Raw genomic sequence first — 144,179 nt, 5'->3', positions numbered from 1 at the left:
GGTGGTGGACCTGGTGGTGGTGGACATGATAAAGGTGGACATGGTGAAGGTGGACATTGTGGTGGAGGTTGATGTTGTGGAGGTGGATGTGGTGGTGGATGTGGTGGATGTGGTGGTGATGGATGTGGTGGTGATGGACATGGTGGTGGTGGTGGTGGACGTCGTGGTGGTGGACGTGGTGGTGGTAGATGTGGTAGTGGTGTATTTGGTGGTGGATGTGGTGGTGGTGGACATGGTGGTGGTGGACATGGTGTTGGTGGACATGGTGGTGGGGTGGACTGGCTGGTGGTGGACATGGTGGTGGATGTGGTGGCAATGGATGTGGTGGTGGTGGACATGGTGGTGGTGGACGTGGTGGTGGATATAGTTGACCTGGTGGTGCTGGACATGGTGTTGTTGGACCTGGTGGTGGTGGACCTGGTGACGGTGGACCTGGTGGTGGTGGATGTGGTGGTGGTGGACGTGATGGTGGTGGACATGGTGGATGTGGATGTGGTGGACGTGAATGTGGTGGTTGACGGATGGTGGTGGTGGACGTGGTGGTTTTGGATGTGGTGGTGGACGTGGTGGATGTGATGGTGGTGGACATGGTGGTGGGGTGGACTGGGTGGTGGTGGACGTGGTTGTGGTGGTGGACATGATGGTGGTGGTGGACGTGGTCATGGTGGACATGGTGGTGGTGGATGTGGTGGTGGTCGACATGGTGGTGGTGAATGTGGTGGACGTTTTGGTGGTGGTGGATGATGAGGTGGTTGACGTGGTGGTGGTGGACATGGTGGTGGTGGTGGAATGGGTGGTGTTGGTGGACTTGGTGGTTGTGAACTTGGTGGTGGTGGATGTGGATGTGGTGGTGGACATGGTGGTTGTGGACATGATGGTGGTGGATGTGGTGGTGGTGGTGGATGTGGTGGTGGTCATTGACCTGGTGGTGGTGGACGAGGTGAAGGTGGACATGGTGGTGGAGGTGGATGTGGTAGAGGTTGATATGGTGGAGGTGGACGTGGTGGACGTGGTGGACGTGGTGGAAGTGGTGGTGGTGGACGTGGTGGTGGACATGGTGGTAGACGTGGTGGTGGTGGATGTGGTGGTGGTGGAAATGGTGGTGGTGGACGTGGTGGACATGGTGGTGGGATGGAATGGCTGGTGGTGGACATTGTGGTGGTAATGGATGTGGTGATGGTGGTGGTGGACATTGTGGTGGTAATGGATGTGGTGGCAGTGTTGGACATTGTGGTGGTGGATGTGGTGGTGGTGGATGTGGTGGTGGTGGATGTGGTGGTGGTGGACGTGGTGGTGGATGCCATTGACCTGGTGGTGCTGGACCTGGTGGTGGTGGACCTGGTGGTGGTGGACATGGTGGTGGTGGACATGGTGGTGGACATGGTGGTGGACATGGTGGTTGTGGACCTGGTGGTGAAGGTGGACATGGTGGTGGTGGAGGACGTGGTGGTGGTGGAGGACATGGTGGTGGACGTGGTGGTGGATGTGGTTGTGGTGGTAGATGTGGTCATGGTGGTGGTGGACATGGTGGTGGTGGACATGTTGGTGGTGGACGTGGTGGTGGTGGTAGACATGGTGGTGATGGTGGTCATGGTGGTGGTGGTGGTCATGGTGGTGGTGGATGTGGTGATGGTGGATGTGGAGGTGGTGGATGTGGTGGTGGTGGATGTGGTGGTGGAGGACGTGGTAGTGGAGGACATGGTGGTTGTGGATGTGGTGGTGGTAGACATGGTGGATGTGGTGGTGGTGAATGTGGTGGTGGTGGTGAATGTGGTGGTGATGGACGTGGTGGTGGTGGACATGGTGGACATGGTGGTGATGGACGTGGTGGATGTGGTGGTGGTGGTGGACATGGTGCTGAGGGTGGACATGGTGAAGATGGTGGTGGTGGACATGGTGGTGGTAGACATGATGGTAGTAGACATGGTGGTGGTGGTGGACATGGACATGGTGGAGGACCCAGTGGTGGATGTGGTGGTAATAGATATGGTGGTGGATGTGGATGTGGATGTGGTGGTGGACATGGTGGAGGTGGACGTAGTGGTGGTGGTGGACTGGGTGGTGCTGGTGGACCTGGTGGTGGTGGACTTGGTGGAGGTGGATGTGGATGTGGTGGTGGACGTGGTGGTAGTGGACATGGTGATGGTGGAAGTGGTGGTGGTGGATGTGGTGGTGGTCATTGACCTGGTGGTGGTGGACGTGGTGAAGGTGGACATGGTGGTGGAGGTGGATGTGGTGGAGGTTGATAGGGTGAAGGTGGATGTGGTGGACGTGGTGGATGTGGTGGACGTGGTGGTGGTGGATGTGGTGGTGGACATGGTGGTAGATGTGGTGGTGATGGACGTGGTGGTGGTGGACATGGTGGTGGTGGACGTGGTGGACATGGTGGTGGGGATGGACTGGCTGGTGGTGGACATTGTGATGGTAATGGATGTGTTGATGGTGGTGGTGGACATTGTGGTGGTGACGGATGTGGTGGCAGTGTTGGATATGGTGGTGGTATTGGACATGGTGGTGGCAGATGTGGTGGTGGACATGGTGGTGGTGGACGTGGTGGTGGTGGACGTGGTGGTGGTGGATGTGGTGGTGGTGGATGTGGTGGTGGTGGACATGGTGGTGGATGTCATTGACCTGGTGGTGGTGGACGTGGTGGTGGTGAACCTGGTGGTGGTGGATGTGGTGGTGGTGGACATGGTGGTGGAAATGGTGGTGGACATGGCGGTTGTGGACCTGGAGGTGGAGGTGGACGTGGTGGTGGTGGAGGACATGGTGGTGGTGGAAGACATGGCGGTGAACGTAGTGGTGGAAGTGGTCGTGGTGGTGGATGTGGTCATGGTGGTGGTGGACATGTTGGTGGTGGACATGGTGGTGGTGGTAGACATGGTGGTGGTGGTCATGGTGGTGGAGGTGGTCATGGTGGTGGATGTGGCCATGGTGGTGGTGGATGTGGTGGTGGTGGATGTGGTGGTGGTGGACATGGAGGTGGTGAACGTGGTGGTGGAGGACCTGGTAGAGGAGGACATGGTGGTTATGGATGTGGTGGTGGTGGACGTGGTGGTGGTGGTAAACGTGTTGGTGGATGTGGTGGTGGTGGATGTGGTGGTGAATGTGGTGAACATTGTGGTGGTGGACGTGGTGGTGGTGGATGTGGTGGCAGTAGACATGTTGGTGGTGGACATGGTGGTGGTTGATGTGGTTTTGGTTGAAGTGGTGGCGGACGTGGTGGTGGTTGACATGGATGTGGTGGTGGATGTGGTGGACATTGTGGATGTTGACATGGTGGTGGTTGTGGTGGTAGTGGACATGGTGGAAGTGGTGGTGGTGGATGGGGTGGTGATGGATGTGGTGGACATGGTGGTGGTGGATGTGGTGGTGGAGGTGGACTTGGTGGTGGTTGTGGACTTTTTGGTGGTGGACTTGGTGGTGGTGGACATTTTGGTGGTGGATGTGGTGGTAGTCGTTGACCTGGTGGTCATTGACCTGGTGGTGGTGGAAATGGTGGTGGTGAACCTGGTGGTGGTGGACTTGGTGGTGGGGGTGGAAATGGTGGTGGGGTGGACATGGTGGTGGGGGTGGACTTGGGGGTGGGGGTGGACTTGTTAGTGGTGGACATGGTGGTGGTGGATGTGGTGGTGGTAGACCTGGTGTTGGTAGACCTGGTGGTGGAGGTGGACGTGGTGGTGGAGGTGGATGTGGTAGAGGTGGATGTGGTGGAGGTGGATGAGGTGGACACAATGGAGGTGGATGTGGTGGTGGAGGATGTGGTGGATGATGTGGTGGTGGTGGATGTTGTAGTGGTGGTGGATGTTGTGGTGGATGTGGTGGTGGATGTGGTGGTGGTGGATGTGGTGGTGGTAGACCTGGTGGTGGTGGACCTGATGGTGGTGGACGTGGTGGTGGAGGTGGATGTGGTGGTGGTGGAGGATGAGGTGGTGGAGGACGTGGTGGTGGAGGTGGACGTGGTGGTTGTGTTGGAGGTGGACGTGGTGGTGGAGGTGGATGTGGTGATGGAGGTGGATATGGTAATGGAGGTGGATGTGGTGGATGTGGATGTGGTGGAGGTGGACGTGGTGATGGTGGTGGACGTGGTAATGGTGGTAGACGTGGTGGTGGTTGATGTGGTGGTGGTGGATGTGGTGGCGGTGGACATAGTGGTGGATGTGGTGGTGGATATGGATGTGGTGGTTGATGTGGATGTGGTGGTGGATGTGGTGGTGGTGGACGTGATGGTGGGATGGACTGGATGGTGGTGGTGGTGGTGGATGTGGTGGTGGACATTGACCTTGTGGTGCTGGACATGGTGGTGGTGGACCTGGTGGTGGTGGTGGATGTGGTGGTGGTAGACATGGTGGTGGAGGTGGATGTGGTGGAGGTGGATGTGGTAGACATGGTGGTGGTAGAGTATGTGGTGGTGGACATGTGGGTAGACATGTTGATGGTGGATGTGGTGGTGGTGGACATAGTGGTGGTGGTGGACATGGTGGTGGTGGTGGACGTGGTGGTGGTGGACATGGTGGTGGTGGTGGACGTAGTGGTGGTGGATGTGGTGGTGGATGTGGTGGTGGGTGTTTTGGTGGATGTGATGGTGGATGTGGTGGTGGTGGACATGGTGGTGGTGATGGTGGACGTGGTGGTGGTGGATGTAGTGGTGGGGTGGACTGGGTGGTTGTGGTAGATGTGGTGGTGGTGGTGGATATGGTGGTGGTGGTAGTCATTGACCTGGTGGTGCTGGACCTGGTGGTGGTGAACATGGTGGTGGTGAACATGGTGGTGAAGGTGGATGTGGTGGAGGTGGATGTGGTGGACATGGTGGTGGAGGATGTGGTGGAGGATGTGGTGGTGGATGTGGTAGTGGACATGGTGGTAGACGTGTATGTGGTGGATGTGGTGGTGGTGGATGTGGTGGTTGTGGATGTGGTGGTGGTGGACATAGTGGTGGTGGTGGACATGGTGGTGGTGGTGGACATGGTGGTGGTGGACCTGGTGGTGGTGGACGTGGTGGTGGTGGACATGGTGGTGGACATGGTGGTGGACATGGTGGTTGTGGACCTGGTGGTGAAGGTGGACATGGTGGTGGTGGAGGACGTGGTGGTGGTGGAGGACATGGTGGTGGACGTGGTGGTGGATGTGGTTGTGGTGGTGGATGTGGTCATGGTGGTGGTGGTCATGGTGGTGGTGGACATGTTGGTGGTGGACGTGGTGGTGGTGGTAGACATGGTGGTGGTGGTGGTCATGGTGGTGGTGGTGGTCATGGTGGTGGTGGATGTGGTGATGGTGGATGTGGAGGTGGTGGACGTGGTGGTGGTGGATGTGGTGGTGGAGGACATGGTGGTGGAGGACGTGGTGGTTGTGGATGTGGTGGTGGTAGACGTGGTGGATGTGGTGGTGGTGAATGTGGTGGTGGTGGTGAATGTGGTGGTGATGGACGTGGTGGTGGTGGACATGGTAGACATGGTGGTGATGGACGTGGTGGATGTGGTGGTGGTGGTGGACATGGTGCTGAGGTTGGACATGGTGAACATGGTGGTGGTGGTGGACATGGTGGTGGTAGACATGATGGTGGTGGACGTGGTGGTGGTGGTGGACATGGACATGGTGGAGGACCCAGTGGTGGATGTGGTGGTAATAGATATGGTGGTGGATGTGGATGTGGTGGTGGACATGGTGGAGGTGGACGTAGTGGTGGTGGTGGACTGGGTGGTGCTGGTGGACATGGTGGTGGTGGACTTGGTGGAGGTGGATGTGGATGTGGTGGTGGACGTGGTGGTAGTGGACATGGTGATGGTGGAAGTGGTGGTGGTGGATGTGGTGGTGGTCATTGACCTGGTGGTGGTGGACGTGGTGAAGGTGGACATGGTGGTGGAGGTGGATGTGGTGGAGGTTGATAGGGTGAAGGTGGATGTGGTGGACGTGGTGGATGTGGTGGACGTGGTGGTGGTGGATGTGGTGGTGGTAGTGGATATGGTGGTGGTAGACATGGTGGTAGTGGATGTGGTGATGGACATGGTGGTGAAATTGGTGGTGGTCGACATGGTGGTGGTGAATGTGGTGGATGTGGTGGACATGGTGGAAGTGGACGTGGTGGTGGTGGATGTGGTGGCGGTGGACGTGGTGGATGTGGACATGGTGATGGTTGTGGTGGTGGTGAACGTGGTGGTGGTGGATGTGGTGGTGGTGGATGGGGTGGTGATGGATGTGGTGGACATGGTGGTGGTGGATGTGGTGGTGGGGCTGGACTTGGTGGTGGTTGTGGACTTGTTGGTGGTGGACTTGTTGGTGGTGGACATGGTGGTGGTGGATGTGATGGTAGTCATTGACCTGGTGGTCATTGACCTGGTGGCGGTGGAAATGGTGGTGGAGAACCTGGTGGTGGTGGGGGTGGACATGGTGGTGAAGGTGGACATGGTGGTGGGGGTGGACTTGGGGTGGGGGCTGACTTGTTGGTGGTGGATGTGGTGGTGGTAGATGTGGTGGTGGTAGATATGGTTTTGGTGGACCTGGTGGTGGAGCTGGACGTGGTGGTAGAGGTGGATGTGGTAGAGGTGGACGTGGTGGAGGTGGATGAGGTGGACGTGATGGAGGTGGATGTGGTGGTGGAGGATGTGGTGGTGGTGGATAATGTAGTGGTGGTGGATGTTGTGGTGGTGGTGGATGTTGTGGTGGATGTGGTGGTGGATGTGGTGGTGGATGTGGTGGTGGAGGATGTGGTGGTGGTGGATGATGTGGAGATGGTGGATGATGTGGTGGTGGTGGATGTTGTGGTGGTGGTGGATGGTGTGGTGGATGTGGTGGTGGACGTGATGGTGGATGTGGTGGTGGTGGTGGATGTGGTAGTGGTGGATGTGGTGGTGGTTGTTGACCTTGTGGTGCTGGACCTGGTGGTGATGGACCTGGTGGTGGTAGACCTGGTGGTGGTGGACCTGGTGGCGGTGGACCTGGTGGTGGTGGACATTTTGGTGGTGGATGTGGCGGTGGAGGTGGACGTGGTGGTGGGATGGACTGGATGGTGGTGGTGGTGGATTTGGTGGTGGACGTTGACCTGGTGGTGCTGGACCTGGTGGTGGTGGACCTGGTGGTGGTGGTGGATGTGCTGGTGGTGGACATGGTGGTGGAGGTGGATGTGGTGGATGTGGTGGACATGGTGGTGGTGTAGGACGTGGTGGTGGACGTGTTGGTAGACATTTTGAAGGTGGATGTGGTGGTGGTGGACATGGTCTTGGTGGTGGACATGGTCGTGGTGGTGGACGTGGTGGTGGCTGACATGGTGGTGGTGGGGTGGTGGATGTAGTGGTGGTGGACATAGTGGTGGTGGATGTGGTGGTGGGGTAGACTGGGTGGTGGTGGTGGATGTGGTGGTGGTGGATGTGGTGGTGGTGGATGTGGTGGTGGTCATTGACCTGGTGGTGCTGGACCTGGTGTTGGTGAACATGGTAGTGGTAAACATGGTGGTGGAGGTGGATGTGGTGGAGGTGGATGTGGTGGACATGGTGGTGGAGGATGTGGTGGAGGATGTGGTGGTGGATGTGGTTGTGGACATGGTGGTAGACGTGTTGATGGTGGATGTGGTGGTGGTGTATGTGGTGGTGGTAGACATGGTGGTGATGGTGGACATGGTGGTGGTGGATGTGGTGGTGGTGGACGTGGTGGTGGTGGATATGGTGGTGGTGGGCATGGTGGTTGACATGGTGGATGTGGTGATGGTGGGCATGGTGGTGGATGTGGATGTGGTGGAGGTGGATGTGGTGGTGGGGTGGACTGGGTTGTGGTGGTGGACGTGGTGGTGGTGGTGGGCGTGGTAGTGGTGGATGGGGAGGTGGTCATTGACCTGGTGGTGCTGGACCTGGTGGTGGTGGACCTGGTCATGGTGGACCTTGTCGTGGTGGTGGATGTGGGGGTGGTGGTCATGGTGGTGGATGTGGATGTGGTGGATTTGGTGGACATGGTGGAGGAGGATGTGGTGGTGGATGTGGTGGTGGATGTGTTGGTGGTAGATGTGGTGGTGATGGTGGATGTGGTCGTGGTGGTGGACATGGTGGTGGTAGTGGACATGGTGGTGGTAGACATGGTGGATGTGGTGGTGGACATGGTGGTGAACTTGGTGGTGGTCGACATGGTGGTGGTGAATGTGGTGGATGTGGTGGACATGGTGGAAGTGGACGTGGTGGTGGTGGACGTGGTGGTGGTGGACGTGGTGGATGTGGACATGGTGGTGGTTGTGGTGGTGGTGGACGTGGTGGTGGTGGATGTGGTGGTGGTGGATGGGGTGGTGATGGATGTGGTGGACATGGTGGTGGTGGATGTGGTGGTGGGGGTGGACTTGGTGGTGGTGGTGGACAGGGTGGTGGTGGATGTGGTAGTCGTTGACCTGGTGGTCATTGACCTGGTGGTGGTGGAAATGGTGGTGGAGAACCTGGAGGTGGTGGGGGTGGACATGGTGGTGAAGGTGGACATGGTGGTGGAGGTGGACTTGGGGTGGGGGTGGACTTGGTGGTGGTGGACGTGGTGGTGGTGGATGTGGTGGTGGTAGACCTGGTTTTGGTGGACCTGGTGGTGGAGGTGGACGTGGTGGTGGAGGTGGATGTGGTAGAGGTGGACGTGGTGGAGATGGACGAGGTAGATGTGATGGAGGTGGATGTGGTTGTGGAGGATGTGGTGGTGGTGGATGATGTGGTGATGGTGGATGATGTGGTGGTGGTGGATGTTGTGGTGGTGGTGGATTGTTAGAAATGGGGGTCTCTAGTTGGCACAGGTATGCACTTGCGACTAGCAGGGACTCTCAATTCTAAGTCAGAGTAAGGGGATCACCCTTTCAAATAACCCCTGCTCACCCTTTAGGTAGTGTGGCGCAAGCAGTCAAGATTATTCTCAGGGCGTCATAGGTTAAGCATTTGTGAACACATACAGTAATACAATGACACACCACAAATGGAAACCAGTCAAGGTTATATCAAAAATAGGTTTTTTTATATAAGGCTTAGCACAAGACCAGAATAACGAATAAAATGACCACAGTATTATTTTAAAGTGCAATGTTCTTGTAAAAAGGCTTAAAATGCAAAAATAGGCTTCTTTTACTCAATTCTGCTTGTTTTCAGGCTTTGTACGGTTCGTACCTGGGTGTGCGACTCGTCCGCATTAAAAACAAAGAAAGTACGAGTCAAACAATCGGTGCGGACTCCGGGGTCCGTGACGCGCACGCTGCGGTGCGAACAGAACAAAGTACCTTAAGTTTGTGGGTCCGCGACGGACAGTGCGGGACAAGTTGATGGGTCTGGGTCGTAGTTCGGCAGCGTATTCGGTCTGGTCCGGTCGCGGCGTCGGGACGCGGCGTTGGTAGGGGGCCTTCAGGGATACGTGCGGATGGCCCGGATCAGCTTGCAGAGTCCATGGCATTCGGCGTTCGAGCCGTACCTTCGGTGCGGATGGGCGGCGACACTTCTCAGCGCCATACAGCGTACGGGGAGGATCAGCGTACTGTGGCTTCTCGGCTCTGAGTACGGCACGGTGCAGTACGCTAGCAGCGTACGGACCGTACCTGCGGGTCGATGGAGCTTGGGTCCAGCGTACAGGGATCGGCAGCCAGTGGTGTACGTCTCGAATCGGCGGGGAAGGTTAGGTGCAATGCAGCCGGGAGGGATACGGTGCATACTAACGCTTTTGGATCAGCGTAGACGTACGGTGCCGGGCGGCAAAGACACGGCTTAGTGGCAGATGGGGTACGAGGCGTACTGGGGCCAAATCCAGCGGGAAACAAGCACAAATCGTCCAGGCAACTCAATTTTGGAAGGCAGATGAGTACAATGGTCCTGGGACTCAGTTCAGGGGGCAAGCTCTTCTTCCAAGCCCTTGGAGATAGTTGAAAAACAAAGTGCAAAGTCTCTTTCAGTCTTTTCCTCTCCTTTCTCAGCAAGGCACCAACTGCAGGCCAATCCCCCAGGTCAGGGAAAGTTACTCCTCCTTCAGCTTCTTCCAGGTCCTTCTAGTCAGGCAGAGTTCCTTCGTGGTTCAATCAGGATCTGATTTTTTAGGAGCAGGCCTCCTACATTTATACCAAGTTTCTTTTGTCTTTTCAGGCCAGGGGGGCCTTTGCATAATCCCAGTCCAGTTCTTTTCAGTGAGGAGCACTTTGTTGTTGGGACTCTGGCTTCTTCTTTCAGCAGGCAGGGCAGAGACATCAGACGCTCCCCAGGGGGTGGAGCCAGCATTGTGGTGGCAGAGCACTGCCCTATGCAGAGTCAAGGTGCACTCCTCCCACCCATCCTGGTGTAATCTTTCTATTCACCACCTGGTAGCCCCAGCCTGTCTCCTGGAACTTCCCAGCCCTGTCACTCAAGCTACACACAAAGAAGATAGCCCTCCCCTCCAGAGGCGGACTGAAATGGTTAGGCACGCAAAGGCTAACTTTCTAAAAGTAGCATTTGCAAACCCAGGATATTAAAATAACCTTTGCTAAAAGATGTATTTTATTATTCTGAGTTCAGGCATACTAAACATTAATTTCTACCCTGCTTCCTGAGCCTGCTAGGATTATAGAGTGTTTTATTCTAGCAGCCCATTCTGGGCTATGGAGAGCAGGTAGCCTTACAATAGTGAAAAACGAAAATGGCTGTAATTCACTATTAGGACATGCCACACACCTCAGGGCATGTCCTACCTTATCCTTACAATGCACCCTGCTCTAGGGCCTACCATAGGGGTGTCTAATATGAAGGTAAGGGAAGGTTTTAGGGACTGGCAAGTGGGGACATTTGCCCAGTCAGCATGACAGTACCAGACTGCATGCAGGTTCTGCAATGGCAGACCTTAGACACATTTTACCCCGCTGCTTCTGTGGGTGGCACAACCAGTGCTGCAAGCCCACTAGCAGCATTTGGATTTACAAGCCCTTGGCACCCCTGGTGCACTCTACTAGGGACTGATAGTAAACCAAATAGCCAAACATGGAAGTCAATTCACATAATACATTTTACCATAGGGAGAGCATATGCACCTTAGCACTGGTCAGCAGTGGTAAGGTGCCCAGAGTTATAAAACAGCCAACACCAGGTCAGAAAAAATACAGTAGGAAGGCAAAAAGTTTAGGGATGACCCTGCAAGAAGGGCCAAGTCCAATACAACCCCCTTCCAGCCAAAACGCAGGGTAGACCAATCACCACCGTGATGGTCTTCCCTGCTTGGGGCGATAGAACAAGGACCTGGCCCGCAACTGCAGGGGAGGACTCCCGTTCTACGCAAATCTGAACCTATTGGACTCCCTCTGTCCATACTCTCAGGGCCCACCAAGCCAATCCCTGGGGAACCCTTCTCCTCAGCTGTGGACACCACCTGTGCAGCACCTAACCTTAACTGGCCCACAGGTGTGTCTCAACAGACAGACAGCAAAATGCTACAGTGGCCACTGACAATAGTCAGGGATGAGACCCAGGCCGTATGCCTCTCAGGGCTCTCAAACCTCTGTGGCGCCAGGGAGCGGGGGGCAGAAGCCCCAGGTGCTTGGCACCCTTTGTCCATTCTCCCCCTTGTCAGGTCAGGTATGACATCCTGGCACTGACCCACCAGCCCCAGGACTGTACCCGGCGGCTGGACTAAAGACTGGGGTGGTCTCTCCCACACCCGGTCCTCCCTCTTGGGGCTCTGTACAATCCCATCTGGAGTGGTACCCCCTTCCAGAATTGCCAGGGCACCTGGGGCAGGTGTCCTGCGCAATTCGCCCACCAGTTCAGGGGTTCTATCCTGCAACTGGGCGTCCAGGTCAGGGGGGACACCCTGAACCTGGCCCTCCAACCTAGGGTCTAAACCCTTCAGTTGAGCCGGGGTCAGAGGCGAGGACTCCCTCCCTCTGCACCCCCTTCCAGAGTACTTCCCACTCCCAACTGGCGTGGTACCCCTAGAAGCAACATGGGTCAGGACACTGCTTACAGTGGTCCCACCCTCCAGGTCAGACAACACCTGAACCTGGTTTTCCAACCCTGGGTCCAACCCATGCGGTTGAACGCTCGCCTGGCGCACCAGGACTTCCCGGGGAACACGCATGCCCCCCCTGAGGGTGACACATAACCCATGTGTCGTGTGACAGTCTGCCTGGCGCTGATCTCCCGACCCCTGTCCATCTGACAGTGCCCGAAGATCCCCAGGACAGAAGTGGTGTCACCATGGTCATTCACTGGTGACGCAGCCCTTCTGGCTGGCCCCTGACCCACTGGTTCTTCCACTGGAGACTCTTTCCCCCTCTCACTCCTCACTCTGGACTTCTGCACCCTCCCAACTGGAGCGGTACTGCCAGACACCAGAACCGAGGGAGGCCTGCTTACAGACCCTCCCCTTCCACTAGACACTAGGGGATCCCCCTCAATGGGCGGACCATCAGGACAGCCTAGGCTCCCCGCCTGGTGTTCCCTTAAAGAACCATCCAGGCTCTGAGACTGGGTTTCGGGCACCTGGGGGCACGCAGTCCCACACTCACTCCTTCTCCACTGAGACAGGACGTGAGCCCCTACACCCCTCCCACTACCAGGGTACCTAGCTGGGCTACTCTGCACCACTTCCACCACTCTGGGTTGGAAGATACCTGAGCCACTCCCCACGGGGTCACTCCCCAAGGCCTCTCCAGACCCTTTGGAATCCACCAAAGGGTCTGCCTCCAATGTGGGCTCTCTGCGGTCAGAGAACTCACCCTCACACAGGTGTTGGCATAGCTCTGGAAAACAGGGACTTACAATATCCTCTCCCACAATTGGATCACACAGCCCCCTAGCAGGGTTAACCAAACCATCCTTCACCTTACCATCCCGTGCCTCGCACACGTACTCCACACCACTCTCCTGAGACTGGCTAGGCAGTATCTGACTGTCTCTGTCACACAACCCACACTCTTCTGGGCGGTCTTCACACTCACCCACCAGGACTTCAATTTTGGGGGAACCCCTCTCCCTGTACCTCTCAGCTAGAGTCAGTAGAGTGTCCCTCCCTCCACTAGGACTATGAACCCCTGCACCAGTTACCCTATTCCCTTCAGGGATACTGCGCACTACTGGAGCTACCTCATGCCCTTGAACCTCCTGGTGTATGTTAACCCCCTCCTTCAAGACAGGCGCCACATCTCTGGGTGTGCGTACTACTCTCTCAGCACTATAAATTTCAATATTGCTGCCACCAGAGGGAGAGCGGTCTAAACTCTTGACCTTGAGATCCAACTCCCTCATTTTTACCTCATGTTCCATGGCCAGCCTTTGTCTTTCAATTTCCATTCTCAGTTTTGCCATCTCCACTTCATGTGCTCTTGCCGCACTCCTGTCGGCCATCTCCTCTGGCGACAGGCCTCTGCCAGGCTTAGAAGCACCTTCTGGGGGTATCACCTCCAGCACATTCTCTGGGAACTTGGATTCGTACCCGGTGTGAGAAAGTGGCTCTGTATATACTGTTCCCTAATAGGTACAGGGTGTACAGAGTCCACAGTCCCCCAGAGGCTGATAGAGGTCAAAGTTAGGTATGACCTTACTCTCAAAAGTGGTAGCTTGGTCGAGCAGTAAGGCAGTACCAGAGGACAGTGTAAAGCATTTATTGTACACACTCAGTCAGCAAATGGTTTCACACACTCAATAACTGAACTCTAGGCCAATGGTTTATATATATAAAATATATGCTTGTTTTATTTTTAGAACCACAAAGGGGGTAAAAATATACTTTCTCAGAATGAGAGGTTGAATATAAATACTTTTGTCTTAAGCAATAAATTTGTGTAAACAGTCACAGTTGGTTGCAATAAACAATCCTATTTCCTAAACATAACAATGCATTGAGCTCAATGGTAAATTCAGGTTATTTGTAATAAATTACTTTTCAGATTACTTTTGGAATTCCAGGTCTGGCTCCTAGAACCAGCCTGGGGTCAGTATTCAGAATCAAGTGATGAAAGTCGACTTAATAACTGTAATGATTTTTAAATAATATTTAGCTATTTCAACAGTTAGCACTTAGAAAATATTTCAAAGAAAACATTCAATGGATCTCTATGGCAAGAAATTCAAATTGCAGGTAGAGTACTTTATCGTTACTTTAGTAATCCAGGACTGGGTACCTAGACCCAGGACTGGGGTCCTTATCAAAAGCAGGTAAGTAATTTCGTTTGCAGAAATGGTACGATTTTAAAAGAATATTTCAAATTTGCAAAAATAGACACTTAGAAGAAATTTCACAGAAAAGCAGACAATGGTTTCCTATGGGAGAAAAATTAGTTAGAGGTAAGTATAGTTGTGAACACTTTTCAGGGTCAGGGCTGGGCACCAAGATCCAGCACTGGGAGCTCACCTAGGAGCAGGTGAGTAAATTCGTTTTTGTCACTTGGCTGATTTTTGGTGAATTTTTGCAGTTTTGAAAAGTTCACACTTAGAAGATTTTTGAAGAAAAAGCCAGTCAATGTTACCCTATGAGGAAAATGAAGTTAGCGGTTTAAGGGTAAGTACTCGACTGGCAGAGTTGAAATTCCGGACATGGACTCAGGGGTCCCCCAGTGTTAGGTAGGTACAGTTGGTTCACACTCAGCAGTTTCAGGACGGCCGGGTGCAGAGAGAGTTAGGCCCAATGTTATCCTATGAGGGATAGGGGGGCCTTGGTTGGTGGCTGCTGTCTGGCAAGCCACGCGGCTGTGGGAGCTGGGCTCCTGGTCACTTACTCAGGTCAAGTGGGGAAGTAGTTTAGTGTAGAGAGGGCACTGCCAGGGCCACTCGGGCGGCTGGGTGCAGGGTGCTTTTGAGCCTTCGGGCGCTCAATGGAAATCAATGGGAATGTTCCGGTTTGGAAAAAGGCTGCAGGCTCGGGGACGAGGATGTTTCAGGTGCCACCACCACTTCGAGAGGTAAGTTGGGTAGTTGTAGGTTAGGTGGGTACCCCGGGATTGGGCACAGGGGGCCGCAGGGCGCCGGGTGCAGGGGTGCCTTTTGACGTCGGGAATCTTACCCTCTGGTTGATCGCGGTTGGGGTGGCACTTGGTTCTGAGGCTGCAGGCTTCCTCCGGGATGTCGAGGGGGGTCCTTGGGTGCCGGACTTGGGGTCACAGTCGCCGTGGGGTCGTCCTCAGGGTCTTTGTCCACTCCGGCACTGGCCAGGCTTGGCTGGTGCAGAGTGTGTTGGGTCCGCGGTTCCGGGCTGCTGCCAGGGGTTAAAAATAGGTTTCTTGAGTAGAGCCTCTACTCATGGGAGTCCCAGGGGCTTAGAGCCAAAAGGTAGCCAGGTCCTCCGGGGTTGGTGAGGTTGCTGGCCACGAGAGATGCCGCGCTGGTGCAGGTTCGAGAGTCGACAGGCCGGTAGGGCTGGGGCCTAAGCAGTTGGTGTCTTCTTCTCTTTTTAGCAGCTGCAGGGCAGGTCTTTGTTCTTCTTGCTCTTCTTGTAATTTTCTATCTGGAATCTGAGGAAGGAAGGTTCAGGGGGCCCCTAAATACTAGATTTAGGGGCGTTACAGGTAGGTGAAGGCCAGGGACCAATGGGTCCTTGCCCTGGGGTGGGTACACCCCCTATCCTGCCTCTCTCCTGTGGGAGGGGGGCAGTAGCCTAATCCTGATAGGGTAGGGCCTCCCATCTTCAAGATGGCAAGAGCCCGGAGATGTGCTTCACCTCGCCTCCCCCACCTGAGGGGTGGGGTGGGCAGGCTGGCACATCCCCTGTCCTTGTATGGGGTTTCCGGCCAAGCTTCCCGCCAGAGTGGGGGGTTGCAGTGGCCTGGGGAAACTCCAAATGGCGGCCTGCCTTTGAAGCTTCCCTTTGCTCATCCTGGGGGAGGAGATTTCTCACCTCACCCAGGATGTGCATTGTTGCAGGCCCGGGAGAGCAGGGGCTCTCCCACCCAGGGGTCCAGCAACGTGTCTGCTGTGTGGCAGCCTGGGCAGCCTCAGAGCAGACGTGGATTGTAAGTTAGCTGTAAGGGGGCATCTCTAAGATGCCCTCTGGGGTGCTTAGTACATTAAATCCTACACTGGCATCAGTGTGGGTTCAATGTGCTGAGAAGTTTGATACCAAACTTCCCAGGCTTCAGTGTTGCCAATATGGTGCTGTGGAGCTCGTGTTTGACAAGCTCTCAGCACCATGTACTCTTAAATGACAGCACTGCACTTACAGTGCCCAGGAATGGACCCGGGTACTGTAGGGGCACAGGGCTCCTGCTCCTGTGCCCACACCATAGGCGTAATGCACCCAGCTAGAGGGGTGGCTGACATATGCCTTGGCAGTGTAGGTGATGGGCATGGTACACAGTGATGTGTGCCATGTTGACTCTTTGTTTTGTCCTGCACCCAGACACTCAGCCTGCAAGGGCAGTGTGTGTGTAAGGGTACAGGGCCTCTGAGGGTGGCACAATGAGTGCTGCAGCCCTTAGAGGCCTTCCCTGGCCACAAGGCCCTGGGTACCTAGGGTACCATTTACTAGGGGCTGACATGTGGCTAGGGTTTGCCAATTTGGAGTTTGTGTGGTTTAAGGAAGGAACATAGGCCCTGGGCACCTGATTGGCAGGAACCCAGGGTACACTCAATCGAAGTACATTCAGCAATTTAGCAAAAAGTGGGGGCATACCATGCAAGAAAGATGGCACTTTCTCACACAACCCCCCCCCCCAAACGAAAGGTGATGAGACTAACCTTGTCCTATGGAGTCTTCATTGTCTAAGTGGAAGAACCTGGAAAGTCCATCTGCATTGGCATGGGCAGTCCCTGGTCTGTGTTCCACTTCAAAGTCCATTCCCTGTAGGGAGATGGACCACCTCAGTAGTTTTGGATTTTCCCCTTTCATCTGCATTAGCCATCTGAGAGGTCTGTGGTCAGTTTGAACTAGGAAGTGAGTGCCAAACAAGTATGGCCTCAACTTCTTCAGGGACCAAACCACAGCAAAGGCCTCCCTCTCAATGGCACTCCAACGCTGCTCTCTAGGGAGTTGTCTTCTGCTTATAAAAGCAACAGGTTGGTCTTGGCCTTCATCATTGGTCTGGGATAGGACCGCTCCTATCCCTAGCTCAGAGGGATCAGTCTGCACTATGAACTGCTTGGCATAATCTGGAGCTTTTAGAATTGGTGCTGAGCACATTGCTTCTTTTAGGGTGTCAAAAGCCTTTTGACAACTAACTGTCCAGTTAACTTTCTTGGGCATTTTCTTGGAGGTGAGTTCTGTGAGGGGGGTCACAATGGACCCATACCCCTTCACAAACCTCCTGTAGTACCCAGTCAAGCCAAGGAATGCCCTGACTTGGGTCTGGGTTGTTGGAGCTATCCAGTCCATGATGGCCTGGATTTTGGGTTGTAAGGGCTGTACCTGGCCTCCACCTACAAGGTGGCCCAAGTACACCACAGTGCCCTGCCCTATCTGGCATTTGGACGCCTTGATAGTGAGACCTGCACTCTGCAGAGCCTCTAAAACCTTCCCAAGGTGGATCAGGTGATCCTGCCAGGTGGAGCTAAAGACAGCAATATCATCAAGATAAGCTGCACTAAAGGACTCCAACCCAGCCAGGACATGGTTCACCAACCTCTGGAAGGTGGCAGGGGAATTCTTTAACCCAAAGGGCATCACAGTAAACTGGTAATGCCCATCAGGGGTGGAGAATGCTTTCTTTTCTTTTGCTCCTGGGGCCATGCCAATCTGCCAGTACCCTGCAGTTAAGTCAAAGGTACTGAGAAATTTGTTAGCCCCCAATTTGTCTATCAGTTCATCTGCTCTTGGGATAGGGTGAGCATCTGTCTTGGTGACAGAGTTGAGCCCTCTATAGTCCACACAGAACCTCATCTCTCTCTTTTCACCCTGTTGATGAGGTTTGGGGACCAGAACCACTGGGCTAGCCCAGGGGCTCTCTGAAGGCTCAATGACCCCTAACTCCAGCATCTTGCTGACCTCAGCTTTGATGCTTTCCTTGACTTGATCTGACTGTCGATAGATTTTGTTCTTGACAGGTGCACTGTCACCAGTGTCCACATCATGGGTACACCAGCTTGTCAGACCAGGGGTCAGGGAAAAGAGGCTAGCATATTGTTGCAAGACTTGCTTGCAGTCAGTCTGCTGTTGGGCAGAGAGGGTGTCTGAAAAAATCACACCATCTACTGACCCATCTTTTGGGCTGTAGGATAGGAGGTCAGGGAGTGGCTCACTCTCTGCTTCCTGTTCTTCATCAGTCACCATCAGCATGGTGATGTCAGCCCTATCATTGTAGAGTTTAAGGCGGTTCACATGGATGACCCTTTTGGGTGTCCTGCTAGTGCCCAGGTCAACTAGATAGGTGACCTCACTCTTTCTCTCTAGGATAGGGTAAGGGCCACTCCATTTGTCTTGGAGAGCCCTTGGTGCCACTGGCTCCAAAACCCACACCTGTTGCCCTGGTTGAAATTCAACCAGTGCAGCTTTTTGGTCATACCAGTGCTTCTGGAGCTCCTGGCTGGCCTCAAGGTTCTTGGATGCCTTTTCCATATACTCAGCCATTCTGGACCTTAGGCCAAGCACATAGTCCACTATGTCCTGTTTGGGTTCTTGAAGAGGCCTCTCCCAGCCCTCTTTTACAAGACACAGTGGTCCCCTTACAGGATGACCAAACAGAAGTTCAAAGGGTGAGAAACCACTCCCTTCTGTGGCACTTCCCTGTAAGCGAAAAGCAAGCATGGTAACAGGACATCCCACCTCCTTTTGAGTTTCTCAGGGAGTCCCATGATCATACCTTTCAATGTCTTGTTGAACCTCTCAACAAGGCCATTGGTTTGTGGGTGGTAGGGTGTAGTAAACTTGTACTGCACTCCACACTCTTTCCACATGTGTGTTAGGTAAGCAGACATGAAGTTGGAACCTCTGTCTGAAACCACCTCCTTAGGAAAACCCACCCTGGTGAAGACACCCAGGAGGGCCTTGGCTACTGCAGGAGCTGTAGTAGTCCTAAGTGGAATTGCTTCAGGGTACCTAGTAGCATGATCCACTACTACTAGAATGAATTTGTTCCCTGAGGCTGTGGGAGGTTCAAGTGGACCCACAATGTCCACACCTACCCTTTCAAAGGGGACCCCCACCACTGGTAGTGGAATGAGGGGGGCCTTTGGGTGGCCACCTGTCTTGCCACTGGCCTGACAGGTAACACAGGAGCTGACAAACTCCTTCACCTTTTGGTGCATCTGGGGCCAGTAAAAATGACTCACTAACCTTTCCCAAGTTTTGGATTGCCCCAGATGCCCAGCTAGGGGGATGTCATGAGCCAAAGTTAGGAGGAACTCCCTGTACTTCTGTGGCACTACCACCCTCCTGGTGGCTCCAGGAGTGGGGTCTCTTGCCTCAGCATACAGTAATCCCTCTTCCCAATAAGCTCTGTGGGTACCACTGACATCTCCCCTGGCTTCTGAAGCAGCTTGTTGTCTCAGGCTTTCAAGAGTGGGACAGTCTTGCTGACCCTGGCACAGCTCTTCCCTAGAGGGTCCCCCTGGGCCCAAGAGTTCAACCTGGTAAGGGTCAAGCTCCATGGACTCAGTTCCCTCAGGGGTATCTACATCCTCTCCAGGGGGAGAGGGGTTCTGAGTGTTTGGCTGTACAGAAGCTGGTCCCCCAGTCTTCTTGCCCTTCCTCTTGGTTGGTTGGGCCATTATTCCAGGCTCCAAACCTACTTTTTCACCCTTCCTCTTGCTCTGTGCTCTGGTTTGCACACACACCAATTCAGGGATGCCCAGCATGGCTGCATGGGCCTTTAACTCAACCAGATCATTTCCAAGCAGGCATGCAGCTGGCAACTTTGGAGAGACCACTACCTGTTTCAGGCCAGTAACCCCCCCCAGCCTAATGTTACCATGGCCATGGGATGACTAGTGGTGACACTGTCAGCGTTGGTGACTGGGTAAGACTTCCCAATCAAGTATTGCTCAGGGGAAACCAGTGTGTCTTTCACCATAGTGACACTGGCACCTGTATCCCTCAGAGCTTCTACCCTAGTTCCATTTACCCAGGGGTACTGTAAGTATTTCTTTAAGTTGGGGGGCCACACAGCCACAGTGGCAAACTCCACTTCTCCCAAGGAGACTAAACTTGCTTCAGTGTGTTCCCAGATTTGCTCAGGGTACACCTCTGATCCCATTTGTATACTTGCTGCCCCAGGAGTGGCTGTACTGGGTGCCTTAGGGGCTTTGTTTTGGGGGCAAGATACAGTTAGGTGTCCCTGCTTCTTACAGGTATTACACCAGGCCTTTAAGGGATCAAAGTTCTTCCCCCTATATGGTTGGGGCACATAGGGAGTAGTTTGGGTCCCACCCACCTGAACAGGTTTTTGGGGCCCTTTGGAAGACTCAGACTTTTTATCTTGGGGATTCTCACCACCTTTCCCCTGGGGAGGTTTTGTGACCACCTTCTTTTGGTCACCCCCAGTGGTTGTCTTGGTCACCCTAGTCTTGACCCAGTGGTCCGCCTTCTTTCCCAATTCTTGGGGAGAAATTAGACCTAGGTCTACCAAATGCTGATGCAACTTTTCATTTGTGCAGTTACTCAAAATATGTTCCTTCATGAATAAATTGTACAATCCAGTAAAATCCTGCACACCATGTCCAGCTAACCAAAAATCCAGTGTCTTCACTGAGAAATCTACAAAATCATCCAGGACTGGGTCTGGGTTTTGTGAGCCCCCCTGAATCTAATTCTATACTCCTCAGTGGTGAATCCAAATCCCTCAATCAGAGCTTTCTTCATGAGGTCATAGGATCCTGCTTCTGGCCCAGAGAGAGTCAGAAGCCTGTCCCTGCAGTTACCAGAGAACAGTTCCCACAGGAGTGCCCCCCAGAGAGGTTTCTTTACTTTCCTGATATCACAAGCCCTCTCAAAGGCTGTGAACCATTTGGTGATATCATCACCTTCCTCAAATTTAGGGACAATCCCTTTGGGGATTTTAGGGTCAGAAGTTTCCTCCCTATCCTTGTTTTTATTATTGCTGCCACCATTGATGGGTGCTAAACCCATCTCTCTCCTTTCCTTTTCTAGGGCCAGGAGTCTGGACTCTAGATCTATTCTTTTGGCCAGCCTCACAAGGCTGTCCTCTTCACTGGGGGGTCCCCCAGTGTTGTCTCTGGGACCAGAGCCACCTGTGTGGTCTCTAGGTGCCCAGATGCTATGTCTTGAGTTGGAGGGTATGGGTGCCATCTCCTCCCTAGGGAATAGTATGGGGAGGTTGCTGTCCACCTCCCCTGTTTCCCTTTCCTCATCTGACTGGCCATCACCATGTTCAGATGGGTGGTCTTTAGCATACTCAGCCAGGAGCTCCTGGAGCCCTTGCTTGGTTGGATGCTGACCCATTTGTAAATTTTTGAGTTTACATAAGGACCTCAATTCCTTGAAAGACAAGTGTAAGTAAGGTGTGAGGTCGAGCTCCTCCACCAGGTCCATGTTATTATTATCACTAATAGCTGGGTTTATTTGAGACATTCTAACCTGACAGTTCTAACCCTCTACCCTGACTATAGTGACTTTTATTTTTCTAAAATTCTAATGGGACTTAAGCAAGGCCCTAGCAAGACTTTTAGTAATTTTGGAAAAACCAATCAGAATTCTAAAGGCAATTTTTAAGAGTTCTGTCGTGTGATCAGATGGTAACCAAGTAGTCCAACAAATGCAAGTTTGTATCCCACCGCTGATCCACCAATGTGAGAAAGTGGCTCTGTATATACTGTTCCCTAATAGGTACAGGGTGTACAGAGTCCAGAGTCCCCCAGAGGCTGATAGAGGTCAAAGTTAGGTGTGACCTTACTCTCAAAAGTGGTAGCTTGGTCGAGCAGTAAGGCAGTACCAGAGGACAGTGTAAAGCATTTATTGTACACACTCAGTCAGCAAATGGTTTCACACACTCAATAACTGAACTCTAGGCCAATGGTTTATATATATAAAATATATGCTTGTTTTATTTTTAGAACCACAAAGGGGGTAAAAATATACTTTCTCAGAATGAGAGGTTGAATATAAATACTTTTGTCTTAAGCAATAAATTTGTGTAAACAGTCACAGTTGGTTGCAATAAACAATCCTATTTCCTAAACATAACAATGCATTGAGCTCAATGGTAAATTCAGGTTATTTGTAATAAATTACTTTTCAGATTACTTTTGGAATTCCAGGTCTGGCTCCTAGAACCAGCCTGGGGTCAGTATTCAGAATCAAGTGATGAAAGTCGACTTAATAACTGTAATGATTTTTAAATAATATTTAGCTATTTCAACAGTTAGCACTTAGAAAATATTTCAAAGAAAACATTCAATGGATCTCTATGGCAAGAAATTCAAATTGCAGGTAGAGTACTTTATCGTTACTTTAGTAATCCAGGACTGGGTACCTAGACCCAGGACTGGGGTCCTTATCAAAAGCAGGTAAGTAATTTCGTTTGCAGAAATGGTACGATTTTAAAAGAATATTTCAAATTTGCAAAAATAGACACTTAGAAGAAATTTCACAGAAAAGCAGACAATGGTTTCCTATGGGAGAAAAATTAGTTAGAGGTAAGTATAGTTGTGAACACTTTTCAGGGTCAGGGCTGGGCACCAAGATCCAGCACTGGGAGCTCACCTAGGAGCAGGTGAGTAAATTCGTTTTTGTCACTTGGCTGATTTTTGGTGAATTTTTGCAGTTTTGAAAAGTTCACACTTAGAAGATTTTTGAAGAAAAAGCCAGTCAATGTTACCCTATGAGGAAAATGAAGTTAGCGGTTTAAGGGTAAGTACTCGACTGGCAGAGTTGAAATTCCGGACATGGACTCAGGGGTCCCCCAGTGTTAGGTAGGTACAGTTGGTTCACCCTCAGCGGTTTCAGGACGGCCGGGTGCAGAGAGAGTTAGGCCCAATGTTATCCTATGAGGGATAGGGGGGCCTTGGTTGGTGGCTGCTGTCTGGCAAGCCACGCGGCTGTGGGAGCTGGGCTCCTGGTCACTTACTCAGGGCAAGTGGGGAAGTAGGTTAGTGTAGAGAGGGCACTGCCAGGGCCACTCGGGCGGCTGGGTGCAGGGTGCTTTTGAGCCTTCGGGCGCTCAATGGAAATCAATGGGAATGTTCCGGTTTGGAAAAAGGCTGCAGGCTCGGGGACGAGGATGTTTCAGGTGCCACCACCACTTCGAGAGGTAAGTTGGGTAGTTGTAGGTTAGGTGGGTACCCCGGGATTGGGCACAGGGGGCCGCAGGGCGCCGGGTGCAGGGGTGCCTTTTGACGTCGGGAATCTTACCCTCTGGTTGATCGCGGTTGGGGTGGCACTTGGTTCTGAGGCTGCAGGCTTCCTCCGGGATGTCGAGGGGGGTCCTTTGGTGCCGGACTCGGGGTCACAGTAGCCGTGGGGTCGTCCTCAGGGTCTTTGTCCACTCCGGCACTGGCCAGGCTTGGCTGGTGCAGAGTGTGTTGGGTCCGCGGTTCCGGGCTGCTGCCAGGGGTTAAAAATAGGTTTCTTGAGTAGAGCCTCTACTCATGGGAGTCCCAGGGGCTTAGAGCCAAAAGGTAGCCAGGTCCTCCGGGGTTGGTGAGGTTGCTGGCCACGAGAGATGCCGCGCTGGTGCAGGTTCGAGAGTCGACAGGCCGGTAGGGCTGGGGCCTAAGCAGTTGGTGTCTTCTTCTCTTTTTAGCAGCTGCAGGGCAGGTCCTTGTTCTTCTTGCTCTTCTTGTAATTTTCTATCTGGAATCTGAGGAAGGAAGGTTCAGGGGGCCCCTAAATACTAGATTTAGGGGCGTTACAGGTAGGTGAAGGCCAGGGACCAATGGGTCCTTGTCCTGGGGTGGGTACACCCCCTATCCTGCCTCTCTCCTGTGGGAGGGGGGCAGTAGCCTAATCCTGATAGGGTAGGGCCTCCCATCTTCAAGATGGCGAGAGCCCGGAGATGTGCTTCACCTCGCCTCCCCCACCTGAGGGGTGGGGTGGGCAGGCTGGCACATCCCCTGTCCTTGTATGGGGTTTCCGGCCAAGCTTCCCGCCAGAGTGGGGGGTTGCAGTGGCCTGGGGAAACTCCAAATGGCGGCCTGCCTTTGAAGCTTCCCTTTGCTCATACTGGGGGAGGAGATTTCTCACCTCACCCAGGATGTGCATTGTTGCAGGCCCGGGAGAGCAGGGGCTCTCCCACCCAGGGGTCCAGCAACGTGTCTGCTGTGTGGCAGCCTGGGCAGCCTCAGAGCAGACGTGGATTGTAAGTTAGCTGTAAGGGGGCACCTCTAAGATGCCCTCTGGGGTGCTTAGTACATTAAATCCTACACTGGCATCAGTGTGGGTTCAATGTGCTGAGAAGTTTGATACCAAACTTCCCAGGCTTCAGTGTTGCCAATATGGTGCTGTGGAGCTCGTGTTTGACAAGCTCTCAGCACCATGTACTCTTAAATGACAGCACTGCACTTACAGTGCCCAGGAATGGACCCGGGTACTGTAGGGGCACAGGGCTCCTGCTCCTGTGCCCACACCATAGGCGTAATGCACCCAGCTAGAGGGGTGGCTGACATATGCCTTGGCAGTGTAGGTGATGGGCATGGTACACAGTGATGTGTGCCATGTCGACTCTTTGTTTTGTCCTGCACCCAGACACTCAGCCTGCAAGGGCAGTGTGTGTGTAAGGGTACAGGGCCTCTGAGGGTGGCACAATGAGTGTTGCAGCCCTTAGAGGCCTTCCCTGGCCACAAGGCCCTGGGTACCTAGGGTACCATTTACTAGGGGCTGACATGTGGCTAGGGTTTGCCAATTTGGAGTTTGTGTGGTTTAAGGAAGGAACATAGGCCCTGGGCACCTGATTGGCAGGAACCCAGGGTACACTCAATCGAAGTACATTCAGCAATTTAGCAAAAAGTGGGGGCATACCATGCAAGAAAGATGGCACTTTCTCACACCCGGCCCTCAGCGCCTTTGTGTACTGCTCCTTGTTTTTCAATCTAGTTTTGTTAATTCTGTACTTGGAGAGGTATCCTTTCAAGACTTCACTTGTGCACTTCATCAGTGCCCCCTCCTCCCAATCTATGTCATCAACTCCAGAGAATATAGAGAACGCTCTGCCTCCATTGACTGAGCTAGGCATGGTTTCTTAAAGTGGAGATTCTTCAGCAAAACAAAAATCAATACTGTGTGGCTGCGTTATTGGTCTGAACTCACTAAGTGGCGTTCACTCAGTCACTGTACATGAATCACAAATGCAAATTCAAATACTCACCGCTGACCACCAATGTTAGAATTGGGAATCTCTAGTTGGCACAGGTATGCACTTGCGACAAGCAGGGACTCTCAATTCTAAGTCAGGATAAGGGGATCACCCTTTCAAATAACCCCTGCACACCCTTTAGATAGTGTGGCGCAAGCAGTCAAGACTATTCTCAGGGCGTCATAGGTTAAGCATTTGTGAACACATACAGTAATACAATGACACACCACAAATGGACACCAGTCAAGGTTATATCAAAAATAGGTATTTTTATATAAGGCTTAGCACAAGACCAGAATAACGAATAAAATGACCACAGTATTATTTTAAAGTTCAATGTTCTTGTAAAAAGGCTTAAAATGCAAAAATAGGCTTCTTTTACTCAATTCTGCTTCTTTTCAGGCTTTGTACGCGGCGTTGGTACAGGGCCTTCAGGGATATGTGCGGATGGCCCGGTTCAGCTTGCAGAGTCCGTGGCATTTGGCGTTCGAGCCGTACCTTCGGTGCGGATAGGCGGCGACACTTCTCGGCGCCGTACAGCGTACGGGAAGGATCAGCGTACTGCGGCTTCTCGGCTCTGAGTACGGCACGATGCAGTACCTGCGGGTCGATGGAGCTTGGGTCCGGCGTACAGGGTTCGGCAGCCAGTGGTGTACGTCTCGAATTGGTGGGGACGGTTAGGTGCAATGCAGCCGGGAGGGATACGGTGCGTACTAACGCTTTTGGATCAGCGTAGACGTACGGTGCCGGGCGGCATAGACACGGCTTCGCGGCGGATGGGGTACGAGGCGTACTGGGGCCAAATCCAGCGGGAAACAAGCACAAATCGTCCAGGCAACTCAATTTTGGAAGGCAGATGAGTCCAATGGTCCTGGGACTCAGTTCAGGGGGCAAGCTTTTCTTCCAAGCCCTTAGAGATAGTTGAAAAACAAAGTGCAAAGTCTCTTTCAGTCTTTTCCTCTTCTTTCTCAGCAAGGCACCAACTGCATGCCAATCCCCCAGGTTAGGGAAAGTTACTCCTCCTTCAGCTTCTTCCAGGTCCTTCTAGTCAGGCAGAGTTCCTTTGTGGTTCAATCAGGATCTGATTTCTTAGGAGCAGGGCTCCTACATTTATACCAAGTTTATTTTGTCTTTAGAGGCCAGGGGGGCCTTTGCATAATCCCAGTCCAGTTCTTTTCAGTGAGGAGCACTTTGTTGTTGGGACTCTGGCTTCTTCTTTCCGCAGGCAGGGCAGAGACATCAGTCGCTCCCCAGGGGATGGAGCCAGCATTGTGGGGGCAGAGCACTGCCCTATTCAGAGTCAAAGTGCACTCCTCCCACCCATCCTGGTGTAATCTTTCTATTCACCACCTGGTAGCCCCAGCCTGTCTCCTGGAACTTCCCAGCCCTGTCACTCAAGCTACACACAAAGAAGATAGCCCTCCCCTCCAGAGGCGGACTGAAATGGTTAGGCACGCAAAGGCTAACTTTCTAAAAGTAGCATTTGCAAACCCAGGATATTAAAATAACCTTTGCTAAAAGATGTATTTTATTATTCTGAGTTCAGGCATACTAAACATGATTTCTACCCTGCTTCCTGAGCCTGCTAGGATTATAGAGTGTTATAATCTAGCAGCCCATTCTGGCCTATGGAGAGCAGGTAGCCTTACAATAGTGAAAAACGAAAATGGCTGTAATTCACTATAAGGACATGCCACACACCTCGGGGCATGTCCTACCTTATCCTTACAATGCACCCTGCCCTAGGGCCTACCATAGGGGTGTCTAATATGAAGGTAAGGGAAGGTTTTAAGGACTGGCAAGTGGGGACACTTGCCCAGTCAGCATGACAGTACCAGACTGCATGCAGGGTCTGCAATGGCAGACCTTAGACACATTTTACCCCGCTGCTTCTGTGGGTGGCACAACCAGTGCTGCAAGCCCACTAGCAGCATTTGGATATACAAGCCCTTGGCACCCCTGGTGCACTCTACTAGGGACTGATAGTAAACCAAATAGCCAAACATGGAAGTCAATTCACATAATACATTTTAACATAGGGAGAGCATATGCACCTTAGCACTGGTCAGCAGTGGTAAGGTGCCCAGAGTTATAAAACAGCCAACACCAGGTCAGAAAAAATAGAGGAGGAAGGCAAAAAGTTTAGGGGTGAACCTGCAAGAAGGGCCAAGTCCAACATGGATGTTGTGGTGGATGTGGTGGTGGACGTGGTGGTGGTGGATGTGGTGGTGGTGGATGTGGTAGTGGTGGATGTGGTGGTGGTTGTTGACCTGGCAGAGCTGGACCTGGTGGTGCTGGACCTGGTGGTGGTAGACCTTGTGGTGGTGGACCTGGTGGTGGTGGACCTGATGGTGGTGTATATGGTGGTGGTGGACGTGGTGGTGGAGGTGGACGTGGTGTTGGTGGAGGATGTGGTGGTGGAGGACGTGGTGGTGGAGGTAGACATGGTGGTTGTGGTAGAGGTGGACTTGGTGGTGGAGGTGGATATGGAGGTGGAGGTGGATGTGGTGATGGAGGTTGACATGGTGGTGGAGGTGGATGTGGTGGATGTGGTGGAGGTGGACGTGGTGATGGTGGTGGACGTGGTGGTGGTGGATGTGGTGGTGGGTGTGGTGGTGGATGTGGTGATGGACGTGTTGGTGGTGGTGGACATGGTGGTGGTGGTGGTGGTGGAAGTGGTGTTGGTGGATGTGGTGGTGGGGTGGACTGGGTGGTGGTGGTGGATGTGGTGGTTGTGGTGGATGTGGTGTGGTGGATGTGGTGGTGGTCGTTGACTTGGTGGTGCTGGACCTGGTGGTGGTGAACGTGGTGGTGGTGAACATGGTGGTGGAGGTGGATGTGGTAGAGGTGGATGTGGTGGACATGGTGGTGGAGGATGTGGTGGAGGATGTGGTGGTGGATGTGGTAGTGTACATGGTGGTAGACGTGTTGATGGTGGATGTGGTGGTGGTGGATGTGGTGGTGGTAGACATGGTGGTGATGGTGGACATGGTGGTGGTGGATGTGGTGGTAGTGGACGTGGTGGTGTTGGACATGGTAGGTGTGGGCATGGTGGTGGTGGACGTCATGGTGGTGGATGTGGTGGTGGTGGGCATGGTGGTGGATGTGGATGTGGTGGTGGGGTGGACTGTGTTGTGGTAGTGGACATGGTGGTGGTGGTGGGTGTGGTAGTGGTGGATGTGGTGGTGGTCATTGACCTGTTGGTGCTGGACCTGGTGGTGGTGGACCTGGTGGTGATGGACCTGGTCGTGGTGGTGGATGTGGGGGTGGTGATAATAGTGGTGGATGTTGATGTGGTGGAGGTGGATACGGTGGACATGGTGGTGGAGGATGTGGTGGTGGATGTGGTGGTGGATGTGTTGGTGGTAGATGTGGTGGTGGTGGTGGATGTGGTCGTGGTGGTGGACATGGTGGTGGTAGTGGACATGGTGGTGGTAGACATGGTGGTGGTGGACGTGGTGGTGGACATGTTGGTGAACTTGGTGGTGGTCGACATGGTGGTGGTGAATGTGGTGGATGTGGTGGACATGGTGGAAGTGGACGTAGTGGTGGTGGACGTGGTGGTGGTGGATGTGGTGGTGGTGGTGGACGTGGTGGTGGAGGACGTGGTGGACATGGTGGTGAACATGGGGGTGGTGGACATTGTGGTGGTGGTGGACGTGGTGGTGGTGGTTGTGGTGGTGGTGGATGTGGTGGTGGTAGACATGGTGGTGATGGTGGACATGGTGTTGGTGGATGTGGTGGTGTTGGATGTGTTGGTGGTGGACTTGGTGGGTGTGGGCATGGTGGTGGTGGACCTGGTGGTGGTGGTGGACATGGTGGTGGTGGATGTGGTGGTGGTGGGCATGGTGGTGCATGTGGATGTGGTGGAGGTGGATGTGGTGGTGGGGTGGACTGGGTTGTGATAGTGGACGTGGTGGTGGTGGTGGGCATGGTGGTGGTGGATGTGGTGGTGGTCATTGACCTGGTGGTGCTGGACCTGGTGGTGGTGGACCTGGTCGTAGTGGTGGATGTGGGGGTGGTGGTCATGGTGGTGGATGTGGATGTGGTGGAGATGGATATGGTGGACATGGTGGTGGAGTATGTGGTGGTGGATGTGGTGGTGGATGTGTTGGTGGTAGATGTGGTGGTGGTGGTGGATGTGGTCGTGGTGGTGGACATGGTGGTGGTAGTGGACATGGTGGTGATAGACATGGTGATGGTGGACGTGGTGGTGGACATGTTGGTGAACTTGGTGGTGGTCGACATGGTGGTGGTGAATGTGGTGGATGTGGTGGACATGCTGGAAGTGGACGTAGTGGTGGTGGACGTGGTGGTGGTGGATGTGGTGGTGGTGGTGGACGTGGTGGTGGAGGACATGGTGGACATGGTGGTGAACATGGGGGTGGTGGACATTGTGGTGGTGGTGGACGTGGTGGTGGTGGTTGTGGTGGGCATGTTGGTGGATGTGGATGTGGTGGAGGTAGATGTGGTGGTGGGGTGGACTGGGTTGTGGTGGTGGATGTGGTGGTGGTGGTGGGCGTGGTAGTGGTGGATGTGGTGGTGGTCATTGACCTGGTGGTGCTGGACCTGGTGGTGGTGGACCTGGTCATGGTGGACCTGGTTGTGGTGATGGATGTGGAGGTGGTAGTCATGGTGGTGGATGTGGATGTGGTGGAGGTGGATGTGGTGGACATGGTGGTGGAGGATGTGGTGGTGGATGTGGTGGTGGATGTGTTGGTGGTAGATGTGGTGGTGGATATGGTCGTGGTGGTAGACATTGTGGTGATAGTGGACATGGTGGTGGTAGACATGGTGGTGGTGGACGTAGTGGTGGATATGGTGGTGGTAGTGTACATGGTGGTGGTAGACATGGTGGTGGTGGATGTGGCAGTGGACATGGTGGTGAACATGGTGGTGGTTGACATGGTGGTGGTGAATGTGGTGGATGTGGTGGACATGATGGAAGTGGACGTGGTGGTGGTGGACGTGGTGGTGGATGTGGTGGTGGACGTGGTGGTGCTGGACCTGGTGGTGCTGGACCTGGTGTTGGTAGACCTGGTGGTAGTGGACCTGGTGGTGGTGGACCTGGTGGTGGTGGACCTGGTGGTGGTGGACATGGTGGTGGTGGACGTGGTGGTGGAGGTGAACATGGTGGTGGTGGAGGACTGTAGTAATCAAGTCCATTCAGTAGTGATGATTTAAATAGGTTTATTGGAAGATGGTACAGGATCACAAGTAGATTAGATAAAGATAGTATAAAGACCAAGTCTAGATCAGATAAAGACCCCACCAGGAGCAGCCAGCAGGCAGCTCAGCCCCAGTCAACTGACATTACTCACTGGAGATTCCCAACATTCTGACTACATCATCACATGAACATTCCACTGGTGGTAGACTGGCATTGCATAAACATTAGCAGGATATAACATATCTCCCTTTCTTTACCGAAAAATAGAAAACTAGAAACATAAGAGAAAACCTGAAAATGTGTCAGCAAAGTGATTATAGAAAACAAGGAGAACAACGATCATAGAAAACAGTGTGAGAACAACCATGGAGAAAATAACCTGAAAGAAAATAAGAAACAGAGAAAACTCCAACATAGAAACCAACATAGAAAACAACGATAGAAACATCATCCCATCTTGAAACGAGAAAAGAAACGAATATAGAAACTCCAAAAGACTGCCCCAATACATACCCACTGGCCAGAACAGGAATGTAAGAAGGCAGAAGAGGAATGAACCAACAAAACTTAGAGCTACAGGATGTGGAAAACACAAAGAAAGAAAACACGGTAAAAACCTAGAAAATGCAGAATCCACAAAAAACACAAGAACTCAGAAGGAAACAGAAAAGAACATAGAAACAAGAAAGAGAAATACATGAGTAATTTCCCTTCTAAACACCACCATCTTAAAGCAATGACAAAAATTGTAATGCAAAGATAACAGTGCAAAATAGCAAATAAGATATGATATATCAACAAAACATACTTAGCATTGAAAATATGAAATGCATTCAAATAAAGTATAGACCTAAGCTAAGTATGTGAACTAAACTGGATGGGTAAGAACCCTTGACAAATCTCTTCAAAATAGCGATGTGTTGTGCACAAAACTGGAAACACTACCTACACTAAAATAAATGTAAAAACAAACATTGTGTGGGAAACCCCACCGTGCACCGAAGACGTAACTGTGTTCAGGTCGAAACCCACACTTATGCAACAGGACTGAAACCCTTACATAAAATTGACAGTGTGTGAGTCGGAACCCCCACATGTGCAACCGGACTGAAACCCTTGCAATAGAATTGACAGTGTTTGGGTCGGAACCCACACTTATGCAACCGGACTAAAACCCTTGCATAAAATTGACAATGTTTTGAGTCGGAACCCATAAAATTGATTCATGCGAAAGGACTGTAACCTTTGCATAGATACACCTTGTAGACAGGTAGATTCGAAAGCGTACTGGTAAAACCCGTAAATTGATTTATGCGGAAACACAGTAACCTACGCATAATTGCCCGTGTCATGGACTAGTTGAAAATGGAACAAAACCCCTTTACAACATGTATGACAATAAAAGCTAGTAGTACATTTGTTAACGTTCCATATGACAGTCTGTCAAGATGTGTGCAACCTCTAAAAGAACTAGTGACAATGCAAAACCCGCATACCTTTGTGACAAAAGGATGGCTGTCTTTGACTAAGCTTGATGTAAGAAAGAGAACGTGGATTAAAATACATTCAATATAAATATATATAGAAAAGCTTAAAAAAAAGAAGGTTTCACAATGTTTAACATTACACGCTGCACTCGAGTACATGAATGCCACCACCAAAAAAAAAAAAAAAAAAAGTCACTATTGATAATCGAATGAGACTTGGTTCCGATAACCCTTGCGATAGCAGGTTTTAGCCCATTACCTTCTTGTTGAAGAAACATAAAACGCTGAAAGAACCTAAAACTTCTGTCAGCTGATAGAGTTCAAACCTCCAACCTCACGGAGATCCACGAGCCAACATAATGTTAAACAGAACATGTAATTACTGCTCCCACGATCGCTCTGCTAACCACATAGAGCTTGAATAAACTTTATTAAAACCTAAACTGACAAACGTGGTTGGCAGAAAAACGGTGTAATATGACAGAATTGAAGAAGTACAGAGTTCCGGTTGAAGCACAAAATGGCGGCACGTAAATTGACGTAAAGCCGGGTGGCTCAACGCACGTCCTTGCTGCAGAGCGTCCCTCATCAGCTAACAAAACAACGTAGGAAGAGTTCCGAAGCTGACGAGAAAGAGGTGAGATCGCGTGCTCAAACGAAAATTGCTCTTCTGCACGTCAGGCTGAAACGCATAACCCTTTCATGAAGTTTTCTCGAGTGTAGTTAAGCAGGCAAAATGTTCCCAAACACGTTAACTTGCCCAAACCGAAAGTTATCTCCCGATCTCAATGGACAAAAAAAAACTGAACTGAAGTTGCCAGGAAGGTAGCAAGCAGATGCCACAACCACTCAGAGGGGATTGAAAACCGTCCCGTGGTGCAACACTGAAAACAGGAAAACATCCAAAACATCCACTTGCCTTGGTAAACGAAACCGAGCTTTTAAAATTAGAAACATCCTTATCTCTCACTGGTGTTCCTGCTAGGTCGCTATCCATGGAAGGGTAGACGGATTTGGAGCAAGGCACATGTCCATGTAAATCTTGATGTGTGCTGCGCCCATGTAGATAGTAGACATGTAAAAGTAATATCCAAACAATAGACTTTCTTCGCAGGTGCAATATTTTTGATTGCTTGTGACATCGTTGCATTTGAAATACAGTTAGAGTTGAACAGGTTTGAACACACACCATAGGCATAGAAGAAACAGAGTTTTCTTGTTGTAGTGTGGACAGCAGGCAGAGGCAGGAGCTGCTAAAAGAGTTGAAATGGTACTTTGGTACCTTGAATTGAAGACACTCTGCGCTGTGACGGTTGGAACTGGCAATTTGAATTGTAAACACACGTGCTGTGCTGACAGGAACTGGAGTTTTGAATTGAAAGTACAGCAAAAGACATGTAGCAATAGCTCTGGAAAGTAGATACCCAAGACTGAGTGTAGACTTCTCAGGCGGTTTTCCTCACAGGAACAACTGGCAGACAGTTATTCCCATACGTTAGGCTTACCCTCACTTGAAGGCGCAGCATCGATAGAAGACGTTGAAAATGTTGGCAGGCTTACTCTCACTGAGGGCACAGCACTTGCGCAGACACAAAGGAACAACTGGCAGAGTGGTAGTGGGCGACCGATGGGAGGTCACTGGTGGGGTCAAGATGCCAGTTGAGATGACTTGAGTTGAGTTGATATTTTGAAGTTGCTTGAAGATCTTGTAGAGGTGACAGGAGTAGGTCCTTGAAGTAAAATCGTCGTGGGTTCGTATCCCATCCTCGTCGCCAAAATTCTGTAGTAATCAAGTCCATTCAGTAGTGATGATTTAAATAGGTTTATTGGAAGATGGTACAGGATCACAAGTAGATTAGATAAAGATAGAATAAAGACCAAGTCTAGATCAGATAAAGACCCCACCAGGAGCAGCCAGCAGGCAGCTCAGCCCCAGTCAACTGACATTACTCACTGGAGATTCCCAACATTCTGACTACATCATCACATGAACATTCCACTGGTGGTAGACTGGCATTGCATAAACATTAGCAGGATATAACAAGGACGTGGTGGTGGAGGACGTGGTGGGGGAGGTAGACTTGGTGGTTGTGGAGGAGGTGGACATGGTGGTGGAGGTGGATATGGAGGTGGAGGTGGATGTGGTGATGGAGGTGGACATGGTGGTGGAGGTGGATGTGGTGGACGTGGACGTTTTGGAGGTGGACATGGTGATGGTGGTGGACGTAGTGATGGTGATGGACATGGTTGTGGTTGATGTGGTGGTGGTGGAAGTGGTGGTGGTGGACATAGTGGTGGACGTGGCGGTGGATGTGGTGGTGATGGTGGGTGTGGTGGTGGTGGTGGATGTGGTGGTGGTGGACGTGGTGGTGGGATGGACTGGATGGTGATGGTGGTGGATGTGGTGGTGGAAATTGACCTGGTAATGCTGGACCGGGTGGTGGTGGACCTGGTGGTGGTGGTGGATGTGGTGGTGGTGGACATGTTGGTGGATGTGGTGGAGGTGGATGTGGTGGACATGGTGGTGGTGGAGGACGTGGTGGTGGACATGGTGGTAGACATGTTGATGGTGGATGTGGTGGTGGTGGACATGGTCGTGGTGGTAGACATGTTGGTGGTGGTGGACATGGTGGTGGTGGACATGGTGGTGGTGGGGTGGTGGATGTGGTGGTGGTGGACGTAGTGGTGGTGGATGTGGTGATGGATATGGTGGTGGTTGTGGTGGTGGATGTGGTGGTGGATGTGGTGGTGGACATGGTGGTGGTGATGGTGGACGTGGTGGTGGTGGATGTGGTGGTGGGATGGACTGGGTGGTGGTGGTGGATGTGGTGGTTGTGGTGGATGTGGTGGTGGTGGATGTGGTGGTGGTCATTGACCTGGTGGTGCTGGACCTGGTGGTGGTGAATGTGGTGGTGGTGAACATGGTGGTGGCGGTGGATGTGGTAGAGGTGGATGTGGTGGACATGGTGGTGGAGGATGTGGTGGAGGATGTGGTGGTGGATGTGGTAGTGGACATGGTGGTAGACATGTTGATGGTGGATGTGGTGGTGGTGGATGTGGTGGTGGTAGACATGGTGGTGATGGTGGACATGGTGGTGGTGGATGTGGTGGTGTTGGATGTGGTGGTGGTGGACATGGTGGGTGTGGGCATGGTGGTGGTGGACCTGGTGGTGGTGGTGGACATGGTGGTGGTGGATGTGGTGGTGGTGGGCATGGTGGTGGATGTGGATGTGGTGGAGGTGGATGTGGTGGTGGGGTGGACTGGGTTGTGGTAGTGGACGTGGTGGTGGGCATGGTAGTGGTGGATGTGGTGGTGGTCATTGACCTGGTGGTGCTGGACCTGGTGGTGGTGGACCTGGTGGTGGTGGACCTGGTCGTAGTGGTGGATGTGGGGATGGTGGTTATGGTGGTGGATGTGGATGTGGTGGAGATGGATATGGTGGACATGCTGGTGGAGTATGTGGTGGTGGATGTGGTGGTGGATGTGTTGGTGGTAGATGTGGTGGTGGTGGTGGATCTGGTCGTGGTGGTGGACATGGTGGTGGTAGTGTACATGGTGGTGGTAGACATGGTGGTGGACGTGGTGGTGGACATGGTAGTGAACTTGGTGGTGGTCGACATGGTGGTGGTGAATATGGTAATTGTGGTGGACATGGTGGAAGTGGACGTGGTGGTGGTGGAGGTGGTGGTGGTGGATGTGATGGTGGTGGTGGAGGACGTGGTGGACGTGGTGTTGGATATTGTGGTGGTGGTGGACGTGGTGGTGGTGGATGTGGTGGACATGGTGGATGTGGACACGGTGGTGGTTGTGGTGGTGGTGGACGTGGTGCTGGTGGATGTGGTAGTGGTGGATGGTGATGGATGTGGTGGACATGGTGGTGGTGGATGTGGTGGTGGGGGTGGACTTGGTGGTGGTTGTGGACTTGTTGGTGGTGGACTTGGTGGTGGTGGACATGGTGGTTGTGGATGTGGTGGTAGTCATTGACTTGGTGGTCATTGACCTGGTGATGGTGGAAATGGTGGGGGTGAACCTGGTGGTGGTGGACATGGTGGTGGGGGTGGACATGGTGGTTGGGGTGGACTTGGGGGTGGGGGTACACTTGGTGGTGATGGACGTGGTGGTGGTAGATGTGGTGGTGGTAAACCTGGTGGTGGTGGACCTGGTGGTGGAGGTGGATGTGGTGATGGAGGATGTGGTGGTGGTGGATGATGTGGTGGTGGTGGATGATGTGGATGTGGTGGTGGTGGATGTTGTGGTGGTGGTGGATGTTGTGGTGGATGTGGTGGTGGACGTGGTTGTGGTGGATGTGGTGGTGGTGGATGTGGTAATGGTGGATGTGGTGGTGGTTGTTGACCTGGTGGTGCTGGACCTGGTGGTGCTGGACCTGGTGGTGGTAGACCTAGTGGTGGTGGACCTGGTGGTGGTGGACCTGGTGGTGGTGGACATGGTGATGGTGGACATGGTGGTGGAGGTAGACGTGGTGGTGGGATGGACTGGATGTTGGTAGTGGTGGATGTGGTGGTGGATGTTGACCTGGTGGTGCTGGACCTGGTGGTGGATGTGCTGGTGGTGGACATGGTGGTGGAGGTGGATGTGGTACAGGTGGATGTGGTGGACATGGTGGCGGTGGAGGATGAGGTGGTGGACATGTTGGTAGATATGTTGATGTGGATGTGGTGGTGGTGGACATGTTCGTGGTGGTGGGTATGGTGGTGGTGGTGGACGTGGTGGTGGTGGACATGGTGGTGGTGGGGTGGTGGATGTGGTGGTGGTGGATGTAGTGGTGGTGGATGTGGTAGTGGATGTGGTAGTGGGTGTGGTGGATGTGGTGGTGGACGTGGTGGTGGTGGTGGACGTGGTGGTGGTGATGGTGGATGTGGTGGTGATGGATGTGGTGGTGGGGTGGACTGGGTGGTGGTGGTGGATGTGGTGGTGGTAGATGTGGTGGTCGATGTGGTGGTGGTCATTGACCTGGTGATGCTGGAACTGGTGTTGGTGAATGTGGTGGTGGTGAACATAGTGGTGGAGGTGGATGTGGTAGAGGTGGATGTGGTGGACATGGTGGTGGAGGATGTGGTGGAGGATGTGGTGGTGGATGTGGTTGTGGACATGGTCGTAGACGTGTTGATGGTAGATGTGGTGGTGGTGGATGTGGGGGTGGTAGACATGGTGGTGATGGTGGACATGGTGGTGGTGGAAGTGGTGGTGGTGGACATGGTGGTGTTGGGCATGGTGGTGGTGGACGTGGTGGAGGACGTGGTGGTGGTGGATGTGGTGGTGGTGGGCATGGTGGTGGATGTGGATGTGGTGGAGGTGGATGTGGTGGTGGGGTGGACTGGGTTGTGGTGGTAGGCTTGGTGGTGGTGGTGGGTGTGGTAGTGGTGGATGTGGTGGTGGTCATTGACCTGGTGATGCTGGACCTGGTGGTGGTGGACCTGCTCATGGTGGACCTGGTCGTGGTGATGGGTGTGGGGGTGGGGGTGGTGGTCATGGTGGTGGAGATGTGGTGGTGGATATGGTGGTGGATGTGTTGGTGGTTGATGTGGTGGTGGTGGTGGATGTGGTGGTGGTGGTGGACATGGTGATGGTAGTGGACATGGTGGTGGTAGACATGGTGGTGGTGGACGTGGTGGTGGACATGGTGGTGGTAGTGGATATGGTGGTGGTAGACATGGTGGTGGTGGACGTGGTGGTGGACATGGTGGTGAACTTGGTGGTGGCCGACATGGTGGTGGTGAATGTGGTAGATGTGGTGGACATGGTGGAAGTGGACGTGGTGGTGGTGGACATGGTGGTGGTGGATGTGGTGGTGGTTATGGACGTGGTGATGGAGGATGTGGTGGACGTTGTGGTGAACATGGTGGTGGTGGACATTGTGGTGGTGGACGTGGTGGTGGGGGACGTGGTGGATGTGGTGGTAGATGTGGTGGATGTGGTGGTGGATGTGGTGGATGTGGTGGGGGATGTGCTGGATGTGGTGGTGGTGGACATGGAGGATGTGGTGGAGGACATGGTGGACGTGGTTGTGTTGGACGTGGTTGTGGTTGACATTGTGGTGGTTGATGTGATGGTGATGGACATGGTGACGTGGTGGTGGATATGGTGGTGAACATGGTAGAGGACATGGTGGTCGTTGACATGTTGGTGGACGTGGATGTGGTGGAGGTGGACATTGTGGATGTGGTGGTGGTGGATGTGGTGGACATGGTGGTGGATATGGTGGTGGTGGATGTGGTGGTGGATGTGGGGGACATGGTGGTGGTGGACATGGTGGTGGTGGACATGGTGGTGGTGGACCTAGTAGTGGTGGTGGACGTTGACATGGTGGGGGACCCGGTGGTGGATGTGGTGGTAATGGATATGGTGGTGGATGTGGTGGTGGTGGTGCACATGGTGATGGTGGACGTAGTGGTGGTGGTGGATGTGGTGGTGGTGGTGGACATGGTGGTGGACATGGTGGTGGATTTGGTGGTTGTGGTGGTAGTGGTGGATGTGGTGGTGGCGAAGGTGGTGGTGATAGACGTGGTGGTGGACGTGGTCATGGTGGTGGTCATGATGGTGGACATGGTGGTGGACATGGTGGTGGATGTGGTGGTAATGGATGTGGTGGTGGTGGTGGACATGATTGTGGATGTGGTGGTGGTGGAAGTGGTGGTGGCAGGTGTGGTGGTGGCAGATGTGGCGGTGGCGGATGTGGTGGTGGCGGATGTGGTGGTGGCAGTTGTGGTGCTGGTGGTTGATGTGGTGGTGGTGGACGTGGTGGTGGTGGATGTGGTGGTGGACATGGTGGTTGTGGACATGATGGTGAATGTGGTGATGGACATGGTGGTGGTAGATGTGGTGGTGGTGATGTGGTGGTGGTGGTGGATGTGGTGGTGGTGGATGTGGTGGATGTGGTGGTGGTGGACATGGTGGTGGTGGATGTGGTGGTGGTAGACATGGTGGGGTGGACGTGGTGGGATGGACGTGGTGGTGGCGGATGTGGTTGTGATAGACGTGGACGTGGTGGACATGGCAGACATGGTGGTAGACATGGTGGGGGTGGACGTGGTGGGATGGATGTGGTGGTGGCGGATGTGGTTGTGGTGGATGTGGTGGACATGGCGGACATGGTGGTGGACATGGTGGTGAACATGGTGGTGGATGTGGTGGTGGTGGATGTGGTGGGGGTGGTGGTGGTGGTGGACATGGTGGACATGGTTGTGCTAGACAAGGTGGTGGTACTGGTGGTGGTGGTAGACGATGTGGTAGTGGATGTGGTGGTGGATGTGGTGGTAAACATGGTGGTGGTGGACATAGTGGTGGTGGTGGACATGGTGGATGTGGTGGCGGTGGATGTGGAGGTGGATTTGGTGGAGGTGGATCTGGTGGACGTGTTGGTGGTGTTGGACATGGTGGTGGACTTGGTGGTGGATGTGGTGGTGGTGGACATGGTGGTTGTGGATTTGGTGGTGATGGTTGACCTGGTGGTGGTTGAAATGGTGGTGGTTGACCTGGTGATGGGTGACATGGTGGTGGTGGACCTGGTGGTGGTGGACCTGGTGGTGGTGAACAAGGTGGTGGCAAATGTGGTAGAGGTAGATGTTGTGGGTGTGGTGGTGAACTTGGTGGTGGATGTGGTGGTGGTGGAGGACGTGTTGGTGGATGTGGTGGTGGAGGATGTGGTGTGAATGTGGTGGACATTGTGGTGGTTGACGTGGTGATGGTGGATGTGGTGGCAGTGGACATGGTAGTGGTGGACATGGTGGTGATGAATGTGGCTTTGATGGATGTGGTGGTGGACGTGGTTGTGGTTGACATTGATGTGGTAGTGGATGTGGTGGACATGATGGATGTGGACACGGTGGTGGTTGTGGTGGTGGTGGATGTGGTGGTGGTGGATGTGGTGGTGGTAGACGTGGTGGTGGAGGATGTGGTAGATGTGGTGGTGGTGGATGTGGTGGTGATGGATGTGGTGGACATAGTGGTGGTGGATGTGGTGGTGGGGGTGGACTTGGTGGTGGTTGTGGACTTGGTGGTATTGGATATGGTGGTGGTGGATGTGGTGGTGGTCGTTGACCTGGTGGTCATTGACCTGGTGGTGGTGGTAACAGTGGTGGTGGACATGGTGGTGATGGAGATGGTGATGATGGACGTGGTGGTGGTAGACGTGGTGGATGTGGTGGTGGATGTGGTGGTGGTGGTGGAAGTGGTGGTGGCAGGTGTGGTGGTGGCAGATGTGGTGGTGGCAGATGTGGTGGTGGCATATGTGGTGGTGGCGGATGTGGTGGTGGCAGTTGTGGTGCTGGTGGTGGACGTGGTGGTGGTGGACGTGGTGGTGGTGGATGTGGTGGTGGACATGGTGGTTGTGGACATGGTGGTGGATGTGGTGATGGACATGGTGGTGGTAGATGTGGTGGTGATGTGGTGGTGGTGGTGGATGTGGTGGTTGTGGATGTGGTGGATGTGGTGGTGGTGGACATCGTAGTGGTGGATGTGATGGTGGTGGTGGTAGACATGGTGGGGGTGGACGTGGTGGGATGGACGTGGTGGTGGCGGATGTGGTTGTGGTGTACGTGGTGGACATGGCGGACATGGTGGTAGACATGGTGGGGTTGGACGTGGTGGGATGGACGTGGTGGTGGCGGATGTGGTTGTGGTGGATGTGGTGGATGTGGTGGACATGGCGGACATCATGGTGGACATGGTGGTGGACATGGTGGTGGACGTGGTGGTGGTGAATGTGATGGTGGTGGTGGTAGACATGGTGGGGGTGGACGTGGTGGGATGGACGTGGTGGTGGCGGATGTGGTTGTGGTGTACGTGGTGGACATGGCGGACATGGTGGTAGACATGGTGGGGTTGGACGTGGTGGGATGGACGTGGTGGTGGCGGATGTGGTTGTGGTGGACGTGGTGGACATGGCAGACATCATGGTGGACATGGTGGTGGACATGGTGGTGGACGTGGTGGTGGTGGATGTGGTGGGGGTGGTGGTGGTGGTGGACATGGTGGACATGGTTGTGCTGGACACGGTGGTGGTACTGGTGGTGGTGGTGGACATGGTGGATGTGGTGGCGGTGGATGTGGAGGTGGATTTGGTGGAGGTGGATCTGGTGGACGTGTTGGTGGTGTTGGACATGGTGGTGGACTTGGTGGTGGATGTGGTGGTGGTGGACATGGTGGTTGTGGATTTGGTGGTGATGGTTGACCTGGTGGTGGTTGAAATGGTGGTGGTTGACCTGGTGATGGGTGACATGGTGGTGGTGGACCTGGTGGTGGTGGACCTGGTGGTGGTGAACAAGGTGGTGGCAAATGTGGTAGAGGTAGATGTTGTGGGTGTGGTGGTGAACTTGGTGGTGGATGTGGTGGTGGTGGAGGACGTGTTGGTGGATGTGGTGGTGGAGGATGTGGTGTGAATGTGGTGGACATTGTGGTGGTTGACGTGGTGATGGTGGATGTGGTAGCAGTGGACATGGTAGTGGTGGACATGGTGGTGATGAATGTGGCTTTGATGGATGTGGTGGTGGACGTGGTTGTGGTTGACATTGATGTGGTAGTGGATGTGGTGGACATGATGGATGTGGACACGGTGGTGGTTGTGGTGGTGGTGGATGTGGTGGTGGTGGATGTGGTGGTGGTAGACGTGGTGGTGGAGGATGTGGTAGATGTGGTGGTGGTGGATGTGGTGGTGATGGATGTGGTGGACATAGTGGTGGTGGATGTGGTGGTGGGGGTGGACTTGGTGGTGGTTGTGGACTTGGTGGTATTGGATATGGTGGTGGTGGATGTGGTGGTGGTCGTTGACCTGGTGGTCATTGACCTGGTGGTGGTGGTAACAGTGGTGGTGGACATGGTGGTGATGGAGATGGTGATGATGGACGTGGTGGTGGTAGACATGGTGGATGTGGTGGTGGATGTGGTGGTGGTGGTGGAAGTGGTGGTGGTAGGTGTGGTGGTGGCAGATGTGGTGGTGGCAGATGTGGTGGTGGCATATGTGGTGGTGGCGGATGTGGTGGTGGCAGTTGTGGTGCTGGTGGTGGACGTGGTGGTGGTGGACGTGGTGGTGGTGGATGTGGTGGTGGACATGGTGGTTGTGGACATGGTGGTGGATGTGGTGATGGACATGGTGGTGGTAGATGTGGTGGTGATGTGGTGGTGGTGGTGGATGTGGTGGTTGTGGATGTGGTGGATGTGGTGGTGGTGGACATCGTAGTGGTGGATGTGATGGTGGTGGTGGTAGACATGGTGGGGGTGGACGTGGTGGGATGGACGTGGTGGTGGCGGATGTGGTTGTGGTGTACGTGGTGGACATGGCGGACATGGTGGTAGACATGGTGGGGTTGGACGTGGTGGGATGGACGTGGTGGTGGCGGATGTGGTTGTGGTGGATGTGGTGGATGTGGTGGACATGGCGGACATCATGGTGGACATGGTGGTGGACATGGTGGTGGACGTGGTGGTGGTGAATGTGATGGTGGTGGTGGTAGACATGGTGGGGGTGGACGTGGTGGGATGGACGTGGTGGTGGCGGATGTGGTTGTGGTGTACGTGGTGGACATGGCGGACATGGTGGTAGACATGGTGGGGTTGGACGTGGTGGGATGGACGTGGTGGTGGCGGATGTGGTTGTGGTGGACGTGGTGGACATGGCGGACATCATGGTGGACATGGTGGTGGACATGGTGGTGGACGTGGTGGTGGTGGATGTGGTGGGGGTGGTGGTGGTGGTGGACATGGTGGACATGGTTGTGCTGGACACGGTGGTGGTACTGGTGGTGGTGGTGGATGATGTGGTGATGGATGTGGTGGTGGATGTGGTGGTAAACATGGTGGTGGTGGACATAGTGGTGGTGGTGGACATGGTGGATGTGGTGGCAGTGGATGTGGAGGTAGATTTGGTGGAGGTGGATGTGGTGGACGTGGTGGTGGTGTTGGACATGGTGGTGGACTTGGTGGCAGACGTGGTGGTGGTGGACATGGTGGTGGTGGATTTGGTGGTGATAGTTGACCTGGTGGTGGTTGACCTGGTGGTGGTTGACCTGGTGATGGGTGACGTGGTGGTGGTGGACCTGGTGGTGGTAGACCTGGTGGTGGTGGACCTGGTGGTGGTAGACATGGTGGTGGTGGATGTGGCGGTGGAGGTGGAAGTGGTGGTGGTGGAGGACATGGTGGTGGCGGAGGATGTGGTGGTTGAGGTGGACGTGGTGCTTGTGGTGGAGGTGGACATGGTGGAGGTGGACGTGGTGGTGGAGGTGGATGTGGTGGAGGTGGATGTGGTGGTGGAGGTGGACGTGGTGGTGGAGGTGGATGTGGTGGAGGTGGACGTGGTGGAGGTGGATGTGGTGATGGTGGTGGACATGGTGATGGTGGTGGACATGGTGGTGGTTGATGTGGTGGTGGTGGATATGGTGATAGCAGACATAGTGGTGGACGTGGTGGTGGATGTGGTGGTGATGGTGGGCATGGTGGTGGTGGATGTGGTGGTGGTAGACATGGTGGTGGGGTAGACTGGATGGTGGTGGTAGTGGACGTTGACCTGGTGGTGCTGGACCTGGTGGTGATAGACCTGGTGGTGGTGGACCTGGTGGTGGATGTGGTGGTGGTGGACATGGTGGTGGAGGTGGATGTGGTGGAGGTGGATGTGGTGGACATGGTGGTGTTGGAGGATGTGGTGGTGGACGTGGTGGTGTACATGGTGGTAGACATGTTGATGGTAGATATGGTGGTGGTGGACATGGTCATGGTGGTAGACATGGTGGTGGTGGTGGACGTGGTGGTGGTGGACATGATGGTGGTGGATGTGGTGGGTGTGGTGGTGGTGGACATGGTGGTGGTGAATGTGGTGGTAGGCATGGTGGTGGTGGTGGACATGGTGGTGGTGATGGTGGATGTGGTGGTGGTGGATGTGGTGGTGGGGTGGACTGGGTGGTGGTGGTGGACATAGTGGTGGTGGTGGATGTGGTGGTGGTGGATGTGGTGGTGGTTGTTGACCTGGTGGTGCTGGACCTGGTGGTGGTGAATGTGGTGGTGGTGGACATGGTGGTGGAGGTGGATGTGGTGGAGGTGGATGTGGTGGTGAATGTGGACGTGGTGGTGGAGGTAGATGTGGTGGAGGTGGACGTGGTGGAGGTGGACGTGGTGATTGTGGTGGACATGGTGATGGTGGTGGACATGGGGGTGGTTGATGTGGTGGTGGTGGATATGGTGGTGGCGGATATAGTGGTGGACGTGGTGGTGGATGTGGTGGTGATGGTGGGCATGGTGGTGGTGGATGTGGTGGTGGTAGACATGGTGGTGGGGTAGACTGGATGGTGGTGGTGGTGGACGTTGACCTGGTGGTGCTGGACCTGGCGGTGGTAGACCTGCTGGTGGTGGTGGTGGATGTGGTGGTGGTGGACATGGTGGTGGAGGTGGATGTGGTGGAGGTGGATGTGGTGGACATGGTGGTGATGGAGGATGTGGTGGTGGACGTGGTGGTGGACATGGTGGTAGACATGTTGATGGTGGATGTGGTGGTGATGGACGTGGTCGTGGTGGTGGAGATGGTGGTGGACGTGCTGGTGGTGGACATGGTGGTGGTGGACGTGGTGGTGGTGGATGTGGTGGTCGTGGACATGGTGGTGGTGAATGTGGTTGTGGGCGTGGTGGTGGTGGATGTGGTGGTGGTGATGGTGGATGTGGTGGTGGTGGATGCGGTGGTGGGGTGGACTGGGTGGTGGTGGTGGACATGGTGGTGGTAGTGGATGTGATGGTGGTAGATGTGGTGGTGGTTGTTGACCTGGTGGTGCTGGACCTGGTGATGGTGAATGTGGTGGTGGTGGTGGACATGGTGGTGGAGGTGGATGTGGTGGAGGTGGATGTGGTGGACATGGTGGTGGAGGATGTGGTGGAGGATGTGGTGGTGGACGTGGTTGTGGACATGGTGGTAGCCGTGTTGTTGGTGGATGTGGTGGTGGTGGATGTGGTGGTGGACATGGTGGTGGACATGGTAGTGATGGTGGACATGGTGGTGGTGGACATGGTGGTGGTGGTGGACGTGGTGGTGGTAGATGTGGTGATGGTGGGCATGGTGGTGGACGTGGATGTGGTAGAGGTGGATGTGGTGGTGGAGTGGACTGGGTTGTGGTGGTGGACGTGGTGGTGGTGGTGGATGTGGTAGTGGTGGATTTGTTGGTGCTCATTGACCTGGTGATGCTGGACCTGGTGGTAGTGGTGGATGTGGGTGTGGTGGACATGGTGGTTGACATGGTGGTGACCTTGGTGGTGGTTGACATGGTGGTGGTGAATGTGGTGGATGTGGTGGACATGGTGGAAGTGGACGTGGTGGTGGTGGACATGGTGGTGGTGGATGTGGTGATGGTAGAGGACATGGTGGACGTGGTGGTGAACATGGTGGTGGTGCATATTATGGTGATGGACATTGTGGTGGTGGTGGATGTGGTGGTGGTGGATGTGGTGGTAGATGTGGTGGTGGATATGGTGGTGGATGTGGTGGATGTGGTGGTGGTGGACATGGAGGATGTGGTGGTGGTGGACATGGTGGACTTGGTTGTGGTGGACGTGGTTGTGGTAGACATGGTGGTGGTAGATGTGGTGCACATGGTGGTGGACGTGGTTGTGGTGGACGTGGTGGTGGAGGATGTGGTGGTGGTGGTGGACGTGGTGGTGGTAGACGTGGTGGTGGACGTGGTGGTGGTGGACATGGTGGTGGTGGATATGGTGGTGTTTGACCTGGTGGTGGTTGACCTGGTGGTGGTGGATGTGGTGGTGGTGTTGGATGTGGTGATGGATCTGTTGGTGGTGGACGTGGTAGTGGACATGGTGTAGGTGGATGTGGTGGAGGTAGATGTGGTGTACATGGTGGTGGTGGTGGACGTGGTGGTGGACATGGTGGTGAATGTGGTTGTGGTGGTGGTGGACGTGGTGGTCAATGTGGTAGTGCTGGTGAATGTGGTGGTGGTGGTTGGATGTGGTTTTGGTGGACATGGTGGACATGGTGGTGGTTGACGTGGATGTGGTGGTGGATATGACGGACATGGACATGGTGGTGGAGGATGTGGTGGTGGTGGACATGGTGGTGGTGGTGCATGTGGTGGTGGTGCATGTGGTGGTGGTGGACATGGTGGTGGTAGACATGGTGGTTGATGCAGTGGTGGTGGTGGATGTGGCTGTGGTGGGCATGGTGATGGACATGGTGGTGATGGACATGGTGGTGGATGTGGTGGTGGACGTGATGGTGGATATGGTGTGGTGGACATGGTGGTGGACATGGTGGTGGTGGATGTGGTGGTGGTGGACCTGGTGGGTGCGGACCTGGTGGTGGTGGACCTGGTGGTGGAGGTGGATGTGGTGGTGGAGGTGGATGTGGTGGAGGTGGACGTGGTGGAGGTCGACGAAGTGGATGTGGTAGAGGTGGATGTGGTGGTGGAGGATGTGGTGGTGGTGGATGATGTGGTGGTGGTTGATGTTGTTGTGGTGGTAGATGTTGTGGTTAATGTGGTGGTGGATGTGGTGGTGGTGGACATGGTGGTGGTGGACGTGGTAGTGGTGGATGTGGTGGTGGTTGTTGACCTGGTGGTGCTGGACCTGGTGGTGCTGAACCTGGTGATGGTTGTTGACCTGGTGGTGGTAGACCTGGTGGCGGTGGACCTGGTGGTGGTAGACATGGTGGTGGTGCATGTGGCGGTGGAGGTGGAAGTGGTGGTGGTGAAGGACGTGGTGGTGGTGGAGGACGTGGTGGTTGAGGTGGACGTGGTGCTTGTGGTGGAGGTGGACGTGGTGGAGGTGGATGTGGTAGTGGAGGTAGATGTGGTGGAGGTGGATGTGGTGGTGGAGGTGGACGTGGTGGTGGAGGTGGATGTGGTGGAGGTGGACGTGGTGGAGGTGGATGTGGTGATGGTGGTGGACATGGTAATGGTGGTGGACATGGTGGTGGTTGATGTGGTGGTGGTGGATATGGTGGTAGCGGACATAGTGGTGGATGTGGTGGTGGATGTGGTGGTGATGGTGGGCATGGTGATGGTGGTGGTGGATGTGGTGGTGGTAGACATGGTGGTGGGGTAGACTGGATGGTGGTGGTGGTGGACGTTGACCTGGTGGTGCTGGACCTGGTGGTGATAGAACTGGTGGTGGTGGACCTGGTGGTGGTGGTGGATATGGTGGTAGTGAACATGGTGGTGGAGGTGGATGTGGTGGAGGTGGATGTGATGGACATGGTGGTGGTGGAGGATGTGGTGGTGGACGTGGTGGTGTACATGGTGGAAGACATGTTGATGGTGGATGTGGTGGTGGTGGACATGGTCATGGTGGTGGACATGGTGGTGGTGGTGGACATGGTGGTGGTGGACATGATGGTGGTGGATGTGGTGGTGGTGGATGTGGTGGACATGGTGGTGGTGAATGTGGTGGTGGGTGTGGTGGTGGTGGACGTGGTGGTGGTGATGGTGGATGTGGTGGTGGTGGACATGGTGGTGGGGTGGACTGGGTGGTGGTGGTGGACATGGTGGTGGTGGTGGATGTGGTGGTGATGGATGTAGTGGTGGTTGTTGACCTGGTGGTGCTGGACCTGGTGGTGGTGAATGTGGTGGTGGTGGACATGGTGATAGAGGTGGATGTCGTGGAGGTGGATGTTGTGGTGGAAGTGGACGTGGTGGTGGAGGTGGATGTGGTGGAGGTGGATGTGGTGGAGGTGGACTTGGTGATGGTGGTGGACATGGTGATGGTGGTGGACATGGTGGTGGTTGATGTGGTGGTGGTGGATATGTTGGTGGCGGACATAGTGGTGGACGTGGTGGTGGATGTGGTGGTGATGGTGGGCATGGTGGTGGTGGTGGTGGATGTGGTGGTGGTAGACATGGTGGTGTGATAGACTGGATGTGGTGGTGGTGGACGTTGACCTGGTGGTGCTGGACCTGGCGGTGGTAGACCTGGTGGTGGTGGTGGATGTGGTGGTGGTGGACATGGTGGTGGAGGTGGATGTGGTGGAGGTGGATGTGGTGGACATGGTGGTGGTGGAGGATGTGGTGGTGGACATGGTGGTGGACATGTTGGTAGACATGTTGATGGTGGATGTGGTGGTGATGGACGTGGTCGTGGTGGTGGAGATGGTGGTGGTGGTGGACTTTTCTGGTGGGGGACATGGTGGTGGTGGATGTGGTGGTGGTGGATGTGGTGGTGGTGGACATGGTGGTGGTGGATGTGGTTGTGGGCGTGGTGGATGTGGTGGTGGTGATGGTGGATGTGGTGGTGGTAGATGCGGTGGTGGGGTGGACTGGGTGGTGGTGGTGAACATGGTGGTGGTGGTGGATGTGGTGGTGGTGGATGTGGTGGTGGTTGTTGACCTGGTGGTGCTGGACCTGGTGGTGGTGAATGTGGTGGTGGTGGACATGGTGGTGGAGGATGTGGTGGAGGATGTGGTGGTGGACGTGGTTGTGGACATGGTGGTAGACGTGTTGTTGGTGGATGTGGTGGTGGTGGATGTGGTGGACATGGTGGTGGACATGGTAGTGATGGTGGACATGGTGTTGGTGGACATGGTGGTGGTGGTGGACGTGGTGGTGGTAGATGTGGTGATGGTGGGCATGGTGGTGGACGTGGATGTGGTAGAGGTGGATGTGGTGGTGGAGTGGACTAAGTTGTGGTGGTGGACATGGTGGTGGTGGTGGATGTGGTAGTGGTGGATGTGTTGGTGCTCATTGACCTGGTGGTGCTGGACCTGCTGGTGGTGGTAGATGTGGGTGTGGTGGACATGGTGGTTGACATGGATGTGGTGGAGGTAGATGTGTTGGACATGGTGGTGGAGGATGTGGTGGTAGATGTGGTGGTGGACATGTTGGTGGTAGATGTGGTGGTGGTGGTGGTAGATGTGGTCATGGTGGTGGACATGGTGGTGGTAGTGGACATGGTGGTGGTAGCCATGGTGGTTGTGGGCATGGTGGTGGACATGGTGTTGACCTTGGTGGTGGTTGACATGGTGGTGGTGAATGTGGTGGATGTGGTGGACATGGTGGAAGTGGATGTGGTGGACATGGTGGTGGTGGATGTGGTGATGGTAGAGGACATGTGGACGTGGAGGTGAACATGGTGGTGGTGGACATTATGGTGGTGGACATTGTGGTGGTGGTGGACGTGGTGGTGGTGGATGTGGTGGTAGATGTGGTGGTGGATATGGTGGTGGATGTGGTGGATGTGGTGGTGGTGGACATGGAGGATGTGGTGGTGGTGGACATGGTGGACGTGGTTGTGGTGGACGTGGTTGTGGTGCACATGGTGGTGGACGTGGTTGTGGTGGACATGGTGGTGGAGGATGTGGTGGTGGTCATGGACGTGGTGGTAGTAGACGTGGTGGTGGACGTGGTGGTGGTGGTGATTTTGGTGGTGGACGTGGTGGTGGTGGACATGGTGGTGGTGGATATGGTGGTGTTTGACGTGGTGGTGGTTGACCTGGTGGTGGTGGACATGGTGGTGGTGTTGGATGTGGATCTGTTGGTGGTGGACGTGGTGATGGACATGGTGTAGGCGGATGTGGTGGAGGTAGATGTGGTGGACATGGTGGTGGTGGTGGATGTGGTGGTGGACATGGTGGTGAATGTGGTTGTGGTGGTGGTGGACGTGGTGGTCAATGTGGTAGTGCTGGTGAATATGGTGGTGGTGGATGGATGTGGTTTTGGTGGACATGGTGGACATGGTGGTGGTTGACGTGGATGTGGTGGTGGATATGGTTGACATGGACATGGTGGTGGAGGATGTGGTGGTGGTGGACATGGTGGTGGTGGTGCATGTGGTGGTGGTGCATGTGGTGGTGGTGGACATGGTGGTGATAGACATGGTGGTTGATGCGGTGGTGGTGGTGGATGTGGCTGTGGTGGACATGGTGATGGACATGGTGGTGATGGACATGGTGGTGGATGTGGTGGTGGACGTGATGGTGGATGTGGTGGTGGTGGACATGGTGGTGGACGTGGTGGTGGTGGATGTGGTGGTGGTGGACATGTTGGATGTGGTGGTGGGGGTGGACTGGGTGGTGGTGGTGGACTTGGTGGTGTTGGACGTGGTGGTGGTGGACGTGGTGGTGGTGGTCATTGACCTGGTGGTGGTAGACCTGGTGGTGGTAGACATTGTGAAGGTGGACATGGTGGTGGAGGTTGATGTGGTGGATATGGAGGTGGTGGACGTGTTGGTGATGGTGGATGTGGTGGACGTGGTGGTGGTGGTGGATGTGGTGGACATGGTGGTGGTGGATGTGGTGGACATGGTGGTGGTGGATGTGGTGGTGATGGATGTGGTAGGTCGTGGACAAGGTGGTTGGTGGAAATTGTAGGTAGTGGACGTGGTGGTGGATGTGGTGGTGCTGGTGGACATGGTGGTGGTGGTGGATGTGGTGGTGGTGGATGTGGTGGTGGTGGACGTGGTGGTGGTGGTGGATGTGGTGGAGGTCGTTGACCTGGTGGTGCTGGACCTGGTGGTGCTGGACCTGGTGGTTGTGGTAGACATGGTGGTGGTGGTGGACATGGTGGTGGTGGATCTGGTGGTGGTAGATGTGGTGGTGGATGTGGTGGTGGTGGTGGACGTGGTGGTGGTGGATTTGGTGGTGGTGGATGTGATGGTGGACGTGGTGGTGGTGGTGGACGTGGTGGTGGTAGACATGGCAGTGGGGTGGACTGGGTGGTGGTGGTGATGGACGTGGTGGTGGTGGATGTGGTGGTGGTCATTGACCTGGTGGTGCTGGACCTGGTGGTGGATTTGGTGGACGTGGTGGTGGATTTGGTGGTAGTGCAGGAGGACTTGGTGGACGTGGTGGTGGTGGATGTGTTGGTGGTGGATGTGGTGGTGGTGGGCGTGGTGGATGTGGTGTTGGTGGACATGGTAATGTTGGACATGGTGGTGGACATGGTGGTGAATGTGGTAGTAGTGGACATGGTGGTGAATGTAGTGGATGTGGTGGACATGGTGGAAGTGGACGTGGTGGTGGTGGACGGTGTGGTGGTGGTGGTGGACATGGTGGTGGTGGATGTGGTGGTGTTGGACATGCTGGTGGACATGGTGGTGAATGTGGTGGTGGTCGACATGGTGGTGAATGTGGTGGATGTGGTGGACATGGTAGATGTGGACGTGGTGGTGGTGGACATGGTGGTGGGGGACATGGTGGTGGATGTGGTGTTGGTGGATGTGTTGGTGGAGGACGTGGTGTTGGACCTGGTGGTGGTGGACATTGAAGTGGTGGATGTGGTGGTGGACGTGGTAGTGGTGGTGGATGCGGTGGTGGAAGTGGTGGATGTGGTGGTGGATGAGGAGGATGTGGTGGAGGACATGGTGATGGACGTGATGGTCATTGAAATGGTGGTGGAGGTGGATGTGGTGGAGGTGGACATGGTGGTGGTGGATGTCATTGACCTGGTGGCGCTGGACCTGTTGGTGGTGGACATGGTAGTGGATGTGGTGGAAGTGGATATGGTGGACGTGGTGGTGGATGTGGTGGTGGTGTAGGAGGACTTGGTGGACATGGTGTTGCTGGACGTGTTGGTGGTGGATGTGGTGGTGGTGGATGTGGTGGTGGTGGGCATGGTGGTGGTGGTGGATGCGGGGGACATGGTGGTGGTGGACATGGTGGTGATGGACGTGGTGGTGGTGGATGTGGTGGTGATGGATGTGGTGGTGTTGGACGTGGTGGTGGATGTAGTGGTGGTGGTGGACATGGTGGTGGTGGATGTGGTGATGGTGGTGGATGTGGTGCACATGGTGGTGGATGTGGTGGTGGTGGACGTGGTGGTGGAGGATGTGGTGGTGGTGGTGGACGTGGTGGATGTGGTGGTGGTGGATGTGGTGGAGGTGATGGACATGGTGGTGGTGGTGATTGTGGTGGTGGACATGGTGGTGGTGGACATAGTGGTGGTGGATATGGTGGTGGTTGACCTGGTGATGGTGGAAGTGGTGGTGGTGGTGGACTTGGTGGTGGATCTGTTGATGGTAGACGTGGTGGTGGACATGGTGGATGTGGTGTAGGTAGATATGGTGGAAGTGGTGGTGGACGTGGTGGTGGACATGGTGGTGGATTTGGTGGTTGTGGTGGTGGACGTGGTGGTGGATGTGGTGGTGCTGGTGAATGTGGTGGACGTGGTGGTGATGGATATGGTAGCAGTGGACATTGTGGTGGTGGTGGTGGTGGTGGACATGGTGGTGGTGGATGTGGTTTTGGTGGACATGGTGGTGGTTGACGTGGTAGTGGATGTGGTGGACGTGGACATGGTGGTTGTGGTGCATGTGGTGGTGGTGCATCTGGTGGTGGTGGACGTGGTGGTGGTAGCTATGGCGGTGGATGTGGTGGTGGTGGTGGATGTGGCGGTGGTGGACATGGTGATGGACATGGTGGTGGACATGGTGGTGGACGTGGTGGTGGACGTGGTGGTAGGTGTGGTGGTGGTGGACATGGTGGTGGACATGGTGGTGGTGGACATGGTGGTGGTGGATGTGGTGGTGGTCATTGACCTGGTGGTGGTGGACCTGGTGGTGGTAGACATGGTGAAGGTGGACATGGTGGTAGAGGTTGATGTGGTGGAGGGTGGAGGTGGATGTGGTGGACGTGTTGGTGATGGTGGATGTGGTGGACATGGTAGTGGTGGACGTGGTGGTGGTGGACATGGTGGTGGTTGTGGTGGTGGATGTGGTGGTGGTGGGCATGGTGGTGGATGTGGTGGATGTGGTGGTGGTTGTTGACCTGGTGGTGCTGGACCTGGTGGTGCTGGACCTGGTGGTGGTGGTGGATGTGGTGGTGGACATGGTGGTGGTGGTGGTGGACATGGTGGTGGTGGATGTGGTGGTGGATGTGGTAGTGGTGGTGGACGTGGTGGTGGTGGATGTGGCGGTGGACAAGGTGGTGGACGTGGTGGTGGATGTGGTGGTGGTCATTGACCTGGTGGTGCTGGACCTGGTGGTGGTGGACCTGGTGGTGGTGGACATGGTGGTGGATGTGGTAGAGGTGGATGTGGTGGATGTGGTGGTGGATGTGGTGGGGGTGTAGGAGGACTTGGTGGATGTGGTGGTGGTGGACATGTTGGTGGTGGACGTGGTGGTGGTGGATGTGGTGGTGGTGGATGTGGTGGTGGTGGACGTGGTTGTGGTGGTGGACGTGGTGGTGGTGGTAGATGGTGTGGTGGTGGTGCTGGACGTGGTGGTGGTAGACATGGTGGTGGACATGGTGGTGAATGTGGTGGTGGTCAACATGATGGTGAATGTGGTGGATGTGGTGGACATGGTGGAAGTGGACATGGTGGTGGTGGATGTGGTGGTGGTGGTGGACATGGTGGTGGTAGACGTGGTGAAGTTGGACATGGTGGTAGAGGTTGATGTGGTGGAGGGTGGAGGTGGATGTGGTGGACGTGTTGGTGATGGTGGATGTGGTGGACATGGTAGTGGTGGACGTGGTGGTGGTGGACATGGTGGTAGTGGTGGATGTGGTGGTGGTGGGCGTGGTGGTGGATGTGGTGAATGTGGTGGTGGTTGTTGACCTGGTGGTACTGGACCTGGTGGTGCTGGACCTGATGGTGGTGGTGGATGTGGTGGTGGACATAGTGGTGGTGGTGGTGGACGTGGTGGTGGTGGATGTGGTGGTGGACGTGGTGGTGGACGTGGTGGTGGTGGATTTGGTGGTGGACAAGGTGTTGGACGTGGTGGTGGTGGATGTGGTGGTGGTCATTGACCTGGTGGTGCTGGACCTGGTGGTGGTGGACCTGGTGGTGGTGGACATGGTGGTGGATGTGGTAGAGGTGGATGTGGTGGATGTGGTGGTGGATGTGGTGGTGGTGTAGGAGGACTTGGTGGACGTGGTGGTGGTGGACGTGTTGGTGGTGGACGTGGTGGTGGTGGATGTGGTGGTGGTGGATGTGGTGGTGGTGGACGTGGTTGTGGTGGTGGACGTGGTGGTGGTGGTAGATGGTGTGGTGGTGGTGCTGGACGTGGTGGTGGTAGACATGGTGGTGGACATGGTGGTGAATATGGTGGTGGTCAACATGATGGTGAATGTGGTGGATGTGGTGGACATGGTGGAAGTGGACATGGTGGTGGTGGATGTGGTGGTGGTGGACATGGTGGTGGTAGACGTGGTGAAGGTGGACATGGTGGTAGAGGTTGATGTGGTGGAGGGTGGAGGCGGATGTGGTGGACGTGTTGGTGATGGTGGATGTGGTGGACATGGGAGTGGTGGACGTGGTGGTGGTGGACATGGTGGTAGTGGTGGATGTGGTGGTGGTGGGCGTGGTGGTGGATGTGGTGAATGTGGTGGTGGTTGTTGACCTGGTGGTACTGGACCTGGTGGTGCTGGACCTGATGGTGGTGGTGGATGTGGTGGTGGACATTGTGGTGGTGGTGGTGGACGTGGTGGTGGTGGATGTGGTGGTGGACGTGGTGGTGGTGGTGGACGTGGTGGATGTGGTGGTGGACAAGGTGTTGGACGTGGTGGTGGTGGATGTGGTGGTGGTCATTGACCTGGTGGTGCTGGACCTGGTGGTGGTGGACCTGGTGGTGGTGGACATGGTGGTGGATGTGGTAGAGGTGGATGTGGTGGATGTGGTGGTGGATGTGGTGGTGGTGTAGGAGGACTTGGTGGACGTGGTGGTGGTGAACGTGTTGTTGGTGGACGTGGTGGTGGTGGATGTGGTGGTGGTGGATGTGGTGGTGGTGGACGTGGTTGTGGTGGTGGACGTGGTGGTGGTGGTAGATGGTGTGGTGGTGGTGCTGGGCGTGGTGGTGGTAGACATGGTGGTGGACATGGTGGTGAATGTGGTGGTGGTCAACATGATGGTGAATGTGGTGGATGTGGTGGACATGGTGGAAGTGGACATGGTGGTGGTGGACGTGGTGGTGGTGGACATGGTGGTGGATGTGGTGGAGGGTCAGGGTCAGGGGAGTGGGTGGTTACACCCACTTCCCTTTGTCCAGTTTCATGCCAGAGCAGGGTCAGGTACCCCCTGAACCGGTTTGAGCTGGCATATGCAAAGAGGAGCCTACTGCTCCCCCAGTGAAGGACTTCAAAGCACTCTAAGAGTGCACCCACCCAGCCCCAATACACTAAATCTTGTCTAGAAGGTGGTGACACTAAGGGTGAGCGTATTTCGCGAAGTAGCATACGCGACCCCTCGCAATGAGAAACCTGACCTCTTCGCGTTGGGAATCTCGCCGGGAGGTTTATTTTCCATGCTCGCGATCGGCAACTTGATGATGCTGATCGCGAACAAGGAAAAAGTCTCGCCGGGATGTTATTTTGCTTGCTCGCGGTCGCCAACTTGACGTTGAGGACCGCGAGCAAGCAAAAAATAACCGCAGCACTACGCAACACTACGCTACGCCTGTTCGCACTGTGCTACGTGCAGTTTGCGTAGTGCGAACTTCGCAAACTACGCGAGCGTAGCGTAGTGCTTCGCCCAGGCTTAGGTGACACCTTCATGTGACAGGATGCCTATTGTTGGGCCTCCTCCACTGCGAGTTTCAGTCAGCAGCAGGAGGGCAGCCCAGTGTCTGTGCTGGTGGCATCCATTTTGTGATGCCAGTTGTTAGACCTGGCACCCTTGGCATGGGTCACCCTTCCATTTTTGTCTGGTGTTAGCTGCTCAGGGCCCTGTGACACTGCCATCCAGTGCCACAGGGCAAGTGCTCCCTATGGGAAAATGTATTATGTGAATTGACTTCCATGTTTGACTTATTTGGTTTACTATCTGTCCCTAGTAGAGTGCACCAGGGGTGCCAAGGGATTGTATATCCAAATGCTGCTAGTGGGCTTGCAGCACTGGTTGTGCCACCCACAGAAGCAGCCTGGTAAAATGTGTCTAAGGTCTGCCACTGCAGAACCTGCATGCAGTCTGGTACTGTCATGCTGACTGGGCAAGTGTCCCCACTTGCCAGTCCCTAAACCTTCCCTTACCTTCATGTTAGTCACCCCTAAGGTAGGTCCTAGGGCTGGGTGCATTGTAAGGATAAGGTAGGACATGCCCTGAAGTGTGTGGCATGTCCTAATAGTGAATTACAGCCATTTTCGCTTTTCACTATTGCAAGGCTACCTGCTCTCCATAGGCCAGAATGGGCTACTAGATTATAAAACTCTATAATCCTAGCAGGCTCAGGAAGCATGGTAGAAATTAATGTTTAGTATGCCTGAACTCAGAATAATAAAATACATCTTTTAGCAAAGGTTATTTTAATATCATGGGTTTGCAAATGCTACTTTTAGAAAGTTAGCCTTTGCGTGCCTAACCCTCTCAGTCCGCCTCTGCTGGGAGGGGCTGTCTTCTTTGTATGTAGCTTGAGTGACAGGGCTGGGAAGTTCCAGGAGACAGGCTGGGGCTGCCAGGTGGTGAATAGAGAGATTACACCAGGATGGGTGGGAGGAGTGCACCTTGACTCTGAATAGGACCGTGCTCTGCCACCACAATGCTGGTTCCACCCCCTGGGGAGCGTCTGATGTCTCTGCCCTGCCTGCTGAAAGAAGAAGCCAGAGTCCCAACAACAAAGTGCTCCTCACTGAAAAGAACTGGACTGGGATTATGCAAAGGCCCCCCTGGCCTCTAAAGACAAAAGAAACTTGGTATAAATGTAGGAGCCCTGCTCCTAAGAAATCAGATCCTGATTGAACCACGAAGAAACTCTGCCTGACCAGAAGGACCTGGAAGAAGCTGAAGGAGGAGTGACTTTCCCTAACCTGGGGGATTGGCCTGCAGTTGGTGCCTTGCTGAGAAAGGAGAGGAAAAGACTGAAAGAGACTTTGCACTTTGTTTCAACAATCTCCAAGGGCTTGGAAGAAGAGCTGGCCCCCTGAACTGAGTCCCAGGACCATTGGACTCATCTGCCTTCCAAAACTGAGTTGCATGGACAATTCTTGCTTGTTTCCCGCTGGATTTGACCCCAGTACGACTCGTACCCCATCCGCCGCGAAGCCGTGTCTTTGCCGCCAGGCACCGTGTGTCTACGCAGATTTAAAAGCGTTAGTACGCACCGTATCCCTCCCGGCCGCATTGCACCTAACCTTCCCTGCCGATTCGAGTCGTACAGCCCTGGCTGCCAAATCCTGTACGCCGGACCCAAGCTTCATTGTCCCGCAGGTACGGTCCGTACGCTGCTAGACGTACTGCACTGTGCTGTGCTCAGAGCCGAGATGCCGCATCACACCGATCCTCCCCGTACGCTGTACGGCTCGCTGAGAAGTGTCGCCGCCTATCCGCACCGAAGGTACGGCTCGAACGCCGAATGCCACGGACTCTGCAAGCCGATACAGGCCATCCGCACATATCCCTGAAGGTCCCGTATCAACGCCGCGTCCCGACGCCGCGACCCGACCAGCATCTGAATACGCTGCCGAACTAAGACCCGGACCCATCGACTTGTCCCGCACTGTCCGTCGCGGACCCCACAAAATCAAGGTAATTTGTTCTGTTCGCACCGCAGCGTGCACGCTACGGACCCCGGAGTCCGCAATGATTGTTTGACTCGTACTTTCCTTGTTTTTAATGCCAACGAGTCGCGCATCCAGGTACGAACGGTACAGACCCTGAAAAGAAGCGTAATTGACTAAAAGAAGCCTATTTTTGTATTTTAAGCCTTTCTACAAGAACATTAAACTTTAAAATAATATTGTGGTCATTTTATTCGTTATTCTGGTCTTGTGCTAAGCCTTATATAAAGAAAACTATTTTTGATACAACCTTGACTGGTGTCCATTTGTGGTATGTCATTGTAATACTGTATGTGTTCACAAATGCTTAACCTATGACGCCCTGAGAATAGTCTTGACTGCTTGCGCCACACTAGCTAAAGGGTGAGCAGGGGTTATTTGAAAGGGTGATCCCCTTACTCTGACTTAGAAGTCCCTGCTTGTCACAAGTGTATACCTGTGCCAACCAGAGATTCCCAACATTGGTGGTCAGCAGTGAGGATTTGAAGTTGCATTTGTGTTTCATGTACAGTGATTGAGTGAACACCACGTAGTGAGTTCAGACCGATAACGCAGCCACACAGTATTGATTTTTGCTGAAGAATCTCCACTTTAAGAAACCATGCCTAGCTCAGTCAATGGAGGCAGGGCGTCCTCTATATTCTCTGGGGTTGATGACATAGATTGGGAGGAGAGGGCACAGCTGAGGTGCACAAGTGAAGTCTTGAAAGGATACCTCTCCAAGTACAGAATTAACCAAACTGGATTGAAAAACAAGGAGCAGTATACCAAGGCGCTGAGGGCCTGGTACGAATCCAAGTTCCCAGAGAATGTGCTGGAGGTAATACCCCCAGAAGGTGCTTCTGAGCCTGGCAGAGGCCTGTCGCCAGAGGAGATGGCCGACAGGATGGCTGCAAGAGCACATGAAGTGGAAATGGCAAAACTGCAAATGGAAATGGAAAGACAAAGGCTGGCCATGGAGCATGAGGTAAAAATGAGGGAGTTGGATCTCAAGGCCAAAAGTTTAGACCGCTCTCCCTCTGGTGGCAGCAATTTAACGGAGTCAAGGGTGCACATTCCTAATGATGTAGTGAAAAAGTATTACAAGCAGGATGATATTGGACAGTGGTTCAGGGCATATGAAGTAGCCATGTCCTCCCACCGTGTCCCTGAGAGAGATTGGGGAGCGGGGTTGTGGGGAAGGTTCCTGAGTGAGGGGCGGGACACACTGCTGGATCTCCCCTCTGATGTCACCACATCCTATCCACACATGAAGAAAGCTCTGATGACAAGGTATGGGTTAACTCCTGTATTGTACAATCAGAGATTTAGGGAATGCACCAAGAAACCTGGTACCACTTATGTAGAATATGTGACTTTTTTTTCCAGAGCGCTAGATGGTTGGGTGAAGGGTAGCAAAGTAAATGATTACCAAGGGCTGTTTGATCTAATTGCATGGGAGCACTTGTCTGATAATTGTTTTCCTGAGCTACGCCACCACCTGATCGATAGCAAGCTGACTAACCCTAGGAAGCTTGCTGAGGAGGCGGACCGCTGGATCAGCACCAGGGTCCACAAGGGTCCCGTGGGAGGCCCCGCCAAAGGTGGTCAGGGTCCCCAGCAGAAGAGTGGGGGGGACAAGGGTAAACAGAGGGAGTTCTACAGAGGGCCCCAAAGTAATTCCCAGGGGAACCAAGGGAAAGGTTCTCAGCCACCCCCACCCCCGAAGCAGACCGGGGCCCTGACAGGTAACCCTGTTCAAAGAGGGCCCCCCAGATGTAACAAGCAGGTGGCTAGTGTAGCCTTTTGGAGGGAGGTAGATGTCCAAGGGGAGGGGGATCCCGTACAGATGACCCTAGTCTCATTAGGACACAGTGAGATGGTTGCTGAGGCCCAACTGCCCCCCAATACTCAAAAGTATGGGCAGTGGGTGACCATAAATGGCAAAAGGGTGGGGGCTCTTAGGGATACAGGAGCCAGTGTGACTGCTGTCAAGCAACACCTGGTGTCTCAAAAGCAGGTGGTCCCACACGCATTCTGCCGTGTTGTCAATGCTGACAACACAGAGGGTCATTGTCCAATGGCTCAAGTTCCCTTTGAGTGGGGGGGGTTTCTGGTACTCTGCAAGTCGCTGTGAGAACTGCCATGCCTGTTGATTGTCTCCTAGGGAATGATTTGGAGAGCTCCCCTTGGGAAAAGGTGGAGAAGACAACTCACCTGCAGATGGTAGGTTTACCTCATTGGTCGTGCGTGACCACCCGGTCGATGGCAGCCAGTAGGGGTGTTGAAGGGACCCTGGAGCCTGAAGGAGAGGCCCAGGAACCAGCCTTAGGGAAAGGGCGCAGGAGGCACGGGAAACCGGCTCCTGAAGTTCCCACGGCCCAGGAGGAAGCAGACCTTGAGGGGGATGCCCTGGAGCCTACCGGGGAACAGATAGCCGAACTGGGGGACCTGCCTGAGCTGACCCATTGGCAGCAAGAACGAGGCCCCACCAGGGAGGAATTCTGCAGGGAGCAGAAAGAGTGCCCCTCTCTAGTGGGTATGCGGCAGCAGGCTGCAGCCCAGGCCAATGGTGATCAGTCCGGTACTCACTTAATCTACTGAGAGAACGACCTCCTGTACTCAGAGCCTAAGGTTGCTGAACCTGGGTCAGCCCGTGCGCTGGTGGTACCCCAGAAGTTCAGAGCCTTCCTACTGGGGCTGGCTCACGACATTCCGTTAGCAGGGCATTTGGGGCAGGACAAGACCTTCGAAAGGCTTGTCACCCACTTTTATTGGCCTCAAATGCGCAGGAGTTCTGACACTCACTGCAGGACATGCCAGACTTGCCAGGCAAGTGGTAAGAGTGGAAGGAAGTTGAGGGCTCCACTCCAACCTTTCCCTGTGGTCAGTACCCCATTCTAGCGAGTGGGGATTGACATTGTGGGGCCACTGGATCCCAAGACAGCCATGGGCAACAGGTTTATCCTGGTCTTGGTGGACCATGCCACCCGGTACCCTGAAGCCATCCCTCTAAGGACAGTGACGGCCCCCGTGGTGGGACAGGCACTGATGGGAATTTTCTCATGAGTAGGATTCCCTCTAGAGGTGGTGTCTGACAGGGGGACCAATTTTATATCGAAATATATGAAATCCCTTTGGCAAGAGTGTGGCGTGACATACAAGTTCACCACCCCTTACCATCCCCAAGGAAACGGGTTGGTTGAGAGATTCAACCGAACCCTGAAGGGCATGATTATGGGCCTTGAGGAGCCCATGAGGCGTAAGTGGGACGTCCTCTTACCATGCCTTCTCTTCGCGTACCGTGAGGTGCCACAGAAGTCTCTGGGGTTCAGTCCCTTTTTGCTCCTGTATGGCCACCCAGTACGAGGACCTCTTAGTCTGGTCAAGTAAGGCTGGGAGCAATTTCCCCGGAAACCTCCCCAGAATGTATATAGTTACATGCTGGCCTTTCGGAACCAGACTAGGCGTTTCAGACAACTTGCTGAGGCAAATCTGGAAGCCAGCCAGGAGGAAATGAAGCGGTGGTACGACCAGAATGCCACTCTGGTTGAGCTTCAACCTGGTCAAAAGGTATGGGTCCTGGCCCCTGTGGAGCCCTGTGCACTCCAGGACAAGTGGACAGGATCCTTTGAGATTGTGGAGCGCAAGAGTTCTGTCACCTACTTGGTGGACTTGCAGTCTCCTAGGAACCCCTTAAGGGTCCTACATGTCAATCGACTAAAGCCCCACTTGGAGAGGTCCGAAGTGGGCATGCTCTTGGCCACAGATGATGGGACGGAGGAGGAGTCTGAGCCTCTTTCTGACCTCCTGGTAGCCTCAGAGCGAAATGGGTCAGTGGATGGAGTTAACCTCTCACCCACCCTGACCCCTGAGCAACAGAATGACTGCCGCCAGCTGCTGGGGCCGTTTCCTGACCTGTTCTCCCTGGTTCCTGGTATCACAGATTGGTGCGTCCATGATGTGGATACAGGAGACACCTTACCTGTGAAGCACAAAGCTTACAGGGTAACTGACAGGGTCAGAGCCTGCATCAAAGAGGAGGTCTCAAAGATGCTTGCTCTAGGGGTGGTTGAGTCCTCCAGCAGTCCTTGGGCCAGCCCAGTGGTCTTGGACCTAAAGGCTGCCGCGCCGGGTGCCACACCCGAACTCTGGTTCTGTGTGGACTACAGAGGACTCAACTCAGTCACGAAGACTGACGCGCACCCTATCCCCAGAGCTGACGAGCTCATCGATCGGTTAGGGGCTGCACGGTACCTCGGCACGTTTGATTTAACGTCTGGGTACTGGCAGATCCCCTTGACTGATGGGGCCAAAGAGAGGTCTGCATTTTCCACACCAGATGGGCATTTCCAGTTCCGGGTTATGCCCTTTGGGATGAAGAATGCCCCTGCCACCTTCCAGAGGTTGGTAAACCAGGTGTTGGCTGGGCTGACCGAGTTCAGCGCCGTCTACCTGGATGACATCGCAGTGTTCAGTGGCACATGGAAAGAACACCTGCACCATCTCTAGTAAGTGTTGATGGCACTGCGCAAGGCAGGCCTCACGATCAAGGCAAGCAAGTGTCAGATCGGGCAGGGATCAGTGGTGTAGTTGGGACACCAAGGGGGGAGCGGTCAGGTGGCGCCCCTCCAACCCAAGATTGAAACCATCCTGGCTTGGGAGCCCCCAAAGACCCAGACAGAGGTGAGGGACTTTTTAGGACTCACAGGGTACTACAGGAGGTTTGTCAAGGGGTATGGCAGCATTGTTGCCCCCTTGACAGAGCTGACTTCGAAGAAGCAGCCCAGAAAAGTGATATGGACTGACACCTGTCAGAAGGCTTATGACACCCTGAAGACTGCCATGTGCACGGCGCCCGTGCTCTTGGCTCCTGACTTCTCCAAAGAATTCCTTGTGCAGACAGATGCATCAGAGCATGGTGTAGGGGCTGTTCTCTCACAGATGACTGAGGAGGGCTGGGACCACCCTGTAGCCTTCATAAGTAGGAGGTTACTTCCGCGGGAACAAAAGTGGAGTGCGATGGAGCGTGAAGCATTTGCTGTGGTCTGGGCATTGAAGAAGCTAAGACCCTACTTGTCTGGGTCTCACTTCCGGGTTCAAACAGACCACAGGCCCCTCAGATGGTTGATGCAGATGAGGGGTGAGAATCCTAAGTTGTTGAGGTGGTCCATTTCCCTACAGGGGATGGATTTCACGGTGGAACATCGCCCCGGTACAGACCACGCCAACGCTGATGGTATTTCCAGATTTTTCCGCCTTAGTGATGAGAACTCCCTGGGGTAGGGTAGTTCTCCCCACATTTCAGCTGGAGGGGACACGTGTTAGACCTGGCACCCTTGGCATGGGTCACACTTCCATTTTTGTCTGTGCCTCAATGTGTTTTTGTGCTGGTGTTAGCTGCTCAGGGCCCTGTGACACTGCCATCCAGTGCCACAGGGCAAGTGCTCCCTATGGGAAAATGTAGTATGTGAATTGACTTCCATGTTTTGCTTATTTGGTTTACTATCAGTCAGTAGTAGAGTGCACCAGGGGTGCCAAGGGCTTGTATATCCAAATGCTGCTAGTGGGCTTGCAGCACTGGTTGTGCCACCCACAGAAGCAGCCTGGTAAAATGTGTCTAAGGTCTGCCACTGCAGAACCTGCATGCAGTCTGGTACTGTCATGCTGACTGGGCAAGTGTCCCCACTTGCCAGTCCCTAAACCTTCCCTTACCTTCATGTTAGTCACCCCTAAGGTAGGCCCTAGGGCCGGGTGCATTGTAAGGATAAGGTAGGACAAGCCCTGAAGTGTGTGGCATGTCCTAATAGTGAATTACAGCCATTTTAGTTTTTCACTATTGCAAGGCTACCTGCTCTCCATAGGCCAGAAAGGGCTACTAGATTATAACTCTCTATAATCCTAGCAGGCTCAGGAAGCATGGTAGAAATTCATGTTTAGTATGCCTGAACTCAGAATAATAAAATACATCTTTTAGCAAAGGTTATTTTAATATGCTGGGTTTGCAAATGCTACTTTTAGAAAGTTAGTATCTGCGTGCCTAACCCTCTCAGTCCGCCTCTGCTGGGAGGGGCGTCTTCTTTGTGTGTAGCTTGAGTGACAGGGCTGGGAAGTTCCAGGAGACAAGCTGGGGCTGCCAGGTGGTGAATAGAGAGATTACACCAGGATGGGTGGGAGGAGTGCACCTTGACTCTGAATAGGACCGTGCTCTACCACCACAATGCTGGCTCCACCCCCTGGGGAGCGTCTGATGTCTCTGCCCTGCCTGCTGAAAGAAGAAGCCAGAGTCCCAACAACAAAGTGCTCCTCACTGAAAAGAACTGGACTGGGATTATGCAAAGGCCCCCCTGGCCTGTAAAGACAAAAGAAACTTGGTATAAATGTAGGAGCCCTGCTCCTAAGAAATCAGATCCTGATTGAACCACGAAGAAACTCTGCCTGACCAGAAGGACCTGGAAGAAGCTGAAGGAGGAGTGACTTTCCCTAACCTGGGGGATTGGCCTGCAGTTGGTGCCTTGCTGAGAAAGGAGAGGAAAAGACTGAAAGAGACTTTGCACTTTGTTTCAACAATCTCCAAGGGCTTGGAAGAAGAGCTGGCCCCCTGAACTGAGTCCCAGGACCATTGGACTCATCTGCCTTCCAAAACTGAGTTGCATGGACAATTCTTGCTTGTTTCCCGCTGGATTTGGCCCCAGTACGACTCGTACCCCATCCGCCGCGAAGCCGTGTCTTTGCCGCCCGGCACCGTGTGTCTATGCTGATTTAAAAGCGTTAGTACGTACCGTATCCCTCCCGGCCGCATCGCACCTAACCTTCCCCGCCGATTCGAGTCGTACAGCCCTGGCTGCCGAATCCTGTACGCCGGACCCAAGCTTCATTGTCCCGCAGGTACGGTCCGTACGCTGCTAGACGTACTGCACTGTGCCGTGCTCAGAGCCGAGATGCCGCATCACACCGATCCTCCCCGTACGCCGTACGGCTCGCTGCCTATCCGCACCGAAGGTACGGCTCGAACGCCGAACACCACGGACTCTGCAAGCCGATCCGGGCCATCCGCACGTATCCCTGAAGGTCCCGTACCAACGCCGCGTCCCGACGCCGCGACCTGACCAGCATCTGAATACGCTGCCGAACAACGACCCGGACCCATCGACTTGTCCCGCACTGTCCGTCGCGGACCCCACAAAACCAAGGTACTTTGTTCTGTTCGCACCGCAGCATGCACGCTACGGACCCCGGAGTCCGCAATGATTGTTTGACTCGTATTTTCCTTGTTTTTAATGCCAACGAGTCGCACATCCAGGTACGAACCATACAGAGCCTGAAAAGAAGCGTAATTGACTAAAAGAAGCCTATTTTTGTATTTTAAGCCTTTCTACAAGAACATTGAACTTTAAAATAATACTGTGGTCATTTTATTCGTTATTCTGGTCTTGCGCTAAGCCTTATATAAAGAAAACTATTTTTGATACAACCTTGACTGGTGTCCATTTGTGGTATGTCATTGTATTTCTGTATGTGTTCACAAATGCTTAACCTATGACGCCCTGAGAATAGTCTTGACTGCTTGCGCCACACTACCTAAAGGGTGAGCAGGGGTTATTTGAAAGGGTGATCCCCTTACTCTGACTTAGAAATAAGAGTCCCTGCTTGTCACAAGTGCATACCTGTGCCAATCAGAGATTCCCAACTCTAACACCAGTGCTCTTTCAGATTTCTACCATGTTCCCACAGTAGGTACATGTCCTCCCCTTTAGAAGAGTGGGATCATACTCCCACACCAGTTACTGGTGTGGGGGGTATGATTCCAAGTTGTTTTACACCAAACACAACATGTTTTGATGCAGTCATTCCAAAGTTAGCATTTACCGGTAGGTTATAATGCACTTAAGAGTATATGGTTTAACCGCATCCACAAACAGTCACAGAGAATAGACTCTGCCAGCTGCAGAGGGGCCCTGCTCAGGCAGAGGCACCCCCTCACATTGTGAACTAAGCACCCTGCCCTCAGGATTGATAGGGCCTGCCTTAGGGGTGACTGATAGGTTTATATGTGTGTGTATGGTGAGATAAAGGAACCTATACCTCAGTGAGGAGTGCTAACACTACCTCACCCAGGCTGCCGTAGCAGTGGTGGCGTGTGAGAAAGTGCCCTCTTTCTTGCATGGTATGCCCCCACTATTTGCTAAATTGCTGAATGTACTTTGAGTGAGTGTACCCTGGACTCCTGCCAATCAGGTGCCCAGGGCCTATGTTCCTTCCTTAAACACACAAACTCCAAATTGGCAAACCCTGGCCACATGTCAGCCCCTAGTAAATGGTACCCTAGGTACCCAGGGCCTTGTGACCAGGGAAGGCCCCTAAGGGCTGCAGCACTCATTGTGCCACCCTTAGGGGCCCTGTACCCTTACACACACACACTGCCTTTGCAGGCTGAGTGTCTGGGTGCAGGACAAAATGAAGAGTCGACATGGCACACATCCCTGTGTGCCATGCCCAACACCCACACTGCCAAGGCATATGTCAGTCACCCCTCTGGCTGGGTGCCTTATGCCCATGGTGTGGGCACAGGAGCAGGAGCCCTGTGCCCCTACAGTACCCAGGTCCATTCCCGGGCACTGTAAGTGCAGTGCTGCCATTTAAGAGTACATGGTGCTGAGAGCTCGTCAAACACGAGCTCCACAGCACCATAATGGCAACACTAAAGACTGGGAAGTTTGGTATCAAACTTCTCAGCACATTAAACCCACACTGATGCCAGTGTGAGATTTAATGTACCAAGCACCCCAGAGGGCATCTTAGAGATGCCCCCTTACAACTAACCTACAATCCACGTCTGCTCTGAGGCTGCCCAGGCTGCCACACAGCAGACACGTTGCTGGACCCCTGGGTGGGAGAGCCCCTGCTCTCCCGGGCCTGCAACAATGCACATCCTGGGTGAGGTGATAAATCTCCTCCCCCAGGATGAGCAAAGGGAAGCTTCAAAGGCCTGCTGCCTCTAGGAGTTTCCCCAGGCCACTGCCTCAGGTAGGGGAGGCGAGGTGAAGCACATCTCCAGGCTCTCGCCATCTTGAAGATGGGAGGCCCTACCCTATCAGGATTAGGCTACTGCCCCCCTCCCACAGGAGTGGGGCAGGATAGGGGGTGTACCCACCCCAGGACAAGGACCCATTGGTCTCTGACCTTCACCTACCTGTAACGCCCCTAAATCTAGTATTTAGGGGCACCCTGAACCTTCCTTCCCCAGATTCCAGATTCGAAAAACTACAAGAAGAGCAAGAAGAACAAAGACCTGCCCTGCAGCTGCTAAAAAGGGAAGAAGACACAAACTGCTTTGGCCCCAGCCCTACCGGCCTGTCGACTCCCGGACCTGCACCAGCGCGGCATCTCCCGTGGCCAGCAACCTCACCAAACCCCGGAGGACCTGGCTACCTTTTGGCTCTAAGCCCCTGGGACTTCCATGAGTAGAGGCTCTACTCAGAAACCTATTTCTAACCCCTGGCAGCAGCCCGGAACCGCGAACCCAGCACACTCTGCACCAGCCAAGCCTGGCCAGTGCCGGAGTGGACAAAGACCCTGAGGACGACCCCACAGTGACTGTGACCCCGAGTCCGGCACCCAAGGACGACCCTCAACATTCCGGAAGAAGCCTGCAGCCTCGGAACAAGGTGCCCCCCCCAACCGCGATCATCAGAGGGTAAGATACCCGACACCAAAAGGCACCCCTGCACGCGGCGCCCTGCGGCCCCCTGTGCCCAATCCCGGGGTACCCACCTAACCTACAACTACCCAACTTACCTCTCGAAGTGGTGGTGGCACCTGAAGCATCCTCGTCCCCGAGCTTGCAGCCTTTTTCCTAACCGGAACATTCCCATTGATTTCCATTGAGCGCCCGAGGGCTCAAAAGCACCCTGCACCCAGCCGCCCGAGTGGCCCTGGCAGTGCAATCTCTACACTAGCCTACTTCCCCACTTGCCCTGAGTGAGTGACCAGGAGCCCAGCTCCCACAGCCGCGTGGCCTGCTAGTCAGCAGCCACCAAACCAGGCCCCCCTATTCCTCATAGGCTAACATTGGGCCTAACTCTCTCTGCACCCGGCCGTCCTGAAACCGCTGAGGGTGAACTGACTGTACCTACCTGACACTGGGAGACCCCTGAGTCTATGCCCAGAACCTCAACTCTGCCAGTCGAGAACTTACCCTTAAACCGCGAACTTCATTTTCCTCATAGGGTAACATTGGCTGGCTTTTTCTTGGAAATTCTTCTAAGTGTGAACTTTTCAAAACTCAAAATATTCACCAAAAATCAGCCGAGTACCAAAAACGAATTTACTCAGGTGAGCTCCCAGTGCTGGATCTTGGTGTCCAGCACTGACTCTGTAAAGTACCCACAACTATACTTACCTTTAACTCATTTTTCTTCCATAGGAAACCATTGACTGCTTTTCTGTGAAATTTCTTCTAAGTGTTGATTTCTACAATCTTGAAATATTCTTTTAAAATCGTACAATTTCTGCAAACGTAATTACTTACCTGTTTCTGATAAAGACCCCAGTGCTGAGTCTAGGTACCCAGACCTGGATTACAAAAGTAACGATAAAGTACTCTACCTGCAACTTGAATTTCTTGCCATAGAGATCCATTGATTGTTTTCTTTGAAATATTTTCTGTCAACTTTTGAAATAGCTAAATATTATTTAAAAATCAGTACAGTAATTAAGTCGACTTTCACCACTTGATTCTGAATATTGTCCCAGGGCTGGATCTAGGAACCAGACCTGGAATTCCAAAAGTAATCTGAAAAGTAATTTATTACAAATAACCTGAATTTACCATTGAGCTCAATGCATTGTCATGTTTAGGAAATAGGATTGTTTATTGTAACCAACTGTGACTATTTACAAAAATCCATTGCTTATTGCAAAAGTATTTATATTCAACCTCTCATTCTGAGAAAGTATATTTTTATTCCCTTTGTTGTTCTAAAAATAAAACAAGCATATATTTTATATATATAAACCATTGGCCTAGAGTTCAGTTATTGAGTGTGTGAGACCAGTTGCTGACTGAGTGTGTACAACAAATGCTTTACACTGTCCTTTGGTACTGCCTTACTGCTCGACCAAGCTACCACTTTAGAGAGTAAGGTCAAACCTAACTTTAACCTCTATCAGCCCCTGGGGGACTGTGGACTCTGTACACCCTGTACCTATTAGGGAACAGTATATACAGAGCCACTTTCTCACATTGGTGGATCAGCGGTGGGATACAAACTTGCATTTGTTGCACTACTTGGTTACCATCTGATCACATGACCGAACTCTTAAAAATCGCCTTTAGAATTCTGATTGGTCTTTCCAAAATTACTAAAAGTCTTGCTAGGGCCTTGCTTAAGTCCCATTAGAATTTAGAACAATAAAAGTCACTATAGTCAGGGTAGAGGGTTAGAACTGTCAGGTTAGAATGTCTCAAACATACCCAGCTATTAGTGATAATAATAACATGGACCTGGTGGAGGAGCTCGACCTCACACCTTACTTACACTTGTCTTTCAAGGAATTGAGGTCCTTATGTAAACTTAAATAATTACAAATGTTTCTGCATCCAACCAAACTGGGGCTCCAGGAGCTCTTGGCTGAGTATGCTAAGGACCACCCATCTGAACATGGTGAGGGCCAGTCAGATGAGGAAAGGGAAGCAGAAGAGGTTGACAACAACCCCCCTGGGCTATTCCCTAGGGAGGAGAGGGCACCTATACCCTCCCTCTCAAGAATTAGCATCTGGGAGCCTAGAGACTACACAGGTGGCTCTGGTCCCAGAGAGAACACTGGGGGACCCCCCAGTGAAGAGGACAGCCTTGTGAAACTGGCCAAGAGATTAGAGCTAGAGTCCAGGCTCCTGGCTCTAGAAAAAGAAAGGAGAGAGATGGGTTTAGCACCCATCAATGGTGGCAGCAATAACAAAAATAAGGATAGGGAGGAAACTTCTGACCTTAAAATCCCCAAAGGTGAGGAAGGTGATGATATCACCAAATGGTTCACAGCCTTTGAGACGGCTTGTGATATCAGAAAAGTGAAGAAACCTCTCTGGGGGCACTCCTGTGGGAACTGTTCTCTGGTAACTGCAGAGACAGGCGTCTGACCCTTTCTGGGCCAGAGGCAGGATCCTATGACCTCATGAAGAAAGCTCTGATTGAGGGATTTGGATTCACCACTGAGGAGTATAGAATTAGATTCAGGGGGGCTCACAAAACCCAGACCCAGTCCTGGATTGATTTTGTAGATTTCTCAGTGAAGACACTGGATGGTTGGTTAGCTGGACATGGTGTGCAGGATTTTACTGGATTGTACAATTTATTCATGAAGGAACATATTTTGAGTAACTGCACAAATGAAAAGTTGCATCAGCATTTGGTAGACCTAGGTCTAATTTCTCCCCAAGAATTGGGAAAGAAGGCAAACCACTGGGTCAAGATTAGGGTGACCAAGACAACCACTGGGGGTGACCAAAAGAAAGTGGTCACAAAACCTCCCCAGGGGAAAGGTGGTGAGAATCCCCAAGATAAAAAGTCTGAGTCTTCCAAAGGGCCCCAAAAACCTGTTCATGTGGGTGGGACCCAAACTACTCCCTATGTGCCCCAACCATATAGGGGGAAGAACTTTGATCCCTTAAAGGCCTGGTGTAATACCTGCAAGAAGCAAGGACACTTAACTGTAGCTTGCCCCCAAAACAAAGCCCCTAAGGCACCCAGTACAGCTACTCCTGGGGCAGCAAGCATACAAATGGGATCAGAGGTGTACCCTGAGCAAATCTGGGAACACACTGAAGCCAGTCTAGTCTCCTTGGGAGAAGTGGAGTTTGCCACTATAGCTTTGTGGCCACCTAACTTAAAGAAATACTTGCAGTACCCCTGAGTGAATGGAACTAGGGTAGAAGCTCTGAGGGATACAGGTGCCAGTGTCACTATGGTGAAAGACACACTGGTTTGCCCTGAGCAATACTTGATTGGGAAGTCTTACCCAGTCACCAACGCTGACAGTGTCACCACTAGTCATCCCATGGCCATGGTAACATTAGGCTGGGGGGGGTTACTGGCCTGAAACAGGTAGTGGTCTCTCCAAAGTTGCCAGCTGCCTGTCTGCTTGGAAATGATCTGGAAACCTCAGCCTGGGCTGAGGTTGAACTGAAGGCCCATGCAGCCATGCTGGGCATCCCTGAATTGGTGTGTGTGCAAACCAGAGCACAGAGCAAGAGGAAGGGTGAAAAAGTAGGTCTGGAGTCTGGAATAATGGCCCAGCCAACCAAGAGAAAAGGAAAGAAGACTGGGGAACCAGCTTCTACACAGCAAACCATTCAGGTCCCCTCTCCTCCGGGAGAGGATTTGGATACCCCTGAGGGAACTGAGTCCATGGAGCTTGACCCTTACCAGGTTGAACTCTTGGGCCCAGGGGGACCCCTAGGGAAGAGCTGTGCCAGGGTCAGTGAGACTGTCCCACCCTTGAAAGCCTGAGGCAGCAAGCTGTTTCAGAAGCCAGGGGAGATGTCAGTGGTACCCACAGAGCTTATTGGGAAGAGGGATTACTGTATGCTGAGGCAAGAAACCCCACTCCTGGAGCCACCAGGAGGGTGGTAGTGCCACAGAAGTACAGGGAGTTCCTCCTAACTTTGGCTCATGACATCCCCCTAGCTGGACATCTGGGGCAATCCAAAACTTGGGAAAGGCTAGTGAGTCACTTCTACTGGCCCCAGATGCACCAAAAGGTGAAGGAGTTTGTCAGCTCCTGTGTCACCTGTCAGGCCAGTGGCAAGACAGGTGGCCACCCAAAGGCCCCCCTCATTCCACTACCAGTGGTGGAGGTCCCCTTTGAAAGGGTAGGAGTGGACATTGTGGGTCCACTTGAGCCACCCACAGCCTCAGGGAACAAGTTTATTCTAGTGGTAGTGGATCATGCCACTAGGTACCCTGAAGCAATTCCCCTTAGGACTACTACAGCTCCTGCAGTAGCCAAGGCCCTCCTGGGTGTCTTCACCAGGGTGGGTTTTCCTAAGGAGGTGATTTCAGACAGAGGTTCCAACTTCATGTCTGCTTACCTAACACACATGTGGAAGGAGTGTGGGGTGCAGTATAAGTTTACTACCCCCTACCACCCACAAACCAATGGCCTTGTTGAGAGGTTCAACAAGACATTGAAAGGTATGATCATGGGGCTCCCTGAAAAACTCAAAAGGAGATGGGAGTTCCTGTTACCATGCCTGCTTTTCGCTTACAGAGAAGTGCCACAGAAGGGAGTAGGTTTCTCACCCTTTGAACTTCTGTTTGGTCATCCTGTAAGGGGACCACTTTGCCTTGTAAAAGAGGGCTGGGAGAGGCCTCTTCAAGAACCCAAACAAGACATAGTGGACTATGTGCTTGGCCTAAGGTCCAGAATGGCTGAGTACATGGAAAAGGCATCCAAGAACCTTGAGGCCAGCCAGGAGCTCCTGAAGCACTGGTATGACCAAAAAGCTGCACTGGTTGAATTTCAACCTGGGCAACAGGTGTGGGTTTTGGAGCCAGTGGCACCAAGGGCTCTCCAAGATAAATGGAGTGGCCCTTACCCTATCCTAGAAAGAAAGAGTGAGGTCACCTATCTAGTTGACCTGGGCACTAGCAGGACATCCAAGAGGGTCATCCATGTGAACCGCCTCAAGCTCTACAATGACAGGGCTGACATCACCATGCTGATGGTGACTGATGAGGAGCAGGAAGCAGAGAGTGCACCTCTCCCTGACCTCCTCTCTTACAGCCCAAAGGATGGGTCAGTGGATGGTGTGATCTTATCAGACACCCTCTCTGCCCAACAGCAAGCTGACTGCAAGCAAGTCTTGCAGCAGTATGCTAGCCTCTTCTCCCTGACCCCTGGTCTGACCAACTGGTATACCCATGATGTGGACACTGGTGACAATGCACCTGTCAAAAACAAAATCTATCGACAGTCAGACCAGGTCAAGGAGAGCATCAAAGCTGAGGTCAGCAAGATGCTGGAGTTAGGGGTCATTGAACCCTCTGAGAGCCCCTGGGCCAGCCCAGTGGTTCTAGTCCCCAAACCTCATCAACAGGGTGAAAAGAGAGAGATGAGGTTCTGTGTGGACTATAGAGGGCTCAACTCTGTCACCAAGACAGATGCTCACCCTATCCCAAGAGCAGATGAACTGATAGATAAATTAGGGGATGCCCAATTCCTCAGTACCTTTGACTTAACTGCAGGGTACTGGCAGATTGGCATGGCCCCAGGAGCAAAAGAGAAAACAGCATTCTCCACCCCTGATGGGCATTATCAGTTTACGGTGATGCCCTTTGGGTTAAAGAATGCCCCTGCCACTTTCCAGAGGCTGTTGAACCATGTCCTGGCTGGGCTGGAGTCCTTTAGTGCAGCTTATCTTGATGATATTGCTGTCTTTAGCTCCACCTGGCAGGATCACCTGATCCACCTTGGGAAAGTTTTAGAGGCTCTGCACAATGCAGGCCTCACTATCAAGGCGTCCAAATGCCAGATAGGGCAGGGCACTGTGGTGTACTTGGGCCACCTTGTAGGTGGAGGCCAGGTACAGCCCTTACAACCTAAGATCCAGGCCATAATGGACTGGATAGCTCCAACAACCCAGACCCAAGTCAGGGCATTCCTTGGCTTGACTGGATACTACAGGAGGTTTGTGAAAGGGTATGGGTCCATTGTGACTCCCCTCACAGAACTCACCTCCAAGAAAATGCCCAAGAAAGTGAACTGGACAATTAGTTGCCAAAAGGCTTTTGACACCCTGAAAGAAGCAATGTGCTCAGCACCAATTCTAAAAGCTCCAGATTATGCCAAGCAGTTCATAGTGCAGACTGATGCCTCTGAGCTAGGGATAGGAGCGGTCCTATCCCAGACCAATGATGAAGGCCAAGACCAACCTGTTGGTTTTATAAGCAGGAGGCTCCTCCCCAGAGAGCAGCGTTGGAGTGCCATTGAGAGGGAGGCCTTTGCTGTGCTTTGGTCCCTGAAGAAGTTGAGACCATACCTGTTTGGTACTCACTTCCTGGTTCAAACTGACCACAGACCTCTCAGATGGCTAATGCAGATGAAAGGGGAAAATCCAAAGCTATTAAGGTGGTCCATCTCCCTACAGGGAATGGACTTTGAAGTGGAACATAGACCAGGGACTGCCCATGCCAATGCAGATGGACTTTCCAGGTTCTTCCACTTAGACAATGAAGACTCCATAGGACAAGGTTAGTCTCATCACCTTTTGTTTGGGGGGGGGGGGTTGTGTGAGAAAGTGCCCTCTTTCTTGCATGGTATGCCCCCACTTTTTGCTAAATTGCTGAATGTACTTTGACTGAGTGTACCCTGGACTCCTGCCAATCAGGTGCCCAGGGCCTATGTTCCTTCCTTAAACACACAAACTCCAAATTGGCAAACCCTGGCCACATGTCAGCCCCTAGTAAATGGCACCCTAGGTACCCAGGGCCTTGTGACCAGGGAAGGCCCCTAAGGGCTGCAGCACTCATTGTGCCACCCTTAGGGGCCCTGTACCCTTACACACACACACTGCCTTTGCAGGCTGAGTGTCTGGGTGCAGGACAAAATGAAGAGTCGACATGGCACACATCCCTGTGTGCCATGCCCAACACCCACACTGCCAAGGCATATGTCAGTCACCCCTCTGGCTGGGTGCCTTATGCCCATGGTGTGGGCACAGGAGCAGGAGCCCTGTGCCCCTACAGTACCCAGGTCCATTCCCGGGCACTGTAAGTGCAGTGCTGCCATTTAAGAGTACATGGTGCTGAGAGCTCGTCAAACACGAGCTCCACAGCACCATAATGGCAACACTAAAGACTGGGAAGTTTGGTATCAATCTTCTCAGCACATTAAACCCACACTGATGCCAGTGTGAGATTTAATGTACCAAGCACCCCAGAGGGCATCTTAGAGATGCCCCCTTACAACTAACCTACAATCCACGTCTGCTCTGAGGCTGCCCAGGCTGCCACACAGCAGACACGTTGCTGGACCCCTGGGTGGGAGAGCCCCTGCTCTCCCGGGCCTGCAACAATGCACATCCTGGGTGAGGTGATAAATCTCCTCCCCCAGGATGAGCAAAGGGAAGCTTCAAAGGCCTGCCGCCTCTTGGAGTTTCCCCAGGCCACTGCAACCCCCCACTCTGGCGGGAAGCTTGGCCGGAAACCCCATACAAGGACAGGGGATGTGCCAGCCTGCCCACCCCACCCCTCAGGTGGGGGAGGCGAGGTGAAGCACATCTCCGGGCTCTCGCCATCTTGAAGATGGGAGGCCCTACCCTATCAGGATTAGGCTACTTCCCCCCTCCCACAGGAGTGGGGCAGGATAGGGGGTGTACCCACCCCAGGACAAGGACCCATTGGTCTCTGACCTTCACCTACCTGTAACGCCCCTAAATCTAGTATTTAGGGGCACCCTGAACCTTCCTTCCCCAGATTCCAGATTCGAAAAACTACAAGAAGAGCAAGAAGAACAAAGACCTGCCCTGCAGCTGCTAAAAAGAGAAGAGGACACAAACTGCTTTGGCCCCAGCCCTACCGGCCTGTCGACTCCCAGACCTGCACCAGCGCGGCATCTCCCGTGGCCAGCAACCTCACCAAACCCCGGAGGACCTGGCTACCTTTTGGCTCTAAGCCCCTGGGACTCCCATGAGTAGAGGCTCTACTCAGAAACCTATTTCTAACCCCTGGCAGCAGCCCGGAACCGCGAACCCAGCACACTCTGCACCAGCCAAGCCTGGCCAGTGCCGGAGTGGACAAAGACCCTGAGGACGACCCCATGGCGACTGTGACCCCGAGTCCGGCACCCAAGGACCCCCCTCGACATTCCGGAAGAAGCCTGCAGCCTCGGAATAAGGTGCCCCCCCAACCGCGATCATCAGAGGGTAAGATTACCGACACCAAAAGGCACCCCTGCACTCGGCGCCCTGCGGCCCCCTGTGCCCAATCCCGGGGTACCCACCTAACCTACAACTACCCAACTTACCTCTCGAAGTGGTGGTGGCACCTGAAGCATCCTCGTCCCCGAGCTTGAAGCCTTTTTCCTAACCGGAACATTCCCATTGATTTCCATTGAGCGCCCGAGGGCTCAAAAGCACCCTGCACCAAGCTGCACGAGTAGCCCTGGCAGCGCAATCTCTACACTAGCCTACTTCCCCACTTGCCCTGAGTGAGTGACCAGGAGCCCAGCTCCCACAGCCGCGTGGCCTGCTAGTCAGCAGCCACCAAACCAGGCCCCCCTGTTCCTCATAGGCTAACATTGGGCCTAACTCTCTCTTCACCCGGCCGTCCTGAAACCGCTGACGGTGAACTGACTGTACCTACCTGACACTGGGAGACCCCTGAGTCTATGCCCAGAACCTCAACTCTCGAGAACTTACCCTTAAACCGCGAACTTCATTTTCCTCATAGGGTAACATTGGCTGGCTTTTTCTTGGAAATTCTTCTAAGTGTGAACTTTTCAAAACTCAAAATATTCACCAAAAATCAGCCGAGTACCAAAAACGAATTTACTCACCTGCTCTTAGGTGAGCTCCCAGTGCTGGATCTTGGTGTCCAGCACTGACTCTGAAAAGTACCCACAACTATACTTACCTTTAACTCATTTTTCTTCCAGAGGAAACCATTGACTGCTTTTCTGTGAAATTTCTTCTAAGTGTTGATTTCTACAATCTTGAAATATTCTTTTAAAATCGTACAATTTCTGCAAACGTAATTACTTACCTGTTTCTGATAAAGACCCCAGTGCTGAGTCTAGGTACCCAGACCTGGATTACAAAAGTAACGATAAAGTACTCTACCTGCAACTTGAATTTCTTGCCATAGAGATCCATTGAATGTTTTCTTTGAAATATTTTCTAAGTGTCAACTTTTGAAATAGCTAAATATTATTTAAAAATCAGTACAGTAATTAAGTCGACTTTCACCACTTGATTCTGAATATTGTCCCAGGGCTGGATCTAGGAACCAGACCTGGAAATCCAAAAGTAATCTGAAAAGTAATTTATTACAAATAACCTGAATTTACCATTGAGCTCAATGCATTGTAATGTTTAGGAAATAGGATTGTTTATTGTAACCAACTGTGACTATTTACAAAAATCCATTGCTTATTGCAAAAGTATTTATATTCAACCTCTCATTCTGAGAAAGTATATTTTTATTACCTTTGTGGTTCTAAAAATAAAACAAGCATATATTTTATATATATAAACCATTGGCCTAGAGTTCAGTTATTGAGTGTGTGAGACCAGTTGCTGACTGAGTGTGTACAACAAATGCTTTACACTGTCCTCTGGTACTGCCTTACTGCTCGACCAAGCTACCACTTTAGAGAGTAAGGTCATACCTAACTTTAACCTCTATCAGCCCCTGGGGGACTGTGAACTCTGTACACCCTGTACCTATTAGGGAACAGTATATACAGAGCCACTTTCTCACATGGTGGACGTGGTGGATGTGGTGGTGGTGGATGTGGTGGTGGATGTGGTGGTGGTGGTGATTGTGGTGGTGGACGTGGTGGTGGTGGACATAATGGTGGTGGATATGGTGGTGGTTGACCTGGTGGTGGTGGTGGTGGATGTGGTGGTGGATCTGTTGGTGGGGGATGTGGTGGTGGACGTGGTGGTGGATGTGGTGGTGCTGGTGAATGTGGTGGACATGGTGGTGATTGACATGGTGGCAGTGGACATGGTGGCAGTGGTGGTGGTGGTAGACATGGTGATGGTGGATGTGGTTTTGGTGGACATGGTGGTGGACGTGGTGGTGGTAGACGTGGATGTGGTGGTGGATGTGGTGGACATGGACATGGTGGTGGTAGTGCATGTGGTGGTGGTGCATGTGGTGGTGGTGGATGTGGTGGTGGTAGATGTGGCGGTGGATGCGGTGGTGGTGGTGGATTTGGTGGTGATGGACATGGTGATGGACTTGGTGGTGGACATGGTGGTGGATGTGGTGGTGTACATGGTGGTAGGTGTGGTGGTGGTGAACATGGTGGTGGACATGGTGGTGGTGGACATGGTGGTGGTGGATATAGTGGTGGTGGACGTGGTGGTGGTGGATGTGGTGGTGGTAGACGTGGTGAAGGTGGACATGGTGGTAGAGGTTGATGTGGTGGAGGTGGATGTGATGGACGTGTTGGTGATGGTGGATGTGATGGACATGTTGGTGATGGTGGATGCGGTGGATGTGGTGGTGGTGGTGGATGTGGTGGACATGGTGGTAGTGGATGTGGTGGTGGTGGACGTGGTAGGTCGTGTACGTGGTGGTTGGTGGACATGGTAGGTGGTGGTGGTGGACGTGGAGGTGGTTGACAGGGTGGTGGATGTTGTGGATGTGGTGGTGGACATGGTGGTGGTGGTGGTGGACATGGTGGTGGTTGACGTGGTGGTGGATGTGGTGGATGTGGTGGTGGTTGTTGACCTGGTGGTGCTGGACCTGGTAGTGCTGGACCTGGTGGTGGATGTGGTGGTGGATATGGTGGTGGTGGACGTGGTGGTGGTGGATGTGGTGGTGGACGTGGTGGTGGTGTTGGACGTGGTGGTGGTGAATGTGGCGGTGGACAAGGTGGTGGTGGTGGACTTGGTGGTGGATGTGGTGGTGGTCATTGACCTGGTGGTGCTGGACCAGGTGGTGCTAGACCTGGTGGTGGTAGATATGGTGGTGGATGTGGTGGAGGTGGATGTGGTGGATGTGGTGGTGGATGTGGTGGTGGTGTAGGAGGACTTGGTGGACGTGATGGCGGTGGACGTGTTGGTTTTAGACGTGGTAGTGGTGGATGTGGTGGTGGTGGATGTGGTGGTGGTGGACTTGGTTGTGATGGTGGACGTGGTGGTGGTGGTAGATGGTGTGGTGGTGGTGGTGAATGTGGTAGACATGGTGGTGGACATGGTGGTGAATGTGGTGGTGGTCAACATGATGGTGAATGTGGTGGACATGGTGGAAGTGGACGTGGTGGCGGTGGACCTGGTGGTGGTGGACATGGTGGACATGATGAGGAATATGCACATGGCTAGAACTACTCTGCTGGGTGTCCCTAATCTGTTGATGAGGGGGTTCCTCTGGACAGGGGCCCACTAAGGGTCCACTGACCTCCCTGACCTCTGCAGCCCTGGGCTGACTGAGGCAGGGTAGAGAGGGGCAGGATACCTGCTCCAGACTGGGTACCACCTTGGAAGGATCCCCTGCCATCAGAGCTGTGGCCAGGACAGGCCTGACCACTTCTGGGGCAGTTACTTCACAAGGGGCAGGATCAGTTCCCTTAGAAAGCTGACCCTTACCTTTAGTCTGGTGGGGGAGGACTGTTCCTCACACCCTATGCTCTCTGTTTGTGTGGAGTGATCCATTGTTTCAGGCTTCACTCCCCTTAATTTCTCCTGGGGTGGAGATGAGGCCCTCAGGGTCGCATCCACTCTCTCAGGGATGCCTAACATTCTTAAATGGGCATTGTGATCCACCTCAGCCCATTCTGAGATTTCCAGATCATTCCCCAGTAGACAATCTACAGGCAAGGTTAGGGACACTGCCACTATCTTTGGGCCAGTGACGCCTCCCCAGCTGAGATTTACCACTGTCATGGGATGGTCTGTCCTAATTCCATCAATATTGGTCACCTGGTATCTAAACTCAGGTAAAAGTTGTTCTAGGGGCACTAGTCTCCTTGTCACCATGGTGACACTAGCCTCTGTGTCCCTGTAGACCACAGCCTTCTGACCATTGATCATGGGCTCCTGTCTGTACCTGCCCAAAATATTGGGACTCATGGTAAAGTTGGCAAACCACATGCCACCATCACAGACTAGAGTTGCTTGTATAGGGGACCTGGTTAGGACAGAGTCCACCTGAGTTCCCCAAGAAAACCCAACTAAGTTTTTGGGTGCACTCCCACCACCTGGGGGATTACTACTGGTAGTAACAGGAGGTGTTGGAGCTGCAATGGGAGGAACATTTTCTTTATTGCCATTCATTGGACAGCTGGAGTCAGTTTTCCAGTGGCCAGGTTGTTTGCACACATGGCAATGTGGTTTCTTATTGGAAGAGGAAGGATTTTGGGACCCACCCCCAGAAATGGATTTTTGGGGCCCTTCAGAGGACTTTTCTGTTTTATTATCCCCACCTTTCTCTTTGGGCTTAGTGGAATCTTTCTTCTGGTCACCACCTTGGTTCTTGGGCCTCACCCTGGTTCTGACCCATTTGTCTGCCTTCTTTCCCAATTCTTGGGGAGAGGTCAGATCAGAGTCCACCAGGTACTGGTGTAAGAGCTGGTTTTGACAATTGTTAAGGATCTGCTCTCTCATTATTAGATTATACAATCCCTTAAAGTCAGTTGCTCTACTGCCAATTATCCAACCCTTCAGAGCCTTGGTAGCACAATCTACAAAGTCCACCCAGTCCTGTGTCTGTGCCTTCTGGGCATCTCTGAACTTTAACCTGTACTGTTCAGTGGTTAAGCCAAACCCTTCTATTAATTCACTCTTCAGGACTTCATAGTCATCAGCATCCTCTTCTCTAACAGTGAGTAGCTTGTATCTACCTTTATCAGAAAAGGAGAGCCACAAGATTGCTGCCCACTGTTTCTGGGGGACCTGTTGAACTCTACAGGCCCTCTCCATAGCAGTTATCCATTTGTGGATATCATCCCCACTCTGGTAGGGAGGAACAACCTTGGACAGGTTCCTATGGTCTGGAATGTAATCTCTGACTCTAGGGACACTGTTGCTGCCACCAGGGGGTTCTATCCCCTCTTTTCTAGAAGCTCTCTGGAGCTCAAAGGCTTCTCTATCTAAGGCTAGCTGCTTGGTTCTGAGGGCAAGTCTTGCTTCCTCATACTGGAGCATTTTGTACCTCTATGAGTTCCTCTGTTGGACAGATTCTCTGTCAGAGCGATATGAGTGGTTAGATTCCCTTGAAGGGGACCCAGCCCTCTCTTCACCTCTGTCAGCTCTCTTAGCGAGAATTCCCCTGTCCTTTTCAGACCCATGTGGTCATCTTGATTTTCATCATCTGACCCAGAGACTATGACTGACCCACCCCCTGATCCAGATCCACTAGCTCCTAGAGCTAGTCTAAAATCATCTGCTGTCAGCATATTTATCAGGTGTTGTGTGGAGGGATTCTGTCCTAACCCCAGGTGTCTTGCAACACACATGGCCTTCAAGTCAAAGAAGGTCATGTCCTTATATTGAGGTTGGGTGGACCCACTGGCTCCATCCCTTGAGGACATTCTAGTGTTGTGCATTGTTTTACTACCTACACTAGTTTGTGGCCTACTGATCCTAGCTTGAGCTGTAGCAAGGGTGTGCTATCCCTTCACAAACAGCTCTAAGTTCAGTAGAACTTATTGATACTAAGCTTGACTTTATATGTACCTTGAGTACCTTAATTGGTTTTCAGCTAGTAATTCAAATAGAGATTTTCTAGTAAAACAATGGCAAGCTGGAATCCCACACGCTGCCCACCAATGTGAGAAATTGGTCTGGCATATGCTGGTCACTAGTTATAGTGGCCACCTTGCACCGATACAATTCGACTCTTATGGTAGATAGGTTTAAGACAACCATTTAAAGAAAGCTATCCTAGTGGTAGATATGGAGAGCAGCCTTCAGGCTAAGTCTCAGAGGAATGTAAAGCAGCTTGTTTTACCTTATAATCTCTTGAATTACCAAATTAAAGGACACCACACAGGTATATATATCAAATATGTATGTATTTATTTCTAGACACACTCTACTAATCTCTTCATGAGATTATAAATCAGAAACAGGTTTAGGAAAGTCAACTTGCAAAGAGACAAGGCCTAGGACCTGTGGAATCACTGGGGCTTCACTAATCCACCCAAGGCAGGTAAGTAAAGGACCCACGGAAGACGCATGCAGTGTGAGAACACAGCCGTGGGTTCCCTATTGATTTCAATAGAGCAAGTCGCGGTTAGATTTTTAAAGTTTAAGGGTACTTTTAGGAAGTCTACAAGCAAGTCACTTACAAGGTAAGTAGTTCGAGGGCCAACACCCACTGGAGCACCAGAGTGCACAAGTTACCTCACCCAGGGAAGCCGGGTGCATAGGTGTCTTTTGGTGTCGGGTCGGGTCGTCGTTTTCTATGGAAGCCGAAGCAGTTTGGCTGCTTGTGAAGACTGAAGAAGTGTCCAGTGGAATCCAAGGCTGGATTCAAGATGAAGATGCCCTGAAAGCAGAAGGGACAGTGTTCACAGTCACTTGCCAGTGACCCGGGGCCAGGAAGAGGGATGCCCACGGAAGTCAGGTGATTTCAGGTGATCAAGGGTATTTTGACTCTTCACCCATGAGGTCCAGGAGGCGTCGATCACAACCAGGAGCTGGATTCGGAGTGTCCCACAAAGTCTGCAGCTTACTGAGGCGTCGGCAACCGGATTGGAGCCAACAAGCCTTGGCAGCAGCAAGTCTCTTGGAAATCAAAGAAAGTCAGTAGTGCAGAGCAGCAAGGTCTGACGGACTCACCCAGTGAAGGTAAGTCAGGGCAGGCCTGGAGCAATCAGGTTTGATGAGAAAGTCTTCAGTGGACCCACAAGCCAGCCGGAAAGGGATCGCGAAGACGCCTTGTGAGGATTCGCTTCACAGGAGCCTGCTTTCAGGTCTTCTTCATCTTGAATCCAGCCTTGGATTCCACTGGACACTTCTCCCGTCTTCACAAGCAGCAAAACATCTTCAGCTTCCATTGAAAACGATGACATGAACCGACACCAAAAGACACCTATGCACCCGGCTTCCCTGGGTGAGGTAACTTGTGCACTCCGGTGCTCCTGTGGGTGTTGGCCCTCGAACTACTTACCTTGTAAGTGGCTTGTTTGTAGACTCTCTAGAAGTACCCTTAAACTTTAAAAATCCAACCACGACTTACTCCATTGAAATCAATTGGGAACCCGCGGCTGTGTTCTCATACTGCAAGCGTCTCCCGTGGGTCCTTTACTTACCTGACTTAGGTGGATTAATGAAGCCTAAGCGATTCTACAGGCCCTAGGTCTTGTCCCCTTGCAAGTCAACTTTCCCAAATCTCATTTTTAGTATATAGTCTGGTACGCCCCTAGGGCCCCGGCCATATTTGTGCCTAACTTATTGTGAAACATTGATATTTGCATATGTTCCTGACTTCTAATCTCATAAAGAGATTAGTAGAGTGTGTCTAGTAATAAATACATATATATTTTATATATATACCTGTGTGGTGTCCTTTCATTTGGTAATTCAAGAGATTATAAGTTAAACAAGCTGCTTTACATTGCTCTGAGACTTAGCCTGAAGGCTGCTCTCCACAGCAACCACTAGGATAGCTTTCTTTAAAAGGTTGTCTTAAACCTATCTACCATAAGAGTCGAATTGGACTGGTGAAAGGTGGCCACTATAACTAGTGACCAGCATATGCCAGGCCAACTTCTCACAGTGGTGGACATGGTGGTGGTGGACATGGTGGTGGAAATTGTGGTGAACCTGGTGGTTGTCAACTTGGTGCTGGAGGATGTGGTGGATGTGGTGGAAGTGGACGTTACGAAGGTTAACGTGGTGGAGGTGGATGTGGTGGAGGTGGACGTGGTGGATGTGGTGGATGTGGTGGTGGGGGACATGGTGGTGGTGGACGTGGTGGTGGAGAATGCGTCAGTGGAAGACACAGTGGTTGAGGACGCGGTGGTGGAGGATGTGGTGGTGGAGGACGTGGTGGTGGAGGACATGGTGGTGGTGGACATGGTGGATGTGGTGGTGGTGGACAACATGGTGGTGATGTACGTAATGGTGATGGACGTACTGGTGATGGATGTGGTGGTGATGGACGTGGTGGTGGTGGATGTGGTGTTGGACGTGGTGGACGTGGTGGTGGACATGGTGGTGGATGTCGTGGTGGTGGACGTGGTGCACATGGTGGTGGACGTGGTGGTGGTGGACGTGGTTATGGTGGTGGACGTGGTGGACATGGTGGGGGTGGTAGTGGTGGTTGTGGATATGGTGGAGGTGGACATGGTGGTGGATGTGGTGGACATGGTGGTGGAGGAAATGGTGGTGGTGGTGGACGTGTTGGATGTGGTGGTGGACATGGTGGTGATGGAGATGGTGATGATGGACGTGGTGGTGGTAGACGTGGTGGATGTGGTGGTGGATGTGGTGGTGGTGGAAGTGGTGGTGGCAGGTGTGGTGGTGGCAGATGTGGTGGTGGCGGATGTGGTGGTGGCGGATGTGGCGGTGGCAGTTGTGGTGCTGGTGGTGGACGTGGTGGTGGTGGACGTGGTGGTGGTGAACGTGGTGGTGGACTTGGTGGTTGTGGACATGGTGGTAGATGTGGTGATGGACATGGTGGTGGTAGATGTGGTGGTCGTGATCTGGTGGTGGTGGTGGATGTGGTGGTGGTGGATGTGGTGGTGGTGGACATGGTGGTGGTGGATGTGGTGGTGGTGGTGGTAGACATGGTGGGGGTAGACGTGGTGGGATGGACGTGGTGGTGGCGGATGTGGTTGTGGTGGACTTGTGGACATGGCAGACTTGGTGGTAGACATGGTGGGGGTGGACATGGTAGGATGGACGTGGTGGTGGCGGATGTAGTGTTGGTGGACGTGGTGGACATGGCGGACATGGTGGTGGACATGGTGGTGGACATGGTGATGGATGTGGTGGTGGTGGATGTCGTGGTGGTGGTGGACATGGTGGACATGGTTGTGCTGGACAAGGTGGTGGTACTGGTGGTGGTGGTGGACGATGTGGTGGTGGATGTGGTGGTGGATGTGGTGGTAAACGTGGTGGTGGTGGACATAGTGGTGGTGGTGGACATGGTGGATGTGGTGGCGGTGGATGTGGAGGTGGTTTGGTGGAGGTGGATGTGGTGGACGTGGTGGTGGTGTTGAACATGGTGGTGGACTTGGTGGTAGACGTGAAGAACCAGAACCTTTTGGGCCTGGCGGCGCAGGGTACGCCTTAATCTCATGGGTTCTCCTGCTCAGCTATACAGAGACACGGGACACTCTGTTAGACGTTTGAAGATTGGATTTATTAGCTGCAGCTAGTACAGTTATCCCAGAAGTACACAAGGTAGGTTCTCAGGAGACTGCCACTTCACTCCGTGGCGCACAATCTTTTATACCACATAGGCGACATATACATTAACCAAATACATACCCAGAACATATAAGAAAGAGCCAATCAGAAAAGTTGGAAAACAGGACAGAACCAATAGGAAAGGTTTGAAAACAAAGTGTCAGATGACTCGAAGAAACCTCTCTTGCAACCGTGTTTGTCACCCCTCCCTCACACTAATTCATTAACAGATTCGTATCTAACTTGCAGGTGGCGAGATACGTTTGTGTGTGTTGGAGGACAGTTGTGAAACAAGAGAATGCTAGCAGAGGACAGTGAAGGCCAGACGATAAGATAAAGTCAGAAAAGAATAGTGTGAATCAACAGATAGTTGAGACGGGGATTAGAAAAACCAGACAGGGATTAGTGTACTCGGCCAGTCCTAACACCAGCTTTGCAAATAGAGGCAGAAGGGTTATTTCAACACGAAGCTGCAGAAAAAGCAGAATGGACTTTGTTCGCCGTGCTGCCTGAGTGATGGCAACACAAAATGGCGGTGGAGCACAAAATGGCGGGTCGATTCGATAACGATCAAAAATCGAGTTTTCTCAGACCCTCCTTTTGCCAGAACTCAGGCAAGATAGACTCATGTTAATCTGCGTCAACGTCGATGGCCATGAGGTCATCGAGCTGTTGCTGTAACATCATTCTTATGTTCTCAGTTCTTTGTGATTTGGGTTTAGGGATGCACATAGTAGCACAAAGGTCACAGATGGCGGGACCACAGTGCATACAAAGGCAACAAGAGAAAATAATGGTCAAAACTATTCCAAGGAATGTCATTGCTTTCCAACCCCATTTGGACAGTAGTCCCCAAAACCACTCCGAAAAGGACCAATCTCCTTCGTCCTGATGAATCGACTCAGAGATTATATGCAACTTTTAGATAGCTTGGTATACTGTCGGAGCGTCATTAGGTATGAAAATACAGCAACTTGACCTTATCAATTTGCATACTCCACCACGATCCGCAAGAACAAAATCTAAGGCAACTCGGTTTTGTAAGGTCATAAGACGGTCCGCCTGTAGTTCTGCCGTGATATTACTTAAGGCTCCTACAGTGATGTCTATTGTGGTTTCTATAACACGAACCAGTTGTGAGAAAGGGCCATCTTTCTTGCTTGGTATGCCCCCACTTTTTGCTTAATTGCTGAATGTACTTTCACTGCGTGTACCCTGGACTCCTGCCAATCAGGTTCCCAGGGCCTATGTTCCTTCCTTAAAAAAAACACAAACTCCAAATTGGCAAACCCTGGCCACATGTCAGCCCCTGGTAAATGGTACCCTAGGTACCCAGGGCCTTTTGACCAGGGAAGGCCCCTAAGGGCTGCAGCACTCATTGTGCCACCCTTAGAGGCCCTGTGCCCTTACACACACACACTGCCTTTGCAGGCTGAGTGTCTGGGTGCAGGACAAAATGAAGAGTCGACATGGCACACATCTCTGTGTGCCATGCCCATCACCTACACTGCCAAGGCATATGTCAGCCATCCCTCTGGCTGGGTGCCTTATCCCCATGGTGTGGGCACAGGAGCAGGAGCCCTGTGCCCCTACAGTACCCAGGTCCATTCCCAGGCACTGTAAGTGCAGTGCTGCCATTTAAGAGTACATGGTGCTGAGAGCTCGTTAAACACAAGCTCCACAGCACCATAATGGCAACACTGAAGACTGGGAAGTTTGGTATCAAACTTCTCAGCACATTAAACCCACACTGATGCCAGTGTGGGATTTAATGTACCAAGCACCCCAGAGGGCATCTTAGAGATGCCCCCTTACAACTAACCTACAATCCACGTCTGCTCTGAGGCTGCCCAGGCTGCCACACAGCAGACACGTTGCTGGACCCCTGGGTGGGAGAGCCCCTGCTCTCCCGGGCCTGCAACAATGCACATCCTGTACTCAGCCCCCCATGAGTTACATGTCAGGCTGGATAGTATACTGTGTTCGCCGGATGCCCAGACATTGATGCGGCACAGTGATTACCTGGCGAAAACCATCTCCGATAATAACCCCTGCATAGGGGCGCTACAATGGTCCAGGCAGCGGCAGGCGATTCCTACTTGGCGGCTAAACCCCATGCTGCTGGAGGATCAGGTTTTCTGGGCTGAGGTTAGCGGTTGTGTAGAGCGGTATTTTGCGGATAACTCGGAAACGGCGTCGAGTAGGGCGTTGGAATGGGATGCGTTCAAGGCGGTCGTTAGGGGGGTCTGCATATCGTCCACCGCCGGGGTGCGGAAGACGCTGCTGAAGGACATAGAGGGAGCGGAGGCCCGACTGCGTACGGCCGAACGGGCGCATCAGGCGGGGGAGGACCTGCAGGCCGCGGTTGCCGAGGCACATGAGGGAGTGGCAGTGCGGGTGGAGAAGCTCCGCTGCTTTGACCATAAGGACTACCTCACCCGGGCGCACGCGGAGAAAGATAAGGTGGGCTCACTTCTGGCCTGGCTGGCGACCCCGATGGCCCGAGGTGCCCCAATACTTTCCCTGGTGGAGCCTGGGGGGACCCCGGTCTACTCTCAGACAGGGATAAATACACAGTTCTCCAGTTATTATGCGGGATTGTATGATAGCACTATGCAGGGGGCACCTGAAGGCTTGGATGACTTTCTATTGGCGGCTCGGCTACCCCGGTTGGATCCGGAACATGGGAAAGATTTAGGGGACGCCATTTCACTGGGCGAGATCCGCGCCGCGATTAAGCACATGGCCCGTCGTAAGACTCCGGGGGCGGACGGACTGCCCGTCGAGTTTTATGCGGCGTACACGGAGTTGCTGGCCCCGCGGCTGCAGGCCCTCTACGGCGAGGCATGGCGGGTTGGGCGCTTTCCCGCCTCCGCCCGGGAGGCGATTGTGGTACCTGTGCTGAAAACCGGGGGAGATGCTAGTGCTCGCGCGGCATACCGCCCACTCTCCATGTTGACGGTGGACTACAAAATCCTGAGTAAAATATTAGCATCGCGTCTGTTGACCCACATGACTGCCCTGATTCATCCGGACCAGGCGGGCTTTATTCCCCGGCGTAACACGGCCACCTCCGTTCGGCGTTTACTGCGGGTGATGGAGGTGGATCGGGACGAATATCCAGAGGCCCTAACGCTTTTGGTCGACATAGAAAATGCCTTTGACAGTGTAGAGTGGCCATATCTATATCGAGTGTTGCAAGCATTTGGCCTGGGGGATGGCTTTGTACGCTGGACCACCTTGCTCTATAATGATGCCACGGACCGCGTGAAGACGGGGGCAACCATCTCGGCCCCCTACCGGGTACGGCGTGGGACGAGGCAGGGCTGCTCGCTGTCCCCATTGTTGTTCGCCCTGGCCATTGAACCGTTGGCGGCGCATGCCCGACTGGGGTGCTCCTACGCGGGAGTACAGCTGCGGGGGGAGGCCCACTATATCTCCCTTTACGCGGATGATCTGCTGATGTTTCTGGCAGATGCAGATGGCGCATTACGTGGGGCGACCGACTTATTGGGGGTCTTTGGTCGTTTGTCGGGGCTCAAAGTCAACTGGGGCAAGACATGCTTGTTCCCGTTGTTACCCGAGGGACGGACCCCCCACTCGCTGGGAGCGATACGATGGGAGGGTCAATGTCTGCGCTATTTGGGGGTTAATATTTACCACACCCAGCCTGATCTGCTGGAAGGGAATATCGGCAGAGGCATTCGGGGCTTGCGTGGCAGCATAGGTTTTTGGAGTACGCTCCCACTTTCGCGTGCAGGGAGGGTGGCGCTGCTGAAGATGGTGGCGCTACCGTGCCTCCTATACTTTTTTCGCACCTTGCCCATCTGGATACCGGCATCGTTTTTTGAGCGGCTTCATGCACTGTCGACGGGCTTCATATGGGGCTCGGGACGGCGGCGGGTGGCTTTGACCACATTGCGGCGGCCAAGAGCGGAGGGGGGCCTGGCAGCTCCGGATTTTGAATGGTACTATCTGGCGGCGCAGCTCCAATGGCTCACACAGGCGGTGGCTAGGGAGTATAGAGGCCCAGATGGCCGCAGGGCAGGTTGATTCCTCATCATGTGATCGCTTTCATAGTCCTCCAGCAGCGGATGGATCTTGCTCAGCTCACTCTGGAGGAGCGCACCCTCAGGCAGTGCTGGAATCGCTGTCAGAAGAGAGCCGCCATAGTTCACCCATATGCCCCAGAGATCCCCCTGGGTATGTGTACGGCGCTCCCCCACGGGGGCGATTGGTCGGGACTAGCGGTTTGGGAGGAGCTGGGCATACAAGTAGTGGGGGATTTGTTTAAGGAGGGGGTGCTGTTGCCCTTTCAGGACTTGCAGGACTCTTATGGGCTCCCGCGGGGAGACTATTTACTTCATGCAGCCCTCATAGCGGGCCTTCAGAGGCACTGGAGTATGGGGCTCTCGGAGCCGCCGGTCACCGCGGGCTGCCAATATGTAGTTATGGCGGCAGGGACATCCAAGGCTATTACCTGCCTCTATCGCAGGCTGTCGACAGCATGCCTGCGGCCCTTAGACGCGTTGAGGGATAGGTGGGAGGTGGACCTCGGGAAGCCCATCCCCGAGTCGACATGGTCCACGCTGGTGTGGCAGGCCTGGAAGGGAACGCGTAATGCCCGGTTTCAGCTGGTTCAGTTTTTTTGGCCTATCTGACGCCAGTTAAGTTATTGCAATACTTTGGGGGCACGCATTCTCAGTGCCCGCGTTGTGGTTTTGGTCCTGCGCGAAGTTGGGTGACTATTGGGATGATGTTATAGACTGCCTGAATCAGGTGACAGACCGCGATATTGCCCCGGAAATGGGGGCCTGCCTGCTGCTCCGGTTTCCCCATACCCGCCGAACGAAGATTACCAGTAAGTTTTACGACTTGGGGTTGATTGTGGCCAAGAGGGAACTAACCATGCATTGGAAATCACGGGGGGCCTAGCTTTCTGAGGTGGAGGACGGCGTTTGCGAGATGGGCAGGAGCAGAGGGCACACTCCGGTTGCAGCTAGCACTTAGGAGGGATGATGATAAGGCATTGGCGACGGCCCGGGCATGGGAGGCGTTGGTGGTGGAACTTCAGGGGCTGATGTCTGACACGGGAGGAGATGGGAACACATCCGATCGACGGGAGGAAGCGGCAAGTGGGGAGTAGGAGGGAAGCCATGGGGAGAGGTGGACACACGAGCCGTGGCTAGACATGGGGGGACAACCCGAGCTTCCAGGGAACGGTCTAGGTAGCTGTACATGATTCATAGGAAGGTGGGGTCTCAACAGGAGGTGGACAGGCAGAAGGGGGCACACTGACATGGGCTGAGGGAGGGAGAGGGTGGGGGGAGCCCACGCGGGAAGGGTGATTTTTCTTATGTTCAAATGCCTGAAATATCAAGGGTGACACTCTCCGGTGGAGGGCTGAGGCTGTTGGGGGGCTGCATTGAGATGTTGGACAGAAAATAATAAAAAAATATTTAAAAAAAAAAACCAATGCACATCCTGGGTGAGGTGATAAATCTCCTCCCCCAGGATGAGCAAAGGGAAGCTTCAAAGGCCTGCCGCCTCTAGGAGTTTCCCCAGGCCACTGCAACCCCCCACTCTGGTGGGAAGCTTGGCCGGAAACCCCATACAAGGACAGGGGATGTGACAGCCTGCCCACCCCACCCCTCAGGTGGGGGAGGCGAGGTGAAGCACATCTCCGGGCTCTTGCCATCTTGATGATGGGAGGCCCTACCCTATCAGGATTAGTCTACTGCCCCCTCCCACAGGAGAGAGGCAGGATAGGGGGTGTACCCACCCCAGGACAATGACCCATTGGTCCCTCGCCTTCACCTACCTGTAACGCCCCTAAATCTAGTATTTAGGGGCACCCTGAACCTTCCTTCCCCAGATTCCAGATTCCGAAACTACAAGAAGAGCGAGAAGAAACGAAGACCTGCCCTGCAGCTGCGAAGGAGAGGGAGAAACCAACTGCTTTGGCCCCAGCCCTACCGGCCTGTCGACCTCGAACGTACTCCTGCTCCAAACCCGGCATCTCTTGTGGCCAGCAACCTCAGAAACCCCGGAGGACCTGGCTACCTTTGAACTCTGATCCCCTGGGACTCCCATGAGTAGAGGCTCTACTCAGAGCCTACCTTTCACCCCTGGCAGCAGCCCGGAACCGCGATCCCAGCCCACTCTGCACCCGCCCAGCCTGGCCGGTGCCGGAGTGAACTAAACCCACGAGGATGACCCCACGGCGACTGTGACCCCGAGTCCGGCACCCAAGGACCCCTCTCGACAATCCTGAAGAAGCCTGCAGCCTCAGAACAGAGTGCCACCCCAACCGCGATCAACAGAGGGTAAGATTTCCCAACACCAAAAGGCACCCCTGCACCCGGCGCCCCACGGCCCTCTGTGTCCAATCCTGGGGTACCTACCTATCCTCCAACTACCCAACTTACCTCTCGAAGTGGTAGTGGCACCTGAAGAGTCCTCGTCCCCGAGCCTGCAGTCTTTTTCCAAACCGGAGATTTCCCATAGAAATCAATTGAGCGCCCGAAGGCTCAAAAGCACCCTGCACCCAGCCGCCCGAGTGGCCCTGGCCGTGAAAACTCTACTCTAACCTACTTCCCCACTTGCCCTGAGTAAGTGACCAGGAGCCTAGCTCCCACAGCCGCGTGGCTTGCCAGACAGCAGCCACCAAACAAGGCCCCCCTATCCCTCATAGGATAACATTGGGCCTAACTCTCTCTGCACCCGGCCGCCCTAGAGTCGCTGAGGGTGAAACGACTGTACCTACCTGACCCTGGGAGACCCCTGAGTCTGTGCCCAGAACCTCAACTCTGCCAGTCAAGTACTTACCCTTAAACCGCAAACTCTATTTTCCTCATAGGGTAACATTGACTGGCTTTTTCCTGAAATTTCTTCTAAGTGTGGACTTTTCAAATCTTCAAATAATCACCAAAAATCAGCCGAGTGACAAAAACGAATTTACTCACCTGCTCTTAGGTGAGCTCCCAGTGCTGGATCTTGGTGCCCAGCACTGACTCTGAAAAGTACCCACAACTATACTTACCTTTAACTCATTTTTCTTCCATGGGTAACCATTGACTGTTTTTCTCTGAAATTTCTTCTAAGTGTTGATTTCTGCAATTTCTAAATATTCTTCAAAAATCGTATAACATCTGAAAACGTAATTACTTACCTGTTTTGGATAAAGGTCCCAGTAATGAGTCTAGGCACCCAGTACTGGATTACAAAAGTAACGATAACCTACTGTACCTGTAACCTACATTTTCTTCCATAGGGAATCATTGATTGTTTCCTCTGAAAGTGCTAACTTTTAAAATAGCTAAATATTAGTTAAAAATCATTACAGTACCAAAGTCGACTTTCAACAACTGATTCTGAGAACTGACCCAGGACTGGATCTAGGATCCAGGCCTGGAATTACAAAAGTAATCTAAAAAGTAATCTGTTGCATATAATCTGAATTTATCTTTGAGCTCAATGTATTGTGTTTAGAAATAGAGTTGCTTACTGCAACTACTTGTAACTGTTTACTAAAAAGTCTATTGCATATACAAAAGTATTTTTATGAAACATCTCCTGTCGAGAAAGTATATTTTAATTCCAAGTGTTGGTTCTAAAATAAAACAAGCATATATTTTTTGATATACAAACCATTGGCCTAGAGTTCAGTTATTGAGTGTGTGGAACTATTTGCTAACTGAGTGTGTACAACAAATGCTTTACACTGTCCTCTGATACTGCCTTACTGCTCGACCCGGCTACCACTTTGGAGAGTAAGGTTATATCAAACTTTAACCTCTGTTAAACCCTTGGGGTCTGTGGACTGTGTACACCCTGTACCTATTAAGGAACAGTATATACAGAGCCACTTTCTCACACCAGTTGCCTTATATTTCTGCTGTTAGCCATTGGACACCAGAAGGGAAGAAATCCTTGGAGGAAATCTCCTCCCTCTCGTCCTGCTGTGTATTTTGAATCAATAATCCCTCTGCCATATCTGTTTCGATGATAGTTTGCAGAAGCGGTGTATGTAGGGGGAAGAAGGAAAGCTATATAGCAGGTACCAGAAAAACCCGTTGGTAACCACGTGTAAGCCCTATTGTGACAGATAAAATACGTGCCCTGAGATGGCACTAGAGGAGGCGAGTTCTGAGAGGAGTAGACGTATGTGTGTGAACAGTTGTTTCTTTGTATGGTGTCAGAAGACCGTTCATTTATTTGCAGACAGAAATTTCCCTGATGAGGAATAGTCCAAATTGGTGGAGATTTTCTTTGTTTAACCTTATCACTAAGGCTAGTGGCATAATGGGTGACGTTCTAGTTCGTATACGCTTTCCTTTCGTCAACGGAAATCTTACAATTTTCCATGATTTTAGCCATAGCTACCATTCCCTTAATTAATGAGTTATGACTAAAATCTGGACCACCGAAATATGAATTCACGGATCATTTGAACTTGCTCTGGTAGGCATTGGAGAAGATGACAAAATAAGCCCCAGTAGAACCCTCATAAGAAAATGGGATTCCTTTTTCTGAGGTATGTGGCATAAGTCCACACACCCAACAATCAGTCGTGTTGACCACTAACTTGTGTTGATGTAATAACTGGACAAAGGAATTGTTATAATATTCAGTTCTTCTAATGAGTTCATGTTGAGGAAGGGTATGAAATAGATGTGGAGAGACAGTAGAAGAACACGAAGAGGTAGAAGGAGAGACAACTTTTTGCTGCAGGGCATAAATAATCCAACTTATAAACGCCAAAAGGATACACAATAATATAATAATACATAATATTATATTGAAACGACTATACATTAATTTACAGGATTCTTTCTTTATTTTATCCTTTCTCTCTCTTTTGCCTAGTGTAGTTTCCATCTTTCTAATGGATGCTCACTGCAATCTTCCTCGATCACTTAATTATGATTATCTGCCGTCCTATGACACTGCAAGTCCTGCAGGCCTATTGCCACGACTCAGGTCACAATCAAGACTCCTACCGTGACCCTGCAACCGGGATAGAATACTACATAGAAGAGAGAGAAAAATCGTAAGTATTCTTTGGTCTAGGTCTCAGATTATAATGTTCTTTATCAGGTACGGTTTGGTCTCGGAACAATGTTCGTGGATTTGTCGTATCCAAGCGACGATGTGGTGTTATCGCTTCCTGCAGAATGTCGTCGTCCTCTTTCTCAGACAGTGTCCCATTCAGGCGTGCATCGCTAAAGGGTACGAATCGTGGAACCTTCTCACTCTCGGAGTCAACAATGCCCCTACGCACCCATTGATCAAAAGGTAAAGGCAAAGGCACTTTCTTACAATGCACGCCGTGAATCCAATTTTTCTTTCCTTCGACTTTGACTGCTGTTCTCGTTGTCAAAAGCACTAAACGAGGCTCCCTCCACCTGGGCTCCAAATTTTTCGTCCTTTGGAAATTCTTGGTGCAGACCCAGTCACCTGGCCGAATGGAATAACCTGGATCTGTGGAAGCCTCCGGTAAAGCACTCTGAACCTGTTGATGGAGAACACGTTATTTAGTTGTAAGTTCATGCAAGTAGTCAATCAACATTGGATATGGCAAGTCTGAGTATTTCCTAGGGCGAGGGACTCCCCATACATTAGCTGGACGCCCAAAGACCGCTTCGTAAGGGCTAAGTCCCAAACGAGAGTGCACAGCAGTTCGGGTGGACAGGAGAGCCAGTGGCAAAGCATCGGGCCAATTAAGTCCTGCACTAGCTTGGACTTTTGCCAGTTTTAGCTTCAAAGTTCCGTTATAACATTCCACTAACCCTGCTGACTGTGGATGGTTTGCCGCATGGAACTTTTGCTTGATATCAAGACCCACACAAACTTTTTGCATAACTTGGCCAACAAATTCGCTCCCATTGTCACTCCAGACAACGCGCGGCAAACCAAACCTGGGGAAAAATTCTTTCAGTAAAATTTTGGCTGTGGATAAGGCTGTGTTGTCCTTTAGAGGGTATGCTTCTATCCATCTTGAAAAGGCGCATACTACCACCAGAACGTATTTGAGATTGTTGCTTCGTTCCATGTGTATGTAATCGATCTGCACCACCTCAAATTGATATGTCGGAGGAGCAAAGTGTCCCGCTGGAGTTGGGGTTCCCTTTCCCGGATTGTACATTAAACAAACAATACAAAGTTTCCCTACATTGTCTGCACATTTTGGGATTCCTTCATTTTGCCACACTGGAGCCAGAAGCTTGCATATACCTTTTGCACAGAAGTGGGCTGGACCATGTGCCATAGTAACCACTGGGAGTACATAGGCATCTGGTAACAGCCAACGTTGGTGTTCAGATAATTCCACCCAACAACCCATCTCATCTAACATTCCCGTACTTTCTTTCCACCTACTCAAATCCTTCTCTGTAGCCTCTTTCTGAATCGATTTTACACTTTCTACTGTATTCTCATACATTCCTCTCTCTCTGACCCAATTCGCAGGACCCGCCACATATATTCGACTTGTAGCGTCTCTCGCTGTCTTTTTCGCTACTTCATCTGCAAACGCATTTCCTCGGCCAACATCATCTGTAATCTTTTTGTGCGCACTACACTTCACAATTGCTATTTGGGTGGGCAAGGCAAGTGACTCAAGAAGATCAGTCACCAACTGACCATGTTGTATTTTAGTGCCATGTGAAGTGAGGAATCCCCTCTCCTTCCAAAGACGCCCAAAATTGAAAACTACACCAAAGGCGTATTTACTGTCGGTGTATACATTCACTCTTTTCCCTTTTGACAACACACATGCTCTCGTTAATGCTATCAGTTCTGCTGCTTGAGCTGAGTTATGTCTGATACGTGCTGTTTCCACAACTGTATATAAAGTAGTTACAGCATAGGCTGAAACTGTATCTCCATTAGGCATTTTAAAACAAGAACCATCTACCCATAGAGTTCCATCCGGATTCTCTAGCGGCGTATCTGTCAAGTCAATTCTTCCTTTTGTCTCTTCCTCAGTACGGAAGAAACAATCATGTTGCTCCTCAACACCTTTCTCATCTGGAAGGGGCAACAGAGTAGCTGGATTTAGGGTATTACATCGTTTGATGTGTACGTGACTAGCCAAAAGCGTCAGCTCGTATCCAGTTAGACGAGCACTCGTAAGATGCTGCATTTTCGTTCTGTTTAGTAAAGTATCCACTGCATGTGGTACCATGACAATGAGAGTGTTATCCAACACCACTCCAGCAGACTGTCGAATAGAAATTGCTGCTGCTGCTGTTGCTTTGAGACAACTAGGTACTGCTTTAGCTACGGGATCTAACGTAGCCGAAAAATAGGCACATGGCCGCTGTTTGTCTCCAAATTGCTGTGTTAAAACTGACAACGCACAACCCTCTCTCTCGTGAACATAGAGCGTAAAAGGCTTACTGTAATCAGGAGTACCCAGTACAGGAGCAGAACACAGAGCAGTACGTAAGTCAGTAAAACTCCTTTGGCACTCGTCAGTCCAAGGAAGGGGCTGAGGCGTATCTTTCAAAGTAAGTGCCAACAAAGGCTTGGCCAACAGAGAGAAGTTAGGGATCCACTGCCTACAGCAGGAAGTAATACCCAGAAAGGCATGAACCTCCCTTTGTGTGGATGGCACAGATATTTGCGTAATCGCCTGAATTCATTCTGGGGTTATTCGTTGTCCCTCCTTTGATAGGAGATGGCCCAAATAGGTAACCTCTCGATGGACATATTGTAGTTTGGAAGGTGAAACCTTATGATTCAGATTAAACAAATGGCGTAACAATGCAACAGTGACATTTTTGCAAATATTTTCTGAATCAGCAGCGATCAACAAGTCATCCATGTATTGTATAAGAGCAGCACCAGACGGCATATGAAAAGTATCAAGATGACATTTCAAAGCTTGGCTGTAAATGGAGGGACTTTCACAATAGCCCTGAGGTGCGCGCTTAAACCGGAAGCTTCGGCCTCCAAGAGAGAAGCCAAAAATGTCCCTACTCTCTTCTGCAATGGGAATACTAAAGAAGGCATTCTTTAGATCGATAACAGAAAACCAAGTCGCTGTGGAAGGTATCATTGTCAACAAGGCAGTGATATCTGGAACGACAGGAAATTGTGGTACAACAATTTTGTTTACCTCCCGAAGATCAATTACGAAACGATATACAGGTGGCTGAAAAGGATCAGTGCGTTTAAGAACAGGAAGAATAGGACTATTGCATGTGTTTCCTCTTGTTTCTTCAACCACACCTTTCTGAATCAAATCATGAATGATTTCCAAAAGCGCTTTTTCACCTTCAGTGGAAATTCTATACTGTGAAATACGCGGCAATTCAACATTAGGCTTGAGAGTGACAACATAAGGTGGAATTTCAAGACAGCCCACATCGTACAGACCAGTGGCCCAAAGCGTTGCCGGAAGAGAAAGAAATTCAGGTGGAAACTGATCTTTGGACAAATACATTGGAGAAATCAGTTTCTGTCCTAGAGTAAGATGTACACCAGAAGGAGAACAATATATCGTAGCATGCATTCTTTTCAATAGGTCCAAACCCAACAGATTCTCACCGCAACCATTCGTCAACAGAAGTGGAGCTTCCAAATCATAAGGGCCAATTGAAATAGGCAAAGGGCAAGAAACCGGATTGCGAACAGGGGCGCCAGAAAATCCTACAGATACGTTCATTAAGCCAGACAAAGGTGCCCCAGGGAGTTTAGAATGAATGATAGAACTTCTCATCGCCCCAGTATCTAGAAGAAATGGCTCTAAAACACCCATTGTAGTGACGTTAACATAAGGTCCATTCTGATCTACTGGAACCGACACAACTCCCTTACTTTGTCCATGGCTGTCCTAGTTAGCATGAAGACTTTCATTTCCGTTTTCAATATAATGGTCTTCATTGTAGTACTGTGTAGACCTAACATTTTGCTGATCAAAGTAATTCATGGAATTGGGAGAAGGAAGAGCACGCTGTTCTTGAGTCAATACACCTCGACCTCTACCTCTATTTGCTGACTGGAGGCCACCACGACCTCGTGGAGCAGATAATGCTCCATTGCGCTGTAATAAAACCGGACAATTATTTTTAAAATGACCTTCTTCTCTACAATAGGCACATTGATTAGGTCCTAACAAAGGTCGCGGAATGTATGGCTCAGGTTTTTGATACAACCTCTGAAACTGCAGAGGCTGTTGAAACTGAGGCTGAGCATAGCGAGGAGGATAAGCTTGTTGCAAGAGAACCTTCGTTTTTAATTCTTTCGTCTTTTTCTCTTGCTTTTCTTTTTCTTCTTTATCTCTGTTTTCATAATATTGTGCAGTAGCCAATATCTGGGCAGAAGAAGAAACAGCCCATGAACTTTCTGAATCTTTCAATTTGTGTGACAGCTCGGGAAGCAAATTAAATACAAATTTGTCCACAAATAATCGCTGTCCACCCTCTGTAGCCATATCTTGACCACTGTGATCAATAAATGTCTCCTCGACACGAGTAAAGAAATCAGAGACACTTTCATCTTTCTTTTGTTTGCATGCCGCTAATTTATCCCAATTAACTCTCAATGCAGGCATCATCGTTTTCATTAATGTAATAATCCTACCAGGGAGTTCTGAAATCAAAGCGTCAGGCTTTGCACCACCCACTTGGTCTCTATCTGTGGCAGTTATGACATCCCAATGAGTACCTAATTCCTGTGCGTGATTCTCTTTAAGAATCTTAGCCCATATTGTCTGTGGAACTACATTTCTCATTAACATATCAAAATCAGCTAGGTTCATGATGCAAGCGTCAACTGTCTGTGATACTTCTTTATAATAACCCGCAGGGTTTTTACGAGGATCCGGTAGAGTCTGTTTAAGGGCCAGGACTTCAGATCTCTTCCAGGGAACATGTACCCATATACGCTGAAAATGAGCGGGAATAGCTGGATTATTACCTACTGCTGCAACCTCTTCCTTCCATACTGGAGGAACCTCTCTCATGGGATCATTTTTCAGTGTTAGTTTAACCGACGGAGCAGAATCAAGGAAAGTCTGAGAGGATAATAAGTTTCTAAAGGAAATAAGTGTCCTTACAGCATTTTCAACTTTGGAACCCACAATAAGTCCTTTATCAAAGTCAGCCTGAACATCTAACAGACCCTGAGGAACTGAGTTTAAATTCACATCCTCCCATTCTTTAATGAGAGTATCACACATTACATTGAAAACATATCTTTGCGTGGGTGCATTCCATTGTGAGAAGGTAGGCGTGATATAAAGTACACTGTATTGGGGACCCTTTTTGATCCATCTATGTGCGAGAGATTCCAATCTCTCTCGTTCTTCAGAATCTGGGAGCTGACTACGAGATTGTCTTCGAGCAAAAGCCGGAGACACATTTAAAGCTTCAAAGAAAGGAGATAGAATACCAGTGACAGTGTCCGTGAGTCGCTTACGCATAGACGGAGAGTTGGACATGAGAATAGGAGACAAAGTATTAGGCGAGCTAACGGAAGGAGAACCGATAATTGCAGGAGGTGCAGAAGGCAAAGGAGACCGAAGATCAGGAGATGAGGGCAAAGAAGTCGAAGCTAATGGTAAAACTGGCGGAAATACTGGAGGAGGCAAATGCGGAAGAGGCGGAACAGGCGGAGGTACCGCTGGCAGTTGAACAGGCTGTAACAACTTGGGTGCATTGGCACCTTGTGCATAGGGCGGAGGCAATCTCAATAAGTGAGACATTAGGGGATCTTCTTCTAAATCTTTCTTATTTTCGGAAGGGGAAACAGGCAACACCGGATAGCATTTATCTATCGCCATACGATGCTGTCTCTCTGAGATTTCCGTTGTATTATCAATTTCATCGTCTTTAAATCGTTGGGCAGCCTGTATAATTGTCATACCCTGTGCTTTTCTATCTCGTTTTGCTTGCTTAATTTCTTTCTGTTTGGCTTCCTTACGCCAAAGGCGGAAAGAGTCAAACATTGCCGGCCGGGCTTTTCTTTTAAACAAGACTGCTTCTAAATTGTCTAACACATCAGGCTCAAAGCTACCATTTTCTGGCCATTTTAGAACACCATCTTTCTTTGTGTATCGGGTCCATGCCTAGTTAAAGGAAATGGGGTCAATACCATGTTTTGAATAGAGCTCATATGTGGGAGTTCCAACCGAAGGAATCGGACAAGAGTCCTCAAGCCGGGAATCCCTATTACAACCAAAGCAACAAAGTTTTCCAAACTTAGTCAGACCAGGCATCTCGTGATTTCACCGGACTGTTCGCAAACTTCAAGGGTAAAACTCAGTTTACGCAGCACAAATGCACTTACCCCTCGGCTTCGGCTATTGCAATAGTCGAATCTAAGGACCAGAGGATCAAAGCAACCAAGAAACAAAATTGTGGGAGCGACCCACCAAATACTTAACTAAGGACGTCTTCTCACGCCAACAGAGGCCCGTCTATCGTCTCGCCTTAGCATACATCACCAAAGGAAGGGCCAAGGCAGGGCGGCAGTCAGGGCAGTCAGGAAGGAGTAACCACGCTGCAAAAGACCTTCGGACCACTTTCGACATACAGGGGTCGCTTGACGTGGCTTGCGAATCCTCCGGAATTTTCTTGCGGGGTTCCTCACGACCTTCAGGCAGAACCGGTACCACTGAAGCCGCCCCACGTTGGGTGCCAGTTGAAGAACCAGAACCTTTTGGGCCTGGCGGCGCAGGGTTTGCCTTAATCTCCTGGGTTCTTCTGCTCAGCTATACAGAGACACGGGACACTCTGTTAGGCGTTAGAAGATTGGATTTATTAGCTGCAGCTAGTACAGTTATCCCAGAAGTACACAAGATAGGTTCTCAGGAGACTGCCACTTCACTCCGTGGCGCACAATCTTTTAAACCACATAGGCAACATATACATTAACCAAATACACACCCAGAACATATAAGAAAGAGCCAATAAGAAAAGTTGGAAAACAGGACAGAACCAATAGGAAAGGTTTGAAAACAAAGTGTCAGATGACTCGAAGAAACCTCTCTTGCAACCGTGTTTGTCACCCCTCCCTCAAACTAATTCATTAACAGATTCGTAACTAACTTGCAGGTGGCGAGATACGTTTGTGTGTGTTGGAGGACAGTTGTGAAACAAGAGAATGCTAGCAGAGGACAGTGAAGGCCAGACGATAAGATAAAGTCAGAAAAGAATTGTGTGAATCAACAGATAGTTGGGACGGGGATTAGAAAAACCAGACAGGGATTAGTGTACTCGGCCAGTCCTAACACCAGCTTTGCAAATAGAGGCAGAAGGATTATTTCGACACGAAGCTGCAGAAAAAGCAGAATAGAATTTGTTCGCCGTGCTGCCTGAGTGATGGCAACACAAAATGGCGGTGGAGCACAAAATGGCGGGTCGATTCGATCACGATCAAAAATCGAGTTTTCTCAGATGTGGTGGTGGTGGACATGGTGGTGGTGGATTTGGTGGTGATGGTTGACCTGGTGGTGGTTGACCTGGTGGTGGTTGACCTGGTGATGGGTGACATGGTGGTTATGGACCTGGTGGTGGTGGACCTGGTGGTGGTGGACGTGGTTGTGGCAAATGTGGTGGAGGTAGATGTGGTGGGTGTGGTGTTGGACTTGGTGGTGGACGTGGTGGTGGTAGTGGACGTGTTGGTGGATGTGGTGGTGGTGGATGTGGTGTGAATGTGGTGGACATTGTGGTGGTTGACGTGGTGGTGGTGGATGTGGTGGCAGTGGACATGGTGGTAGTGGACATGGTGGTGATGAATGTGGTTTTGGTGGATGTGGTGGTGGACGTGGTTGTGGTTGACATGGATGTGGTGGACATGATGGATGTGGACACGGTGGTGGTTGTGGTGGTGGTGGATGTGGTGGTGGTGGATGTGGTGTTGGGGTGGACTTGGTGGTGGTTGTGGACTTGGTGGTATTGGATATGGTGGTGGTGGATGTGGTGGTGGTGGACCTGGTGGTGGTGGACCTGGTGGTGGTGGACCTGGTGGTGGAGGTGGACGTGGTGGTGGAGGTGGATGTGGTGGAGGTGGACGTGATGGAGGTCGACGAAGTGGACGTGGTGGAAGTGGATATGGTGGTGGAGGATGTGGTGGTGGTGGATGATGTGGTGGTGGTGGATGTTGTGGTGGATGTGGTGGTGGACGTGGTGGTGGTGGACGTGGTAGTGGTGGATGTGGTGGTGGTTGATGACCTGGTAGTGCTGGACCTGGTGGTGCTGGACCTGGTGGTGATAGACCTGGTGGTGGTAGACCTGGTGGTGGTAGACATGGTGGTGGTGGATCTGGCGGTGGAGGTGGAAGTGGTGGTGGTGGAGGACGTGGTGGTGGTAGAGGACGTGGTGGTGGAGGTGGACGTGGTGCTTGTGGTGGAGGTGGAAGTGGTGGAGGTGGACGTGGTGGTGGAGGTGGATGTGGTGGAGGTGGATGTGGTGGTGGAGGTGGACGTGGTGGTGGAGGTGGATGTGGTGGAGGTGGACATGGTGGAGGTGGACGTGGTGATGGTGGTAGACATGCTGATGGTGGTGAACGTGGTGGTGGTTGATGTGGTGGTGGTGGATATGGTGGTGGCGGACATAGTGGTGGATGTGGTGGTGGATGTGGTGGTGATGGTGGGCATGGTGGTGGTGGATGTGGTGTTGGTCGACATGGTGGTGGGGTAGACTGGATGGTGGTGGTGTTGGACGTTGACCTGGTGGTGGTGGACCTGGTGGTGGTGGACCTGGTAGTGGTGGACCTGGTGGTGGTGGTGGATGTGGTGGTGGTGGACATGGTGGTGGAGGTGGATGTGGTGGAGTTGGATGTGGTGGACATGGTGGTGGTGGAGGATGTGGTGGTGGACGTGGTGGTGGACATGGTGGTAGACTTGTTGATGGTGGATGTGGTGGTGGTGGACATGGTCGTGGTGGTGGACATGGTGGTGGTGGTGGATGTGGTGGTAGTGGACATGGTGGTGGTGGACGTGGTGGTGGTGGATGTGGTGGACGTGGTGGTGGTGAATGTGGTGGTGGGCATGGTGGTGGTGGACGTGGTGGTGGTGATGGTGGATGTGGTGGTGGTGGACGTGGTGGTGGGGTGGACTGGGTGGTGGTGGTGGACATGGTGGTGGTGGTGGATGTGGTGGTGGTGGATGTGGTGGTGGTTGTTGACCTGGTGGTGCTAGACCTGGTGGTGGTGAATGTGGTGGTGGTGGACATGTTGGTGGAGGTGGATGTGGTGGAGGTGGATGTGGTGGACATGGTGGTTGAGGATGTGGGGGAGGATGTGGTGGTGGACGTGGTTGTGGACATGGTGGTAGACGTGTTGATGGTGGATGTGGTGGTGGTGGATGTGGTGGTGGTGGTGGACATGGTGGTGGACATAGTAGTGATGGTGGACATGGTGGTGGTGGACATGGTGGTGGTAGAAATGGTGGTGGTGGTGGATGTGGTGGTGGTAGGTGTGGTGATGGTGGGCATAGTGGTGGACGTGGATGTGGTGGTGGTGGATGTGGTGGTGGATGTGGTGGTGGTGGTGGATGTGGTAGTGGTGGATGTGGTGGTGCTCATTGACCTGGTGGTGCTGGACCTGGTGGTGGTGGTGGATGTGGGTGTGGTGGACATGGTGGTTGACATGGATGTGGTAGAGGTAGATGTGGTGGACATGGTGGTGGAGGATGTGGTGGTGGATGTGGTGGTGGTCGTGTTGGTGGTAGATGTGGTGGTGGTAGTTGTGGTCGTGGTGGTGGACATGGTGGTGGGGTAGACCGGATGTTGGTGGTGGTGGACGTTGACCTTGTGGTGCTGGACCTGGTGGTGGTGGACCTGGTGGTGGTGGACCTGGTGGTGGTGGTGGATGTGGTGGTGGTGGACATGGTGGTGGTGGATGTGGTGGAGGTGGTGGACATGGTGGTGGTAGAGGATGTGGTGGTGGACGTGGTGGTGGACATGGTGGTAGACATGTTGATGGTGGATGTGGTGGTGGTGGATGTGGTCGTGGTGGTGGACATGGTGGTGGTGGTGGACGTGGTGGTGGTGGACGTGGTGGATGTGGTGGTGGTGGACGTGGTGGTGGTGAATGTGGGGGTGTGCGTGGTGGTGGTGGATGTGGTGGTGGTGATGGTGGATGTGGTGGTGGTGGATGTGGTGGTGGGGTGGACTGGGTGGTGGTGGTGGACATGGTGGTGGTGGTGGATGTGGTGGTGGGGGATGTGGTGGTGGTTGTTGACCTGGTGGTGCTGGATCTGGTGGTGGTGAATGTGGTGGTGGTGGACATGGTGGTGGAGGTGGATGTGGTGGAGGTGAATGTGGTGGACATGGTGGTGGAGGATGTGGTAGAGGATGTGGTGGTGGACGTGGTTGTGGACATGGTGGAAGACGTGTTGATGGTGGATGTGGTGGTGGTGGTGGACGTGGTGGTGGACATGGTAATGATGGTGGACATGGTGGTGGTGGACATGGTGGTGATGGACATGGTGGTGGTGGTGGATGTGGTGGTGGTAGATGTGGTTATGGTGGGCATGGTGGTGGACGTGGATGTGGTGGAGGTGGATGTGGTGGTGAGGTGGACTGGGTTGTGGTGGTAGACGTGGTGGTGGTGGTGGATGTGGTAGTGATGGATGTGGTAGTGCTCATTGACCTGGTGGTACTGGACCTGGTGGTGGTGGTGGATGTGGGTGTGGTGGACATGGTGGTTGACATGGATGTGGTGGAGGTAGATGTGGTGGACATGGTGGTGGAGGATGTGGTGGTGGATGTGGTGGTGGATGTGTTGGTGGTAGATGTGGTGGTGGTGGTGGACATGGTGGTGGTAGTGGACATGGTGGTGGTATCCATGGTGGTGGTGGGCATGGTGGTGGACATGGTGGTGAACTTGGTGGTGGTCAAGATGGTGGTGGTGAATGTGGTGGATGTGGTGGACATGGTGGAAGTGGATGTGGTTGTGGTGGACATGGTGGTGGTAGATGTGGTGATGGTGGAGGACATGGTGGACGTGGTGGTGAACATGGTGGTGGTGGACATTATGGTGATGGACATTGTGGTGGTGGTGGACGTTGTGGTGGTGGATTTGGTGGTAGATGTGGTGGTGGATGTGGTGGTGGATGTGGTGGATGTGATGCTGTTGGACATGGAGGATGTGGTGGTGGTGGACATGGTGGACGTGGTTGTGGTGAACGTGGTTGTGGTGGACATGGTGGTGGTAGATGTGGTGGTGGACATGGTGGTGGTGGTGGATGTGGTAGTGGTGGATGTGGTGGTGCTCGTTGACCTGGTGGTGCTGGACCTGGTGGTGGTGGTGGATGTCGGTGTGGTGGACATGGTGGTTGACATGGATGTGGTGGAGGGAGATGTTTTGGACATGGTGGTGGAGGATGTGGTGGTGGATATGGTGGTGGACGTGTTGGTGGTAGATGTGGTGGTGGTAGATGTGGTGGTGGTGGTGGTGGTATTGGACATGGTGGTGGTAGCCATGGTGGTGGTGGGCGTGGTGGTGGACATGGTGGTGAACCTGGTGGTGGTCGACATGGTGGTGGTGAATGTGGTGGATGTGGTGGACATGGTGGAAGTGGATGTGGTGGTGGTGGACATGGTGGTGGTGGATGTGGTGATGGTGTAGGACATTGTGGACGTGGGGGTGAACATGGTGGTGGTGGACATTATGGTGGTGGACATTGTGGTGGTGGTGGATGTGGTGGTGTTGGATGTGGTGGTAGATGTGGTGGTGGATATGGTGGTGGATGTGGTAGTGGTGGTGGACATGGAGGATGTGGTGGTGGTGGACATGGTGGATGTGGTTGTGGTGGACATGGTGGATGTGGTTGTGATGAACCTGGTTGTGGTGGACATGGTGGTGGTAGATGGTGTGGTCGACATGGTGGTGGTGGTGGATGTGGTAGTGGTGGATGTGGTGGTGCTCATTGACCTGGTGGTGCTGGACCTGGTGGTGGTGGTGGATGTCGGTGTGGTGGACATGGTGGTTGACATGGATGTGGTGGAGGGAGATGTTTTGGACATGGTAGTGGAGGATGTGGTGGTGGATGTGGTGGTGGACGTGTTGGTGGTAGATGTGGTGGTGGTAGATGTGGTCGTGGTGGTGGTGGTAGTGGACATGGTGGTGGTAGCCATGGTGGTGGTGGGCATGGTGGTGGACATGGTGGTGAACCTGGTGGTGGTCGACATGGTGGTGGTGAATGTGGTGGATGTGGTGGACATGGTGGAAGTGGATGTGGTGGTGATGGACATGGTGGTGGTGGATGTGGTGATGGTGTAGGACATTGTGGATGTGGTGGTGAACATGGTGGTGGTGGACATTATGGTGGTGGACATTGTGGTGGTGGTGGATGTGGTGGTGTTGGATGTGGTGGTAGATGTGGTGGTGGATATGGTGGTGGATGTGGTGGATGTGGTGGTGGTGGTGGACATGGAGGATGTGGTGGTGGTGGACATGGTGGATGTGGTTGTGGTGGACGTGGTTGTGGTGGACATGGTGGTGGTAGATGTGGTGGTGGTGGTGGACATGGTGTTGGTGGACGTGGTGGTGGTGGATGTGGTGCACATGGTGGTGGACGTGGTTGTGGTGGATGTGGTGGTGGAGGATGTGGTGGTGGTGGTGGACATGGTGGTGGTGGACGTGGTGGTGGACATGGTGGTGGACGTGGTGGTGGACGTGGTGGTGGTGGACATGGTGGTGGTGGATATGGTGGTGTTTGACCTGGTGGTGGTTGACCTGCTGGTGGTGGACGTGGTGGTGGTGTTGGATGTGGTGGTGGATCTGTTGGTGGTGGACGTGGTGGTAGACATGGTGGAGGCAGATGTGGTGGAGGTAGATGTTGTGGACATGGTGGTGGACATGGTGGTGGACATGGTGGTGGATGTGGTTGTGGTGGTGGACATGGTGGTCAATGTGGTGGTGCTGGTGAATGTGGTGGTGGTGGTTGGATGTGGTTTTGGTGGACATGGAGGATGTGGTGGTGGTGAACATGGTTGACATGGTTGTGGTGGACGTGGTTGTGGTGGACATGGGGGTGGTAGATGTGGTGGTGGTGGACATGGTGGTGGTGGACGTGGTGGTGGTGGATGTGGTTCACATGGTGGTAGACGTGGTTGTGGTGGACGTGGTGGTGGAGGATGTGGTGGTGGTGGTGGACGTGGTGGTGATGGACGTGGTGGTGGACGTGGTGGTGATTTTGGTGGTGGACGTGGTGGTGGTGGACATGGTGGTGGTGGATATGGTGGTGTTTGACCTGGTGGTGGTTGACCTGGTGGTGGTTGACCTGGTGGTGGTGGACGTGGTGGTGGTGTTGGATGTGGTGGTGGATCTGTTGGTAGTGGACGTGGTGGTGGACATGGTGGAGGTGGATGTGGTGGAGGTAGATGTGGTGGACATTGTGGTGGTGGTGGATGTGGTGGTGGACATGGTGGTGGATGTGGTTGTGGTGGTGGACGTGGTGGTCGATGTGGTGGTGCTGGTGAATGTGGTGGTGGTGGTTGGATGTGGTTTTGGTGGACATGGTGGACATGGTGGTGGTTGACGTGGATGTAGTGGTGGATGTGGTCAACATGGACATGGTGGTGGAGGATGTGGTGGTGGTGGACATGGTGGTGGTGGTGCATGTGGTGGTGGTGCATGTGGTGGTGGTGGACATGGTGGTGGTAGACATGGTGGTAGATGCGGTGGTGGTGGTGGATGTGGCTGTGGTGGACATGGTGATGGACATGTTGGTGGTGGACATGCTGGTGGATGTGGTGGTGGATGTGATGGTGGATGTGGTGGTGGTGGATGTGGTGGTGGACGTGGTGGTGGTGGATGTGGTGGTGGTGGACATGTTGGATGTGGTGGTGGACTGGGTGGTGGTGGTGGAGATGGTGGTGTTGTACATGGTGGTGTTGGACGTGTTGGTGGTGGATGTCGTGGTGGTGGACGTGGTGGTGGTGGTCATTGACCTGGTGGTGTTGGACCTGGTGGTGGTAGACGTGGTGAAGGTGGACATGGTGGTGGAGGTTAATGTGGTGGAGGTGGATGTGGTGGACATGTTGGTGATGATGGATGTGGTGGACGTGGTGGTGGTGGATGTGGTGGACATGGTGGTGGTGGATGTGGTGGTGGTGGACGTGGTACGTCGTGGACGTGGTGGTTGGTGGACATGGTAGGTAGTGGACGTGGTGGTGGATGTGGTGGTTGTGGTGGACATGGTGGTGGTGGTGGATGTGGTCATGGTGGATGTGGTGGTGGTGGACGTGGTGGTGGTGGTGGATGTGGTGGTGGTCGTAAACCTGGTGGTGCTGGACCTGGTGGTGCTGGACCTGGTGGTTGTGGTAGACATGGTGGTGGTGGTGAACATGGTGGTGGTGGATCTGGTGGTGGTGGATGTGGTGGTGGATGTGGTGGTGGGCGTGGTGGTGGTGGATGTGGTGGTGGTGGTGGATGTGATGGTGGACGTGGTGGTGGTGGTGGACGTGGTGGTGGTATACGTGGTGGTGGTGGATGTGGTGGTGGGGTGGACTTGGTGGTGGTGGACGTGGTGGTGGTGGATGTGGTGATGGTCATTGACCTGGTGGTGCTGGACCTGGTGGTGGATTTGGTGGACGTGGTGGTAGATTTGGTGGTGGTGTATGAGGACTTGATGGACGTGGTGGTGGTGGACGTGTTGGTGGTGGATGTGGTGGTGGTGGACGTGGTGGTGGTGGATGTGGTGGTGGTGGACGTGGTGGTGTTGGACATGGTGGTGGACATGGTGGTGAATGTGGTGGTGGTCAACATGGTGGTGAATGTGGTGGATGTGGTGGACATGGTGGAAGTGGACGTGGTGGTGGTGGACGGTGTGGTGGTGGTGGTGGACATGAAGGTGGTGGACATGGTGGTGTTGGACATGGTGGTGGACATGGCGGTGAATGTGGTTGTGGTCGACTTGGTGGTGAATGTGGTGGATGTGGTGGACATGGTGGATGTGGATGTGGTGGCGGTGGACATGGTGGTGGTGGACATGTTGGTGGTGGATGTGGTGGTGGTGGATGTGTGTAGTAATGTAGTCCAGACAGGTTGAGGTATTTCAAGAGGATTTATTGTAAGATGTTAAGCATCCTGGAATAAGCCCCACCAGGAGCAGCCAGCAGGCAGCTCAGCCCCTTCATAACTGTGGCTTATCTTCAATCAGCACCCAACATTCCGTAATACATAACAGTGCTGAAGCATTCCACTAGAAAGGCATTGAGTGGGTAAAGGCAGACATAGAAATATACAATAGATAGAATACAACATACCTCCTTTTCTTCCACAACAGAAAACTAAACATAGAAGTATAGGAACACCTGTCAAAGAAAGCGTACCAATCATTAACCTCTATCACACCCACTGGCCAGACAGATGTGACAGAAGCCAAAGCACAGCATGCAGAAAATACAGAAAAGAAATGATAGAATAAAATCAGACACATTCCTTCTCTGAGAACACAATACAATACAAACACACTCCTTAAGTTGACATAACATAGGCACTATTAGTCCATCATCAAACCAACACATAAAAGGAACAAAAGGAATAGTTAGACTGGGAGGATAGGTACTCTTCTTCCCTTCTCCAACGAAAACACAAAAAGAACAGGAAGATAGAAAGACTTAGAGAAAACCACCTAAAGGTACAAACACAAATAAGTACTCTTATTCCCTTCTTCATTAAACAACGAGAAAGAGAATAGAAAGATATAAAACAGAGAGGCAGAGGAACAAACAAAAGATCCTTCACACCGCCCTGTGAAACAGCATTAAAAAAAAAAAAAAAAAATTAGATTGAATATTATTGAACATTTGAAAGAGATATAACTCATACAGAGACAACCTCGTAAAGACTACACATTAAAAAAACGCGGCTCAATAGAAATTCCATTGAAACCTTGAGAGGGTTAAACCCCAAATCGACAACCTTGAAAACATTGAAAAACATTGAATAATTGAAAGGAAGCAACAACACATATTGACAACCTCAATCAAATTGAAAACCATTGAAATGTTGCCCTTTGAAAACAACTAGAATACATGCAAATTGATGAATCGATAGAGAAATACATTTCTTACCCAGAAATACTGGATGCATGCATATACATTGATAAACATTGAAATGTTGCCCTTTTGAAAACAACTAGAACACATGCAAATTGATAAATCGATAGAGATACACATTTCTTACCAAGAAATACTGGACGCATGCGTATACATTGATAATTGAGTAGATAAATTGATATGTGCAATTCCTACAGGAAATACTGCACGCATGTAAATGTCAAGTATGCAAACTATGCAAAGGTAACTTTCCATGCAACAAACATTTCTCTGAGGCAGGTTGACTTGAGACTCCTAAGGTAACAATTCTGTGGAGAAAACCAGAAAAAATAGTCGAACCTTAGAGTCGTTGTGGCCTGTGAACACAACCAGTTATAAAACAAAAGGCTGAATGTGAGGTACCATAGGCAACTTGAACCTTCCGTATGTATAACACAGTGTGAGCAGGCTTAGAAACAACAAATGACTTGGCTGTCAACCATCGAACAATGCTGAAAGTTAAAAAGTACTTGCGAGTTCTTTCTTTGTCGAAGATGCACAGCAGAGAAACAAGCAAGGAAGACTTGAAAGAGATGGTCTCACCGCGGCATTCCTGTCTTGGAATAACTTTATCAAAACCGCTGAAGTTGAAAAAAAAACACGTGGTTGGCAGGTTGAATGTGAGGTACCATAAATGGAGAACACTGAACGAAAGAAACAGCATGCTCCGCCAATTCCAAGATGGTGGCACGCTGTCTGACGCCGTGCTGAGTGGCTCCATGCACGCTTGTGCGACTGAACGTTACCACAGCAATCCCCATCATCAACGCATCGTCGAAGAAAGTGCCGCGAGCTGTCAGCGCGTCCTCAAACAAACAGGTAGGCCACTGCGCGCTAACAAGAGCTCGTGCTACGTTTGTTTGGATGAGAATGTGACGGTTGAAAAACAACAGAAATTAGGCCTAAACTTCTCTTAGTCTTAAGACACAATACAAACAATTTCATCTCACCTTGCCCACAGAGGCTCGAAATACTGTATGTCCTCACATCTGGCACCATAATGTTTGCTTGTACCGGTGAAAACACAGCATGGAGCTTACAGTTCCGATCCAGACGTACATAAGGATGACGTTTATTTAAATGGATGTATGTGACTGTGTACAACATCTGCGATGGCATTAACAGACTTCTTTCCCCTGAGTGAAAGCCAGTAAACCAACGCTGCTCTGCAAAATCCTCTCACCAGATTCCAATGGGACAATCCACGTAAAACTGTATGTACATTCTTATGCGTGACCCTATGGAAATCCCAATGTGTAGGGACGGTTGGAATAGTGCTTTCAGCGATTAGGCACACAGAAATAAAGTTAGAAAGTCTTTCTTTTGCGAGAATGTACATACGAGTCACACTGCGCAGCATCCTTGAAGTAAAAGAAAAACTGTAAATGAAGACTCTGTCCGCGCAACATCAATGTAGAGTGTGAAAAGAGACTTGGCGTACTTGAGGTTCACTCTGCGCGGCATTTATGACGCATCTAGATGTAGTAGCCTCTTGAGATGAAGTACAGCACACTTGTCTGGGGCTATGTGAAGGATACCGGTGGGACTACACAGCGCTGTCTTTGTGCTTGTTCCCTTTGTTTCATTTGATGCTGAATGTCTTTAAAAACAGCTTGAAGGCAGACCATCCATAGACCCACAAAGTTTTTGTGCATTGATTGAACATTCATTACTTGAGACAAGCTTGTGAAGTGGAATCTGGCACATCCACAGCAGTTTGAAAATACAGCGTAGATAGTGGAAATAAATCTCTGCTTTAACCTTCCTTCTTGGAATAGTGTGAGAGCAGAAGGCACTAGAAGGGAGCAGGAAATAGAAGGCAGAAAGGGAGCGCAGGCAGGAAAAACTCGCCAATTTTGAATCTGTTTGAGGTTGATATGCGCAGAATTTAACACAATGCAACAAACTGCAGACACACACAAGCAACCACCAGTTACCTTCTTTCTTGAGGTGCTGCTCTTGAAATTGAAATAGTGTAGATATTCCTTGAAGTTGAAGTTATTGAGAAAACACAGGAGTTGATGAAATTTTGAAGAAAAATCTGGCTTATGCAGGTTGGGGCGACCGGTGTGATGGTCACTGGTGGGGCTCTGAAGCCAGAGTCTTTGCTTGATATTTGATGAGGTTTGAATCTCTTGCCTTCTTGAAACTTGACTTCTTTAGTTGCCTTCTTGAAACTTGAATTCCATTAGTTGCCAACGTAGGTAAGATCAACTCGTCGCCAAAAAGATGTAGTAATGTAGTCCAGACAGGTTGAAGTATTTCAAGAGGATTTATTGTTAGATGATAAGTATCCTGGAATAAGCCCCACCAGGAGCAGCCAGCAGGCAGCTCAGCCCCTTCATAACTGTGGCTTATCTTCAATCAGCACCCAACATTCCGTAATACATCACAGTGCTGAAGCATTCCACTAGAAAGGCATTGAGTGGGTAAAGGCAGACATAGAAATATACAATAGATAGAATACAACAATGTGGTGGTGGAGGACGTGGTTTTGGACCTGGTTGTGCTGGACATTGAAGTGGTGGATGTGGTGGTGGACATGGTAGTGGTGGTGGATGTGGTGATGGAAGTGGTGGATGTGGTGGTGGATGAGGAGGATGTGGTGGAGGACATGGTGGTGGATATGGTGGAAGTGGATATGGTAGATGTGGTGGTGGATATGGTGGTGGTGTAGGAGGACTTGGTGGACATGGTGGTGCTGGACGTGTTGGTGGTAGATGTGGTGGTGGTGGACGTGGTGGTGGTGGGCATGGTGGTGGTGGTGGATGTGGGGGACATGGTGGTGGTGGACATGGTGGTGATGGACGTGGTGGTGGTGGATGTGCTGGATGTGGTGGTGATGGATGTGGTGGTGTTGGTAATGGTGGTGGACGTAGTGGTGGTGGTGGACATGGTGGTGGTGGATGTGGTGGTGGATGTGGTGCACATGGTGGTGGATGTAGTGGTGGTGGATGTGGTGGTGGAGGATGTGTTGGTGGTGGTGGACGTGGTGGATGTGGTGGTGGTGGATGTAGTGGTGGTGGTGGATGTGGTGGTGGTGGTGATTGTGGTGGTGGACGTGGTGGTGGTGGACATAGTGGTGGTGGATATGGTGGTGGTTGACCTGGTGATGGTGGACGTAGTGGTGGTGGTGGACATGGTGGTGGATCTGTTGGTGGTGGATGTGGTGGTGGACACGGTGGAGGCAGATGTGGTGGAGGTAGATATGGTGGATGTGGTGGTGGACATGGTGGTGGACATGTTTGTGGTTGTGGACGTGGTAGTGGATGTGGTGGTGCTGGTGAATGTGGTGGCCGTGGTGGTGATGGATATGGAGGCAGTGGACATGGTGGTGGTGGTGGTGGACATGGTGGTGGTGGATGTGGTTTTGGTGGACATGGTGGTGGACATGGTGGTGGTTGACGTGGATGTGGTAGTGGATGTGGTGGACGTGGACATGGTGGTTGTGGTGCATGTGGTGGTGGTGGATGTGGCAGTGGTGGACATGGTAATGGACATGATGGTGGACATGGTGGTGGACGTGGTGGTGGACGTGGTGGTAGGTGTGGTGGTGGTGGACGTGGTGGTGGACATGGTGGTAGTGGACATGGTGGTGGTGGACGTGGTGGTGGTGGACGTGGTGGTGGTGGATGTGGTGGTGGTCATTGACCTGGTGATGGTAGACCTGGTGGTGGTAGACCTGGTGAAGGTGGACATGGTGGTAGAGGTTGATGTGGTGGAGGTGGATGTGGTGGACGTGTTGGTGATGGTGGATGTGATGGACATGTTGGTGATGGTGGATGTGGTGGACATGGTGGTGGATGTGGTGGACATGGTGGTGGTGGACGTGGTGGTGGTGGACGTGGTAGGTCGTGTACATGGCGGTTGGTGGACATGGTAGATGGTGGACGTGGTGGTGGATGTGGTGGTGGTGGTGGACATGGTGGTGGTGGTGGTGGTGGATGTGGTGGTGGTGGACGTGGTGGTGGATCTGGTGGATGTGGTGGTGGTTGTTGACCTGGTGGTGCTGGATCTGGTGGTGGTGGTGGATGTTCTGGTGGACATGGTGGTGGTGGTGGTGGACATGGTGGTGGTGGATGTGGTAGTGGACGTGGTGGTGGTGGTGGATGTGGTGGTGGTGCATGTGGCAGTGGACAAGGTGGTGGACGTGGTGGTGGTAGATGTGGTGGTGGTCATTGACCTGGTGGTGCTGGACCTGGTGGTGGTGGACCTGGTGGTGGTGGGCATCATGGTGGATGTGGTGGAGGTGGATGTGGTGGATGTGGTGGTGGATGTGGTGGTGGTGTAGGAGGACTTGGTGGACATGGTGGTGGTGGACGTGGTGGTGGTGGATGTGGTGGTGGTGGTGGATGTGGTGGTGGTGGACGTGGTTGTGGTGGTGGACCTGGTGGTAGATGGTGTGGTGGTGGTGCTGGACATGGTGGTGGTAGACATGGTGGTGGACATGGTGGTGAATGTGCTGGTGGTCAACATGATGGTGAATGTGGTGGATGTGGTGGACATGGTGGAAGTGGACATGGTGGTGGTGGACATGGTGGTGGTAGACATGGTGGTGGATGAGGTGGAGGGTCAGGGTCAGGGGAGTGGGTGGTTACACCCACTTCCCTTTGGCCAGTTTCACACCAGAGCAGGGTCAGGTACCCCCTGAACCGGTTTGAGCTGGCATATGCACAAAGGAGCCTACTGCTCCCCCAGTGCAGGACTTCAAAGCACTCTAAGAGTGCACCCACCCAGCCCCAATACACTAAATCCTGTCTGGAAGGTGGTGACACCTCCCTGTGACAGGATGCCTATTGTTGGGCCTCCTCCACTGTGAGTTTCAGTCAGCAGCAGGAGGGCAGCCCAGTGTCTGTGCTGGTGGCATCCATTTTGTGATGCCAGTACTCTTTCAGATTTCTACCATGTTCCCACAGTAGGAACATGTCGTCCCCTCTAGAAGGGTGGGATCATACTCCCACACCAGTTACTGGTGTGGGGGGTATGATTCCAAGTTGTTTTACACCAAACACGACATGTTTTGATGCAGTCATTCCAAAGTTAGCATTTACCAGTAGGTTATAATGTACTTAAGAGTATATGGTTTAACCGCATCCACAAATAGCCACAGAGAATAGACTCTGCCAGCTGCAGAGGGGCCCTGCTCAGGCAGAGGCACCCCCTCACATTGTGAACTAAGCACCCTGCCCTCATGATTGATAGGACCTGCCTTAGGGGTGACTGATAGGTTTATATGTGTGTGTATGGTGAGATAAAGGAAACTATACCTCAGTGAGGAGTGCTAACACTACCTCACCCAGGCTGCCGTAGTAGTGGTGGTGGACGTGGTAGATGTGGTGGTGGTGGATGTGGTGGTGGACGTGGTGGTGGTGGTGATTGTAGTGGTGGATGTGGTGGTGGTGGACATAGTAGTGGTGGATATGGTGGTGGTTGACCTGGTGGTGGTGGATGTGGTGGTGGTGGACATGGTGGTGGTGAATGTGGTGGACATGGTGGAAGTGGACGTGGCGGAAGTGGATGTGGACGTGGTTGAGGTGGACGTGGACGTGGTGGAAGTGGACGTGGTGGAAGTGGACGTGGTGGAGGTGGACATGGGGGTGGTGGATGTGGTGGTGATGGATGTGGTGGTGATGGACATGGTGGTGGTGGACATGGTGGTGGTGGTGAACGTGGTGGTGGTGGACGTGGTGGTGATGGACGTGGTGGTGATGGATGTGGTGGTTGTGGATGTGGATGTGGTGGATGTGGTGGTGGTGGTGGATGTGGTGGTGGTGGTGGACGTGGTGGTGGTGGTGGACGTGGTGGACATGGTGGTGGACGTGGTGGTGGTGGATGTGGTGGTGGATGTGGTGGTGGACATGGTGGTGGTGATTGTGGTGGTGGAGGTGGTGATAGAGGATATTGGTGGTTGATGTGATGGTAGACATGGTGGTGGTGGACATGGTGGTGGTGGTAGATGTGGTGGTGGAACTGGGGGTGGGGGTGGACGTGGTGGTGGCAGACATGATGGTAGTAGACATGGTCGTGGTGGTGGATGTGGTCGTGGTGGTGGACGTGGTCATGGTGGTGGTGGTGGACATGGTCGTGGTGGTGGTGGATATGGTGGTGGTGGACATGGTGGTGGTGGACATGGTGGTGAATGTGGTGGTGGTCGACATGGTGGTGGATGTGGTGGTGGACATGGTGATGATGGTGGATGTGGTGGTGGTGGTGGACGTGGTGGTGGATGTGGTGGTGGTGGTGGACGAGGATGAGGTGGTGGATGTGGTGTTGGTGGACGTGGTGGCGGGGGTAGACTGGGTGGTGGATGTGGTGGTGGGGTCGGACTGGGTGGTGCTGGTGGACTTAATGGTGGTGGACTTGGTGGTGGTGGATGTGGATGTGGTGGTGGATGTGGTGGTGGTCGACATGGTGGTGCTGCAAGTGGTGATGGTGGATGTGGTGGGGGTGGATGTGGTGGTGGTTGTTGAACTGGTGGTGGTGGACCTGGTGGTGGTGGTGGATGTGGTGAAGGTGGACATGGTGGTGGAGGTGGATGTGGGCGGTGGAGGTTGATGTGGTGGAGGTTGATGTGGTGGAGGTGGATGTGTTGGACGTAGTGGTGGATGTGGTGGAAGTGGTGGTGAATGGGGTGGTGGTGGACATGGTGGTGGTGGATGAGGTGGTGGTGGACATGGTGGACATGGTTGTGGTGGTGGACTGGCTGGTTATGGACATTGTGGTGGTAATAGAAGTGGTGGTGGACAATGTGGTGGGAATGGATATGGTGGTGGCAGTGGTGGACGTGGTGATGGTGGTAGATGTGGTGGTGGTGGATGTTGTGGTGGTGGACGTGGTGGTGGTGGATGTGGTGGTAGATGTCGACCTGTTGGTGCTGGACCTGGTGGTGGTGGACATGGAGGTGGAGGTGGATGTGGTGGATGTGGTGGTGGATGTGGTGGTGGATGTGGTGGATGTGGTGGTGGTGGATGTGGTGGAGGTGGATGTGGTGGTAGTGGATGTGTTGGTGGTGGACGTGTTGGTGGTGGATGTGGTGGTGGACATGGTGGTGGTGGTGTACATGGTTTGGTGGTGGATTTGGTCAAGGTGGTGGAGATGATGGTGGTGGTGGACGTGGTGGTGGTGGACATGGTAGTCGTGGACGTGGAGGTGGTTGACATGGTGGTGGTGAATGTGGTGGACATGGTGGAAGTGGACGTGGTAGAAGTGGACGTGGTGGAAGTGGATGTGGTGGAGGTGGACGTGGTGGAAGTGGACGTGGTAGAAGTGGACGTGGTGGAGGTGGATGTGGGGGTATTGTACGTGGTGGTGATCAATGTGGTGGTGATGGATGTGGTGGTGGTGGTGGACGTGGTGGTGGTGAACGTGGTGGTGGTGGACGTGGTGGTGATGGACGTGGTGGTGATGGATGTGGTGGTAGTGGACGTGGATGTGGTGGATGTGGTGGTGGACGTGGTGGTGGTGGTGGACATGGAGGTGGTGGATGTGGTGGTGGATGTCAACCTGGTGGTGCTGGACCTGGTGGCAGTGGACGTGGTGGTGGACGTGGTGGTGGAGGTGAATGTGGTGGAGGTGGATGTGGTGGACTTGGTCATGGATGTGGTGGTGGACATGGTGGTGGATGACTTGGTGGTGGACATGTTGGTGGTGGATGTGGTGGTGGTGGACATGTTGGTGGACGTGGTGGTGGTGGACATGGTGGTGGTGGTGGACATGGTCGTGGTGGTGGACGTGGTTGTGGTGGTGGAGATGATGGTGGTGGTGGATGTGTTGGTGGTAGACATGGTAGTGGTGGATGTGGTGGTGGTCGACATGGTGGTGGTAAATGTGGTAGACACGGTGGAAGTGGACATGGTGGAAGTGGACGTGGTGGAAGTGGACATGGTGGTGGTGGATGTGGTGGTGGATGTCGACCTGGTGGTGCTGGACCTGGTGGTAGTGGATGTGGTGGTGGACGTGGTGGTGGAGGTGAATGTGGGTGAGGTGGATGTGGTGGACATGGTCATGGATGTGGTGGTGGACATGGTGGTGGAGGACTTGGTGGTAGACATGGTGGTGGTGGATGTGGTGGTGGTGGACTTGTTGGTGGTGGACATGGTGGTGGTGGACATGGTGGTGGTGGTAGATGTGGTCGTGGTGGTGGATGTGGTCGTGGTGGTGGAGATGATGGTGGTGGTGGATGTGGTGGTGGTGGACATGGTAGTGGTGGATATGGTGGTGGTCGACATAGTGGTGGTGAATGTGGTGGATACGATGGAAGTGGACATGGTGGAAGAGGACGTGGTGGAAGTGGACATGGTGGAAGTGGACGTGGTTGTGGACATGGGGGTGGTGGACGTGGTGGTGATGGATGAGGTGGTGATGGACATGGTGGTGGTGGACGTGGTGGTGGTGGTGAACGTGGTGGTGGTGGACGTGGTGGTGATGGACGTGGTGGTGATGGATGTGATTGTGGTGGATGTGGTGGATGGGGTGGTGGTGGTGGACGTGGTGGTGGTGGTGGACGTGGTGGTGGTGGACGTGGTGGTGGATGTGGTGGACATGGTGGTGGATGTGGTGGTGGTGGATGTGGTGGTGGATGTGGTGGTGGACATGGCGGTGGTGATTGTGGTGGTGGAGGTGGTGGTGGAGGATATTGATGGTTGACCTGATGGTAGACATGGAGGTTGTTGGACTTGGCCCTTTTTGCAGGGTCATCCCTAAACTTTTTGCCTTCCTCCTGTATTTTTTCTGACCTGGTGTTGGCTGTTTAATAACTCTGGGCAACTTACCACTGCTGACCAGTGCTAAGGTGCATATGCTCTCCCTATGGTAAAATGTATTATGTAAATTGACTTCCATGTTTGGCTTATTTGGTTTACTATCAGTCCCTAGTAGAGTGCACCAGGGGTGCCAAGGGATTGTATATCAAAATGCTGCTAGTGGGCTTGCAGCACTGGATGTGCCACCCACAGAAGCAGCCCGGTAAAATGTATCTCAGGTCTGCCATTGCAGAACCTGCATGTAGTCTGGTACTGTCATGCCGACTGGGCAAGAGTCCCCACTTGCCAGTCCCTAAACCTTCCCTTACCTTCATGTTAGTCACCCCTAAGGTAGGCCCTAGGGCAGGGTGCATTGTAAGGATAAGGTAGGACATGCCCTGAGGTGTGTGGCATGTCCTAGTAGTGAATTACAGTCATTTTTGTTTTTCACTATTGTAAGGCTACCTGCTCTCCATAGGCCAGAATGGGCTGCTAGATTATAACACTCTATAATCCTAGCAGGCTCAGGAAGCATGGTAGAAATTCATGTTTAGTATGCCTGAACTCAGAATAATAAAATACATCTTTTAGCAAAGGTTATTTTAATATCCTGGGTTTGCAAATGCTACTTTTAGAAAGTTAGCCTTTGCATGCCTAACCATTTCAGTCCGCCTCTGGAGGGGAGGGCTATCTTCTTTGTGTGTAGCATGAGTGACAGGGCTGGGAAGTTCCAGGAGACAGGCTGGGGGTACCAGGTGGTGAATAGAGAGATTACACCAGGATGGGTGGGAGGAGTGCACCTTGACTCTGAATAGGGCAGTGCTCTGCCACCACAATGCTGGCTCCACCCCCTGGGGAGCGTCTGATGTCTCTGCCCTGCCTGCTGAAAGAAGAAGCCAGAGTCCCAACAAATAAAGTGCTCCTCACTGAAAAGAACTGGACTGGGATTATGCAAAGGCCCCCCTGGCCTGTAAAGAGAAAAGAAACTTGGTATAAATGTAGGAGCCCTGTTCCTAAGAAATCAGATCCTGATTGAACCACGAAGAAACTCTTCCTGATTAGAAGGACCTGGAAGAAGCTGAAGGAGGAGTAACTTTCCCTGACCTGGGGGTTTGGCCTGCAGTGGGTGCGTTGCTGAGAAAGGAGAGGAAAAGACTGAAGGAGACTTTGCACTTTGTTTCAACAATCTCCAAGGGCTTGGAAGAAGAGCTTGCCCCCTGAACTGAGTCCCAGGACCATTGGACTCATCTGCCTTCCAAAGCTGAGTTGCCTGGACAATTCTTGCTTGTTTCCCACTGGATTTGTCCCCAGTACGACTCGTACTGCCGCGAAGCCGTGTCTTTGCCGCCCGGCACCGTGTGTCGACGGTGATCCAAAAGCGTTAGTACGCACCGTATCCCTCCCGGCCGCATCACACCTAACCTTCCCCGCCTATTCGAGTCGTACAGCCCTGGCTGCCAAACCCTGTACGCCGGACCCAAGCTTCGTTGCCCCGCAGGTACGGTCCGTACGCTGCTAACGTACTGCACTGTGCCGTGCTCAGAGCCGAGACGCTGCATCGCACCGATCCTCCCCGTATGCTGTACGGCGCCGAGAAGTGTCGCCGCCTATCCGCACCGAAGGTACGGCTCGAACGCCGAACTCCACGGACTCTGCAAGCTGATCTGGGCCATCCGCACGTATCCCTGAAGGTCCCGTACCAACGCCGCATCCCGACGCCGTGACCCGACCAGCATCTGAATACGCTGCCGAACTACGACCCGGACCCATCAACTTGTCCCGCACTGTCCGTCGCGGACCCCACGAACTTAAGGTACTTTGTTCTGTTCGCACCGCAGCATGCACGTCACGGACCCCGGAGTCCGCTACGATTGTTTGACTCGTACTTTCCTTGTTTTGAATGCCAACGAGTCGCACATCCAGGTACGAACCGTACAGAGCCCTGACAGAAGCGTACTTATGTGAAAGAAGTGTATTTTAACTAGAAGAAGCCTATTTTTGCATTCTAAGCCTTTCTACAAGAACATTGAGCTTTAAAATAATACTGTGGTCATTTTATTCGTTATTCTGGTCTTGTGCTAAGCCTTATATAAAGAAAACTATTTTTGATACAACCTTGACTGGTGTCCATTTGTGGTGTGTCATTGTATTACTGTATGTGTTCACAAATGCTTAACCTGTGACGCCCTGAGAATAGTCTTGACTGCTTGCGCCACACTACCTAAAGGGTGAGCAAGGGTTATTTGAAAGGGTGATCCCCTTACCCTGACTTAGAATTGAGAGTCCCTGCTTGTCGCAAGTGCATACCTGTGCCAACTAGAGATTCCCAATTCTAACAGAGGTGGTGGACATGGTGGTGGTGGACGTGGTGGTTGGTGGACGTGGTATCAATCAATCAATCAAAAACCACTTTATTCGATTAATTAAAATCATAAAAGTGTACAATACATTCCACAACAATTTAAAAACATTTCATTTTATACATAGTAAAAGAAGTAAAATAATTAAATTATCCCGGTGGTACAGTTTATAAAACCAATCAATTCACTCCAAAGCAGCCAATCTATCCCTCCTTAGCCTAATCGAGGCTACTAAAAAGCTAGCTACACAAAACATGGTTAAAGGTAGTTCCATTAGTTGTAAAAACATTAAAGCAGGTTTAACTTGGACGAAAGCATTCTTTTTCATAATAGGCAAGATAAACTTTTTCCTAGCATCAAGATACAATGGACAAAAAAACATAAAGTACATCGTATCTTGGACAGAAAAATCATCGCATCTGCAGGGGACCCCATCTTCCGGCCTACACCAGCCCTCTGGGACGCTTAATACATGGTGGATCTGATTAAAACGAAATTTTGTCAGAAGCCATTTATGATAAAAGTTTGAAACAGTTGATAAATATGGATGCATAGCCATAGATAAATTAAGCAAGAGGTGAGCCCTTACAGTAGATTTACCATACTCATATGATTCACGCTCAACCTCGCAGTGCGTAATGAAATTTGTCTTAACCCATATTATATCTGCTTTACATAATCCTTCAGGGTTTGTGAAAAAATCAGGGCGTCCTAACTCCTTAGAGATTAATTTAATGTATGACAGCCACTGGATACCCTTCCAGTTATCTAGCTTACAACAATCTTTCAAGATATTATGGTTCAATGTAAGATCCGGGTTTAACCAGGTTCTAATCCATAATAAAAGTGGTGCTATTCTTATAATATCTGTAATATATCCAGATCCCAGTTCAAGGTGGACCGAATCTGTCGCTGTAGATTGAGGAAGGCCAAGAAGGGCACGAAAAAATGTATTCTCTTCTATTTGAATGGGGTCTGGGTTAATATACCCCCATATAGCAGCCCCATACCTAGCTATTGATACAGTTTTGGCTTGATATATTTTTAAAATAGCCTCACAGGGTTTTCCTCCCAATCTTTTTGCAAAACCCAATATGGCAGCCGAGGAGCTACGTACCGCTTTTGCCTTAGAGGATACCTGGGGTACCCAGTTGCCCCTATCGTCCAAAACGACTCCCAAATAGGTAAAAACATTCACTCTGGAGATAACAGCTCCGTTGCAATAACAAGATTTAAAATGTTTTTTTCCCTTCCCCAATGCCATAACATGCGATTTACTGTTGTTGACCACAAGGTCCAAGGATTTCATAAAAATCCCAAAGGCATTCAATAATCTTTGGAGCCCCAATGGCGTCCGGGCCAACAAAACGGTATCATCCGCATAAAGAAGTACGGGTATGGAAATACCATCTATCCGGGGAATGTCTGGAGATGCAACTAGCAGGCTATCTTCTAGGGAATTTATATACAACGTAAATAACATAGGGGCAAGAATACAGCCCTGACGCACCCCTCTGCCTGATTTAAAACTGGCAGTACATTTCCCCTCCTGCGACATCCTTATTGAGGCTTTCAGGTCTTTATGTAGTTCAGCCAAAAAGTACACAAGAGGCCTATCCATGCCAAGTTCCAGGAGTTTTGACCAAAGCTTAGACCTGTTTACCAGGTCAAAAGCCGTAGACAGGTCCATAAAACCTAAAAAAATCGAACCCCCTGAGGCTTTGGTATACTTAGCAATAATTAAATGTAAATTAAGGCATTGGTCCTCTGTACCCCTCCCCGATCTAAAACCATACTGTGCATTAGAAATTATGCCTTTCTGGGAAGTCCAGTTGCTTATCCTAGCCAGAATGACCTTACCTAAGATTTTAAACGAGGAATCTAGCAAGGATATAGGCCTATAACAACTAGGGTCACCCCTTTGGCCCTTCTTAAACACAGGGATTATGATTGATTGAGACCAAGTCTTCGGTGGGGCTGCTGTGACCGCTGAATTAAAAACATTTAACAAAACTTTAGCCCAGTATTTGGGATTAGCCTTGTACATATCCGAGGGCACCCCATCAGGGCCTGGAGCCTTACGCCCAGCCGTCCCCTCGATAGCTTTCTCAACCTCTTCGATAGTAAAAATAATAAGGGGGAAAGGAGAACTAATATTTGGAGCCACAAAGACTTCTATCTCAAGATTACTTCCATATATTTTTTCAAAATGACCTAACCAATCTTCCTCAGAGATATTCACTTCCAGTACTGAGTTCTGGGAACCAGATAGCAACGGAGAATTAATAATCTCCCAAAATTTGGAGCTATCTTTCAGGATAGCATTATTCGATAAAGCTACCCACGCATCTTGTTTAATTTCTCTCTTCCGTGCTAGTGTTACTTGTGAATACTCTCTCCTTAATTGTGTCACTAGACCTTTGTCTCTCGGTTTAGCATTAAGGGCTTTTCTGAGTTGATTTAAAGCTGAGGTACAACTACGATTGAACCAACCACAAGCAGACTTATTTTTAACAGTTTTGCCTTTCATGGTGAGTTCTTTAGCCACTTGAGAGCAGATGGCTTCAAAGGCCAATAATATATCCCAATCATTGGAGGACGAGTCGGTACATTTATTTAAGTGAGGGCCGACCGTTGTGGAGATTAGGTTAAAAAAGTCTTCGGGGATGACCTTACTCCATTTTAGTCTCCTCCCTTGATCTTTGGCTTTCACAGAGACCACCCCAGATGCCAGGGCACGTTTGTTCATTAAGGGGAAGACATTAGCTAAAAACAAAACCACCGGGTTATGATCGGTAAAAATAGACCGTAGGGCATTATAGAAAAACACATATTTTAAAAGCCCTGCAGATAAAAATATGTAATCAATTATAGATTCACAATCCCTTGCAGCATAGGTGGGGAAACGATTATTCTCGTCCTGGAACCCTACTTCATACAAATCAATGTTTGACAGTAGGGACTCCAAGGCTTCCCCTTTGGAGCTGTGTTCAAAATGTTGTGGGGTTGTGAATTGAGGACCATCATGATCACTATATTGGCAATTAAGATTACATAAATGAACATTAAAATCACCCATCAAAATATAATGGGAAAAAATGGTTTGATTGTCCTTATAAGATACTAAAAACTTTGTAAACCAGTTAATATGTTCATTAGGGGACTCCTCTTGCTGAGAATTATAGCAATTAATCAGTACAAACTTAATATTATTTGGCAAGCTAAGCTCCAGTAAAAGGCAATTATGGGAGGAGCATATAACCTTCTTAACGTTACCCAAGATATTTACTGAGATGAGGTACATAAGACCTCCCCTATCTCTTCCAGCTGAAGAGCTCTGAGCTGGGACAAAATAAGAAGTAAAACCATCCATCCAAAAATCACAGTTCTTATCCCAGGTTTCTTGTAAGGCTATAATATCATATTGTTTTAGAATATTAAGCCAACCACTATCACACTTTTTGGACCGTAAACCCGCAATGTTCCAGCTCAACATTTTTACTATTTCCCCGCTATCAGTTTTAACGTTATCACAAATCAATTTTACACTACCAGGATTCGTAGTGGCTACAGTAGTAACTTCGGGAGCCAAAGTAACTGGAGTAGCACTCCCCTGAGTTTCTGAGACCTTACGTCAATCGCATGCCTCCAAACCCGAGAGTGCCCCGAATCTATTGTGGGTTGTAACATTAGATGCATACCCCCCAAAATTATCCGCATTATGACCATGAGGGGCCACAGATGTCTGAGATTCCCAGGTTATAAATGTTCGGGGTCTCACATGGTTCAGGGATCTACCTTGGTGTGTATAGAAGTAACCCAATGGGCGTACCGTCACACTATTAATATCACAAACCAGTGACGTGGACGTGGTAGTTGGTGGACGTGGTGGTGGTGGTGGACGTGGTGGTGGAGGTGGTGGTGGTGGACATGGTGGTAGTGGTGGACGTGGTGTTGTTGGTGGACATAGTGGTGGTTGTGGACATGGTGGTGGTGGTTGTGGTGGTAGACGTGGAGGTAGTGGACGTGGTGGTGGTGGACATGTTGGTGGTGGACGTGTTGCTGGTGGACGTGTTGGTGGTAGACGTGGTGGTTCTGGATGTGGTGTTGGTCGATGAGGTGGTGGTTGTGGATGTGGTAGTGGTTGTGGTTGTGTATGTGGTGGTGGTGGTGGTGGAGGACGTGGTGGTGGACATGGTGGTTGATGTGGTGGTGGTGGATATGGTGGTGGTGGTAGATGTGGTGGTGGAAGGGGGGTGGTGGTGGACGTGGTGGTGGTGGTGGCAGACGTGGTGGTGGTGGTGGTGGTGGACATGGTCGTGGTGGTGGATGTCGTCGTGGTGGTGGACATGGTCATGGTGGTGGTGGTAGATGTGGTCGTAGTGGACATGGTGTTGGTGGACATGGTGGTGGTCGACTTGGTGGTGGATGTGGTGGTGGACATGGTGATGATGGTGGATGTGGTGGTGGTGGTGGACGTAGTGGTGGTTGTGGATGTGGTGGTGGTGGTTGTGGTGGTGGTGGTGAACGAGGATGTGGTGGTGGATGTGGTGTTGGTGGACATGGTGGTGGGGTGGACTGGGTGGTGGATGTGGTGGTGGGTGTGGACTGGGTGGTGCTGGTGGACTTGATGGTGGTGGACTTAGTGCTGGTATATGTGGATGTGGTGGTGGTGGTGGATGTGGTGGTGGTGGACATGGTGGTGCTGCATGTGGTGGTGGTGGATGTGGTGGTGGTGGATGTGGTGGTGGTTGTTGAACTGGTGGTGGTGGACCTGGTGGTGGTGGTGGTGAAGGTGGACATGGTGGTGGAGGTGAAAGTGGTAGAGGTTGATGTGGTGGAGGTTGATGTGGTGGAGGTGGATGTGTTGGATGTAGTGGTGGATGTGGTGGAAGTGTTGGCAGATGGGGTGGTGGTGGACGTGGTGGTGGTGGATGAGGTGGTGGTGGACATGGTGGATATGGTTGTGGGGGTGGACTGGCTGGTTGTGGACATTGTGGTGGTAATAGATGTGGTGGTGGACAATGTGGTGGTAATGGATATGGCGGTGTCAGTGGTGGACGTGGTGGTGGTGGTAGATGTGGTGGTGGCAGATGTGGTGGTGGACGTGGTGGTGGATGTGGTGGTGGTGGATGTTGTGGTGGTGGATGTTGTGGTGGTGGACATGGTGGTGGTGGATGTGGTGGTAGATGTCGACCTGTTGGTGCTGGACCTGGTGGTGGTGGACGTGGAGGTGGATGTGGTGGATGTGGTGGTGGATGTGGTGGTGGATGTGGTGGATGTGGTGGTGGTGGATGTGGTGGATGTGGTGGTGGTGGACATGTTGGTGGTGGACGTGTTGGTGGTGGATGTGGTGGTGGACATGGTGGTGGTGGTGTACATGGTTGCGGTGGTGGATGTGGTCAAGGTGGTGGAGATGATGGTGGTGGTGGACGTGGTGGTGGTGGACATGGTAGTGGTGGACGTGGAGGTGGTTGACATGGTGGTGGTGAATGTGGTGGACATAGTGGAAGTGGACGTGGTGGAAGTGGATGTGGTGGAAGTGGATGTGGTGGAGGGAGACGTGGTGGAGGTGGACGTGGTGGACGTGGATTTGGTGGAAGGGGGAGGTGGTGGAGGTGGACGTGGGAGTGGTTGACGTGGTGGTTATGGATGTGGTGGTGATGGATGTGGTGGTGGTGGTGGACGTTGTGGTGGTGGTGATTATGGTGGTGGTGGACATGGTGGTGATGGACGTGGTGGTGATGGATGTGGTGGTGATGGATGTGGTGGTGGTGGTGGACGTTGTGGTGGTGGTGAACATGGTGGTGGTGGACATGGTGGTGATGGACGTGGTGGTGATGGATGTGGTGGTGGTAGATGTGAATGTGGTGGATGTGGTGGTGGTGGTGGACGTGGTGGTGGTGGATGTGGTGGTGAATGTCGACCTGGTGGTGCTGGACCTGGTGGTAGTGGACGTGGTGGTGGAGGTGAATGTGGTGGAGGTGGATGTGGTGGACATGGTGATGGATGTGGTGGTGGACATGGTGGTGGAGGACTTGGTGGTGGACGTGGTGGTGGTGGATGTGGTGGTGGTGGACATGTTGGTGGTGGAAGTGGTGGTGGACATGGTGGTGGTGGATGACATGGTGGTGGTGGTGGACATTGTCGTGGTGGTGGACGTGGTCGTGGTGGTGGAGATGATGGTGGTGGTGGTGATGTACATGGTAGTGGTGGATGTGGTGGTGGTCGACATGGTGGTGGTGATTGTGGTGGACACGGTGGAAGTGGACATGGTGGAAGTGTACATGGTGGAAGTGGATGTGGACATGGGGGTGGTGGATGTGGTGGTGATGGACGTGGTGGTGATGGACATGGTGGTGGTGGAAGTGGTTATGGTGGTGAATGTGGTGGTGGTGGTGGTGAACGTGGTGGTGGTTGTGAACATGGTGGTGGTGGACATGGTGGCGATAGACGTAATGGTGGTGGTGGTGGACATGGTCGTGGTGCATGACGTGGTTCTGGTGGTGGGGATGATGGTGGTGGTGGACATGGTAGTGGTGGACATGGTGGTGGTTGACACGGTGGTGGTGAATGTAGTGGACATGGTGGAAGTGGACGTTGTGGAAGTGGACATGGTGGATGTGGTGGACATGGTGGTGGTGGACGTGGTGGTGTTGGATGTGGTGGATGTGGTTGACGTGGTGGTAGTGGACGTGGTGGTTTATGTTGTGGTGGTGGACGTGGTGGTTGATGTCGTGGTGGTAGACGTGGTGGTGGAGGTGGCTGTAATGGATGTGGTGGTGGTGGTGGAGGTGGATGTGGTGGACGTGGTGGTGGATGTGGTGGTGTAGGTGGTGCTGGACATGGTGATGCTGGACATGGTGGTGGTAGACATGGTGGTGGTGGATGTGGTGGAGGACGTGGTGGTGGTGGATGTGGTGCTGGGGGTGGATGTGGTGGTGGATGTGGTGGATTTGGTGGTGGTGGACGTGGTGGTGGTGGTGGACATGGTGGTGGTAGTGGATGTGGTGGTGGACGTGGTGATGATGGTGGACATGGTGGATGTGATGGACATGGTGGAAGTGGTGGACATGATGTACGTGGTGGACATGGTGCACATGGTGATGGTGGATGTGGTGGTGGTGGACATGTGGGTGGTGGATGAGGTGGTGGTGGAAGTGGTGGTGGTGGTGATTGTGGTGGTGGACATTGTGGTGGTGGACATGGTGTTTGGTGGAACGTGGTGGTGGTGGACGTGGTGGTGATGGTGGAAGTTGTGGTGGTGGATGTGGTGGTGGATGTGGTGGTGGTGGACGTGGTGGTTGATGTGGTGGTGGTGGACGTGGTGATGGTGGACGTGGTGGTGGTGGACATGGTGGTGGTGGACATGGTGGTGGTGGACATGGTGGTGGTGGAAGTCTTGGTGGTGGTGGACATTGTGGTCGTGGACGTGTTGGTGGTGGTGGACATGGTGGTGCAAGGAGGAGACAATTCTCCTGCAGTCCCTTCCCACTGATCGCAATCGTCTCAAGGCAGTGATGTCTCACTACAGCTGTAGCCGCAACCCTAGAAAAAACGCCTAGAAGGTTCGGATCAGGTGGCAGGGTTCTAAGCTGACAAGGGGTTGCAAAGTTCTTACAGCCCATCACAGGGACTATTTCTAGTTCGCTTAGGCTCAGGCCTTCTGGGAAAGCTGCATGGACTGATTTAACACAAGGACAAACACAATCCTATTTGCCAAGTGCTTTTTGGAAAGTAGGCAAAAAAAACGTTAATTGACATGTGAAAAGTCTAACAATAACAAATCCCTTATAGAACCGCTAAGCAAGTCACACCCTGTCTGGGTCAGGCAGGCCAGTTACAAACAATAAGGCAGTGTGAGTAAAAGGTACACCACACGATTAAGAGAGGCTAACAGTGCGGCCTTTGAATTTTCTTAGTTTTTTAGAAGGGTCGAAAAAGGACTGTAATGTAAGAGAATATTAAAAATGCAATAATATTTGGAAGATAACGAACACCGTGACTGCCTCTGGCTGGGTTTTTAGACAATGTCAGGCTTCGATACTTTATTAGTCACAATAGGGATGTATGAAACATCACAACAAGGCCCCCTGCACTCTCTGCAGTAAAATGTCTTTTATTTATAGTGGTGGTGGTGGATGCGGTGGTGGTGGATGTGTTGATAGTGGTGGACGTGGTGGTGGTGGACATGGTGGATATGGTGGTGGAGGATGTGGTGGTGGACATGGTGGTGGTGGACGTGGTGGTTGGTGGATGTGGTGGTGGTGTAGGTGTTGGTGGACATGGTAGTGGTGGTTTACGTGGCGGTGGTGGTAGTGGACATGGTGGTGGGGGTATACGTGGTGGTTTTGGATGTGGTGTTGGACATGGTGGTGGTGGTGGATGTGGTGGTGGAGATGGATGCGGTGTTGGTGGTGAATGTGGTGATGGAGGTGGATGTGGTGGACATGGTGGTGGATGTGGTGGTGGAGGACATGGTGGTAGAGGATGTGGTGGTGAATGTGGTGGTGCTGGTGGTGGATGTGGTGGTGGATGTGGTGGTGGAGGATTTGGTGGTGGTGGTGGTGGTGGACATGGTGGTGGATGTTGTGGTGATTTTGGTAGTGGACATGGTGGTGGTAGACATGGTGGTGGACATGGTGGTGGACATGGTGGTGGATTTGGTGGTGATGGACATGGTGGTGATGGACATGGTGGTGGTGGATGTCATGGTTGTGGACATGGTGGAGGTGGTGGTGGACGTGGTGGACATGGTGGTGGACATGGTGGTGTTGGAGGTGGTGGTGGTGGAGGCGGTGGTTGTGGTGGATGTGGTGGTGGATGTGTTGTTGGTGGTGGATGTGGTGGTGGATGTGGTGCTGGATGTGGTGGTGGACATGGTGGTGATGGTGGACATGGTGGTGGATGAGGTGGTGGTGGTGGTGGACATGGTGGTGGTGGATGTGGTGGTGGACATGGATGTGGTGGTGGATGTGGTGGTGGATGTGTTAATGGTGGTGGATGTGGTGGTGAATGTGGTGGACATGGTGGATGTGGACATGGTGAATGTGGACATGGTGGATGTGGACAAGGTAGATGTGGACGGGGTGGGTGTGGACGTGGTGGTGGAGGACGTGGTGGTGGTGGATGTGGTGGTGGTGAACCTGGTGGTGGTGGTGGACAATGTGGTGGTGGTGGTGGATGTGGTGGTGGTGGTGGAAATGGTGATGGATGTGGTGGTGAGGGTGGATGTGGTGGTGGTGGACTTGATGATAGTGGATGTGGTGGTGCTGGATATGGTGGTCATCATTGACCTGGTGGTGGTGGACGTGGTGAAGGTGGACATGGTGGTGGAGGTGGAGGTGGATGTGGTGGACGTGTTGGTGATGGTGGATGTGGTGGACGTGGTGGAGGACATGGTGGTGGAGGATATGGTGGTGGTGGACGTGGTGGTGGATGTGGTGGTGGATGTGTTGGTGGTGGTGGATGTGGTGGTGGATATGGTGGTGGATGTGGTGGTGGACATGGTGGTAATGGTGGACATGGTGGTGGATGTGGTGATGGTGGTGGACGTGGTGGTGGTGGATGTGGTGGTGGACATGGATGTGGTGGTGGAATTGTTGGTGGATGTGTTGGTGGTAGTGGATGTGGTGGTGGATGTGGTGGACATGGTGGATATGGACATGGTGGATGTGGACAAGGTGGATGTGGACCTGGTGGGTGTGGACATGGTGGTGGTGGACGTGGTGGTGGTAGATGCGGTGGTGGTGGACCTGGTGGTGGTGGTGGTGGACAATGTGGTGGTGGTGGTGGATGTGGTGGTGGAAATGGTGGTGGATGTGGTGGTGAGGGTGGATGTGGTGGTGGTGGACTTAATGGTGGATGTGGTGGTGGTGGACATGGTGGTGTAGATAGATGTGGTAGAGGTGGATATGGCAGATGTGGTGGTGGATGTGGTGGTGGTGGAGGAGGAGTTGGTGGTGGATGTGGTGGTGGTGGACGTGGTGGTGGTGGATGTGGTGGTGGTGGTAGAAGTGGGGGTAGTGGACGTGGTGGTGCTGGACATAGTGTTGGTGGACGTGGTGGTGGTGGACAACATGGTGGTGGACATGGTGGTGGTGGAAGTGGTGGTGGTGAACGTGGTGGTTGTGGTGGATGTGGTGGATGTGTTGGTGGATGTGTTGGTGGTGGATGTGGTGGTGAATGTGGTGGTGGTGGTGGACATGGTGATTGTGGATGTGGTGGTGGTGGACATGGTGGTGGTGGACGTGGTGGTGTTGGATGTGGTGGTGGGGTGGACTGGGTGGTGGACGTGGTGGTGGATGTGGTGGTAATCATTGACCTGGTTGTGGTGGATGTGGTGGTGGTGGATGTTGTGGTGGTGTCGTTGACCTGGTGGTGCTGGACCTGGTGGTGCTGGACCTGGTGGTGGTGCTGGACTTGGTGGCATTGGACATGGTGGTGGATGTGGTGGAGGTGGATGTGTGGGACGTGGTGGTGGATGTGGTGGTGGTAGAGGAGGACTTGGTGGACGTGGTGGTGGTGGACGTGTTGGTGGTGGTGGACATGGTGGTAGTGGACATGGTCATGGTGGTGGACATGGTTGTGGTGGTGGACATGGTCGTGGTGATGGACATGGTGGTGGTGGATGTAGTGGTGGTGGATATGGTGGTGGACATGGTGGTGAACGTGGTGGTGGTCAACATGGTGGTGAATGTGGTGGATGTGGTGGACATGGTGGTAGTGGACGTGGTGGTGGTGGACGTGGTGGTGGTAGATATGGTGGTGGAGGACGTGGTGTTGGACCTGGTGGTGGTGGATGTGGTGGTGGTGGATGTGGTAGTGGTGGATGTGGTGGTGGATGTGTTGGTGTACTTGGAGGATGTGGTGGTGGTGGATATGGTGGATGTGGTGGTGGACATGGTGGTGGTGGACATGGTGATGTGGTGGTGGTGGACTTGGTGGTGGACATGGTGGTGGATGTAGTGGTGGTGGACATGGTAGTGGAGCTGGAGGTGGTGGTGGTGGATGTGGCGATGGACATGGTGGATGTGGTGGTGGTGGATGTGGTGGAGGTGGATGTGGTGGTGGATGTGGTGGTGGTAGAGGAGGACTTGATGGATATGGTGGTGGTGGACGTGTTGGTGGTGGTGGACGTGGTGGCAGTGGACGTGGTGGTGGTGGTGGACGTGGTTGTGGTGGTGGTGGTGGATGTGGTTGTGGTGGATGTGGTGGTGGTGGATGTGGTGGCGGACATGGTGGTGAACGTGGTGGTGGTCGATATGGTGGTAAATGTGATGGAGGTGGTGGTGGACGTGGTGGTGGTGGACATGGTGGTGGTGGATGTGGTGGTGGTGGTTGATGTGGTGGTGGTGGATGTGGTTGGTGGTGGTGGATGTGGTGGATGTGTTGGTGATGGTGGATGTGGTGGTGGTGGTTGATGTGGTGGTGGTGGATGTGGTGGTGGTGGTGGATGTGGTGGTGGGTGTGGTGGTGGACGTGGTGGTGATGGTGGACATGGTAGTGGTGGATGTGGTGGTGTATGTGGTGGTAGGGTAGACTGGGTTGTGGTGGTGGATGTGGTAGTGGTGGTAGTTGACCTGGTGGTGTTGGACCTGGTGCTGCTGGACCTGGTGCTGCTGGACCTGGTGGTGGTGGACATGGTGGTGGAGGTGGATGTGGTGGAGGTGGAAGTGTTGGACGTGGTGGTGGATGTGGTGGTGGTGGAGGAGGACTTGGTGGTGGACGTGGTAGTGGTAGATGTGTTGGTGGTGGTTATGGTGGTGGTGGTGGAACTGGTGGTGGTGAACGTGGTTGTGGTGGTGGGTGTGGTCATGGTGGTGGATGTGGTCACGGTGGTGGATGTGGTCATATTGGCGGATGAGGTGGTGGGTGTGGTGGTGGTGGACATGGTGGTGGGCATGGTGGTGGATGTGGTGGTGGTCGACATGGTGGTGGTGAGTGTGGTAGACATGGTGGAAGTGGTGGCGGTGGACATGGTGGTGGTGGACATGGTGGTGGATGTGCTGGTGGTGGTGGTGGATGTGGTAGGGAAGGACGTGATGTTGGACCTGGTGATGGACATTGTGGTGGTTGATGTGGTGGTGGTGGACAAGGTGGTGGTGGATGTGGTGGTGAATGTGGAGGATGTGGAGGATGTGGTGGACATGGTGGTGGTGGACCTGGTGGACATGGTGGTGGTGGATGTGGTAGGGGTGGACATGGTGACATGGTGGTGGTGGACATGGTGGTGGATGTGGTGGACATGGTGGTGGTGGACATGGTGGTGGAGGTGGGGGTGGTCTATGTGGTGGTGGTGGACATGGTTGTGGATGTGTTGGACATGGTGGATGTGTTGAACATGGTGGTGGAAGTGGTGGTGGTGGACGTGGTGGTATTGGTGGATTTGGTGGACATGGTGGTGATGGACATGGTGATGGACGTGGTGGTGGATGTGGTGGTGGTGAACTTGGTGGTGGTGGACATGGTGGTGGACGTGGCGGTGGTGGATGTGGTGGTGGTGGATGTGGTGGTGGATGTGGTAGTGGTGAACATGGTGGATGTGGTGGTGGCGGACATGGTGGTGGAAGATGTGGTGGTGATGGATATGGTGGTGGTGGATGTGGTGGTGGTGGTGGACGTGTTGGTGGTGGACATGGTGGTGGTGGATGTGGTGGATACGATGGTGGATGTGGTAGATGTGGTGGTGGCCGTGGTAGATGTGGAGGTGGACGTGGTGGATGTGGTGGTGGGCATGGTGGTGGTGGTAGACATGGAGGTGGTGGTGGATGTTGTGGTGGTGGTGGACATGATGGTGGACATGGTGGTGGACGTGGTGGTGGACATGGTGGTGGTGGATGTGGTGATGATGGACGTGGTGGTCATGGATGTGGTGGTGGTGGTGGACATGGTGGTGGTGGACATGGTCATGGTGGTGGACATGGTAGTGGTCATGGTTGGTGGTGGTGGATGTGGTGGTGGTAGACATGGTGGTGGTGGGGTGGAAGTGGGGGTGGTTATGGATGTGGGGGTGGTGGTGGATGTGGTGGTGGTGGACGTGGTTGTGGTGTTGGACATGGTGGTGGTGGTGGACATGGTGGTGGTGGACATGGTGGTGGTGGATATGATAGTGGTGGGGTGGTGGTCATGGTGGTGGTGGATGTGGTGGACATGGTGGTGGATGTGCTGGTGGTGGACGTGCTGGTGGATGTGGTGGAGGTGGACGTAGTGGTGGTGGTGGACATGGTGGTGGTGGACTTGGTGGTGGATGTGTGTTAGAATTGGGAATCTCTGGTTGGCACAGGTATGCACTTGTGACAAGCAGGGTCTCTTACTTCTATGTCAGAGTAAGGGGATCACCCGTTCAAATAACCCCTGCTCACCCTTTAGGTAGTGTGGCGCAAGCAGTCAAGACTGTTCTCAGGGCGTCATAGGTTAAGCATTTGTGAACGCATACAGTACTACAATGACACACCACAAATGGACACCAGTCAAGGTTGTACAAAAATAGTTTTCTTTATATAAGCCTTAGCACAAGACCAGAGTAACGAGTAAAAATGACCACAGTATTATTTTAAAGTTCAATGTTCTTGTAGAAAGACTTAAAATACAAAAATAGGCTTCTTTTAGTTAATTACGCTTCTTTCAAGGCTCTGTACGGTTCGTACCTGGATGTGCGACTCGTTGGCATTCAAAACAAGGGAAGTACGAGTCTAACAATCATTGTGGACTCCGGGGTCCCTGGCATGCACGCTGTGGTGCGAACAGAACAAAGTACCTTGGTTTTGTAGGGTCCGCGACGGACAGTGCGGGACAAGTCGATAGGTCCGGGTCGTAGCTCGGCAGCGTATCCGGATGCTGGTCGGGTCGCGGCGTCAGTACGCGGCGTTGGTACGGGATCTTCAGGGATACGTGCGGATGGCCCGGATCGGCTTACAGAGTCCGTGGCGTTTTGGCGTTCGAGCCGTACCTTCGGTGCGGATAGGCTGCGACACTTCTCGGCGAGCCGTACGGCGTACGGGGAGGATCGGTGTGATGCGGCTTCTCGGCTCTGAGCACGGCACAGTGCAGTACGACTTAGCAGCACACGGACCGTACCTGCGGGACAACGAAGCTTGGGTCCGGCGTACAGGATAAGGCAGCCAGGGGTGTACGACTCACATCGGCGGGGAAGGTTAGGTGCAATGCGGCCGGGAGGGATACAGTGCGTACTAATGCTTTTAAATCAGCGTAGGCACACGGTGCCAGGCGGCAAAGACATGGCTTCATGGCGGATGGGGTACGGGTCGTACCGGGGCCAAATCCAGCGGGAAACAAGCAAGAATTGTCCAGGCAACTCAATTTTGGAAGGCAGATGAGTCCAATGGTCCTGGGACTCAGTTCAGGGGGCAAGCTCTCTTCCAAGCCCTTGGAGATTGTTGAAAACAAAGTCGCAAAGTCTCTTTTAGTCCTTTCCTCTCCTTTCTCAGCAAGGTACCAACTGCAGGCCAATCCCCCCAGGTTAGGGAAAGCTACTCCTCCTTCAGCTTCTTCCAGGTCCTTCTAGTCAGGCAGAGTTTCTTCGTGGTTCAAGCAGGAACTGATTTCTTAGGAGCAGGGCTCCTATATTTATACCAAGTTTCTTTTGTCTTTACAGGCCAGGGGGGCCTTTGCATAATCCCAGTCCAGTTCTTTTCAGGGAGGAGCACTTTGTTGTTGAACTCTGGCTTCTTCTTTCAGCAGGCAGGGCAGAGACATCAGACGCTCCCCAGGGGGTGGAGCCAGCATTGTGGTGGCAGAGCACGGCCCTATTCAGAGTCAAGGTGCACTCCTCCCACCCATCCTGGTGTAATCTCTCTATTCACCACCTGGCAGCCCCAGCCTGTCTCCTGGAACTTCCCAGCCCTGTCACTCAAGCTACACACAAAGAAGATAGCCTCCCCCCTCCAGAGGCGGACTGAAATGGTTAGGCATGCAAAGGCTAACTTTCTAAAAGTAGCATTTGCAAACCCAGGATATTAAAATAACCTTTGCTAAAAGATGTATTTTATTATTCTGAGTTCAGGCATACTAAACATGAATTTCTACCATGCTTCCTGAGCCTGCTAGGATTATTGAGTGTTATAATCTAGCAGCCCATTCTGGCCTATGGAGAGCAGGTAGCCTTACAATAGTGAAAAACGAAAATGGCTGTAATTCACTATTAGGACATGCCACACACTTCAGGGCATGTCCTACCTTATCCTTACAATGCACCCTGCCCTAGGGCCTACCATAGGGGTGACTAACATGAAGGTAAGGGAAGGTTTAGGGACTGGCAAGTGGGGACACTTGCCCAGTCGGCATGACACTACCAGACTGCATGCAGGTTCTGCAATGGCAGACCTGAGATACATTTTACCGGGCTGCTTCTCTGGGTGGCACAACCAGTGCTGCAAGCCCACTAGCAGCATTTGGATATGCAAGCCCTTGGCACCCCTGGTGCACTCTACTAGGGACTGATAGTAAACCAAATAAGCCAAACATGGAAGTCAATTCACATAATACATTTTCCCGTCGGGAGCACTTGCCCTGTGGCACTGGATGGCAGTGGCACAGGGCCCTGAGCAGCTAACACCAGCACAAAATACATTGAGACACAGGCAAAAATGGGAGGGTGACCCACGCCAATGGTGCCAGGTCTAACAATGTGGTGGTGGATGTGGTGGTGGTGGACTTGGTGGTGGTGGACTTGGTGGATGTGGTGGTGGTGGACATGGTGGTGGAGGTGGATTTGGTGGAGGTGGATTTGGTAGAGGTGGACATGGTGGTGGTGAACGTAGCGGTGGACGTGGTGGTGGTAGACATGGTGGTGGTGGATATGGTGGTGATGGTTGACCTGGTGGTGGTTGACCTGGTGGTGGTTGACCTGGTGGTGGTTGACATGGTGGTGGTGGTGGACGTGGTGGTGGTGGACCTGTTGGTGGTGGACGTGGTGGTGTACATGGTGGAGGCAGATGTGGTGGAGGTAGAGGTGGTGGACAAGGTGGTGGACATGGTGGTGGTGGACGTGGTGGTGGTCATGGATGTGGTGGTTAAGCCTGGGCGAAGCACTACGCTACGCTCGCGTAGTTTGCGAAGTTCGCGCTACTTCGCACTACGCGAACTGCACGTAGCACAGTGCGAACACGCGTAGCGTAGTGTTGCGTAGTGCTGCGGTCATTTTTTTGCTTGCTCGCGGTCCTCAACGTCAAGTTGGCGACCGCGAGCAAGCAAAAAGACATCCCGGCGAGACTTTTTCCTTGTTCGCGATCAGCAACTGCAAGTTGGCGATTGCGAGCATGGAAAATAAACCTCCCGGCGAGATTCCCAACGCGAGGAGGTCAGGTTTCTCATTGCGAGTGGTCGCGTATGCTCGCGACCGCTCGCGATGAGAAACAACCAGTTCGAGTTGAGAAAGCTGAAGCTCGAGTAAAAATCTACTCGAGCAGCAGAAAACTACAGCTCGCACTGTGCAAGATGCCATTTTCAATGATTGCACAGTGCCGTTTGCTTGTCCGCACTGTGCAATCATTGAAAACAACATCTTGCAAAGTGCGAACATGTTACTACGCAGTTCGCGAAGTGCTACGCGTAGCTCGCGTAGTGCGAACTTCACTTTGCGTAGCTTCGCGAAGTGCTACTTCGCGAACTACGCCCACCCTTAGTGGTGGTGGACTTGGTGGTGCTGGTAAATGTGGTGGACATGGCGGTAATAGACGTGGTGGTGATGTACGTGGTGGTGGTAGGAGTGGTGGTGGACCTGGTGGTGTTGGTGGATGTGGTTTTGGTGGACATGGTGGTGGACGTGGTGGTGGGTGAATTGGTGGTGGTGGATGTGGTGGTGGATGTGGTGGATATGGTGGATGTGGACATGGTGGTGGTCATGGTGGTGGTGCATGTGGTGGTGGTAGTGGATGTGGTGGTGGTTGTTCTGGTGGTGGTGGATGTGGCAGTGGTAGATGTGGTGGTGGATGTGGTGGTGGACATGGTGGTGGACATGGTGGTGGATGTGGTGGTGGACGTGGTGATGGAGGTGGTGGTGGTGGATGTGGAGGTGGTGGGCGTGGTGGTGGTGGACATGGTTGTGGACGTGTTGGACATGGTGGATGTGTTGAACATAGTGGTGGTGGTGGATGTGGTGGTGTTGGTGGATGTGGTTTTGGTGGACATGGTGGTGGACGTGGTGGTGGGTGAATTGGTGGTGGTGGATGTGGTGGTGGATGTGGTGGATATGGTGGATGTGGACATGGTGGTGGTCATGGTGGTGGTGCATGTGGTGGTGGCAGATGTGGTAGTGGATGTGGTGGTGGTTGTTCTGGTGGTGGTGGATGTGGCAGTGGTAGATGTGGTGGTGGATGTGGTGGTGGACATGGTGGTGGACATGGTGGTGGATGTGGTGGTGGACGTGGTGATGGAGGTGGTGGTGGTGGATGTGGAGGTGGTGGGCGTGGTGGTGGTGGACATGGTTGTGGACGTGTTGGACATGGTGGATGTGTTGAACATAGTGGTGGTGGTGGATGTGGTGGTGTTGGTGGATGTGGTGGACATGGTGGTGATGGACATGGTGATGGACGTGGTGGTGGATGTGGTGGATGTGGTGGTGGTGAACTTGGTGATCGTGGACATGGTGGTGGACGTGGTGGTGGTGGTTGTGGTGGTGGTGGATTTGGTGGTGGATGTGGTAGTGGTGAACATGGTGGATGTGGTGGTGGCAGACGTGGTGGTGGAAGATGTGGTGGTGGTGGATGTGGTGGTGGTGGTGGACGTGTTGGTGGTGGACATGGTGGTGGTGGATGTGGTGGATGCGGTGGTGGATTTGGTAGATGTGGTGGTGGCCGTTGTGGATGTGGAGGTAGATGTGCTGGATGAGGTGGTGGGCGTGATGGTGGTGGTTGACATGGAGGTGGTGGTGGACGTTGTGGTGGTGGTGGACATGGTGGTGGTGGATGTGGTGATGATGGACGTGGTGGTCGTGGACATGGTGGATGTGGTGGTGGTGGTGGACATGGTGGTGGTGGACATGGTTGTGGTGGTGGACATGGTAGTGGTGGTGGTCATGGTGGTGATGATGGACGTGGTGGTCGTGGATGTGGTGGTGGTGGTGGATATGGTGGTGGTGGACATGGTCGTGGTGGTGGACATGGTAGTGGTGGTGGTCATGGTGGTGGATGTGGTGGTGGTAGATGTGGTGGTGGTAGACATGGTGGTGGTGGGGTGGAAGTGGTGGTGGATGTGGTTGTGGTGGTAGACATGGTAGTGGTGGTGGACATGGTGGTGGTGGACATGGTGGTGGTGGATGTGATGGTGGTGGGGTGGTGGTCATGGTGGTGGTGGATGTGGTGGACATTGTGGTGGACGTGCTGGTGGTATTGGACGTGCTGGTGGATGTGGTGGTGGTGAACGTAGTGGTGGTGGTGGACATGGTGGTGGTGGACTTGGTGGTGGATGTGGTGGTGGATGTGGTGGTGGTGGACTTGGTGGTGGTGGACTTGGTGGATGTGGTGGTGGTGGACATGGTGGTGGAGGTGGATTTGGTGAAGGTGGAGGTGGGTTTGGTAGAGGTGGAGATGGTGGTGGTGAACATAGCGGTGAAAGTGGTGGCGGTAGACATGGTGGTGGTGGATATGGTGGTGATGGTTGACCTGGTGGTGGTTGACCTGATGGTGGTTGACGTGGTGGTGGTGGTAGACATGGACGTGGTGGTGGTGGACCTGTTGGTGGTGGCCGTGTTGGTGTACATGGTGGAGGCAGATGTGGTGGAGGTAGAGGTGGTGGACATGGTGGTGGACATGTTGGTGGTGGACGTGGTGGTGGTCATGGACGTGGTGGTGGATGTAGTGGTGCTGGTGAATGTGGTGGATATGGTGGTGATAGACGTGGTGGTGATGTACGTGGTGGTGGTAGGTGTGGTGGTGGTGGTGGACCTGGTGGTGTTGGTGGATGTGGTTTTGGTGGACATGGTGGTGGATGTGGTGGTGGGTGACATGGTGATGGTGGATGTGGTGGTGAATGTGGTGGACATGGTGGATGTGGACATGGTGGTGGTCATGGTGGTGGTGCATGTGATGGTGGCAGATGTGGTGGTGGATGTGGTGGTGGTGGTGGTTGTGGTGGTGGTGGTGGATGTGGCAGTGGTAGACGTGGTGGTGGATGTGGTGGTGGATGTGGTGGTGGACATGGTGTGGAGGTGGTGGATGTGGTGTTGGTGGACGTGGTGGTGGTGGATGTGGTGGTGGATGTGGTGGTGGTGGACATGGTGGTGGTGGACCTGGTGGTGGTGGACGTGATGGTAGGGCTGGACTGGGTGGTGGTGGTGGATGTGGTGGTGATGGTAGACATGGTGGTGGTGAATGTGGTGGTGGATGTGGTGGTGGATATGGTGGTGATAGTGGACATGGTGATGGTGGATGTGGGGGACGTGGTAGTGGGGTGGACTGGGTGGTGGTGGTGGATGTGGTGGAGGTGGATGTGGTGGATGTGGTGGATGTGGTAGTGGTCATTGACCTGGTGGTGGTGGACCAGGTGGTGGTAGACATGGTGGTGTAGGTGGATGTGGTGGAGGTAGATGTGGTGGATGTGGTGATGGATGTGGTGGTGGTGAAGGAAGACTTGGTAGATGTGGTGGTTGTGGACGTGTTGGTGGTGGATGTGGTGGTGGTGGACGTGGTGGTAGTGGATGTGCTTGTGGTGGTGGACGTGGTGGTGGACATGGTGGTGATAGACATGGTGGTGGACGTGGTGATGGTGGACGTGGTGGTGGTGGACATGGTGGATGCGATGGTGGTGGTGGTGGATGTGGTAGTAGAGGATGTGGTGGTGGTGGACAGGGTGGTGGTGGACATGGTGATGTGGTGGTGGTGGACATTGTGGTGGACATGGTGGTAGACGTGGTGGTGGTGAACATGGTGGTGGAGGTGGATTTGGTGGAGGTGGACATGTTGGTGGTGGAAGTTTTGGTGGTGAATGTGGTGGTGGTGGACTTGGTGGTGGTGGTGGATGTGGTGGACATGGTGGAGATGGACATGGTGATGGATGTGGTGGTGGTGGATGTGGTGGTGGTGAACATGGTGGTGGTGGTTTTGGTGCTCGACGTGGTGGTGGTGGACATGGTGGACGTGGTTTTGGTGGATGGGGTTTTGGTGGACATTGTGGTGGACGTGGTGGTGGTTGACATGGTGGTAGATGTGGTGGTGGATGTGGTGGACATGGTGGATGTGGACATGGTGGTGGTAATGGTGGTGGTGCATGTGGTGGTGGCAGACGTGGTGGTGGATATGGTGGTGGTGGTGGATATGGTGGTGGATGTGGTGGTGGATGTGGCGGTGGTGGTGGATGTGGCAGTGATAGATGTGGTGCTAGACGTGGTGGTGGATGTGGTGGTGGACATGGTGGTGGACAAGGTGGTGGACATGGTGGTGAATGTGGTGGTGGTGGAGGTGGTGGTGGTGGATGTGTTGGTGGATGTGGTGGTGGTGGACATGGTGGTGGTGGTGGATGTGGTGGTGGTGGACATGGTTGTGGTTGACATGGTGGTGGTGGACATGGTGGTGGGGTGGACTGGGTGGTGGTGGATGTGGTGTTTGGTGGATATGGTGGTGGAGGATGTGGTGGTGGTCATTGACCTGGTGATGGTGGACTTTGGTGATGGTGGATGTGGTGGAAGTGGTGGTGGTGGATGTGGTGGTGGTGGTGGTGGATGTGGTGGTGGTGGACATGGTGGTGGTGGATGTGGTGGTGGATGTGGTGGGGGATGTGGTAGTGATGGAGGACATGGTAGTGGTGGATGTGGTGGTGGAAGTGGTGGGGATGGCGGACATGGTGGTGATGGACGTGGTGGTGGTGGAGTAGGTGGACATGGTGGTGGATGCGGTGGACATGGTGGTGGTGTACATGGTGATGTGGTGGTGGTGGGCATGGTGGTGGACATGGTGGTAGACGTGGTGGTGGTGGACATGGCGGTGGAGGTGGATGTGGTGGAGGTGGACATGGACGTGATGGAGGACTTGGTGGTGGTGGTGGATGTAGTGGACATGGTGGACATGGTGGTGATGGACATGGTGATGGACGTGGTGGTGTTGGACCTGGTGTATGTGGTGGTGGTGAATGTGGTGGTGGTGGACATGGTGGTGGTGGTGGTGAATGTGGTAGTGGTGGACGGGGTGGATGTGATGGTGGTGGATGTGGTGGTGGTGGCAGACATGGTGGTGATGGACGTGGTGGTGGTAGAGTTGGTGGACATGGTGGTGGATGTGGTGATGGACATGGTGGTGGTGGATGTGGTGGGTGTGGTGGTGGTGGATTTGGTGGTGGACATAGTGGTGGTGGACGTGGAGGTGATGGACATGGTGGTGATCCACATGGTGGATGTGGTGGTGGATGTAGTGGCTGTGGTGGTGGGTGTGGTGGATGTGGAGATAGACATGGAGGATGTGGTGGTGGACGTGGTGGATGTGGTGGTGGACATGGTGGTGGTGGTGGACATGGAGGTGGTGGTGGACGTTGTGGTGGTGGTGGACATGGAGGTGGTGGTAGACATTGTGGTGGTGGTGGACATGGTGGTGGATGTGGTGGTGGACATGGTGATGGATGTGGAGGAAGATGTGGTGGTTGATGTGGTGTTGGTGGACAGGGTGGTGGTGGACATGGTGTTGGTGGACGTGGTGGTTGGTGGATGTGGTAGGTGGTGGACGTGGTGGTGGATGTGGTGGTGGTGGAGGTGGACATGGACGTGTTGGTGGTGGATGTGGTGGTGGATATGGTGGACGTGGTGGTTGTGGATGTGGTGGTGGTGGAGGACTTGGTGGCGGTGGATATGGTGGACATAGTGGTGATGGACATGGTGGTGGATGTGGTGGTGATGAACATGGTGGTGGTAGACGTGGTGAAGGCGATGGTGGATGTGGTGGTGTTGGACGTGGTGATGGTGGATGTGGTGGTGGATGTGGTAGTGGTGGACCTGGTGGATGTGATGGTGGTGGATGTGGTGGTGGTGGCGGATGTGGTGGTGGCGGATGTGGTGGTGATAGATTTGGTGGAGGTGGTGGTGATGGATGTGGTGGTGATGAATGTGGTGATGGACATGGTGGTGGTGGACATGGTGGATGTGGTGATGGACGCGGTGGTGGACGTGGTGGTGATGGACATAGTGGTGATGGATGTGGTGGTGTGTGGTGGGTGTGGAGGTGGACGTGGTGGATGTGGTGGTGGATGTGGTGGTGGATGTGGTGGTGAACATGGAGGTGGTGGTGGACATTGTGGTGGAAGTGGTGGTAATGGATGTGGTGGTGGTGGACGTGGTGGTGGTGGATGTGGTGGGGGACATGGTGGAGATGGAGGACATGGTGGTGGTGGATGTGGTGGTGGACGTGGTGGTGATGGTGGACATGGTGGTGGTGGATGTGGTGGTGGACGTGGTGGTGATGGTGGACATGGTGGTGGTGGATGTGGTGGTGGACGTGGTGGTGATGGTGGACATGGTGATGGTGGATGTGGTGGACATGGTGGTGGTGGTGGACATGGTGATGTGGTGGTGGTGGACATGGTGGTGGACATGGTGGTAGACGTGGTGGACATGGTGGTGGAGGTGGATGTGGTGGAGATGGACATGGACGTGTTGGTGGTGGATGTGGTGGTGGATGTGGTGGACGTGGTGGTTGTGGATGTGGTGGTGGTGGAGGACTTGGTGGTGGTGGATGTGGTGGACATGGTGGTGATGGACATGGTGGTGGATGTGGTGGTGGTGAATGTGGTGGTTGTGGACATGGTGGTGGTGGACATGGTGGTGGTGCATGTGGATGTGGTAGTGGTGGATGTGGTGGATGTGATGGTGGTGGATGTGGTGGTGGTGGTAGACATGGTGGTGATGGACGTGGTGGTGGTGGAGTTGGTGGACATGGTGGTGGATGTGGTGATGGACATGGTGGTGATGGACGTGGTGGTAGTGGAGAAGGTGGACATGGTGGTGGATGCGGTGGACATGATGGTGGTGTACATGGTGATGTGGTGGTGGTGGGCATGGTGGTGGACATGGTGGTAGACGTGGTGGTGGGGGATATGGTGGTGGAGGTGGACATGGACGTGATGGAGGACTTGGTGATGGTGGTGGATGTAGTGGACATGGTGGACATGGTGGTGATGGACATGGTGATGGACGTGGTGGTGTTGGACCTGGTGGATGTGGTGGTGATGAACGTGGTGGTGGTGGACATGGTGGTGGTGGACATGGTGGTGGTGGTGGATGTGGTGGTGAATGTGGTAGTGGTGGACGGGGTGGATGTGATGGTGGTGGATGTGGTGGTGGTGGCAGACATGGTGGTGATGGACGTGGTGGTGGTAGAGTTGGTGGACATGGTGGTGGATGTGGTGATGGACATGGTGGTGGTGGATGTGGTGGGTGTGGTGGTGGTGGATTTGGTGGTGGACATAGTGGTGGTGGACGTGGTGGTGATGGACATGGTGGTGATGCACATGGTGGATGTGGTGGTGGATGTAGTGGCTGTGGTGGTGGGTGTGGTGGATGTGGAGGTGGACATGGAGGATGTGGTGGTGGACATGGTGGTGGACATGGTGGTGGTGGTGGACATGGAGGTGGTGGTGGATGTTGTGGTGGTGGTGGTGGACATGGAGGTGGTGGTGGATGTTGTGGTGGTGGTGGTGGACATGGAGGTGGTGGTAGACATTGTGGTGGTGGTGAACATGATGGTGGATGTGGTGGTGGACATGGTGATGGATGTGGAGGAAGATGTGGTGGTTGATGTGGTATTGGTGG

Source organism: Triturus cristatus, chromosome 1_1 (genome assembly GCF_964204655.1).
Source record: "Triturus cristatus chromosome 1_1, aTriCri1.1, whole genome shotgun sequence".
Classification (NCBI taxonomy): Eukaryota; Metazoa; Chordata; class Amphibia; order Caudata; family Salamandridae; genus Triturus; species Triturus cristatus.
Note: the sequence above shows the minus strand (reverse complement) of the source record.